This window comes from Patagioenas fasciata, chromosome 2, assembly GCF_037038585.1.
Source record: "Patagioenas fasciata isolate bPatFas1 chromosome 2, bPatFas1.hap1, whole genome shotgun sequence".
Lineage (NCBI taxonomy): Eukaryota > Metazoa > Chordata > Aves > Columbiformes > Columbidae > Patagioenas > Patagioenas fasciata.
The window spans coordinates 115,540,007-115,661,902 of NC_092521.1; the positions used below are offsets into that span (position 1 = coordinate 115,540,007).

A 121,896-nucleotide genomic window follows, 5' to 3' on the forward strand; every position below is an offset into this window, starting at 1 on the left:
TATATATGCTCTTACATTAAATTTAAACTGACATCAAAACATGCACTCAGCAGTGGAAGTAGCCAGGATATTTTCGATATTAAATATTTACTTAAAAAAGGAAAAAAGTATTCTCCCTCGTTTGGTAGAAGAAAAATCAACACAGTGTGTACTAAAAGAATTGATCATTCTAGCTCTATAAGTAGAAGGAAATTTGTAATAAGTCTGTATTCCCAGGACAGTCCACAGGTTGAATATTGCTATTTAGAAGATTACTTTTTTTTAATATATAAATCATATATTTCATTCGCAAATGAAACTGAACCCTGCCCTGAAGTTTGGAACATCTGCAATTTGTAATTGAACAAAGAAGCTGGGAGAACTGAATCAAAACAGAAGCTTTTTGTGCGTACGTGCAGGCACACACGTGTGAGTGGGTGTGCTCATGTGGGTGTATGAGAAAGAGGGAGAAAGAGAAACAAGGAGAAAAATTTTCCTTGATTCTTTATTTTTACAACTCAGGACCTGGCAAGAGGTGATTTCCAGACATGGATCTGATGTTGCAGGCCCAATCATATGCTGACACCACCAAAATTAGATTTGTGGCTAAGGTTTCCCACTTGGAGAACTTTGTTATTTTTTTTTCTTTGCACCTCATGAACACGTGATATGTTTCAGCAAATATATGAATAAGATGCTCTAAAGCATGGAATGATGCTAGATTTAAAGCTCAATATTTGCCCCCAAAAAAGGTTTGGAATAGGAAGGTTAATTTGTAAGGCATCTGATAAAACATTTGAATAAATAAATCAGCATTTAATTATACAACAAATATTATCTAATATCAGTAACTGAGGCATTGCTGATCAAGTTACTCTAGTAAAAGCCAATTTTAAATCAGCAATGAATTATTGACCCACAGATAGCGCCTAAAATAAGCCTGCTCCTTCTGGCTATGTCTATAGTCATAGCATATTTATCAATTCATCTTTTCTCTTTATCTGACTGATCTTCTTTGGTCTCAGTCTATTTGTTGCCCTTGTGGAGCACAACAGATTCTCACTATAAGACAAACAGTCTTAGGGGTGGTGAGATGAGTGCATAAGAGCTTTGCAAGTGCAAATATTATGTGTCTCTGAATGCAATAGAGGGAGGTTTAATTTCTCCGTGTTCCAACCTTCTTTGCTGCTCCAAGTTGTACCACAAGAGCAATCTTGGCTTCCCATCCGAATCATGGCATCAGTGCTTCCATGGTTATCCTTACACTTCTCTGTTTTTGTATTCAGCCCTCAGTGAAAACACTTCCATCCAGGTAGATCATACAAGGAACCACCTTTTAATTTGAGCTTTGCATTTGAAGTCTGGGGGAAAAAATTCCTGACATTTGCCCTAGATTAAATAAGATTCACCAACTACAACAAAGGCAAACCCAACCTCCTTAACTACATAACTTATCAATTGCTCTTCATTCCATAGAGATACAGAGTACATGGAGTGGCTAAACAGGGACTAAACATGACACACCTATTTCATGAGCTGTAAGAAAGAGTAGATGGATACAAAGAGAGCATGTCATAGCCAGAAATCTTGCAAATTCAGTGGCAGATTTAAGAGGAGATGGAAGGCAGTTCAATGTCCGTTAACTAGGATGTCTCAAATTCTTAGAGCAGAGAGAGAAACAGTAAACAGGTCTAATAAAAGAGAGAGCAGTGAAGAGACAATTCTACATCAAATGAAAGGGATAGGAAAGCTACACGAGACACACTAGCAAAAAATGTGCAGAGGGGTAAAAGTGGAAGAAATTCTAAAAACGAGAAGAACCTTCTACTTTGGAGAAATAGCCAGGCTTCAGTGTGTTTTGCTGAATTATTCCTTCAAGCCTTCTGAAAGTCGAGCATCACAATTATACAGGCTATGGAAAAAGCAGGCTGTGACAGCTCTCAGCAGTATAACACACCTGCTACAGAAAATATATTTTGGAGATTTCATTTCAGACCTAAGAATTATAAGAGTATGCCTTCAACCCAACATTCTTAAAGAGCTCTGAATTTCAAGTTAACTTCACCCTCCAGAAGTCACATATATGGAAAAGAACCTGAGCATGCAACATTTAAAAGCTTGAAAACACCTATTCTCCAAAAGTCCACATGTTGCTGCCCATTTGCTTTGGCAGGGTTAATTCTTGGTTAAATATTGGCACATCTTCAAATAATTAATTACAAATACACAGCTATTTATAGCCCTGATTGCTTCCAAGGCCCTAAAGCAGCTGCTATGCTAGAAGGATAGGTATACACAGAATATTCGGTTGGTTTGGTTTGTTTTCTCATCCTAAGCCTTCTCTATTGTAAATATTGTTACCCTCCTCCTCCATCTCTCTTTCCATCCTTGCTTTCCTTTTTCTATTTAATCTTTTAAGTTGCTACCCCTCCTTCCCTCTCTGTTCTCATGTTTTTATTTGTATTAACCTGTCCACTTTCTCTTTTTCTGTCATCCTACCCTGGACTACAACAAACAAAACAAAATGTGTGGGGAATAAGATGATGGGTTGCAGCTATGGTAAGCTTATTGCACATCTCCATGCGATTTGGTATGTGAAGCCTTAGCAGAGGGCTGGGGTTTGACTTGAGAAGTGGTAATTTTTATTTGGAAAAGAAAAAGCACCTTTCTAGCACACATGGTTTCTGAGAAAACATCATCTGAGCACATGCTGAACAGTAAGAAACCAAAGGCAAATAAAAGGAACCTCAAATTGATTATTTTTAAGCCAAAAGGCAAATAAAAAGGAACTCCAAATTGATTATTTTTAAGCCACCCTCATCATGTATGATTAGGAACACTTAGCGCTGGCAACACTGCAACACAGATCAAACGTAGCATTTGCCAAAAATCAGTCTGAGCTTCTTCCATATGTCTGTTTTCTCTTCTACTCTGACCTATTAGTGCAGAGTTTTTAAAGACTGACTGTTACAGTCTATTGCCTATGAAGTAGCAAAAGGGCAGTGTGCACCCCAAAAACTGGGGAAAAGAAGCAGCAGTGATCGAAACAGGGAACAGAGGGATTTGTGTGTGCTGTGCTCCCTCCTTCCTCAAATCCCAAATGAGGATGGGCTCTGAGTCTGGCTCTGAAACCAAGGTGCTCTCCTGCCTCATTTCTAGGGCTGGTCCACAAGGCCACATGCCCTCTTGTGACCACAGACAGCAAATAATGCCAAAAATAAATGGTAGTGTGACAATGCAGGAAAGTGGTAAGCATTATTTGTCCTCAGGTTCCCAGGGTGAGAAGGGAACATGCTAAGCCACAGCATCATTTTCCTCTTGGGTCTGGGGGTGTTAGGTTTCTTCTGGTTTGCTTTGCTTTTAATAGTCTTAAGGACATCTCAGTAAGGGCTCAGCTTAAACAAGAATCTTGACCAGTCCTTTGTGATGGACGAAAAAGCATTTAACTCTTATCAACTTTGTATTTTCTATTTTGTTTTATTAGGAGAGGGAGCAGCAACATCAAAATATTACAAAAGTGTGACAATGTTCCCTGCTCTCAGTTGTTTCCTTCTGTTCGTTTAGCTAAGGTGTCTGGCGCTCTGGTAGGTATCACAGTATTTCTGGTTAGGTTAACACAAGTTGTACTGGAAATACCACACGACATGCTCTTCTCTGTGCAGCTACTACCTTATTTTTCAATAATTTTATGGCATGAATCCATCTATTTCACTCTAAGCTCATCTAAAGGTCAGAAATCAGAAACTGTGGAATCTGTAAAGGAAACAGCATACAAAGAAGAAAACCAGCTATTTACAATTATAGTGACTGGGTTTTTTCCAAGAAATTCTGATTTTGTGTATTCCTCTGCCCACGATGTTTCAGTTCCTGTGGTGCACAGTTTGATGGATCTGAATTGGAATGACGTTCAACAGAGAAGAGGCAGGAAAAAAGTGCAGAAACCTTGGCAGTGTTGCTGTTGGCTGTTTTCTGGTGGCAAGGACATGGAGACTAATCAACAGTGTAGTTCAGGACATGGTGAGTTAGGGTTTAATTGCTGAGAGTGACCGAAGGTATTTAGCAATTCCTGTCCAAACTGAACCCAATGCAGGGGTTTTATGGGCATATAGCAGAGGTGCGTGCACACTGTGAACATATGTATGTCACGAGGAAGCTGAATGTTTCGAAAGTCTCAGCAATGTTAGGAGAACGTACATTCAGGTTCACCTTTCCGGAGGGGCATCATGTTCTTTCTGCATGTTAACATCAACCTGTTCCTCCTCTATGTGCAGGCACACCTGTCTCTTCCCTGAAGCTTCTTGCCACTTTGAAGTTGTTGTGCTACTGGGTAAATGGGGACGAAGCAGACTCTAAACTTATCCTGGCTTTTTCGTGAGCTGCACAGGGAGATAAGGTGCTTAAAATGAGCAGCGATATCTGAGGCTGAATGGTGCATTTAGGAGCTGGCAGAAGCTGCCTTTTGAAGCAGCATCTTTTTGAAAGTCAAAGGGTCTCAGAGATACAGCCAAACTGTTAGAGAAATTCCTGACTGTAATGCTCATTTGTCCAGTTCATAAATCTGCCTCTCTATTCTTCAAAGTGCCAAAAAGCTATCTAGCCAGACATCCAGCTTTTATAAGACCGTCTAACAAGCTGTCTGGCTCGATTAGTTGAACTCTGATGGTGCTCCAGATTTTCAGTCAGCAGACCACTTTGTAAGGAAAATATCTACTCGCAGACCCCATTCCCTTCTGGTACTGGCAGCTTAATCTACCATGTTATACTTCTAAAATGTTGGTGGTGTTTTGGTTTTTTTTTTTTTTTTTTTACAATGAACCACAAGAAAGAGATCTGCAGTCCATCCACACACCACAGTTTCAGATCCTCAATTCCTCAGCCTTTTCTTTTTGGCCTTTTTCACTGTAAATGATGGAAGCGATACTTTCTATGGTCTGGTTATGCATAACACAGTATGAAAAAAAAAGCTGCATACTTGGTTATGGCTGAGAAATACTGAGTACAAAAGTACTCTTTGGGATTTCTTCAGCCTGAGCTCACTCTGTTCTTGGATAATCTTGTAACAAACTGTTCTATATGATCACAGATGCAAATGGCCCCACAGAAGCTGGACTTTGTTAACGAGTTAGACTGTATACGGTTATACCTAATTCTTGTTTACATTATAACTTCTAGTCAAAAGCTGGTATTACTCAGTTCAAAACCAAGGCAGTCCTTATAAAAGCCCAGTTAGGGCTTTTCATCAATAAAGAGTAAAATAACCACCAGAATTACAGATGTGTTGTGATGCCTCTGCCTAAAAAATGACAATGCTTAAGAAAGTAACCTCTCTTGTTTTTTTTCCTAGCTGCCCAATTAACCTCATTTTTCCAAGTTTTACCCTTGGCAGTCAGCATGCATACAGAGAGATTCTCTTTCTCTCCTGGCAGTCAAGGGGCAAAGACATTTTCACCTTTCCACGTTCCTACTGTTCACCTCTGACAGCTTCAGTGATGTTCCCACCAGTGCTCCCAAGAACCTGCCTGCTTTGGTGACCCCTCGCTACTGACGCAGGCATCAGTAACACAACCACACAGACAAGACTTTAACGAACACAATCCAGCCAGAAACCTGAAAAATCAGAGGTTCAAAATTAATTGTTCCCCATCATTTGGAGTTTGTTTGTTTGGTGTTTGTTTGTTTTTAATATTGGCTACACAAAGCTTATTCAAATATGCTCTGTTCTCTGAAAATTAACAGTGATAAAACTCTCAGTCATGCAAAACACAAAGAAAAAAGGTAAATACACAATGGGAATGCATTATTATTATTATTATAGCTCTTATGTTTTCAGGATTTACTACATTTCAGCAGGCAAATTCGGCAAAATGATACAGATTCATTTTTGGCTGGGTTTAGGTTTTGACCAACCTTTAGCAATACAAAATTAATCCAAATAAGATGCTACTTCTGTATACTACATGCTTAATGCAATTCTGTACAAATTTCAGCTATGCTTAAAGTATAACACAGCATCTCATCATCCGATAGGAAAGCTATTTTTAAACTAGTTGTACTGACCAACAAATTTTAGAGCAGGCCTTATTTTCATAAACTTCACAAGTTAATATGCTATTTTTATGAGAGATAATCATCAGGATTATGTGGAAAGATGTTGGCAAAGTAATGCATATAGTAAAACAATTCTCAAAATACTAGTCATTATTCTCAATTATGTTTTCTATTTGATTGTTAAAAGCCAATCCTGTTGACCCAGCCACATACACTTGGCTTTGCAGCCACTGATGCTGCTTAGTAAGGTCTTGGGAAATCCTATGCCTTTGAAACTATGCAAATCATCTAAAAGGAGCCAATGTTAACACTCAAGCTGAATTAGAAAATAGGAAAATACACAAAGTAAGTGGTTTAAGGACAAAGTTGTCTCTAGCTAAAATTAAGCACTGATTCACAGTGGCATTATAAAAACACTAAACTGTACATTAAAATTCCTAAACATCACTGCTATTCAGAACAGGCCAATGTAAATATTCGTTACTTCTGCGTCTGAGAGTGAATTTGTAAGTTAGGAAAATGATGTCAGTATAAAAGAATTCAAAACTAATTTTATCTGATTGGCAAGTGAGTTCAAGTACTGAGATACTAAATAAATATTTGACAGCACCATTCCATAGTATAATTTATTTCACATATGCACTAAATTAAAAGGAAAGCTTTTCTAAACTGCAAGCAATTTCCAGGCAAACCACTAAGCAGGATGATGGTGACGGCTGCCATTGTGCCATGGTAGAGCACCTTCTCCCCATTGCAAAGGTCACCAGACTTTTGAGCAAATAATCAAAACCACAAGGCAGAGAACAGTACACTCAGTCCAGCTTTACCGCACTTGTGGCAGGGAATTTAAGTTTATATCACTGAGCACTTCTTCCCATGGGAGAAGAGGAAACAATGCTGGATGCCTGACCTTGTATTTGTGTCAGCAGGGCTACTGTTTTTGATAAGGAGTTCAGAATTTTGCCTAGCATGAGGCACTGCTGGTGAAATTCATTCCAGCATGACAGGGCTGTTGTTAAGATCCTATTTAAGTCTGTGGTGTGTCCCAATGACCATGTGAGAATGTGCTCCTCATGCAACAACTGATACTCATGGGCACACAGGGAGAGACACAAGAGGTATACAAGAACTATTAGATGTGATGCACAAACAGATCCAGAGCTCAGAAATCCTTTCAAAGAGGGAAATTAAATACAGTGTGCACCATTTTTTTTGTTGTATGCCGAAATGGAAGTTGCAGAGGCGCTATACTTTCAGGTCCCCACAGTTTTGGGAAAGGTAGGTTTCTTCAACGGTTCCTACCAAATCAGAGATCTTTTATTTCAGATTCAAGCAAAGATGGAAGACTTTCACATCATTACAAGGATACAGAGCTGCATTTTAAATACTGTAATTATGCAGACAGATAATCAAGCTGGTTTAGACCTTGCTGTGATGCAAGGGTCAAGGTTAGAACTAAAAGTCCCCCAAATTGAGAGACTATTATGCAGAATTTTTATTTAAACCCCCATAGAGACAATAAATAGCTGCAAAGTTCAACTGGTTTATATCACAGAGGACTTATGAAGCGCAAGGTTCATAACCAATTATGAGAAAATATAGGTAACACATCTCAAATGCAAGCCCTACCTATATGTAATGCCATATGCTTTTAAAATACTACAATGCACATTCTCCTACAATGTTTTGGATGTTAAATGCAAAACAAAAAGGTATTCAATAATAGTTACACTTACAAAGCAATCATAAAAAATTTGTACTCTTTTTCCCACTACAGAAAAAAAAAAGGAGGAGCATTGTACACATCTGTTTTTCAAAAAAAGAAAAGAAGCTAAATGGAAATGAAAACTTGATTTATCGGGAGAATTCAGAATGACATTCTTCATTTTTTTTTAGTATATTTTATGTTTCCTATTTCATTTTCTTCTATGAGAGAAGAAGCCTGGAATATCTACTGGATATCCTACAAATCATGAAACCTTAATTAATATGCCACTAAAATACTCAAACTGTTAAAAGAAAAATTAATACTGACAGTATTGGATGTTCTACATTAATCATCACTCTCCATCTAAGAATTTATATAATACGTGAATATACATGCTCTTATCTTCTTCACGTACTTTCTGTCATGTACACAGGGTCCTTTTCTTTCCATAGAGTGCCAATACTGAAAAACGTATTTGTTGTGAAGCTTCACTAATACAATACAGAGCCTGTAGAGCACTTCGGCATTGTTCTGGATGAAAAGCATTACATGCACATAAGCTGTGTCATTAAAAATCAATTTGGGAGATTAGAAAGAGTGAAAAAGAATGAAAATAGTGGTTCTGAAAGAAAATAATGGTGCTGGGAAATCAACATTCTACCTTCCTAGGCTTACAGTGCCACATAATTACCATTTTCTAGCAATATGCAGGAGGAGTCAGAAAGTTGACTCACAAGTCAGTACTTATTCAGTTACCTACTATCCTTGTTTTCAGACTTTAGAGGTCTCAATATCTTTTTTTGTTTGTTTGTTTCAATTTATTCTAAAACTTTAGGCCTAAATGTCCATGCAAAGATGCTACACATGCAATTTTATGGGTAAGTACACATGCCCCAAGTTGGGCAGAAATTGGATACAACTCTTGGATTTGTAAATGTTTGAAAAGGTATTTGAATGCCAGGTTTAGGTAATTTAATGTATAATTTGTAGCAGAAGTTTGGATTATCTGTATTATTTCAAACTACAGGGAAATTAACAACTGTCAAGTTTAATAGTATCTCTGAGTATCTCCAGAGCTGACTTATTCTTTGGTTACTATAAACAGAAATACCTTATATTTTTCAATAAATTTCTTGAATAAAGGAAATTAACTTTTTTTTTTTTTTTTTTTTTTTTGCCGCAATAATTTATCGTTTTCAGTGTAATATTACTGAAAAATACAATTTTAGGAGATGAAAAAATTTAACATAGGATCTAAAAGCAACTGTACTGCAAGAGCAGGACTTTCTTCCAGCTTCTCCTACCTTGCCACCTCCTGTCACCATGCTAGCACAGTGCTGCATTGTCCATCACACCGTACTAGTTTCTCTTCTGGCCTTTTTCTGAGAGTAGACTTCAATTTCCTGCTGATCTACGCAGTGTCTGGAGAATTGGTTTGTTTTGAAATGAGGCTGGTCTACCACTCTGTGTTGTAAATGCTACTCTAAATAGTGCAAACACATTTGGCTTATCCTTGTCTTTCAAATTCCCAGTGTTATGCTCCTGTAAATTTTATCACAGAACCTTTGCAACAGGCACATTCCACCCACCTGAAGCCTCATCCTCTACAAATATGCTCATGCAAACGTCTTCCTTCTCAGTATAATTTTCTAGTTCATTTCTCTAGCATGGAGTGATCATTCTGGATGTCAAGTGTCATTTTCGACTGGAAAGGGAAAAAAGAAAAAGCAAAAGGGCAAAAAGCAAAGAAAAACAAATAGCTCTACCAAAAAAAAAAAAAAAAGGATAAAGCAACTGGAACTCATAATGTTAATTCATCAGTGATTTCAAATTCCACAACACACAAGAAAGGTGCGAAATTAAGATTCTTAGACTTTTCTTAAGGTGAGGAACAGCAAATGATAGGAGCAAAGTGATTGCTGAAGGAAATTGTTAGGATAGTCACTACCTCTCACCTGCCTAACTCTCTTCATTCACTACAAGCAAAATGCAGACACCTTTCTAATAGATTCAACACATACCACACATGCACTTTTACTGCATCCATTATACAAAGGCTGCAGCTCACCTTGTAATATCTACAGCCCTAGACTATCTGACCCTTTCTGAGAAAAAACTCCCTTTGTTTCATCCATCTGCAGGACAGCTGGAACTTTCAGACTCCAGGACCATGACAACAGAAGAGGTAATGATGAGTGGAAGAGGTAAAGCCAGAACAAAATGGCATCCACTTGGCTGAGGCACAGCTCTGGTGGTCCTGAGGGTCAGTAAGCAGCAAAGAACCTTAGCCCTGGCAGCAAAGAACACCAGCTGTGTCCTGAGCTGTATTAACAGGAACACAGCCAGTGGTTCCAGATAAGTTATCTCCCTCTACTCAGTGCTCATTAGACCACATTTGGAATATTGTGTACAGTTTTGGATCTCTAGTACAAGATAAATTGGAGTGAGCTCAGTGGAGGGCATCAAGATGGTTAGGGAGGGCTGGAGTGCTTGTCCTGTGGGGAAATGCTGAGGGAGCACAGCTTGTTCAGCTTGGAGAAGGGAAGACTTTGGGTGAACCTAATAGACACCTGCCAGTGCCTGTCGGGAGGCTATTGAGAAGATGGAACCAGGCTCTTCAAACAGTGGTGCATGATGGGAGGACAAGAGACAACAGATATGAGATGAAAGAAGAAAGGTTTTTACTGGATATTAGGAAAATCTTTTTCTCTATTAGGATAACCACGCAGTGGAACAGGTTGCCTAGAAAGACTGTGCCATCTTCCATCCTTGGAGATTTTCAGGATCAAACTGGCTAAAGGCCTGAGCCACCTGCTCTGATCTCAGAGCCAGCCCCCTGTGAGCGGCGAGTCAGACAGGATGACTGCCTGAGATCCCCTCCAAGCTGAATTATTCTGTGATTCTGTAATTGTAAATCATTAAGTGTGATGTTCAGAAAAAAACAGCTGCTGGAAAAGGTAGCTGAAATCCTGCATGCAGATGAATACTGTGTTGCAGTCTGAAAGATTTTAAGGCTAGTCCAAACGCACAGCTGTCTTCTCAAATGATAAGTCCTATAGAGTTGCTTCTTGAGAAATGTTGAGACTTATTGTGTTTCCATGTGAGTTTTTTCTTCCAGTATCCTATCTCCTAAATCCACACCTCAACCCCATACTGCTGCAATAGTCAGTGGATGCCAGGAATACAGCAGGAAGGTGACCATGGGTAACTGCAGTGCAACCATTTAAAATCACGAAGAAAGTGTCAAGAAGAGATAATGCTGCAGAATGTTATAAAGGACTATTTGCAACCAAAGTAATTTAATTGGTATGTAAAAAGCTTTCTCTGCCTTCCTCACATAAAATTATTCTGTTTGCCTTTACTTCAAGATTGGTACTTTTTCTCAGAGCAAAATAAAAGAGCATACCACATAAGGTCACATTATACATTATTGATAGTAATGGCTTAGCATCAGTCTTACACTTCAAACAATAATTCTTTCTGCTTGAAACTTGTTGCTTCACCCAGCTGTCATGATGCCTCTATATAACATTGGTTTTCCCTCCATCCTCACTCTCCTCCAAATTCTGACTTTTCCTCACGTAGTTTTAGAGATCCTAAGCCTGCTCATTTTCTGACTGGCTTCTGCCTTCAGTATTAGCCAGACTGTGGCTGACAGGAAAAACACATAAGGCCACTCTTGCTGCTGCAGAAAACATACGCAATGGATGCAAAAATACACAGGTTTGGCAATATTGCTATAGATGAAGAACATAGGAGATAAGGCTTGCTCTAGCAAGTGATCCTAAATAACACATTAATCGACATCAGGAAGGAGAAGTGACTAGCGGTGAGAATGACCAGAAATCCAGGATGTTTGTGAGACCTGGTACCTGTTGTCCCTGTTGTCTATGGATGCCATATTTCTCCTAGTGGCAGATGATGTTCAGGCTCTTCAAGGATCAACCCAAAGGACTTCTGTTTGCCTTCTCCCAGTCATGGGACATCACTTTAGCATCAGATGGGACCAACAGCAGCTATTCAAGAGAAGAGGGCCTCTCCCCACAAAAGCTACATCCTATTATACCACTTAGCACTGAAGGCAAAATGTTCATGAACTCCTGAGGAAATTCTGAACCATGCCAAATCTTGATCCACTGATTCCAGTGTCAACATTCTAATGGACTTAATGAAATTGGGACCTTGTCCCATTCTGTATCTTTTAAAGATCTGCTCTATTTGGGGTACGCTGTGTGTACTTTTGTAATCCTGGGAAATCTTTATTCCTGCAAAGAGCTTGTCCTCACCAAAATTAAGAGAATCACGGTAGATGTATCAATGAATTATGTACTGCAATGGATAACCTCTGTGAAAGCAGATGGCATTCCACTGAGAATTTCTAGAAATCCCTTGGGATTGCTTGGCTGTTTCTGCTTTCTGTATGAAGTATAATCAAAAGAAAAAATTATAAGTGAAATTCCCAGTATGAATTCTTGAACTAATTTCATTGTTGTCAGTAGAATTATAGTGGAGATTAATTTAGTTCCATGACTGTCGAGCAAAGAAGCTGTTAAAGTAAAGCTACAGGGTTTTTTTTGGTTCGCCTTTATTTTTTTGGTAATGAAAGGATGCAAAAATACATTCTGTATGGATCCACATATTGTCTTAAAAACATACCCAATTTGAAGTAAGTATGATTCACCCTTCATGATTTATTATTCTCTTCACTAATGTGCTTATTACAACAGACAGTTGACAGGCTGCCATTAGGATTTTGTCACCGTTTGATGTAAACCAAACTGAAAGTTATTTTTAGATCACATGTATTCAATATTTAAAATATATTTCCTACATAAAAATGCATATTATGGAAATTCTTTAGAAATATGGTCATGCCCTTGTTTTTGCATGTTTTTCTATGTTATTGCACACTTTTTTGGATATGTTACAGTATTTCCAATCAGCCATTATTAATAGGTTTAGCAGTTGTTTCAACCTCTCTCAAGATTCTAGTTCTCATTTTTATTCCATAGAAGGCGATTTAGGGATCCATCTGCAAACAGTTGCTATTCAAGGCAGTGCTTGCTATCAATAATAGTTCTTGTAAAATCCAAGTAGCAAGTACTCTGCCCACTAATGGGAGCCTGGGGGATTTAGGCTTAGGTTGCAAATGTTCATTTAGTTTTGGGAGGACGTTCAGGCAACCCATGTTTCACATTACAAGTGTATTCCATGTTCTGTAACTCCTGCTTTCTAATTCTAACACTGCCTCTGATCAGCTGTACATCATTGAACATGGCCATACTGCCTCCATACTTCAGTTTACCTGGGTTTAAAACAGAAACAAAATCCGTCTTTGGAAACAAAATGCTTCATTAGGTAGTCTGAGAACTAACTGTGCCAGTGACAAAAGTACACCAAGGTCTTCAGTGGAAGCACAGTCATCTGAAGAGACCATGAAAAGCAAAATTTTCAAAAAGACCTTACCTTGCCCTTAGTTTCTACATGGGCATCACATCTGTAATTCCCACACAGCATTCCTGTAGCAGTCGTATCTAGTGGTCCCACTCAGGGGCCCATCACACTAAGCACCACAGAACAACCTGATGACATTAATATTTATGCTTCATTTTGTCCATATAACTGTGTTTACATCTTGAGGCACCACATTTCAGGTTCCCTATGACTTCTCACAAGTCATTAGAAGGGGAATCTGTTCTTCGAATTTAAGCAGCTAATTTCAATGCCTAAAACTCAACTGTGTCCAAAACTGTGTATTGAAGCAACTGAATACAAAGAAAACAAAGCAAAAGCCTCAGGCATCCAGTTTGAATTGGTAATTTGGGAAGGAATCTTCACTGAAAGGAGCAATGACTATAAACTAATCAGAAGATTGTATAAAATAGGTATCTATGCTGTCTCTTCGTCTAAGTTCCCTGCTGTGCTCCAACCAGATGAGAAGGACCTCTCTGCATTTCAGTCTAACCAAAAATCCAATGTTTCACAATATTTCCTTTTTTTCAAAGAATCAAGCACATCTTTTACATTTGAGAAATCAATGATAATCGAAATATCATAGGTATGAAATATCTGTTCTATTAAAGCAACAACATGTATTCCAAGTTTAGAGAAAGCAGACATGCTGCCAAGGCATGTGACCACAATCATTTTTATTCTCCATTTAAAATTCTAGAATTTATCTTCTGGCTTTATCCAACAAAACTCTACTCATGTTTCTACCTGATAAGACAATACAGATGCAATGATTTCTAGTTTACCTGATCAACAACTAACTACACCAAAAGATTTTTATTTCACAGTTGCAACTAAAATTATTAGAAAATCCCCAGATAACATGCAAAATGTAGAATGGGTTTATAAAATATGATTTTCAAACTGCAGAACTGTTGGATGCTACCACACACTTAATCTAAACTCACATTATGTCTACTAAACTTTACCAATAATTTGAGCGCAACAATCTGAAAATTTTTGTCTGGTACTTTCATGCAAATAATACACTCACATTCTCCCAAAACACAAAGTTCAAGCAAAAATATTTGCAAAATATCTTTAAGAGTTTATATTTGTATCTGCAAGTGAGTGGCTTATGAATTTCTGTAAAGTAAAAAGAAAAAAAAAAAAAAAACACCAAAACCAAAAGCACAGCACCACAATGTATAAGTGAAGCATTTTATTGTACTTTGTAAAGGGTATCCTGTTCCATCACTGCTTCTGTCATCCTGATATGTTTCACATGAATGCAAGAAATGGGAACTAATTCAAAGAAGCATTAACCAGTAAGTTTTATTGAAATTTATTTTGACACAAGAAGAAGATTAGGACGTGTAATAAAATACCACCCTACTTGTGAACCTAAGTTTTATTTTTATTTGCAACCACACAAATTTTACTACAGTGACTTTTTGTTTCTCTAATTTTGTCTTCTGTTTTTTGAACATAGCTCTAAGCCAAATACACTAGGCTACTGGGGAAGCCATACATGGTCGAACTACTACCACAACTCTGTACCACATGGAAAGTTAGTCTATATCTATGTACTGCTGAAAGATATATGCAACAGCAGTTAAACATATGTACTATGTCCTTGTCAGGAGCATAACTTTTCAAGCTTTTATCAAAAGAGTTTTCCCAAACAAGTATCTTCTAAGGGTAAATGTGGTAGAAATTTCAACACTTCTTACTTAAACTAGAAATCAAATTTAAAACACCCGAGCAGAGTTCCTTCTGCCTGCCAAATGAAAGTGTGCTCTGAAATGCACTTTAAATGTACTATGTTAGAGGAAGTACATATACAGAAAATTCTGGAGCTGGATACAGAGGGATTTCTATAGCAGCTCTCTAGTTTCACGCCTACTGAACAACTTTGCTAGGTGAGGATAACCAACCATGTATGCATTTACAGGACTGGTGCCAAGGCTTATCAAACTCTCACTTGCAGAAAATAATTGTCAAACATCACCAATTCATTATTATTTGAGTGAATGTGATGAGGTTCAAAGACTTTTACCTGGTTGAATCTTTGTTCTTTGTTTGCATAAAGTAATTCATTGGTGCAAAGATTCACTAATACAAAATTGAGTTTAAAAGCACTTCTTTGAATTTTTCTGAAATAATGGTAACAAAGGAAGGACCAACCTTGATCTCTCAAAACTAAGAAAAATGGGTGTTATGGGAATGTCTTAAACACAGAGCTGCAACATACCGTCTTTCTCTGACTGAAAATACTGTCTCATAGTAATTCAAAAGACTTTCTTATTTGTCTGGGACATCCTGACACATGGCAGCACAGAGTCACAGTACAGGGACTACAACTAGGCTGCCATGCATTAAGATGGCCTGGGACATACCCACAAATGCACAGAAGTTGGTGACTTTTGAGAAACAGTGGACGGACTGCACAGACGTGACAGTCCATGTCCCCTTGACTGCTCGGGCATCTTCAGACTTGCATATATTCCCTGCTTTCTGAGCCTGAAGGAGGTCTGCTCCTCTGCACTTCCTGTGGCTTCCTTTGAAATATTTTGTCAAACAATTTTATACCTTGGAACTGACAGAATAATAAAAGCTGGAAGTGACTTCCAAAGACCACCTAGATCAACTTTCTGCTCAAAGCAGACCTAACTTCAAGTCAGAGCACATTGCCCATGGCCTTGTCCAGCTATGTTTTTAAAATCTCCAACACTGGAGACTCTGTTGTCTCTCTGGGCCCTGTTCTAGTGCTCAGCCACTCTCGTTGCCATGAGTTTTCTCCTTATATCCAATGAGAATTTCCCTTGTTGCAAGTTGTGACCATAGCCTCTAGGTCATCACAAGGTAGCGTCAAGGGGAGTCTGGCTGCTGCTTCTCTGTAACCGCCCTTTTAAGTAGAAGGTGCCTGGGAACTGGCTGAAGGAAAGAAGCCAGAGAGTTGTGATCAATGCGGCAGAGTCTAGTTGGAGGCCTGTATCTAGTGGAGTGCCTCAAGGGTTGGTACTGGGACCAGTACTATTCAATATATTCATCAGTGACTTGGATAAAGTGCACTGCCAGCAAGTTTGCTGATGACACCAGGCTGGGAGGAGTGGCTGACACGCCAGAAGGCAGTGCTGCCATCCAGCGAGACCTGGACAGGCTGGAGAGTTGGGCGGGGAAAAATTTAATTAAATATAACAAGGGCAAGTGTAGAGTCTTACATCTGGGCAAGAACAACCCCAGGTTCCAGCATAAGTTGGGAAACGACCTGTTGGAGAACAGTGCAGGGGAAAGGGACCTGGGGGTCCTGGTGGACAGCAGGATGACCATGAGCCAGCACTGTGCCCTTGTGGCCAGGAAGGCCAATGGCATCCTGGGGTGGATTAGAAGGGAGGTGGTTAGTAGGTCGAGAGAGGTTCTCCTTCCCCTCTACTCTGCCCTGGTGAGACCACATCTGGAATTTTGTGTCCAGTTCTGGGCCCCTCAGTTCAAGAAGGACAGGGAACTGCTGGAGAGAGTCCAGTGCAGAGCCACAAAGATGATTTAGGGAGTGGAACATCTCCCTTACGAGGAAAGGCTGAAGGAGCTGGGTCTCTAGTTTGGAGAAGACTGAGGGGTGACCTCATTAATGTTTATAAATATGTAAAGGGTGAGTGTCATGAGGATGGAGCCAGGCTCTTCTCAGTGACAACCAATGATAAAAAAGGGGCAAGGGGTATAAAATGGAACACAGGAGGTTCCATTTAAATTCGAGAAGAAACTACTTCATGGTGAGGGTGACCGAGCACTGGAACAGGCTGCCCAGGGAGGTTGTGGAGTCTTCTTCTCTGGAGACATTCAAAACCCGCCTGGACGCCTTCCTATGTAACCTCTTCTAAGTGTTCCTGCTCTGGCAGGGGGATTGGACTGGATGATCTTTTGAAGTTCCTTCCAATCCCTGACATTCTGTGATTCTGTGAACACTGCAATTAGATACCACCTAGTCTTATACTTCTCTAAACAAACACAGTTCCTCCTTGCTTGGCATGAGCTGCAGTCCCCAAACACTCTAGTGCTCCTGTTGCAGGAGGTTCCTGCACCCTAGACGCAAGACTTTGTGTTTGCCTTTGCTAAGTCTCCTGAGATTCCCGTCAGCCCATTTCTGCAGCTTGCCAAGGTCCCTCGGAATGGACGCCCTGCCTGGCAGCAAGATGCATGCTTCTCACCATTCGGGAATGATGTGGCTGAGGATGTGTTGTGTCACTTTGTCAGGTCACTGGTTGGGATGCCCATGAGTTACTGGGGTAGAGCAGGATATCACCAGCCTATGGTTATGTGCACTACTGGGGATATAAAAGCAAATTTTGAAAAGGCATCTGCACTACAGAAGTATAAACCCTGGCACAAAGCTAGCCTGTGCTGGCACCATGCTCAGAGAAGAAAAACAGTTTGGGAAGTCTTGATCTATCAGTTCTTACAGGGCAGTACGTGAAAAACTGTGTCAAACAGTGAAACATCACCTATCTATGCTCTAATGTGAACATGCAGAGCATACTAAAAAAGCAACCTAGAAACAAGATATACTCCCTTGATGATTTTTTACTCATAATGGCAATTAGCAGCTGTGGACCTTCTTGTCACGATCATTTAACTTAAGGAAAGATGAGCTCCTTCAGATCCGGTGTAGCAGTTTAAAAAGTTAGCCACCTACAACCATTTTCCTACACATTTGTAGTCAAAGTCCTTCACACCTGTTAATGTGACCCTAAGAGAGCTCTTCATCAGTCTAGGTACAAGTTAGGCTGAAGCACCACGAAGTAAGCTTCATGAGCTCTTGCCATGCTGTGGAAGCGAGAGCTGGAATAAACAGCTGGCAACTGTAGCATCCTAAATGTATTGTGCCTGTTCTCTGGGATGTACTTTAATTTGACTTATATAAAGAGAGACGGGGAAAAGGGGAGGAAAGGTCTAGCAACTATCCTGTTTCAAACTAAATTCCTTCAGCCAGCAAGGTAAATTCCTGGAAAAAAATTACATGTAGATTTATAAGCACATGCCCACTGCTAAGAATGCCAACACTAGACTCTAGGGAGTTCAGCAATCAAAGAACCATTGTAGAGGAACCTACTGCATGGGAAGTGTTCTCCTGCGCTGAAAAAGGTCACTTACTGCAGCCTGGCATCACTCAGTAACAACATACATGGGGAAATCCCCCTGGTTACAGAATGAAGCTGGGGAAAGCATGAATGGGTGAAATCCAGAAACAAAACTCCTTTTGCGGGATTGGGCTACTCAGGTCCCTGCGATGGCTTTCTGGAATCTGCAAGTCTCTTCTTGGCTGTTGGACCTAACAGCCCAGAGGCCCTGAAGCTGCTGTTTAGCAAGAACAAAGACATCCAGAATCATACTACTAACCTCTCGTGGGTGGCACTTGCTCATTTTCTCTGACAAGTATTTAAGCTGTTTTTCATTTCTTTTAAGTTCAGTAAAAAGGTAAGTAAGGAGGGAATTGGGTCAGCAATTCAACAAGAGTCTAGAACAATTAGGAGGAACTTCAGAGAGTCAAGTTAAAAGGTCAAGCTGTTGAACATAGCTCTGCAGCTTAAGAAATATAAAAAGTCATTGGTAATAACCTACTTAACTGGTCATTCTAAAATGACCGGTGCAAAGGCGTTATCTGAAAACCTAATGATTTTTAAATAATGCTAAAATTAAAGCCAGTTGGGAATTTTTGGAAGAAAAATTTTTCAGCACACAATACTGCTGTGGATTGGTTGAAAACAGGACATTATACATAGATATATTCTCGTGTCTCATTTCCACAACTAATTGTTATTCGACAAAACTCAAGCCAATCTAGATTGCTGAGTAAGGCTTTCTTGAATTTTCAGGAGATACCATAACAGACAAAAAGGAGTCCAGAAAGTCAGTAGTGTGGCGTTATAATATCATTAGCTGGTCCAGATCCAAAGACAGGTGTGAAGGGGTTTCGTTAGAAGGAGATATGTTGTTGAATTAGTCAGGCCCAAAGGAATCTCAAGGCCACTTCAAGAAGCTGAGAACAGAATCTGCTGTGAAAAAGAGGGGCGTTTCTTCATTAACGGGGCCTCAGCATGGCGTGAGTCGTCGGACCTATCATCGGTGGGGCTCCAGCGTGTGGACTGCCCATGATACTCCTTTAGCGAATCCATGCTTGGAGCGTGGATTCGTGATTAGAGAATAGTTGCGTATATAAGGAGACATGTTTCTGTAATAAATGGCTTTGGCGTGATTCACATTGAATCAGAGTGCTGAGTCCTTTATCGTTCCAACAAATGGTGACCCCGACGTGATACTCCGAACGGCGTCTCACTAAGGTCGGGGAAAGGCCTGGAGCGGCCCAGCCGGAGGCGGCTCAGCTGGACTGAGAGCCGGGCGGAGACGTACGGACGTTCCGCGGATAAATTTTGTTGAAGAAGGCCCCGGGAAAGGTGAGCGGCTGGGAGCAGGAGGAGGGAAGAGTGAAGTTATGGGGCAGAATATATCCTCTGAGGAAGAAGCTATAGTTAAGATCCTCCTGCATATTCTCTCTATGAGAGGACTTAAATATGAAGAAAGTAGCATACGTAGACTGTTGGTTTGTTGTAGAACTAACGGCTACCCGTCAGAAGCTGAGAAAGCTTTTAAAATTGAATTTTGGGATGATATAGGGCAGAAATTATGGGATAAGGTTAGCGACGGAGATGAAGCTAAATCATTAGCGACTACACGGAAGCTTATAATTTCCACCTTAAAAGAATTTAAGGCTGAGCGGGCTGCTGTTACTGGAATTTTTGCAGCGTTACAGCCTGATAAGAACTCTAAAAATAACTGTGAAGCTTACCCAGTTCGTGTTTTCAATACCCTCCTTACTCCATCCCCTGTTGTGCCTTCGGCACCCCCGATGATACAACAGTCTGGGGCGGAGGGAGGAAAATTACCGAGTGGATGGCCTCCTGTACCATCACACGACCCTGGAGAGACCAAGAAGTCCAAAGAACTGGAGTCAGATAATTTGTCAAAAGGACTGGTGAAAGTTGAGAATGCTAAAGTCGTAAATAAGTGTAATATCAATTATTTTACTGATTTGTGTCCGCCTTCACCGCTTTCTATCCTTCTAACTCCTACAAGAGAACAGAAGGAGCCGCCGGATAAGAACTGGGCAAAAGAACTGTGTGAAAGATCAGATCAGCTATTAGCGAGTGAATCCAACGGTCAGCAATATCAAGCTATGAGAGAGGTGCCTGAAACCAACAAAGCAGCCAAATCATTTGCAACTGTCAATCTGTAAATCAGGGTCCCAATGAGAATTACATACAATTTATTGACCACCTTCAAGAGACCATCAATAAGCAGATTGAAAACTTAGAAGTTAAGGAAGCACTGGTGTTGAAATTAGCAGTAGAAAATGCTAATGTTTGCTATCAGCATGTTATTTGCGAGTTTTACAGTACATATTATGTGTTCCTGTGTACCGTCTCTCTGAAAATCAAGCAGCTTGTCAGGAATGTGAGTTAATAGTTTCACTAGTTGTTTTTAAGTGCGCCATAAAACCTTCTGCCTGCTCTTCCCACTCAGGCTGCAAGCAGCCCTTTGCTTCCCCCCCGCCCCCCCCCCCCCGCCCCCCCCCCCGCCAAGGTTTTTACTTGCAAGATGGGGTCAGGAATGATTGTTTTCAGTTGTGTTCCTGAAAAATCGGTATTGGGAGGTGTTTTAAAACATAGAAAAGCACTCGGACAAGAAATCATTAAATCTTTTCAGACAGTTTTACAGGCAGGGCGATTTGAACTTCAACAAGCTGAGAGAGACTTAACTGATAACACACAGGTCAGAAAACTTGTTAAAGTCTGCAAGATGCTTTCCTTATTAACCTGTTTTCTTTGTGGGTATCTGTTTAAGAATGTTGCAATTTTGATAGGTCTTTGTTACATGGTACGATAAGTTCACAGTCTGTTAAATCATGAGATTCCGTTGACTCAAAATGTGCATTTTGTGATAATACAGAAGAACATGAGTAATTTAGTTCTTTACTGCATGAATGTGATGTCTATCCCTGTTTCTCTATTAGGACGGGATGTGTTAGGACAACTAGGAGCAACTCTGGTGACAAAACAACAGCATTTCTAGAAGCGGCCATTGATGATGGGCGACCAGTACTTAAATTACAGTGGAAAAATGATGATCCAGTATGGGTAAATCAATGGCCGCTCAGTAAAGAAAAACTCGCCCATGTCGAAGAGCTAGTACAGGAACAGCTTGAAAAAGGGCATTTAGAGACGTCTACAAGTCCCTGGAATACTCCTGTGTTTACTATTCAGAAAAAATCAAAGAAATGGAGGTTGTTACATGATCTTCGAAAAATTAATGATACCATGGAAGACATGGGAGCATTACAGCCGGGATTACCATCCCCTGTCATGATTCCAGAAAACTGGCAGATCTTAATAATTGACTTGAAAGATTGTTTTTTCACCATTGCTTTGCATCCTGATGACTGTAAACGTTTTGCATTTTCCATAAATTCTGTAAATAAGGCTGAACCTGCGAAAAGGTATCAATGGGTAGTTTTGCCACAGGGAATGAAAAATTCCCCAACTATGTGTCAAATTTATGTAGCTTGGGCCTTGCAATCAGTCAGAAAATCTCATCCTGAGTTAGTGATTTACCACTACATGGATGACATATTAATAGCTGGGGAAACTTTTTCGACTGATTTGTTGATAAATGAAGTATCTGATACATTGCAGCATAGAGCATTGCTAATTGCTCCAGAAAAGGTACAAATTCAACCAGCGTGGAAATATCTTGGTTGGGAAATTTCTCAGTCCACAGTGAAACCTCAGAAAATAGTATGTCGGCCTGTCATTCAATCCTTAAATGATGTGCAGAAACTAGTGGGTGATCTGAATTGGGTCCGGAGCATTTGTGGGATCACTAATGAGGATTTAGCTCCAATTGTAAAACTGCTAAAAGGGGATAGTGACATTAGCTCTCCTAGAACGCTTACTGCTGAGGCGGATGCTGCTCTGAAAAAGATTATGTCCAAACTTGTAAAAGCTTTCAGCCATAGGTGGAACCCAGATTATGTAATCGGACTACTAATTGTAAACAATACTAACTATCCTTTTGCTCTCATAATGCAATGGACAACTGGTAAGGAGCCGTTAAAGATCTTAGAGTGGGTGTTTTTGCATTTTCAACTCAAACAAACCATTACAACCAGGGTTGAGGTCTTTGCTCAGCTTATAATGAAAGGTAGGCAGAGAATAGTCGAAATTTCAGGGGCTGAGCCTGCATATATCATTGTTCCCCTCGTTTCAGAATATTTACAGTGGGCTTTGCAGAACTCCTTACCTTTTCAGATTGCGTTATTAAATTCTCAAGTTTTAATTAAGACATTTTCCCCTCCACACAAGTTAATGTCAGTTTTGAATATGGGATCAATGGAGGAGGGTCCCCCTCTTCTCTCAGAATTTCCTGTTAAAGGACCCACAGTGTTCACTGACGCAGGGGGTAAAATGCAGAAAGCAGCAATTACATGGAAAACAGATGGAAAATGGCACAATGTGATACTAACTGACCTGAAAGGATCAACTCAGCATTTGGAACTCAGGGCTGTAATAGAAGTGTTTATCAGATTTGCTCATAGCCCAGTGAATATTGTTTGTGATTCTTTGTATGTGGTAGGTGTGGTAGCTCGCATTGAAAGATCATTGCTCAAAGAGGTTCAGGATGCACAACTGATGTCTTTGTTCAAGCAACTATGGTTGTTGGTCGAAGAGAGACAACACCGATACTTCATAACACATATCCGTAGTCATCTGACAATTCAAGGCGATTTAGCTGAAGGAAACCGCCGAGCTGATTTTCTTGTATCTCCTGCCTCGGTTCCACCTCCAATACATAGGTTTGGGCAAGCAGTACACTCTCATAGTTTCCTCCATCAGTCTGCTCAGGTCTTACAGCGGCAATTTTCATTGTCCGAAAGTGAAGCCCGAGGTACTGTTAAAAGTTGTGCAGATTGTCAGCGCATCTCAGTAGGGCTGGGTGCAGGAGTCAATCCAAGAGGATTAGGAGCCTTGGAATTGTGGCAAATGGACGTCACACATGTCCCTGAATTTGGCAGGCTGAAGTATGTGCATATGTCTATTGATACATATTCTTTCGCCATATGGGCCACTGCTCAGACTGGTGAAACTAGTTCACATGTGCAACGACATTTACGTTCTGCTTTTGCAGCTTTGGGAGTTCCTGCACAGGTCAAGACAGACAACGCACCTGGTTATATCGCCAAAGCTACTGCCACCTTTTTTCAATTGTGGGGTGTTAAGCACATTACAGGGATACCAAATTCTCCTACTGGTCAGGCCTTGGTAGAAAGGATGAATCGAACTCTCAAGCATCAGCTTGACAAACAAAAAGGGGGAACTGACTGTACTACTCCACATGACAGACTAAGCAAAGCATTATATGTCTTGAACTTTTTACGCCTTCCGCAAGGGTTCGACATTCCACCTATGATTCGTCATGGAACAAGCTTAAAAGGACACTTGACAGACCTTAGAGAAAATCAGTGTCAGGTCAAAATACGCAATGGAGTTACTGGTGAATGGGAGGGTCCTTTCCAATTAATAACTTGGGGAAAGGGTTATGCTTGTGTCATTACAGACCAAGGATCAAAATGGATTCCTGCGAAATGGATCAAGCCATGGCTGAATAAAGACAACAAAGATTCGACAGATGCAGAAGGACACGAGGGAGATAAGTTGTGAGAATTGTCTCAAATGTAAACCATGAATTCTTATTCAGTGTTATAGATGCTCTTAGACCCAGTGGTCTAAAAGCTTATTAGTAAATAGATAAGGTACCTTCCATAGAGAATGCTAATTTGAACAGATAGTAAGAGTTCCAAAAGGGTGATATTACAATTAGATAATCTATGCATAGATAAGGTAAAAGTATAAGATATTTCTACCATGGTAACCTAATTTAGCAACTGGTAAGGTTTTAAAAGAGATATTAAGATTAAGCTATAGATCTTTTAAATAGGTTAATATAAGTTTTAAGATATTAAGTCAATAATTAGCATATGCTGATGGTATTAAGTACATTACTCTATAAACTGCGCAGTTATAGATCTTTTAAGAATTTAAGAGAATATATTGTATTAAGTTGTCTGACTATTCTAAAACAGTGCGTTGGTAAGGTTGTCATAAGTAGAATTAAGGTTTTATATATGATATGAAGGTTTGAGTATAAGCAGATAGTTGTTTAATCTTATTAAGTAAGGTTTAGCTACATTATATGTAATTGTAATTATGTTGTTAATCACGTGTCCTATGTTGCAGTGTATTTCAAAGACGATTCAGCATGCTGTTTAAGGGGCCTGACTAGTTCAAGAACAAAAAGGGGGAATTGTGAAGGGGTTTCGTTAGAAGGAGATATGTTGTTGAATTAGTCAGGCCCAAAGGAATCTCAAGGCCACTTCAAGAAGCTGAGAACAGAATCTGCTGTGAAAAAGAGGGGCGTTTCTTCATTAACGGGGCCTCAGCATGGCGTGAGTCGTCGGACCTATCATCGGTGGGGCTCCAGCGTGTGGACTGCCCATGATACTCCTTTAGCGAATCCATGCTTGGAGCGTGGATTCGTGATTAGAGAATAGTTGCGTATATAAGGAGACATGTTTCTGTAATAAATGGCTTTGGCGTGATTCACATTGAATCGGAGTGCTGAGTCCTTTATCGTTCCAACAGACAGGGATTTCGGTCTCTCACATCCTAAACAAGTACACAGGTGAGAAATAGATGGATGTCTTCTCATTCTTGGGGGATGAAACAAGGAACTTGCTTTCCTACAGTATTTTTATACATAAAATAATGATTCAAATGTATTCTGTAGTGTTCAACTCCTTCAGACTGTTTTCAATCAAATGAGAGCTGATATTAGACCGCGGAGAGCCTACTTGCACATTTTTCTCCTGTCTCGCCTCTCTTGTACAAACAGATCCCAATCGAGCTAATTATCCTGAACTCCTCTTCATTGAGCACAGTTATTATTTTGTAATGGCCCTTTTTTTTGCAAAACCAGGGTTTTTTTCCTTTTTCTTCAGGTTGCTGTGACTCGAGCTGATTCTAGCTCCCTAAATTTCTTTATTTTTACTATAGTGATAGGAAAACCTGTCACTACCTTTATAATACAGTCCAAAGATTTGCATTGAACTTAAAAAAAAAGAATTTATTATTATTATTTTTTTTAATGTGAACCAATAGAATTTAGGAACTGCTAGTCTGGGCCTTCTGCAATTCAGTGAACATGTCTAAATTGTTTATACATATTTCACATTTCTGAGGCTTTCTTCCCTACTATACAAACCAGACCAACTGAATGAACCAGGTCATTCTCCAAAATCTGGAGAGTACAAGACAGTAGATTCAGAGACGTGTCAACAAATGGTATGTGCGTGTACCAACTATTTCCGTGTGGGTTCTGAGAAAGGACACTTTCGTAAGAAACTATTTTTTACTGTTAATCAAACCAGAATGTTTCATTCCTTAAAGGAACGAACTCAGCCCATTCCAAACAGCAGACTCCTGTTATTCTACAACGGCCATTTAGGTTTCTTAGAAATCTGAAGGACTGAATAAACAGAAAACAATATCTGCTGGGATAATTTTCCCTTCCCAATTTTTCCCATCTCCTCGGTTTTGCATGTGGTACTGTGACTGCTGAACAGACATAACCTGCAAGTGCGCTATTAACAATATTGTACTTGGCTTTGACAGCGGTTTTACGCAGTGTTTGCAGAAGCAAACACTGACAGCACGCATCCGCTTTAAAGCGCTTGGCTCTCCGGCAGACGAGCTTTTGTGGATTTTTCCGTAGCAATTTAGGATGCTGTCATCCCCAGCTATCTACCCAGGTGGTTGACACGGGCGACTGCGCGCTCAGGTCTCAGCCCCTCCAGTTTACGAGGCAGCATCTGGGACTGAACATGTCGCCAGCGGTCACTGTGCCAAAGCTGCAACTTGGAGGGGCAGGAGGCAGCTGTGGCTGCACCAGCAACACCCGGCAGACCTTTAGGAGAGTACGTAGCCGGGACCGGTGCCCCCTGGCAGCTGCACTGGCCCTCCCGCACACATAAACTCCCCTGAGCCCCCGGGGCCGGCCGATGAGGGACACCGGTGCCATCCCACCGGCAGGAAAGGTGGCTGCATGAGAGCCGCGGGAGCGGCCGGGCCAGGACGACAGCCCTCCCTCACCGAGCTGACAAGCTCGGGACCCTCCCGGACCACCGCCGGGCCAGTGTGCATGAACGGCCCCCGGCCGCCGCGTCACCACCGCCCCTCACGGCGCCACCTGAGGCGGGAGGGCGGGGCCGGCAGCCGAGAGGGGCGGGGCGCCCGGGCCCGGCCCCACCGCGCAGGGGCGGTGCCGGTCACGTGAAGCCGGCGGCGGCACCGCCCCGACCCAGCTCTGGCAGCGGCGGTGGCTGGCGCGCGCGCGGGCTGTGCACCTGGCGCCCTCCTCGGGGCTCCCCGTCGCCAGGACAACCGGCCTCGCCGTGGCGCCTCTGCCATGGTGAGCCCGCGGCCCGGCCCGGCCAGGCCCGCCCCGCCGCCCCCCGCTGCCGGGCGTTAGGGGGCTGGCCCGGCCGCTTGGGGCCTGGGGCGGGGAGCGGTGGCGAGGCGGGGCGGGGCGGGCAGGTGTCCGGCGCCGCAGAGGGGAGCTGCCGCTGGCCGGGCTGTGTGGAGCGGCCGCAGGGCCGTGCGGCGGGCGGGCCCGTCGCGCCGAGGGGAGGGGTGGCGGCCGGGGCAGGCGGAATGTCTGCGCTTGGCGGGCGGGGGTGCGCGGGTACGGGCGTGTGTGCGGCGTGGCGGTGTGGATGTGGGGCTGGTCGGGCGGCCCTGCACGGCGAGGGGAGCGGGCTGCGGTTGCAGGGGGGCCGTGGCGGGCTGTGCCGTCCCGCCCGTAACGGTGGGGAGGAGAGAGGGCGTCTGTCTGCGCGTAGCAGGTGGGGCTGCGTTGTGCCTCGCTGTAGCACAGACGGGGGGAGGCTGTGTCTGTGCGTGAGGCGTGACGGGTGTCTCGCCTCCCCGTGTAACGTCGGAGCAGTCATGGTGGGGGTCTGCCTGTGTGTTGGGTGGTCCGGGGGTGTGTTGTCCCCCTGTGTGACACAGGGGTGATAACTTGTGTATAGGGTTCTATAAAGCGACTGGGGCATGCGAGAGGTGTGTCGTCCCCCTGTGTAAAGTAGGGATGATGCTGATGTGTGTGTCGGCGCACAGAGCAGATGTGGGGTGTTACAGTGTGGGTGCATGGAGTGCTGGGGTGGGCGCTGTGCTCTATATTTATGCATGTGCAATAGGCCAGCGTGTGGCCTGGGATGTGTGTGTATAGCGAAAGTACAGGACATGAAGGTAATATTACACCTCTGTGTCAGTATGTGTGTGTATCTGCTATGATTTGGGCTTTGGATATGTGTGCATTTGTGTTGTAGCAGAGATATGACATTATGTGCAGGGACATGACATGGCATTGTGTGTACGTAGTTATGTCTGTATACTGCTGTCAGGTGTGGGCTTGTGTGTGTGTATAGTGAATGTTGGGTGTGGCATAGTATGTGGGTATTTTTATAGGCATGTATGCTGTGGGTGTTGCAAGGATTATCTGTACTTTTGTATGTATGTAGCAGATACAAGGTATGGTATTTCATGTCTATACAGTGGCAGTTGCTTATATGTGTGAGTATGCGTAGCTGTGGTGGTTTATGTGCATGCACAGATGCATTTATAAATAAAATAGTTCAGTGGTATGTATGTGGTGTGCATGAGGTTTGTTGCATCTGCATGTAGAGATAGTGTTTCATGGAGCATATGTGTTTGGAGGGTGCAGCAAAGGAGGAAGTGTGGTTAAGGTTTGCTCTGTGGGGAGAGTATGTGGGAATGTGATACTGTACATGTACACAGCGAGTAGCAGGGGAGAGGTGCATTGTTATGTTTGTGAAAGGAAGATGACAAGGCGTGTAAGGGGGAGTGAGTATGGACAGGCGTGACATGTTTGGAAAGGATATTGATATGATCGCCGTTTTCAATTACAACTTAATGCTTCGCAGTGATATTTTTATACAAGAAGTAGTCACAGTTGCTAGCCTTTCACACATGGGGAAATGCACAGTGTCTTAAGGCAGAAAATCACTTTATGCGTATATTTATGTGTGTGTAAACATAGTAGGTTTCCTGCGGCAAGTTCTGGAGAGGGAGAAGGAGCGCTTAGCCTTACAAAGGGAAGAAGCATATTCCTGGGGTGTTGTACCTTTTCTTTCCCTTCTTCTTTTGCATGAAGACTTTTTCATTCTCCTCCTCTTTCTTCTGCAGTTTGCCTTCTGTTTCTTCTTGATTCTAGCCTTTATGTTTTGAACCTCAGCAAAACAACCTTGAAAACTAAACTGTGATTTGGAATAACAGTAGAGTTAGACTGCAGTATGGTTTTATGTAGAATCACGTTGGATTTGATTTGCAAAGGTTTCAGAATTTATCTGTTGCTACAAGGAAGAGTAAATAGCAGTGAATGAGGCGGGGGATGGTGTGGTATTAGTGAAGTGATTATGATGCAGCTTAATGACATATCCTACTTCACATTAGTATTCCATCACATGTTGTGCTGTATCTTCTCTGGTATGGAGTATCTTAAAAGTCATTTGAATAATATGGATTCATCTCCTGTTCTAAACTTAGGAAAAATTACAGACTGAAAAACAATGAACAAAGTGTTTTATAAACTGTTTCACAATAAAAATAAACATTTTCCATTTACCAAACTCCAGTTATGGAGTTTTCCTTCATGGTCCATTTTGACGTTCCTGATTAGATACCTTTAGCAGTCTAAACTCAGCAGACGTAGAATCTGCAAAGAAGCAGTGAACTGTTGCTATAACAGCAAGGTAAAAGCTCATGAATTATACCAGATAGGCTTTACTGCTTTGCAAAATCTTGTATTGGGCAGCTCTTTAGTTGAAAAGGATGAAATAGCATCACTTTTTGTATTCTTTTCATATTTTTCAGATATTTTATTCAATGAATGCTTATATGTGAGTTGCTCTATGTTACAGGGTTAGTCCTGTTTAGGTTTTTTTTTCCCTCTTAATTCTTAATAGCTGCATAGTTTAAAATGCAGGAGACGTGAGGAAGGAATCAGTTTTGACCAATTAACATCAGACCTTTTATTATAGGGAATATCAGTGTTCCTACAAATCAGAAGGACCATTAACTTACTGCTTTCTTATTTTGACAATAGACTGTAATATTTACTCATCTTGGTTAAAACTAGGGATAATATGGGGCTAGCAGATTTGGAAAGTTTAAAATAAAAGTCAGATTTTCACTGAAGCATGGCAACTATTTTTAGGTTAGTGTAGAAAAGTAGTACTAATCTTGGCACTGTGACAGTATCGATCTGAATGCCAGCAGAAGGCTACACATTAACAGTACTTCAGCTGTTTTGTCAATTAGAAATCAGAATGACTGCTCTAAGTTAATATAAATTGTTACCAACTTGTGTGATAGTTTTGGTAGTGTTTCAACTGAATCAGAAATACATACATACAGGATACGCTAAGTAGGACAAAACCAGATGAAATAGTGAAACCAGTGAGTTCTCTGTCACTGTTCAGACTGTAGCCTCCAGGTAGTTAAGACAATAGCCACAATATTCACTTACATTCTTTCCAGTAACCTTTTTAGGAAGGTGATCTGAATACTCCATAGGTTTTTTTTTCTTTTTTTTTTTTTTTTTTCCTTTTCTCTTTATGTTATAGCACAATGCAAAAACCGTTATAATTTCTGACCATACTTGAGCTATGGATTTTGTGTGGCTTGATTTTAATGTGATAGGATTGGCTCCAGGGGTCTGAGCTTTTACAAAATAGCTTTCCCACTTGAACTTTTAACACAGAGTGGGATATTCTAATTGTAAAGCTTCTGAGAATGAAGGTTGTAACTTCTAAATGGTGAAAGTCAGATTTGCATTCTTAAAAAAGCAGGAAGTTTTTATTTGTTGTTACAACAGAAAAAGATGCACATAAGGCATGAAACGAATATAATGATGGACTTAAAATTCACAGAATACTGGTACCTCCTCTGTCAATTCCTTGTATATTTTTCAGGATCAAGAAATTTCTTATACATGTCTATTGAAGTTTGAACTAGTTGTTCTTGAGATTTAAGGATTTTTGTACTAGTAGTTCGTGAAGATCAGAATTTTCTCCTAGACTAATTTTTCAAAATATGGACATTCATAAATGTCTCAGAATCCATGTAGATAGTGTGATTCTTCAAGATTGTGTGAAACCAAATGGATTATTTTTGTGATGAGATTCATTCTGAGTACAATCCCTGTGAATGGTATTGTGGTGGAAGCTGCCTTAGGTTATATTCCAGTATTTCTGCTTTGAGTCTCAAAGTTACTTGAATGGTCAAAGGGAAGTACCTTTCTCAAGCATTTTCAATTTAGGCTTTGGCAAATTGCATTTGAATGTCTGTTGCCTGAGAAGGGATTTGTTATTTACCTGATCAAGAAAAAGAAAGTACAGAATCTGTAGGATACATAATTTTTGCTGACTCCAATGACCTTCCTCCTATCCCCACCCAATCTGTTGTCTCCCTGCTGTGCCTTCCCCTGCCTAAAAAAACCCCAAGCAGAATTACAGTATGAATTTAGGTGTTTAAATGGACTAAAATAATTTATTTGGTACAGAGAGGTAATGGAAATGCAACAATAGCTGCATTATTTAAAATACAGGGCACCTCAGCTGATATAATCGGCTTCATCCAACCTCTTAAGTGTTTCCCTCTGGGTTGTTATCTTTGCATTGGAGGAACCACTGCACTCATGCTAGAGGAGGACTGTAACTGGAAACATGCCCTTTTCTGGGCTTGTGCGTTTATGACTGCTTGGAACCACAAGTTGCAGCTGTGTAATCCACAAGCAAGTACTTAAAATTTGGTATCAAGCTGCTACACTTAAAACAGTGGCCATATTTCATGGTATTATCTCTTTTTCTGTCCCATTGTTTTCCTGTGTTCTCCTTTGGGCAGAAGGAAAAAGAAAATGCCGTTTTCATGGGATTTGATTGCTGCTCAACTGGTTAACCAGTATGTTCTGTAAATTTAAATCAATAAGGAGACAAGACATCATCAAATCTGCATAAGTGTGAAACTCTACCAGTATGTCAAGCTTGTCTGTCTTCACAGGTTGAAATTGAGGTCAGAGCTTCACAGAGGAAAGACATTTCCATATCATGACTTGATGTTATGTAGTAGTTATCTAAATATTAAGGGCTAATCTGTCTGAGTGTACTTGTTCTGCAAATAGTCTATAATCTACTTCCTAAGCAAAAGTATCAAGGTTATTTTATTTCCGTAGAAATTCAATAACCATAAATTTTGGCAAATACTAACAATCGAATGTCCAGTTTCTCTCCTAAATCTCAACCTCTTACCTTTCTTAGAACACTTTGAAAGAGATGCTTTGGAAATGCTACTATGATGCTATTTCCTTTGAAGTCGGTAATAATTGCTGCTTGTAGTCCTGATGAGGTACTTAATTTTTTTATTATAATCAAAAGCTTTTATTAATTACATACTACATATATGGTGTGTGCACCCACAACACAGATTTTGTGTCATCTTTTTCTGTTTCATACTCTAGGGAAATTGCCTTGCAGAGGAGGTTTGCTCTTCATAATAAAGATTTCACACTCTCAGTACTAGGAAAGCCATCAGTTCTGACATGGTGTTTATGATGCAGATCAAGCACTGCTTTGAAATGGCTTTGTAGAAGCTATAGAATAATTTCGGTAATGAAATATACCTTTTAAGTCTCAAATATATTTTTGAAAAGCGGTTATGTTGGGGGGTGCAAATATTAGTACTGAAAATTTTTGTTTCACCGGTGCTTAGAAGGGATTCTCCTTCAAACATGCAGTCAGGACTTAAGCTGTAATTTCATTTACAGTTTGAGCTAAGTGCAGTAAGTAAAATAATTGCTTTTCTGGATGTGGGATTGTGTGGCTGGATGGAGGGTTGTGTCACTCCAAATTAGAATGGTGCAAACTCTTGGGGAAATGGAATCTCAGTATGCAAACTCTGAGAGGATTTCAGGTCTCCGTTTTCGTGCCATCAGTTTGCTCATTTGTATGCTAATATTTGAGACTTGCCATATGTATGGCAGTAAAAAGAACTGTATGCAGAAGTGATGATTCAGAGGAGTTTTGAAAAGTGTGCTCCTAAGGGCTCTGATGTATCTGTGATGTGATTGAATTTGGATAGCTGAGACTGAATGGCTATCCGTAATCAAATATTGCTGCGTTAAAACAAATGGGCACTGACTTTTCTCTCAGCCTCATTTTCCAGAAACCTATCATGATCTGAATGTCTGAGAATGTGTATTATACAACATGATTCTGCAAGACTGCGTGAAATCAAATTAATAACTTTGGTGATGAAACAAATTGTACTTTGAGCATATAGTCCCCGTGAATGTTGTGATGGAAGCTGCCTTAGAACCTATTCCAGTAGTTCTGCTTGGAGTTTCAAAGTTACTTGGGTGGTGAAAGGAAAGAGCCTTTCTCAGGTATTTTGAACTTAGATTTTTGTAAATTGCATTTGAGTCCCTGCTTGATGCTTAAGGAGGGATTGTTATTTACCTGATCAAGAAAAAGAAAGCATGTAATCTGTACAATACATGATCTAGCCTTGTGATGGGCTACAATCAACAACTGCTTCATGCATATGATCCTAATTTTCTGCCACAGGTGTGCTGATCTCCAAGCCCGTAAAGTAGATGATATGGGTTTCCCCATATTGCACTTGAAAGTGATTTGTAGATTTAACTGTTGATGTTCCTGATTAGATACCTTTAGCAGTCTAAACTCAGCAGTGAATGCTGCTTTTTTATTACTATTATTTTTTGGGGGAAATAATGTCTAAATGCTTCATTATGGACTGTATTTATTTGGAACTGCATAATCGTAAAAGAGTAATAATGGATAAATACCTGAAGATGAAAAAATTCAATATTTTTATATATTTTTTAAAAAGAAATCAAACTGAAGACAAGATTTATTGATCAGTATATGACTAACAGATGATGAGGATGAAACTTTGTCAGACCTGTTTTTTCAGCTTTTATGTTTGTTTATAGAATATAGAAGGATACAATTAACAGCTTTTCCCATGCTTCCTTGTGTTTAAACAGTAATTGTTGGATACTTTTTTTTTCCTGGCCTGAACCAGTCTCTAGTCATGAAAGACTGGGGAAGGGGTAGTTTATTTTTCCTTTGGGTTCAGGTTTGTTTTGACATCTCTGGTAGTGGTTAGAATAAGATGCTTTAAAAGACAGTGTGAACTAGGTGGATCATAACTTGCACGGAGGGTTAGTCTTCTATATAGCTTCTATCAGAGTAACCTCGGGGAAGCAAAACTTGCAAACCTTTTCTGCAAATAAAAGTATTTCTTTTGGTTAGGTATTGGATTGAACCTAATGTTTTCTGTCATGCAGGCTGCCAAGCATCAGCTGCATGATAGTAACTATTGATAAAATGCTGTCTTTCAACTGAATTTTGTGCCTGCATGTATTTAGGTCAATCACTACTTGTGCAAACTATTGGTTTTCCCATTCGTATTTTTTTTAACAAGTTAAAGTAGGAACTATCACACTCAAGTCAGTCTGAAATGTTGATAGGGTACAGAAAAATTTATGCAACTTTGGGTTTGTTCTATGCCTCTTTGGTTTGTATCAGAATTTACAAATAATTAAATATTTAGATAAATTGGTTTCACAGCACCTTCAATAACAGCACTAGTAGGACAGTAGTATGTGAAAGTATGCTTAATATGTGGGGCTTAAGATGTGTCTCTTTAGTGACTTTGTGGGAGGTGAGGTTAAGTCTTGCATTAAAGGATGGGCAGGTCAGGCTAACCTGTTAGGCTTTAGTACGACTTGCAGTAATTAAGCCATACTCTTGAAAATATTTGATTGGTGATTTCCAAATATGTTGTCAATAGGTGACTGCCCTTTTGAAAAACACACAGGAAAAGGCAATGCATGCTATTTGGTTGACTGAGAATGAGCTGGTGTGCTCAAGACAGCAGGCAAGGCAACCTCCAAGCACCTCCTGTTCCACGCTGAAAGGCAGTTGAGTTGGAGCAGCCAAAGGCCTCAAGATAGAGTTGTGCAGCTACAGACATCAGCTCTGGAGTTTACAAATGATCTCGATCTATCACCCAGTGAGAACAGAGCTTTGCAGAGCGAGACTGATGCCCTCCAGTAAGATCTGAATGATGTCGTAGGAATATTAGTGCTGGCAAAACACGAATGATGGCTCTTCTGGAAGAAAACCAAGCAGCAGTGTGGCCAGCTGCGTCTGCCTGGCAGGTTTTATTATATTGGACAGCACTTATTCTGGGGAAACATTAAAAGCAATTTGGCCCTTATAGGCAGCCCTAGATCAGTGGAAGGCATTGTGGAAAGAGAGAGGTTCTCAGGTATACTTGATCTTATTCTCTGAAAGTAAGTCTTCACCGTTTAAGATGACCAACAAAGTAAGAACAAAAGGCTTTGATATGAGGTGTTAGTTGCTTTTCGAACTGTCAGTGCTGGAAGAGAAAATATCCCGAGGAAAGACCAGGACATAAGATCCAGTGGGTATCTGGCAGTGAGGAGGAAGCTAGAAGCCTACTGAATACCCTGGGTGCTGCTGGTAGAGGGTGTCTGAGGAAAATAGAGGTTAGCAACCACAACAGACCGGGATGTCTGGGATTTTTAAAGTGCACGAAGACTGAGATAGAGCACAGCGAGCAGCAGGAGTATAGGAGTGAGAGCCTAGAGGGTAGATAGTGTCTGTGTGTTGAAATAGAAGACTTTGCCAGTCTGTCTCCACTGTAGACGGCTTGGTTTGAGATGGGATCACCTTTCGAGGTTTGCTTTGCTGTGTCGTAACTTTATCAATTATATGGAAAGCTTTATCATGGGTTCTAATTTAACACCAGCCCTGTGCTGTCAGCTGTTGTGTCTTCAGTAACAGTTATTTCAGTGCTGTTGGCAATGTGTATCTCTTTGCCTGTCTAACACTCCTTTTGTTGCCTGGATACGGTTACATTTTGCTGCTTGCGTGGTGTTAAATGATTCTGCCAGTCTGCCTAAGTCTAATGCATTAATTGTACATTTCTGGAGGAAGCACCAACTAGCAGCAATTCTCTGACCATTAGCGAGCACTCTATAGTGTAACATGAGATAATCATAAATTTATAGTAAAGGAAGATTGTTTTCCCTTTTCGTCTTCCTCCTCCATTTTTCTGCTGTGTTTAAACAGAGAGGTTTTTAGAATGCCACTCATTAGTTTAGTAATGAACTTGTGAACTGCTTTGGGTAGCAAAACTGATCTGCTGGCTTTCCTGCTACTATAGCAAGAGGCAATTTCAATAGCATGGTGAAGGGGAAATTGCACAGGCAACAATTAGGTGTCTCCATTGATGGAAAGAGATGTGCAGCAAGCTGGTGGGGTTTGTGTTTGGTAACAAAAATCTTCAATCAGAAGAACTGAATAAAACTTTATTTTATCAGGAGCTTCTTTTTAAATATCTTGTTCTTACGATGCCTATTATTACATAAATAATACTAAGCAAATACTGTTCTTGCTGAGAAAAACCTGGAAGACTTGATGCTTTTTACATATGATAATATTTATAATATAACTAGGATGTTTGCTCTGTCAGCCATAGGAGAAGGGAAATGTATGGATTTGATTTGAAACTACTATCTCCATTTGTGACAATGACCCTACATTGGGTTTTATTCCTGATTTGATAAATAACTCAGCCTTGTTGTCAGAATATATCTGTCTTCTCTCTTTGTTTATGTTCTTTGGTGTCTCTCATACATCATCTTCCCTCTTTCCCAAATATACATTTACCCATAATTAATCACTTTAGCACACTACTAAGCCAGGCTATTTTTGAGAGTCTGGTTTTTAATAACTTTCGATTTGAAAAGTTGACAGGTTGGAAGTTATCTGCTGTGATTTCAGTGAAAATTAGATACATAAATATATCTGTGAGACTGAGCCATCATGGCTGAGCTGCTGACAAAACTTTCATCTGTAAAGAAAATAGTCCTCTTCAATAGAGGACTGAATGACAACAGAACTGCATCTTTAAAAAAACGTAAGCGCTATCAACAAATTTGGTAGTATAGCCTTATTTTGATCTTGAAATACTAGTTGAAGGGAACTTCTAAATGTTTTGGATAAGCATGATAAACGAGAATGAATATTGCTTTGTTTCTTCATAGAGAAAAATGAAGTTTTTTTGAGCATATTACAGTTCTTTGCCATAATGACAAATGCGCAACTCCATCAGAAAAGTTTTCTTCAACTCATTGATTTTGGTGAAAACAGGAAAGCTTTATCAGTAACTCTTAGACTAGAAGAGAATAATAGGTGTTGCTAACTGTGGTGTACCAAGAAGTTATATTCTAGGACTAGTGGCAATTAGTATGCTTAATAATATGGAAGGGAAAGCAAAAGGGAGCAATTATTCTTTTTGGATTTGAGAGATTTACACAATGGATACTTTATTTATTAAAAAAAAAGTGATAGTTGCTGAAGAAATTTAGTGTAAGCGAGTACCAGATAATTTTTTAATGGAAATTCTCCCTTTTTAGCTCATAAGAGCCAGTCTTTCAAAAGTGCAGTGAAGATACCAAGAGAGGTCAGTTAAGGAATGTAAGAAATTGCTCAAGATTCAAGTAATAAGCAATTATAGTTTTCTCTCGTGGGTTTTTCTCACAATTCCGTTAAGAATGTAGAGATTTTTCCATATATCTTCTTATGTTTACAGGAAATTTAGAGCTGGTTTTAGAGTAATGTTTATCACATACGTTCAATTTCACCTATCCTTTTTCCTTGTGCACAGATTTGTTGGTTGTATTTTGGATTTTAGTACAGTTAAATCCACACTTTTCTAGGGTTTCAGATACCTGGTCATTAACACAGTCAAACTTGCTACCAAATGCAAAGGCAGAGAAAGAAGAAATACTCTTTCTACATCCACAGTATTCTTAATTATTTTGTGTTATTGTATACTGGTATTGTGAGTGCATATCTTTGTCAGCATTACATGTAACTGAAGAAAAATAAATCATATTTGACAAGATTATTAGAATATTTTTTTACAGTGATTGAACACTTCCTTGACTTTTTTTTTTAATAAAAAGAAACAGAAAACTAGGAGGTATGTGGTAAAAATCAAGCAAAAAATAAAAAGGATGGCACTATTTATTCACAGAAGTGATACATAAATGTGCTCACAGTATTTATTAATGGAAATTTTAGATTATCGGGAAATGTTCAAAGAATAAATACATTACGTAAATACATTATCTTGTTTGCACCTTCTCTCTTTGTGCTTTTTTTTTTCTAAATATTCTTATTCCATAGGAATAATACTTTATGATACAACTATAGCTAATGCATAATTTACTGTTTGAGTGAAAACAGCTTCAAATCTGTTTGTGGCCTCATCTTTGACTTGTGCCACTGACATGGTACCTTGTGTGTCTGGGCCAGTTGCACTCTTATATTCAGTAGTAAAAGCTGTATTTTTTTCAGTTTTAACTGGGTTTCCTAAATGCAACCATATTGGTTGTATCTGCTGTCATGTATTCGAAACAGTTTATAGTCCAACTTCAAGTTAAAAGTCTAACATACAGAGATCATAAGCCCTTTTCCTATAGGAGCTGGCAGTTTGGTTGGAGGTTGAGATTTTCCTTGGCCTCAGCAGAAAAATACCTTGTCCTGAGCATGCATTGTAGTAGTATCAAGTAGTAACATGCTTATACCTTACTAACTTAAAAGCTGTATCAGCTTCATACAGTGACCATATATACATGTTGCTGTACATCTGGGAATGTACAGTGTAAAGAAAAAACTGATAATAACAGCTTTTGTACTGGCAAAGTGATGGCACACGTGGAAACCAATAGCAGTCTGCAAAGTAGCTTTATTTAAAAGTGTCCATTTAGGCACGTAAGTGGGAAGTGTATGCTAGATGATGTAACTTTTGAGAAATTATCTGCAACTATAGAATAATTGAGTTGAAAGAGGATTTGTAGTGGTCTGTGATACTGAATGTTTAGATTCCAGGTAAGAATTAACAAGTTCACTTGTCTGTTTTGCCACAGACCTTATGTGCTCTCATGGCAGTAGCTTCCTCTTTGGCAACTTAATGGTTTTTAAACCTGTAACACACTTTGCTCTTTAATGATCTAAAGTTCTCTGAAGATGGCATGTGTCTCCTTTTTTGGAATGAGTGCTGCAATAAATGCAATTAGGCCTATGTTTTGACTATGTTTTCTTCTAAAACATCCCAGTATATACTGATGTTTTCAGGCTATAAGCTACAAACTGCGAGTAGCATATGATATTAAAATGGCATATGCACAGATATTTCATAAATGGATGAATTGCCAAGCTCAGAAGTGCTTAACCAATTCTAAAACCAGTCTTGAGGTACCTAGTGTATTTCAGCATAAAGGCTGAAAATAACAACAGCAATGGTTATCGGATGTAAAGCAGAACCTGAGCAAACCTCAACCTGTGGCCAGCCATGTGGAACCGCTTAAAGCCAAGAATGTCTCTCTTAAGGAACTAGAATTATCCTTTTGACATCTATATGCGTAGGTGTTTTACACTTTGAATGCCTACAGTCACCAGTCTGTGGACAACTGTGCTGCTCCAGTTGCAGGACAAGGAAGCTTGATTAAACCTGTTGGGCCTATTGAAAGTTGAGAGTTTTATTATTCTTAGATGTGTGTATAACCGTGGACAGAGGTGGCGGGTGAAGAAAGTGACTTTTGCTGTTGTGTCAAAATTGAGAAACAGTAGTATACAGTTAGACTTGAAATCAGCATGGGATGTACTGGAAGAGGAAAAAAGGTTCTTGTTGGCAGCCAGAAGGAAATTCAAATTTTCTAATCTTAGTTTTGTTTATTCGTTTGCTTATATTCAGCTTTTTTTTTTTTCATTCTTTGCTTGATGTACCTTTTTTCAGAACCACCTCTTTTTGCGCTTCCTTTTTTTTTTCCCTTTTTTTTGAAAAAACAAGCAGAGCAAATAATTACCAAATATATGATATGTGTTCATGGTAGGATGACCAAGAGTAATTCCCTAATGCTTGAGTCAGGAGCAGCATATTCTTAGTGAAGCATAGAGGAAAATTTTCTTCCAGTTGTTTTTCATGTTTCTGTTTTGTCTGGTTTTCGTGTTTACCTTTTAGCATTCAGAAAATTCTCAGCTATTCTGGATTCCTCTTTCTAGCTTTTGTTTCTGGTAATGTGGACAGCAAATGGATTCCATAAAGGTCTTCTCTTTAGAGGGGAAGTGATTCCCTGTTGACTTTGACTTTCACCAATCTGTGCCTTGGTCCCTTAAATTCTGATTCACCTTCTGTTTTGTTTACTGCTGTGTTCTACTGGCAAAATTTCTCAAACCTAAATATTTACAATAAGTTGTAAGTCCTGTTTAGTATTTCTGTTTAACCATTGATCTTTTATCCTTTTGCAGAAACGTTTTCCTATATAATCTTAGTATTTCCTGCTTTGACCCTTAGGCATTTTCTTTCAGTCTCTATTTTCTTTTTCTTAGGAGATATGTTATTAATATGAATTTGTGGGTGCGAGGCATTTTCAGTTTTTCTTGTAGTGTTTTTTTGAGGTGCTTCTGTTGCTTCTATAGCAGTTGCTGTCATATCTGTGGCATTAAATTCCTTAAATCTTTAGATTATTAATCATCTTCACATACCTGGGCCAAAGAATTGCCACTGTAGACAGTGAAGGAAGGGACCTGAACAACTGGAAAGTGTCTGGTTTCTGTGTTCTGTAATGGGACAGTGTTAGGACTGTGCAACTGGTGCATGTTTGTATGTGTCTTGCTATTGCTAGAAGTTTTACTGCTCCCCAAAATATTTCTGTATGGGGTGTAAGTGTGGCTTCAGATTGCTTGTCTAATGATTATTAAGTTGCTCCACAATTTTTGTGCGGTTGAATCTTAGCACTAGGAAAGAACAGGTGTATGTGTGGGAGTAGCCCTCTTACATATGTTGAAATAATTTTATAGTATTACCAACTAACACATTGAAAACTTGACATTAACAGTAACTTAAAAGAGTTAAGCACCTTAGCAGGTGAAAAGACTCTCTAAAAGGTATTTTTCTTGGTCTTTTTAAATGATGATTTTTCTTTCTGTTTCCAGGTTTTCTCAAATAATGATGAAGCCCTTATTAACAAAAAACTACCCAAAGAACTTCTGTTGAGGTAATTTTACATAATGTGTTAAAGAGTAAAACCTGAGGATCGTATATTGCTTATGTGGCTTACAGGCTATCAACTGCTATTCATTCTTAAATCTGTCTTGAAATAAATAGCAATGTATCTGATTTAATTATTGGAGTTCTTGAACTTGTTGTCTTTTGATTAGTCTTGATTTGCTTTAATGTGTTCAATTTTTTTTATAGTGTACCCTGGAAGATGCACTTTAATAGGAATCTTTTCCTTGCATATCAGAAAAAAAAAAGTGAAATAAAATATCCAAAAAGCTTTGGTGTACAAAGTGGTCTGCTCTTCCATGCTGCACCGTATGCTATTGACTATAGAGCCCATAATTCTTTCTCTAATGTAATTCACACTCCTCATGTCATGAACGTTGTTATAAAAAAATAAAATATAAATTCAACTTTGCAACTTTCAGAAAATCACTGCAGTGAAAAGTGCTGCCTGTTACCATTGCTGCCAGTCTGTTATATAAGGTAGAACCAACAGGAGAATTTTCTTACTGTAGTCATTCAGGTAGTCATAAATTTCATCAGCTTGCTGGTGTGTGAGCAGATCACCTTTGCAGGAGTTAGCTACTACATGAAGATCAGTAAGATCAGCCTGTGGTTGAGACCCTGATGAATGTCTTCATGTTCTCATCTGTTTGAAAGCTGATTTTAAGCAAAGTGTTGGCAACCAAATGGGGAGATACTGCTCAACTGGATGTGACCACTTCATAGCTGGAAATGAACCAGCTCAGCAATGTTTTCTGTACCTGCGTGTTGGGTTTGTTTCAGCCCACTCTTTGTGGTGAGGATGGGGAGGCATTAACTTATAAGGGTGCAATTACAGTTTTTTGTTATGGTGTTATTAAAATTGATCTTAAAGAGATGTTTGGGTTAGCTTGTATGTATGTTATTGCTTCCTGTTTGCTCTCGAGTGGAAGAATGTCTCTGTGATATTTTGTGTCTTGTGTTCGAAGAAAGTGCTCTTCAAACTCATTGACTTCATTTAGTGTCTGTACTATCACAATACTCTCATGATGGTCTGTTGTTAAAGGAGTTGAATTTTAAAAGGATTTTAATTTTTCTTGAGAAATACTCATTCCGTATGGTGACAGTGTTGTAAATTAGACTTGCAGGACTATTTGGAAAGTGTGATTAAAAGAGATGAGTCACTGAATGATGCCCTGAACAGAAATTTTAATAACTTTGCTTTGTTGCACTCAATGCCACACATGAACCACAAGATAAAAGTCAATTAGCAAAGAATCATCATCTGCAAGCTTTTCTTTTCCAGCAGTAGGGCTCTTCAAATATCTGTGGGATTACTGTCCTTTTCACTGTTATAGGTGCTAAGTATCCCATTTCTGTAATTCAACAGAATTTGTGTAGGTGGTTTAGACAGCAGAAAGTATTGTGCGTGGATATGGTGTGCACATCTTCTATTGAAAGAATTTATTGATTATGTAGTATGCCTCAGTTTTCATTGTAGGATAAAAAGAAGATATCTGTGGAGCTACATAAGTATTAAATTCTTAAATTATTGTATATGCTAATTACGTGAGTAGCATCTATAAAATGAATGTGTCAAGGGCTACAATGAGAATTCCTGCATCTAACTTCTCGGTGTCTTGAACGACACCAAATTTGGTTCTTTAAAATGTTATATAGGGAGTAGTTTGTTTGTTTCATTGAGCAGTATGTTTATTCCAGCGTGTGTCCTACTATACGGGACATTTTAAAGAACTCAAAAGCAAAAAAACCCATGTGCAAGTAATTGGACAGTACCAGTGGCTTAGCTGTTAGCTCCTGTATTCAAGATTAACTTCTTACAGAGCGACTTAGAGGATATATAGGCTCACACTGGATTCAGGCAACTGAGGAAATTGGATTGGGACAGCTGGCTTTTTCAGTAAAGACCATGAAGATCATGCTGAATGTGGGGGCTCTGGTGATGGTCTCTCCATAGCCAGAGAGATATCAAGTCCACATTTCATAATACCCAAAATATTGTGCTGACCATCAGGACTTTGGAATGGAGGGGAAGGGGATGCGTGGGTGACATGTTCTGTTATAAACCTCATTTTGAAATCAAACTGCTGCAGAGACAAACTCGCAAGGGTTACTGAGAGTGCTATGACGGGATGTGGGTCTGAGTTCTCATCCCTGCAGAGTGTAGATAACTTGGGAAATTTAGAGATGCAAACCTTGCTGTCTAAAGGATCGTCAGTGGGGAACTGGCTTTATGTTCCTGCACGTAAATGCTCTTAGAAGACTGAGCCTGAATGTCTTTCAACACGTAAACCAATTTATGCTTGTGCTACAACATGTTTTAAAATTGTCTTGCCATGTGATTATGACAGGAGAGATTAAATATTACTGCATTGAGTGTAATTAATATCCTAATTATTTTTACTATGTGAACTGTGCAGTCTACATCTTAATTAAAAGGAGAGTAAACCAGTTGCAGATTATTGCAATTTCAGTGGTGACAACTCTTCTAGTAAGATGCCACAGCCTTGAAGATAAGATGATCATGTTTTTCTTTTTTTCTTTTTTTTGTTTGCAAATTGCTGAAAAAAATGGATTTTTGAAGTTACATTATGAGTTTGGCAAGCATTGGAAACAAAAAACCTAAAGTAAATGTAATTAATATTAAAATGTTCTGACTTTCCAACAGATTCAGAAAATATGTATGTTTTGTGCTTGATAAAAAGTAATAATACCTGGTAGAAAATGGAGGTATAGCCAGTATTTCAGTTATGTAGAACAACAGATAACATTTGTTCACTTGTATCTAAACTGCTAGTGTTCTATGCTATAAGACTTTGCGTGAAAATGGCAAACTTCAGAAGCATAGGTGCTTATTCCTTTTGACCACTTGAACCATTTCCAGTTCCTTTCTGCCTACAAAGTACCAACTTCAGTAAATTTTATGGCTGTAGTGATCATGGTTTATGGAGCATTCCTAGGCTACATACTACCAGACATAATGTTATTTTTCCACGTTTCTACCTAGCCACTAGTGTACAGGGTAAGAATGGTTGATTTTTGGCTCTTCAGTACCCAAACTATATAATCCCTTCACTTGTGGGAAAAGACAGACTGTAGGACAGTTGGAATAGCCAGCAAGTTGGATTGATGCTGTGGGCTGCAAGTTAAACCACTCTGAACTAATCATTAGGTTAACTGCATTTATTTAATAAGATATGTTATAGTTGCCAAATTTGTACTTCGTAAAATCACTTCATAAAAATCTTGTATTCAAAAAGTTATGGAATAGCTGAGGTTGGAAGTGAGCTCTGGAGATCATCTAGTTGTGTAGATGTGGCACATAGGGACATGGTTTTGAGGTGGACTTGGCAGTATTAGGTTTGTGGTTGCACTCGATGATCTTAAAGGTTTTTTCCAAACCTAAATGATTGTATGATTTCAACTCTCCTGCTGCAAGCAGGGTCAACTAAAGCAGGGTTGTTCTTGGCATAATCCAGTTGAGTTTTGAATATCTCAAAGCACAGAGACTTGACAAACTCCTTAGTCAACCTGGTCTAGTGTTTGACAACACCTTCCCCACCTGCAAAAGTTTTGTTCGTCTTAAGTGGAATTTCTTGTATTTCAGTTTGTGTCCATTGCCTCTTTTCTGTCACTGGACGCTGCTGAGAAGAGTCTCTCATCTTCACTCCCATCAGATAGTTATACACGTATAAGATCCCCCCAAAACCTTCTCTTTTGAGGCATTTCAACAAAGTGCTCACCAGCATCCCCAGGTCCTTTTCTACAAAGCTACTTTTGAGTCAGGTGGCCCCCAGCCTCTTTGGGTGGATGAGGTGTCCTCTCCAGACTGTGTCTTCTTTTTTTGAATTCCTGGCTGCTCCTAAGTAGTAGGTTATTTCTCATTTATCAGATGCTTTTCTGTAATTTGGAAGTCTTCAAATGAGCTCAATTTTTCTTAGCAGAATTCTGTCTACTGTTTGATGCCTCAAAAAAACAAACAAAACCACCACAACACCAAAAAACACACACACAAAAAAACCCCATAAAAAACCACAAAAATTCCACAAGCATATACACACTAAACACCACAAACAAACCCCCAGAAACCCAACAAACAAAAAAATGCAAAACCCCGCCAAAACGAAGTCCACCCCCAAAATCCTGTGCTCTAGATGAGATCTTGCTAATGAAACTAGAGGGTTATATAGTCTGCAATGTGCAGGGCTCTAGAAGTCACAGAACATTGTACCTCAGGCAGCACATGCAAGAAGTAATGAAACTGGACAATCCATGGGGCTTTTAAAGCTAGCCATCTGGATCATCTTCCTGTACAAATATTTGAATTTTAGGAAAGCATGAAGGGTGTTGTGGAGATGTTGATGTGCATGAAGGGCGAGTGTGAGGTTGTTGGGAGTCCTCTTAGCTTGTTACCATTTTGTTTCTAGGCAAAGCATATGACTTGCCTCATCCTTTTCTTTGAAAGTTAGTATTTGGTCTTTAATTAACATTGTCTTGGGAAGGGAGAAAGATGGAGGAAAAAAAAAAGATACAAGAGACACAGAAAACTTGTAGCAAAGAAAGGATTCTGGAACTTTCTGCTTCAGCTTCCCTTTTGGAGGCACTGTAGAGAGATTCCTAACCAGTATTATTGAAGTGTTAATAATGTTAAATATTAAGATTCTTTCCTAATAACAGTTGTTACAGTTTTTCTGCTGAAGAGTCTTGTGTTTTGCGATTCCATGCATCCGGATAACCAATGGAATGAGGCAATTGCTCAAAATTGTTAGGTCAACAGCTATTTTGAATGAAACAGCTAAGCAAGGATGCTGAAACTGGTTCTACCATATATCTGATCTTTTGTGAAACATTAGATTTTTTTTTTTTTTCCATTGGTTGAGCTTTTCTTGGATGTTTTCTATATGTAAGCCTTGTGTTCAAGTCTTTAACTCAACTTCTAAAAGGTTACGAAAATACGAGCTTTTAAGTTGCATTACTCATCCATAATATCCAAGTATATATAAACCAGAGGTGCCACAGAGCTGAATTCATGTACTATCTTCTGTATTTAATTTTCAGACTAGAGTTACTGTATAATTTTCATAATGTGGTTGTATCAGCTGCATACTTGACACTGCAAAATAAATTACCATGTAATGTAGTTACTGTATTTTGCATATTTGATGGTAAATTAAATAGAACTAGTCCTTCTTGAATTAATCACTGGGCATTTTCTTTCAGATACTAAGAGAATTATGTACTGAAAATGCTGCAGTTCTGTTACATATGGTCATACTTTACAAAGAAGTAAATTTTTTAAGGAGTAATGTGATACATTTGTCTTGCAAGTAATATACAGGTCATAAAATGTTACATGGTGTCTTCTAACTATAAAATGAATCCAGCAGAGCTGATTATTTGTAGAAAAAGCTAACTTCTGTTTCAACTGAAAATAGATGTTAGACAGCCTGTTCTTTTGCAATTGCTAATACTTACGTAAGGATTGCGTAGCAATAATCAGCTTGGCAAAAGAAAAGGCTTGTCTGTTAAAGAAATGATTTTTCATGCCCCGTTTGTTACTGGAAGATTTGCTGTGTAGATCTGCTGAGAGGGATATCTTAGCCTGAGTAGTTTACAAGTGGAAATTCCAGAAGTGAAAGTTACTGGAAAGTTTAGAAGTCCCTCACACGGGTTCTAATTTAAGTGCTTTGCTTTACAAAGTAGCACATCCTTAGTGAAAATGGATTTGTTTTAGTAATTGACCCAAAAGGTCAAGCGTTAGATGAGTCAGTGGATGTGTGCTTGATGTAGAAATTGGTGTTTGTCAGCCTTTTGTGACATGCTACTGAAAACCAGCCTGACAGAAATCAGCTAAAAGATACTTATTTAAAAAATACAGAAAATAGTTAGACTCCTTAAGTTTTTAATATCCCGCACCATTTACATTTCCAAGATATATTATTACGGGATTTTATTAAGATATTACTGGAATCTACCAATGGAGCAGGTTCCTACCTGCAAAGTTGGTGAAGGTTAGAACATCACCAACACTAGCATTGTTAATTTAATAATGTAGATATAAGTTTATGCATGAAAAAAATCTACTTTTACTGATTATGACTAGAAATTATTTAGTTTATGTGTCTGGTGTGTGTTTTCTAGCCTGCATGTTTTTATTGTAGCATTTGTATGTACTGCCGGACTGCAGTTATTGGTGATGCGTCTCATACCTCAGAAGGGTGTTTAGTAAAATGGGTATAGAAAGGAGGAGAGAAGCATATATGTGTTATATAAAGAATTGTAATAATATTTATAAATACAAATAATTATAATAATATTTGATATTAATTGAATATGATATTTTATGAGAAAGACAAGACAACTTCTGTAGTGCTTGTGAGACTTTGTGACGGTGTGTGTTCAAACATGGTTAGTGGTGAACTGAGAGTGACTGATGCTCTTTTCTCCCATCACTCATTAACAGGCCATACCTGGTCATTCTTCCAGTAAATTCTGAGACAAACCTGATAAAAGAGGAAAATCGAATCTGTAAAAACTGTACATTGCCTCTCTGTGATACTTTTTCATATGTGTAGGTGTTATTCTTTCATATTGCATTTACATTCAAATAGCATGTAAAGGATTTTCATGAGAGCAGATTTGCTGTGCAGGAATTGTGCAAATCAATAATGAAGTCTCATCCTTAAGAAGTTCACAGTTTGAACTGGGGAAGACATGACAAATTTTGACAAAACATATGCTTGTTTTCTAACAATTCGATGGTGTAAAGTTGAAAGGATCTGAGCAGATTACCTAGATGATGTGCTGCCTTCAGTCAGGCATTTCTCATCCTTTTTATTTTGATTTTCATTTTGGTACAGTTTGTCATTGTTTGTGTGCAAAACCACTATAAATTTGAAAGATGTGAAAAATAGAAGTTCTGAAATAGAATTCAATTCTCAAGTCAGTTATTTTAAAAAGCCTTAACTTATATTATTGTTGGAGCTTTTTAGAAATTAATGGGCGTTTCTGCGATACCAAATTTTGGGGTTTGGGCCAGAAATCCCAGGAAGTCATAGTATGTGTGTGTGGTACTTGCTGTATGCGTTTCATTACCCACTTTTTATCAATCCATATAGCATTGTGTCAAAATACTTAAAATGAGTAATTGGCAGTCTGTTACTGCAAAAGCTGATTCCGTATGTGATTGTATTTGAAAGGGCCTTACAAAGGTGAGAGAGAAGCAGTTGGATTCTTGCACAGCTCCATTTCTCACTCTGTAGGTGGTATGCTGTACAGTGTTGGGCTTGTAAGAAATAGCTGTTTTTTTCCATGGCTCCAAGGGGAGGGCAACAAAATATTAGGAGTCAGCCATCTCTGTGTCTCGAAAGACACGAGACAGCCTGTTTACAGCACATGCAATAATGAAGCTTGTGTGGAAATACATAGGGAGATGATGGAGATTGTAGATCATAACTTCTTGTAGTTGGCTGTACCATACATATTGCAGTGAAAGTGCCTTAAAAAGGGGACTTAGGAGGTCTTTGGCCCTGTTATGCTGAGTTTGGTGAGTCTTGGGTATCAAGAAGATTTCAGAAGACTAGAAGAAGATGCGTCCTGACAGTAACACTTGTAACTGGGCAAGGGAGGGGTGACCAGAAAACACAGCCTCATATTCAGTATGCAGTAGAAAATACCACCTTAGATTTGTTTGATACAAAATTGAGAGAGGGGAATATACCTGAGAGTTGTTTTGGTTTTGTGGAAAGTAAGTCATTGGACAGTATAATTCTTTGAGATTAAACAATCAGTTGGCTTTAGCAACCAAAATTAAATGTTTCTACTCAGGCATTTGACTTTAGCATTTGACCTTTTAATTTTAAAAATAGCACTGTGTGTGTGCAGTGTATCAGTGCATGTTAAAGGGATTCAGGATTGGTTCACAGTTCTTGCAGCAATCGACATGGAGGCTCAATATAATTATTTTTAATTTTTCGGATTTCATGCTTTGGAAATCGCTGCTTCGGGAATCACTGGAGATAAAAGCTATAGATTACACAAAAAGAACTCTAATAGTAAACTACTGTGAAGACAAGGCAAGGAAGTCAAATAATCTGATAAATAGGGGTATGTTCAAACAATATTAACTTTACAGATTAGTTGTACATAGATACACAGGACTAAGGAATGCTACAGAAAGAGCTGTGGCCTGAAGTGTGTAACCCTTGAAGAGGATGTGAGCAAGATCTTATAAGATTCTTCTCTGATGCAGTGTGAAAAAGACTGTTATAGGGGCCTGAAGTGGCTCTGAAAATGAGGGTAGTGAAATCATACTTTATGTCTGTGTACAGCTTTGTTGATACTAATAATTTTTTTAATGCTGAACATGCTTCTGATGTGTGCATTTGAAGAAACATAATGGAAAAATGAAGAATGTGCAGAGAGAATTAGATTTAAAGAAAGATTGTTAACAAGAAGAATTAAAGATGACATGGTAAGTGGCTTTAAAACTTGATGGGGAGAAAGTACTAACTGCTAAAGCACTCTTTAATTTGGTGAGGAAAAGTAGAAAAAAGCATAAACTGGAAGTCACACATTCACTTTGGAAATAAGGCAAACATTTTACCAGGGTGGAACAAACTACCGGAGAATGTGGTGATTTTCCATCTCTTGAAGGCTTTCAGATCAAGAATAGATCTTTTTGTGGAAGTCAGGCTTTAGCCAAAGTTGTGAGGGAGCTGGGGAACTGTGAGCTTGTACAACCCTTCGTGTCTTTGGCATGAAGCTCATGTGTGGTGTGGGTACTGTTGACATGGTAAGGTCTCCGAGGCCAGACTCACGAGGCACGTGTCCGGAGTGGAGTGTGCCCAGGGCGGGGAAGTCTTGGAGAGCTCTGATTATTGGTAAGCAGATTCTCAATACAGGATAACTACGGAAAATTTAATAGACTGGGATGCAGGAAATCAGAATAGATGGTCCTAAATTTTACTGTGAATCTATTAACCTAATTTCCAGTTTCCCTGTACTAATCCATGCCAAAGACTTGAGTGGAATTTAATCCTGCTGCTGGCTGCATTAGCTTCCATCTATGTAACTATGGCCATAGAGGACAGAAGCGCTATACAACCATCAGCTACCGTGGTAGTTTTTTACACCTTTTAAAATTAGGAATGCCTACCGACATAATCCTTCACCCGAAGTGCCAGACAGTGTCAGTGTATGACACTGACGGATGACTGACAACGTCAGTGTTGCCGTTTCCATCTCAGTTTGTTGGTTGCATTTAGAGTCTTTTGAAGTCTTTTAAAGATGGCTTTAAACCTTAGGATCTTGTGGCTTCTTGGCCAATTTTCCTAACCAGGAAGTATTTGCTAGTAGTTCTAGAGGACTGCAAGTAAAGAAGCAAGTGTATGTTAGTGATTTGCGTGTAAGACTGTACTATGGAGCATAAATAAGTAGAAAAGTGTGGGAAAAATTATTTCAAGCAAGTTAGCAAAATGACTCTTAGGAATTTTAAAATAATTTACTTGTATCTCTTAACTATTGTAGTATTTAATTGAATAATCATCCTGATTTTTCTGGGTTATAATGTATCCTAATGTTATTATCTATTCTGATGGGGACAGCTTGCGCCGCCTTGCAAAAACAAAAATAAAAAACTAAAGGCATCATGAATATTTACACCTACTAAAATATTTGTCCTTTAAATACAGAATGACCGCTTTTAGCGTCTGACTTTTTAAAGAGTCACGTGATACAAGATGGCGCAAAAATAGAATACATCTATTCTACATTTGTTTGTTTGTTTTTTTAACAGAAATCACTCATCAACAATAATATTGTAACAGCAATAAACAATCAAACATGAAGACAAACAACAGAATAGTGGGGGTGTATGCCCTTTTGTCAACATCTTACAATTCCTTCTGTCATTTCTTACTTTCAGTAGAACTTGATGCATCATTTCCAAAGCATGTCACATTCTTCATTTAGGCAAGAGTATTGTGTCATGAAATGGTTTGTCTCAACCCTTCCTTTCTCTGTCAAAATAATGCAGAAATCTGTCTTCTGTGCTTCAGCTCCTGTAGATCTAAGATAACTGATTCTGCTCATACCCTGGTACTGGGAGGAAGCTTCTACAAGCCAAGAAGCTTTTGTAGCTTCTAGCATGATCTCCACGTTCTCATCTTCTGTCATTTGCCTCATGGTGGGGGGAAAGGTGACTTCAGAAGAGGGTTCACAGTGTTATTGGCATAAATGTTGCCCTCTGAACAGCCCGGCAATCTTGCTGAGCACATTAAGCTGTACTTTGTGGATAAAACACTGCTAAGTTTCTTAAGATTGGCAGATCTCAGAATGGGTGTTCGAATGACAAACCAGATGCTATCAAAATAAATGTTATCTGCAGGGTTTTAGAATTTGTTTTGTAGTTTCTAAGAATGTCTATCTTTCTGTTTGCATGGCTAATAGTTTCTGAGAAAATGTATTACTGTATAATGAAAAAGAGAAAGTGTTTTCATATGTTGATTAAATATTGGAACACTAATATCTGAAGCGATCATAATAAACATCCGGAAGTCTGTTGTGTTTAAGAAGTGCTTCCATTAACTTCCATTATGTTTCTTCACTCTTACACAGCTAAAAATCAAAGCCAAAGATGTTGCCATCCATTTCAAGCTCTAGCTTCAGGTTTCCACTCGGAAAACAATAATCAGAATTTTAGTGTTAAATTCAGGCTGTCTTACAAGCTTGCTCCTCTGTGTTAACATCTCACTATAAGATAAATAGTTATTATTACTGTTCATTGTTTTGATAACTGGAAAAATTCATTGGTGAGCAGGTAACAGTAAATAAGTGAATTACAGTAACATCTTTCATATATTTCATCTTTAATTTTCTGTAATAGAAGATGATTTTTGAATACTATCTATATTTTATGCTTAAGCTAACCATTTTTTTTTTTTGCTGAGAACAGCCTTTGAAGCAGTTTCATTGTTGTTTGGGAATGGTATTTAGCAAAATTATTTTGACAGTGAAAAATTTATTTCAGTAAACCCTTAAAGAGTTGGCAGCCTTGAAGAATTGGTTGCAAGATCAGAATAGCAATGCTAAATTTTGAATGGTAGTTGCTTCTTGTAGAGTAAATTAAAAAAAGATACTGACTGTGTTAGACGTAGTAATCATTGTGAAACCCCTTTAGAAATCTGAGTCATCATTCTTTGTGTTAATACTTAGATTCTTGAACTTGGATTTAGTGTTGTTTTCTATGTGTTACTCTGAAATCTTCACCTGTATTTCTGTAAGTTATTTCTTTAATTTTAGCCCAATTAAAGTGATATAAACTAGTTTCTCTGAATTAAAAAGAAGAAAAAAATGATTTTTTTATCATTCATACATGAATGGGTAGTAGGGAGGGGGAAACAGAAAACAGGTTTTTAGAAGAAGCACCTGCTGGTTCTAATGTGTTGGTGTTGACTGTCTTTAGATGACACCTATGATATTATTCCTTAAGTCTCAATAAGTAAAATAATTTGGTGAAACACTCATAGTTCACTTCTTGTATAACTGGTGTCTCTCCACAAAATTACAGAACTGTGAATCCATGTGTTAGTCTCACTTTATAATAAAACATTTTAATTGTTATTCTTTTTCTTTCTTCGTAGAATATTTTCTTTCTTGGACATAGTTACTTTGTGTCGGTGTGCACAAGTTTCCAAGGTATGTATTTCTGTTGGAGTTTTCAATGTTCTTTGAGAAGCTATCTTCTATATAATTGTGAATCATGGACTTTAGGGCAATCTGCTTCCTGTAAAAAAAAAAAAAAAAAAAAAAAAATCAAGTAGTTCTGTCAGACTCTTTGTTTCCTAAAACAAATAAACATTGGGTCCACTTTTGTATTCAGATGTGGAATTAGTTGCTATGTACTGGACTTCTGTTTAAAGGCTATGGAAAAGATAACCAATAGTGTATGCTCTATATCTGGAGAAAGGATTAAGCCCAGTCTGGCATAATGGCATTTGCTTTTTATAAAACATGTGGCTGTATAACACTATTTTTCAGACGCGTTTTCTGCTGAAAATTCCATGTAGTTCAGTTAATGTGCACCATGTGTCTAAGAAGTACATCCATCATTTGCGTGCCAAGTACGAAAGGTGTTAAGTAGATGGACTACTAGTAGGGGAAAAAGGCCCACAGAAGATAATAGAGAAAGCATGCTAAGTAAGCTTTTATGTTCAGCTAGTCTTGATTTTTTTATTGAATTAAAATGAAAAATATTCTCGCATCATGTGTGTACAATGAAGTATATTCTTATACAACATGAATGAACTTTTTTATTTCACGCTTTTCTTCCTTTTGATGAGGATTTTTGTTTGTTTGATGGATTTAATGTATAATTAAGTGTGTAACAGTTTAATTCCTGCACCCTGCTTACCCTCGCCTGCAACTTCAGTGAATGTTCTGAGTTAATATTAGGTTTTCTTAGAACCGTCAGCTAAAGCCCAGAGTACAGTGAAAGAAAACCAAGGTGACTAAGTTGTGTTTTTCTCTCAGAACTACCTGCCGTTTGGATGCAGCATTCTTTTTTTTTCTGTTTTTCCTATTATATTTGTGTTTCTCTGGCTTTTTAGTCTTGTTTTACTTTGAACAACTGTTGCTTTGACCATGAAGGACAAATTCTGATACACGTACATGTAACTTAGCACGTGTAAAGGAAAGGCCTGATCCCAACAGTGGAAAGTCAGCAGTTTTCTGAAAGGTTTCTATTCCTCTTGGAATAGTAACTAGTGAGGTTGAGAAACTGTGGTTTTATTGGAAGGAATCTCATCTGCAGTTACTTTTCTCCATATAGATCTAGCAAAAGTAACTTACTAGATGAATTTACAAAAGCTTTTTTAAAAATGGAGGGATAAATCTTGCTGTATCCATGTACGTACTTTACATTTAATTTCTTGCTTTCCTGCACGTTTTACTGACATAAGTTAGCCTTTGAGGTGTAATCCATTTAGGAGAGCTGAGGTGAATTTCCATAAATTCTGTGTTTTTAACTAGTTGATATTTTATGACTACTAGTATCTACAATTATATTTCTTTTTTAAAAATGCTACCTGAAATGGCGTATATTTTTATATTTGACTTTGTTATATTTGAATGCTGAGAGGCAATTGAAGGGAGGAGGCAGTAGAGGTAATAAATAAACTGTATTTGTTCTCTGTAGGCATGGAATGTTTTAGCTCTGGATGGAAGCAATTGGCAAAGAATAGACCTCTTCAACTTTCAAACGGATATAGAGGTAAGTGTCTCTTTTTTTTTCATTCCTATGGTGATGATTAAGAGCATAGCCCATTTTGAGTATCTCATAGACTGTGCTTGCATTCACACGTTTTAAAGGCTAAAGTTCAAGGTAATAATACTGTGAAGGAGCAAATGGTAAAATAACTCTATATTTGAATTCTTTTACAATGCACGAGTATTTACATTTTGGTTGCCAGCTATGTATTAGATAATTTGCATATATCTTATACAAGCAGGGCTCTAGAAATTCAAAGCTGCTTGTTTCCAGAAAGTAAAGGTTTAAATGTTGCCTCTGGACACGGTGAGATCCTCCACATCACAGTCTAGAGGATTATTTTGGTGGTCCCGAGTCCCTCTCTGAGGGTGCCATCTAGTGCTGAAAGCTCCGTGGACACTTGGCTATAGGACTTGGAGACTGAAACAATAAAATGCTGAACAGCTTTTCTTCCTCCTGACTTGCCTAAATATGATGCAGTGTGTATCTGAGTACCGTATTGTGAACATTTGTTTTATAAGGTTTGAACCTTGACTGAAATGTAGGTGCATGTGGATTCAAGTTCTTTTTCAGCATGCAATGAAGGGAATAGGGCAGTCTTGTCTTCCATAAGAAAAATATGTCTGCATTAATGCTATGTCTCATAGATGTGCATAACGAAATAAAATATGACATCTGAAAATGAAGACAAAAATCCCTGGGGAAATACAATTCCTAAACTGAATCTGAACTGGGTTAAATATTTGTTGTTTGGTGATACAAATCAAATTTAGAATACAATAATGAATTTGCTCCTGGATTTTATGTTTTAGCTTTTTAGTTGCATGTATAAAATCCAGACGGGTTTCATTTGGTATATTTTGGTAGCTGTGGTTCAAACCATTCCTAAAGCTTTACAGTAATATGTAGGGTAATTTTTTTTTTCTACCACTCTTTTAAAATTTCATTGCCAACTCCTCTGCTATACTGGTATTAAATGTGAGCATCTTACAGAGGTGGGAGAAAGATAGTGGCATCTGCCTCTATCTAAATGTGTCTAAGAAGACTTGGAGCTTTAATGTCATATTTCCACTAGCCTTAAAAAAAGTTTGTGTTTCTCATTTGCTAAGAAATAATGAAGAAAACCCCACAGGTCTCTGGTCCTGGATAACCTTTTCTTTGTTTGAAACCTTTCTGCTATTTGGAAACACAGTATTGGATTTTTATGTTTTCAATATGTTTGTCTTATGTTGTACCTAGTGGTGTTGCCCTTTGAGATGCTATGTTTGTAGCATGGGATTCAAGAGAAGGAGTTAAATTATGATCTTCTTTTGCTGTAAGAAACTATAGTGGTTTGGACAAATTCAGTTACTTCAGTACGTTGTATTTAAGTATATTAGTAATATAAAACTCTTAAATTTATTAATAAGAGTGTGTTAAACGAGCAATTATTGCATAAAGTAATTCTGAATGCGATACGCTTTCACATTTGGTGTCTACGAACTCTGGTTTTTATTTGGCTGGTTTAGTAACTTTTTTTTGGCCTATAAATTTGAGGACAGGTAAAAGCTGCTAGTTGAGTTTGGCAAATTTTTGCTCAGTTGGACATTGTAGTATTTGGTGATGTTTCACATAACATCAAGCAGTACTTGATCTGAGGCTATCAAATAATGAAAAATTAGGTTTTGTTGTGACATTTTCTGTATTCGAGACCTCATATGGTAGGGAATAAAGTGAGGAGAAAAAAAACTACAAAGAAAAAGTGTTTCTGTTCTATCGCAAACGTGTGAAGATCTTGAAGTTACATGTGGCTTAGGATTTCTTAATTTGAAGAGCTAGTTTTTTGAGTAACATTGAATTATTCTAACCACTAAACACATTTGAATGCACTTAAGTCGTCTTTTTGAATATGCTGTTTGTTGGCCTTTATTCCCTGCTTAAAGAAATAAATGGGTTTGAGAAAACTTATCTCGTTATTTGTTTCTATTTTCTCTGAATAATGCAATAGGGTTTGGCTTTTTTCCTGTAATGTAGATTGAACTTGCATTATATGTTATTTGTTGAAGATGTTATCCTTACAGTAAAGACAGTTGACCTCTACTGAAAAATAATTCTGACTAATCAGAAAGCTTTAAAAAATACACAATTTTGTTTGTATAATGATTTTCAGTTTTCTTGAGGATTTTTTCATGTGAATTCTTTTGAGTGATTAGATAAAGTGTTACTTATGGACTAAGAAACAAGCTCTGGTAAGAAAATATTTTCACATAGTGCTAGCCAGGACTTTGCTATAAGGTGAACAATAAAATGTAAGAAATATTTTACTGCTTCAGGAAAATTGTTGCCGAGAAAACAAAACAAAAAATCCACTGACCTGTAATTTTATAAGTATTCCTTCTTTAAAACAAGAAAGAAGAAAGTAAAAGGTGCTGTTAGGTATTAGTCGTGTTTGTTAAATGATCAGTGTTGAATTCTGTTACCTCACCTCCCTAAAAGTAGACTCAATGTGATGTATAGTCAGTTTTTGCAGTGGCTACCTGCTTTTTGCTATCTTATCTTGTTTTTCCTATTAAAAAAATTATTGTAGTTTAAATAGCATTTTTCCATAATGTTACTTTCAGATTGAATATTAGAAGTATTGTGCCATTGCCATTTCTCTTACTTCTGATATACAGCAAAATGAGCTTTTGGGATGCAAATAAAAAGTGTTTTGTAGTAAATATGGGATTCAGTAGGAGGTTTTGTTTGTAAATTGTACTTCAGCTTTTGCCAAATAACGAGGTGCAAAGTCCGTAAGCTCCACAGTGCGAGAAGTCCTTTGGCATTCCCAAGTGTTAGGAACAGACTCCCAAATAGATACGACATTGAAGACTGGCAGGTACGCTCAGGTAAATCTTCTGGAGGCCAATGAAGTGGCTGCTTCCACCAAGGTGTTCAGCACCTTCCAGTTGAGGAGGTGACCATCCCTATGGCAGGAACTGTAAAATGGGACTTACCAGAGCCTTCAGAGTAACACATATTGGCCTAAGCACAACTTTATGGACAATTTAAATTTACATGCTGTAGTGGTAACTGTGGTGCTTGAGGAACAGGCATGCCTCCCATTCCACCTCTAGGGCAGTTCTTCAGGTTCCCTACACCTCTGGCAGAACTTGGCAGTCATTTCAGTAGCCTTAATGGGTTGGTTTTGCTGGAACCAAAACGTGAATCATGTGTAATAGACTTAAAAAAGGAAGAGAGAACTAAAGACTCAGTTGACTATCACTTCAATCTGAGTGAAGATTCTCAACAGATAACTTATTTTCCTAAAGTAGCAGAAGAAAATCGAAGAGCTGGAGTTCCGGATGGGGTATAGCTGGGACTGGTCTTCATTCCTGGCATTTTGAATTTGGTTAGAATGTTGTGTCAGAATAAAACTTAACAAAATCTTCATTTTATTTGGTTTAAGGGTCGTGTTGTGGAAAATATATCGAAAAGGTGTGGTGGGTTCCTGAGACAACTTAGTCTGAGAGGTTGTCTTGGTGTTGGAGACTCCTCTTTAAAGTAAGTAAAATCCTAAATTGAGACATAACTTATTTCCTAATGTCTCGACCAAAAGCAATAATCGTTACATTTGTTCGGATTTCTAAGTACTGTCTAATGGTCAAAATGGGATACTTAAATAAGTACTAAGTACCTTAATTGTGACTACATGAGACATATCAGTTTGAGATCAAAGTATAGCTACTATTTTTCTTTCTGGATATGAACTAAGAAATTAGGACTGTGCTTTTCAGAAATCTGTATTTTTCTTTCATTAGTGTTATTGTACTTTCTCTCCATTTTCAAGCATTTAAAATGTTTTCAAACTTTTCTTTTACTCCAGCATTCAACAATTATAAGTTCATCAAGATTAGTAGTCAGTCAGTTCATAGTTCATCTTCTAGTTTGGACAAGAGGTAACCCCTAGCAATTGGAGGAAGAGTAAAGACTGACATGGTTGAGTGATGGAGAAAGGCCTGAGATTCTCTTCATACTCTCATATAAGAACAGACAGGCAACAGGAACATCTTGAGGGTCTCCGAACAGAAGTTGGCCCTTTTTTACACAGTATATACATTCAGCTGTGCATTTTTTTCCCCACAAAATAGCATAAGCTTTTCCTAGATGCAAACCATTTAGCCAGATTCCTCTGTGGATATTTCTGTGGGTATTTAAACCCAAAGATCCTACTGATCTGAATGGTCCCTGAGCCACAAGTACTTCAGAGCTCAAAGAATACTTGCAGGAAGCCTTGGGGTATGACTTTTTGCAGTTAAGCATTCCTGTGCTTTCACAGGAGACTGGGTTGGATCGTGTTCAGTCTGACATAATGTGGCCATTCTAAGGTGGAAAATAGAAGCACAAAGGTTCTTGAGAAGCTGTGGGTGTTAAGTTAGTGCCTTATCACCTTTTGCGCTTTCTAAACTTTATAAGTCTAGTTCACTGACTTTTTTTCATTTGTTTGTTTTGGTCTCTAGAGTAAATTCATCCAGCAGCTAGTTAAGCAATGGGTTGCTTTAGTAACCCCACTGAGCATCCTAGCTTCAGACCTGAATATTTCTCCAGAACTTTCCTTGCCTCTCGGGCATGTCCCTAAGTGCTCCCTGGTGTGTTGTCACCCTGAGGCACTCTTGCCTTCTCAGGGGAAAGTGCAAGTTCATACCCTCTCCCAGATTACTGGCAACTGGTGTCAAAAACGAGGTAGCCTCAACCAGAGTTAACTCACTGCCGTGCTTCTCCAAGTCCCAGAGCATTCACACAGACGGTGCCTGTGTCCGCAGTAGGGAAGGTGACAGCAGAAATGGAGGACATGGGAAAGGCAGGTTCCAAGAGAGGCAGCAGCTACTGTGAGGAGGAAAAAGCAGGGAAGGTGAAGATAAAGGTGTAGGAAGAAAGAGTCCAGACAGTAGGCAACAGGTTTTCCCCCCAGTAACTCAGTTTTCACATTTGGCTGAGTCTCTCAGCTGCTCTTTTCAGGACATTATGGCTGAGGTCCTGCAGTGAGGGTTGTGAAGAGGACCAGAAATCTTAAGTGGGTTCAGGTATTAGTGGCATGTGTGAAGAGGGGTGGGGCCAGAAATGGGATATTTTAAAATTATTATATATTTAGTGAACAGATACTTGGAATAAGTATGCAGCAGTTCAGTGTGTAGCATGTGTACATTGTAGGGATGATACAGCTAGTCATGCTAGCAAGTAATAGGACAGCCTTAGCTGAGACTGGCTACCAGTGTTTTACCAGTATTCACACATCCATCCTTAACAACCACCTGGTGCAGATGTTGATGTCTCAAACACTTAAGGAAAGAAGATGGTTTGTCCCAAGATACAAGCAGATGACAGTGAAGTCAACAAATGATAGATGCATGAACTTTAAGATGTTCAAAATGTTCACGTGAGAAAGGTGGCATTAGTTTTCAGATACTTGTTTAGAAAGTGACTTTTCCTATCAGGCTTTTTGCTCTTAGTTGTTTCCAGATCCATTAGTTTTGCGGGTGATATTATTTTTTCAATTTATCCTTCTTCTACATCAACTTTTGTTTAAAAATAGCTAATTACCAAAGTAGGTATTGGCTATGTAAGTGGTGAATATTTGTTGCAGCTCTGTCAGGACATGCTTGAATCTCAGAGGCAAAGTTTGCTCTTCTGCAAGTTATTAAAGAGTGTAGTGTCTCTCCAAGTGATTTGAAGAGTGTCTCCATCATAAATCTCCCTCCAATACATGATTTTTGGAATAGCTGTTTTGAGAATTCAAGTGGAAACTCAGCAGTATAACTCCTTGCTGGGTTTTTTTCCATTGTTTTCAGTCCGCGCTGGAGAGCCAGGAAGTTGTTACCAGCTGAGTGTGTAGTTGGATCTGTTAACCACAGCAAGCCTCCAGACAAAACTGTTTTTGTGTGTTTCCTCCACCCCTGCCAATAAAATCCATGCAGTTGGAGGAAACATGGGCATAAAAACAGTGTTCTGAAATGCAGTGCAGATGTAAATATTAATCTGAAGAGATGAAAAGGAAGCTTGTGTTTCTTCTGGGTAATTAGGATAATGATACATACAGGCTTTTAACAGTATAATAGCTCCAGTCGTCCTTAGAGTTCATAGCCAGTAGTGCACACAGATGTGTTTTAATTTTTAAAATCATAACTAACTTGCAACCCACAGAGCTTTCCATCAGTAGCCCAGTAAGTTTAGGTCCCACTTCTGTGTTGTGCAGGGTACGTTCCTTTTCATTTGGTGTGGGTGTGAGCTCCTTAAAAGGACTTTCAAAGGCTTCAGTAATGAGATGTGTGAAAACTCTCCCCAGCAGCATGGTATTTAACTACTGTGATATTTAAACCTTTCTGTTTTATACCCTTAATGTTTTTAGTTAAGACATTTGAAGCAAGTCAGTTCTGGTTTATTTATGACAGATGTAAATACCTTGCTCAAATGGTATCTGAGGGAGGAATAACACTTGGTTTCAGGAGTGACCTAAGACAGAAACTTGCAATAGTGGAAGGAAAAAGCAGCCACTGAGACACATGCAGTCGACATGCATGCATGCATGTAATTACTCTGTGGCTTGAAGATGAAGCTTTTTCACTGACATTCAAGGAGGTAGAGGGCAGAGTACACTCTAGTGACTGTATTACAACTTATGACATTGTCTTAATTCTCCAGCTTTTTTTTTACTGTTTCAGGACCTTTGCACAGAACTGTAGAAACATCGAACACTTAAATCTAAACGGGTGCACAAAAATCACTGACAGGTAAGTCAAAGGGGTTTTTTGTTTGATGGGGAAATTTGGAAGAAGAAGTAACTGAAGGTATTTTTAGTGTGTCTGCTGTTTTGCAGCACGTGTTACAGTCTTAGCAGATTCTGTTCCAAGCTGAAACATCTGGATCTGACATCTTGTGTAGCCATCACAAACAGCTCTTTGAAAGGCTTAAGGTAAGAAGATTCAGTGTTTCTGTGTTAAAGTGTTTAAAGAACTGTTCACCATTTAATAAAGTTAAAAAATCAGTGCAGAGCCTTAATACTGTGTATCAGCACTGACTGTATCCTGTATCCTGCACATCTTGGGTGTAGACTATGATGTTTGTGTGTGGTCTTCTCTCATGACTTTTCTGTGGAGGCCTGGCACAGTCCACTGGCTATCATTAATTTCCAACAGTGTGTTTAATTTGGGTTTCCCACTGTTATGATTATTTGAAGGCTGGATTTAACTTTATGTATTTTTTTAATTCTCCCAGTGAGGGTTGCAGAAATCTGGAACATTTGAATCTTTCCTGGTGTGATCAGATTACGAAGGATGGTATTGAAGCACTGGTGAAAGGGTGTAGTGGACTAAAAGCTCTATTTCTTAGAGGTTGCACACAGGTACATAACTGCTTGGGTGATCCTTTAGGAATAAAATTTTATTTTGGGTTTTTGAAATCTCCATGAATTAAAAAATACTGGTTTTATTATAGTCTTCTGTTCAATATTACAAGATGTGTACTTTCTTTGGGTTGCTTTGGTGTGCTTTTAATTTCTTGTTTCTTTTCCTATGTCTGACTTAATTGCTAAACACAGTTAGAAGATGAAGCATTGAAACACATCCAAAATCATTGTCATGAACTTGTAATCCTGAATTTGCAATCCTGTACAGTAAGTATTTGAAGCTTCATAAGATACATGCTCTGAGAATCATAAACCATTTTTGAATGGTACTTAATTGATCTGCTACACACTTAAATATTTCAAACAATACATCTGTGCAGTTCACAGAATTTTGTGTGGAATAGAGCTCTTAAATGAGCTGGCTGTTTTTACAGCTGAGTGTGGATTTGGAGTGTTGGGTTTTTGGTTTCTTTTTTTCCTCCTCATTACATCTTTTAACTGTAGCGAGCACTAGAGTAAGACCGAACTGCATTGATGCAAATATCATGAGCTGTGTATCCACTAAATCATGCAGTTTTACAGATGTAGTTCTTGTTCTCCCTTCCATTAAGGTCAAACATTTCCGTCTGTTCATAATTTTAAGGTTTCTAATTGAGCAGAAGCAATATTCTGGGCTACATAATTGAGAGTAAAATGTTATGGCTTTATAACAGAAGATGACTCAGAACCCCCTAGGTAGCAGGAGAAGTGCGTGCTTTTTCAAGAGTAATGGAAGCACACACTCATTTGTAAATAAATGACTGGGAATCTTTCATGTACTTTTAATTCTACTTAAAGAGTACACACAAATTAGATTTGCTGTGTTTTGTGTTTGCTTTTCTCTTGTTTCAGATGTGACTTTTTATGAATGGGAAAGATCTCCTTTTAGATTTTAAATGTATTAAAGTGACTCTTTGTAAATAAGACTTAGAAAATATTGAAATAACTTTGAATTTCATTTTTTGTTTCTTGCAAATTTGAATAATGGAATTGTTTTGGTTTGGGTTTTTTCAAGTTGTCCACAGTTTTATTGCTAGAATATATCATAAAATCTGCTTGGGCTAAAACTTTCAGATATGTTTTACACATTATTCCTGAACGAATGTGTCGTGGGACCATTTATTATTAAGACTGGATGAAGATTTTTGAACCTAATAGATTTCTTTAAAGTGTTGAACATTTTGGAGTGTTAGGACTTACGAAAAGTTACATTAAAAAAATTGCAGAAATTACGAACAATATAAATACAAAGCTTGAGCTTCCATGAGCCAGATGTTTAGTGAAAGAGAATTTTCAGATTTTTTAATCCAAATTTATATGCCCACTAAAGTTGGGCACTTAAAGGTAACAGGTATGAAAGGAAATTCCTTATTTCGATGAGAACCACACTTAAATAAATCAACACAGTATGTAATTTCCTCTGCTTTCGCTCTTCCTTTTCCTGTCCTTCTCCTCCAAAGTTCTTTTTCTGTTGCGTTTTACCTGGGACTAATGAGGTGCACCAAGACCAGATTTTTCTGGTTATTTTTCTGGAAGGCTCTCAAGTGCTCTGATGATAGAGAGTTATGATCCCTCCTGCTTACAAGGGCCATTGGCACTGAAGTGTGCCAGAGTTTTCCCTTGCCCAGTATGTTTGTTGTACGTACACGTTAAGTACAAACAAAAAAAACTTTATTGAGTAAAAGTGTTTTCCCTTTTGAATTTTTTGAGTTGGTAGTCTATGTGTCCTACCTTGTTACATGTGCTTTAAAGCTTTATTTCACTGGAGATGTGTCCTGATGGTAGGGCTTAGATGCGAGCTTCCGGGAGCAGCCAGGCTCTTGATGATCAAAGAGATAGCACTGATTTTTACACAGCAGGTCTCCTTGTGCTTTGTATGATCCGCACTTTAATTCTTGCAGCTCTGTTTTGTGGAGCTTGTAAAATGCCAGGCCAGCTGCAGCAGCTATGGAGTGAACTGATTTTAACTCTGGAAACTGTACATCTGAAAGGTACTGCCTTCAGAGTGTAGAAACTGGGGACTTGCAGGCATTTGTTGAGCACTTCTCTTTCCTGAAAGGGATAGAGGCATTGAAATCACAAGTGATTTCAGAATGGAAAATTTTCATATATAACTCAAGGGGTTTGCCCATCTCATAAAATTTACGTAGACCTTACCTCCAAAATAGTTTCTTTGCCCAACAATAATGGTTTATTTGCTCATAAATATCTCTTAAAGGCAACAATACAGTTCCAGAAAATATTTTCTTATCTGTAGATGATGCAAATCCTTCTGGATCCACAAAAAGAAGTCAGGATTTCTAGTTTTCTGTCTGCAATAATTTTTATTTGACAGAATGATCAGCAAATATAAGCTACTGATATTATAAAGTGATGGGTTAGGGGAGAAGGCACGAAGTGGTCTCCCTCTGTGCTGAGCTACTGCTATTTTTCATCCTGTTTCCATCTATGAAAGGTAATGTTTGTGGTAGGGGCCTCAGAAATATGCTATAGTGTTATCAGCGTACCTGGATGAACGGCTTATAAAAGGAATATGTCTTTTCCATTCAAAATACAGTAGAGGTCTTTGTTGTAATTGGAAGTGTAACATTAGGCCAGAAAATAAAATAACCTATTTTGCCATGAGTGATTAGTCATTCAGCAGAAAAATTAAATTCCTGGAGCTAGGAGTGGTGGAAGGAGAGAATATTTTATCCAGAATAGAAGACCTGTAAACAAAATAATATTTGCACACACACCCAGTAACCCAGTTCCTGTTGCTATTTTGTGTGCAGCTGCATTGGGGCTATTTCTTAGAGTTCCTGTTTCAGAGACAGAACTTTTTTTATTCACATTCCAAATTTAGAGTTATTTTCTTTCAGAATATCTAGTAAAAAAAAAGAAATGAAAAACCCTCTTTTGAGTTAGATCTTTCAGCTAAAAACAACTGCATAGGGTAGGGCAAACCTGATCTTTACATTTATCCTCTGTAAAGAACGGATTATATCTAATTGTTTACCTGTAGCTCTTGCTTTGAAAATTATCCGGAGGTGAAGGATTTTTACCCTTGGCTTCTGCTGTTCCAGTGCAAATAGGTAGTTGGCTTTCCTGCTGTCGAGTTTTAAACTCTCTGTTGCGCTGGAACAGTCACTGGAACGAAAGACCTGAACTCTATGAACATATAAGCAGCGAGCTATTTCATACAATGACAAGTACAAATAAAAAAAAATGATGTGAAAATTATTTTTAAAAGGGCAAAGTGAAAGAGGAAGATGACAACAAACAACTCTCCATTTGTGCTTCTGACTGCCTTTGAGCAGTACTCAAAATCTGTGGAAAAATAAATACACAGATAAGTGGGAAATGTGTGTGTTGATTATCTTCAATGTTATCAATGAACATAGTTTCACAGTGGTATTTTTTGGTTGAAAATCCACAAGTTGCCATAGTTATATACAGTGTCATAATAACAGTAATATGACTTCATTTTTGTTCTTAACTGATTACTTGGCAGTGAAGTAACTTCAAAACCTTCTTCTGTGTTGCAGCAAATCTCAGATGAAGGCATTGTAAAAATCTGTAGAGGATGTCACAGACTGCAGTCGCTCTGTGTTTCAGGCTGTAGCAACCTGACAGATGCTTCTCTCACAGCACTTGGTCTAAACTGTCCAAGGCTGAAGTGAGTATGTCATGAGCATGTCGTGAGTATGTCACCTTGTTACTGGCCTGATCTAAGAAATTCACTTCTGAAGATAATCAGCCGATATCCACAGGTTTGATTTAGCTTTGTGTTGTTTGTGTCACTTTTGCAATCAAAGCATTAAGTTGGGAGTACCAGTTGAATATAAACTTGAGGGCTCTGTAGCTCGGATATGAATGTAGTTCACTGTATATTGGAAAAACAAGAATTAATATATGACAAATAAAACATCTTGAGCCTAGCAGTTCAATTCTCTGCTTCTAGCTAAATATTTTAAGGACTAATTAAAAACCAGAAGATATAAAGCCCATTGTTTTTTTTTAAAAAAGGTGCAAATGTCTGTAGTTGTGTTGTCTTGTGATGTTTATGCTCTGATGTGATTTTTGCAGTTGTCTTACAAAAAAGTAGCTAAGTCATACCTGAGTATTATATTTACAGATTTGATTATAAATGTGGTTGTAATATGCTCTGCAGTATATCGTGACATTCCTGAACTCTGATGTGGAGTGTGCTAATGTCCCTGTAAGCACTGAGGACGGATACTTATGTGATATATTTTGAGTAATAAGGGCTCGTCAGTTAAAAAAAAATATATAAACTTATACATTAGTGTAGTTTGTGCTAATGTATATGTGATGGTGATATTATCAGAAGTGGGGACAGCTTCAGCTTTATTAATAAAGCTCAGTCATGCAGCAGCTCTCTGGTTGTAGAGACATAAAATACTTTTTGTAAGGTCTCATTTTAATGTAAATTAAATCACAACAAAAGATTTTTTGATTACACTGAGTTGCCATTTGTGACAGGAATGTGCAGGAGATGCAACTTCTCACACTTCAATCACAGATAAATGGAGGGAGGTGTAGATAGTAGAAATTAGGGAAAGGTACATTTAAGCGCCGGTGTGCAATCTGCTGTCATGCAGTGTTCCTTTAGCTGACTGAGTGAAAAAGAGCTTTTGTTACTGTAGAAAACTCATCCTTAAGACAATTCCAGAGTGGCAGTCCCCTTCATGCAACGGTTTATGCTTGTAAGAGCTTACGTGTGCTTGTGCTTGGGGCTTAAGAGTCTCCTGACACACTTAATTGTGTTCCTTAGGAAGTTGTGCTGTTACTACTGGTCTTTTTCCACGATTTCTCGCCTTCTCTCACTTCGCATCTCAGATTGGAAATAAGGGAGGTCTGTTAGTTGTGCAGTTCTTTCCAAGAGCAGTACCACTGTAGCAGGAATTATTTTGACTTTGGTAGGTAAAGCGGTAGCCCCTGTCTGTGCCACAAGGGGGAAGGCGTCTGCCGTTCTTCTCCTTTAATGATGAACAGTATAAGGAACAAAATGACCCTTTACAGTGAGTATTGCTGAGGAGTGCGTGATGGAAGGACAGATGATACAGCTCGTTACATCGAGACTTTTGGGATCATATATGGAAAGTATTTGATAAAACTTATGTTGGAAATCAAAGGGAAACCGAATTCCACACTTGTTCATACCTTTTGAGTATTATGGTGTTGAATAAGAAAAAAACTCTCCTGCCTCTGTTGGACATGCTGGCACTGTTAGGAATCTTTTGAGTATTTTCTGTGCTGTGCTACTCTTGCTTCGCTCCAGGGTCTTGGATAACCCCCGTGCTGCTTTCCAGGGTACCGCTGTATTCTGTTACCACTCACAAATGACACCTCTTTGGAAAAAACCCTAAGCTTGACCCACTCCCTTCAGCTGTGTTTTTTCCTCTATGTCAAGATATAGCTGTCACCTCATCCCTTTTTATATTTGCTCACTCAAGTGCTTGATACCCTCTCTGTTTTCCTGTTTTAACACTTTTTAGTGTTAAAATATAAATAGGTGTTTTGATGAGGCTTCTCAAGAAAAGCACCCACGAATCATGAATGTCTTTGTCTTGGTGAGGCTGTGAAAATTAGGATCAGGTTGCCTTGAACCCTACCAGTGTTCTCTCCAACCTGCTGCTTATTCACCTGGAGCAGGGAGGTGGTGTGTGCAGGGACGCTCCAGGTGTCCCCAAAAGGCACCTGTAGATGATAAGTGCAACTGTGAGGTCTGCCTCAGAGAACCTTGCTTTATAAGAGTGGGAAATCTGCTCTCGTATCATTTTGCCTCATCAGCTCCTGTGCTATGTACTTTGTCATGAGTCATGGCGTGGAAAATAAATGTCAGCTGTACCTGGAAAAAGAAGAGCCCTCTGTCATTAAGTACAATCACTAAAACAAAGCAAAAATTAGAACTTTGCCTATTTTCATATCAACCCAGTGCCTTCCCACCTGTTTTTCGTACTGGGATATCATTGATGCAGCATGTGTATATGTAGCTCACTTCCCATTCTGACTGCACACCTGGTTTCAGGAAGGCTGGAGCTTCTGGTGTTCTGGTTTCTTACTCCCCTGTTCCCATATTCTTTAGAGCTTTTCAACCAGGTGGGCAGTAAGTAGCATCCCTACTGCTTTGCACACTGTGGATGTCGGTTCCCCTCACCCCCTTTAAAGCCAGAAATGCAATGGGATTGGGAATCCAATGGCTTTAAGTGTAGACGGGGTTGAAAGCACGTAAGTGAGTTAAAGGGTAACAAATGTGAACTGAATCATGTTTTTGTGGTGGTAGTGGTGTTTTTTTTTTTCTCTTCCTATCTGGCATCCTAGGTAATTTTCAGAGTAGCTGAGAGTGTTTTATGATAGGCTGCTAACTGCCCATGATGGAAGGGCACAAGGTTCCCAAATGTGAGTCTGGAAAGGAAATCCAGGGGCATTACAACCATCCATGTGGAAAGCAGTACGTGTCTTGCACCTGTCTCTTGGCGGTTCTTGAGTTTCCATCATGCTCGTGAAGACTAGCACTCTGGAACTGGTTATCAAGGGTGGACCCTAGGGGGGCTGCTTCCCTCTGAACTCAGCTGCGCTCTTGCTTGTGGCTTGGAAAAGAGTGATTGAGCAAAGTCACAGTCAGAGCCCCACATCCCGTACTCTGGTGGGGCTGCGTTTTTCATGTGTGCGCAGCGTGACTTTTCCCTTTGCGCTTTATCCATGGAGAGAGTGCTTTCTAATGACCTCCTAAACCAGTGGAAGGATCTAGATGCCTCTTCAGTGTTATTGCAGCAAGAGGTTCTTTTGTCCATCTTGCCCCGGCTCCTCCCCTACTGACCGCAGTACAGAAGTCCTGTTTGCTGTGGTAAATCACACTGGGTTCGTGCTTCTCTTTGCACAGTTCTGTGGTTTCCCCTTAGTCATCTTGATACTCGCTCCACCTGCGAAGTAAAAAGTGTTCATTGAAAAAAGAAGAAAAAGAAAACAATTACCAAAAAAGCCATTACACGTTGGAGGCCTGTTGGGTGTACTAGTGGTGCTCTTTGGGGCACCTGACCCTTTTTTTTGTCAGCGCTGCTTCCCAATACCTCTCAAAACAGTGTTAGATTTATCCTTCCAAAACACTGCTAGTTTCTTTAGGGTTGTATTGCTATAGTTTATTGTTTTTACTGCGGGTTTGGAGGATTTAAGCTCCTTGCTTTCTGGTAACTTGCTTCACGCAGAGGCTCTGAGCAAATTTCTAGTAAGCGCTTTCTCAGTTTTGTGGCTTCTCAACATCCTGTGTTTAGATTACAGGGTTTAGATGCATCTTCATCTGCATTCTCCTTAACTCGGGGCTTATTCTCCTATATCTTTCCTCAGATAACACATGAGAAAACATGAGCATTTTGCTGTCTTACTGAAACAAGAGGTCTAAATGTCTGTAATTATGTATAATTTTTTCCCACTAAAAGTTGAGAAGATTTGAGGATTTAACTTAATCTGGTCTGTGACTATTAGAATCTTCTGATAAGCTGGATCAAAAGTCTACCTAGTACTTTTTAATTGCAGATTACTGTGAAAAATAGACATATGTATAAATTTGCTGTTGGGAGCTTTAAGTTGTAGAAAACAGATTTGTATCTTGAATGCATTTGCTTTTCTCTTTGTTAATGTTTTCTTTAACATTTAAAACTTTTCCAGGATTTTGGAAGCTGCAAGATGTTCACATCTTACAGATGCGGGTTTTACCCTTTTAGCACGGGTAAGGGTCATTTCCAAAGGCAGAGCTCACCTTGTTTTCATTGCTGCTAAGCAGCTTTGAATCAATGTAGTCCCGATGGGAAGGAATATGAGAAGAGAAAGAAAGTAGGAAGAACCCAGTGGACGGGGGGACTAAAAAGTGATTTTATTTTTGGATTATATTTAGCTTGGTCTGTTTTGCCATCATTGCATTTTTCACGTTTCCCCCTCTTTTTTAGTATGTTTCAGTTGGATTTATTTTGTTTAATGTAGTTCTAAATTTGTGTTATGTATTCTAGCCCTATTTCCCCTATAAAGATGACACATGCCCTTGTGATATTTACACCCCCCAATTCACCATATAATAGGTTATTCTGAGCATACCTCTAAATTACAAAAATACTTACATTATACATGATAAACTATATGCGCTTGTGCCCTGGTTCCTGCTGTAAGTACGTAAAGTAAGCATATTGATGGATTCGAATGCTTCAAGATAGACTTGTATGCTTGCTGGTTTTGGTAATCTGAACACTAAAATAATACTCTGTAGACGGAATTCATTTACACTGCTGATATTTAGTGTGAATGATGGGGTTTTTTTTTCTAACCACAGTGGTTAAACAGAGTGGTTTTCTAATGATTTGACCCTGCAGCCTTGGGCTTTTGGTGGTCACCTCAAGGCTGCTTCTGAGAGCTGCAAGTTACATCATTTCTTCCTATGCCTGTAAAAACCAAGGGTTTGGGTTTGAGCTGAGCTGTGGCACCATGTGGCCTGTTGCGAGGTCACAAGGTTACATCATTTTCTTGAAATTAGTCATGATCAGATATTGAAAGCACTTCTGAAAGCTTGCTGAGGATCTCTCAGAATATTGGGAAAATTGCTTGTGTAAATGTGAAACACAGCTTTCTCCCAGCCTTGAAGTGGACCCTGTTTTAATATTTTCAGCATTCGTTAGCAATTCTAATTGCTTTTAAGACTTCTTTCTAAAGTATGATGGTGAAGAGAGAATGTTTCACAGACTTAAGTGCATTTCAGATTAGTTCAGTGCAGAAGCTGGATTTATCTGTATGCAGATTAGTTAACTTTAGTGCCCAGGCTATAAAGACCAGGGGTTTGAATTGAAGTTGACCCCAAGAGGAGGTGAGTACTGATCACATACTGTTCAACCCTTACAGGGCAAGAAGGAGAAACTTTAGTAAGAGAAAAGGCTGAAAATGTCCATGTTTGAGTGGGGAGTGGTGCTTTGTGGATTTTATTCTTTCTTTTTTACCATTTTTTGTCCTTTACTGGTAATCAAATACTTGAAGGGATTTAGCTCACAATATCCTCTTGGAAGCTGAGCTTTCCCATATTGCCAGTCCTGTGCATGATTTTTTTTTTTGTCTATACGTTGTTCTATTTCATCTTTTATTTATCTGATATTTATTTTAGAATTGCCACGAGCTGGAGAAGATGGACTTGGAAGAATGTGTTTTGGTGAGATTTAATGTGGAAAAGAATATTTGAACATGCAGTATAAGAGTGCAGTGCCAATACGAACAGCAGCACTTTCAGTTAAATGTACTTTGGGTTTTTATTCAGAGCTGTGTTTGTGATAGTAATTAAAATAATTATTGGAAAATTCTAAACAGGGAAATACTTGAAGAGTAACAGGTGACTGGGTATTTTCCAGAATAAAAGAACCTTCATCTGGTAGAGAAAGATATATCCTATTTGAGGGTTGGCCCTCCTACTGTCTGTTGCTTATGGTTGTTTGGTTTCTTTTATTTCTAGATAACTGACAGCACGTTGATACAACTTTCTATACACTGTCCTAAGCTACAAGCATTGGTAAGTTTAACTCTTTGTTTGTGAACTTTTAATACATGCTTCCAAACACACACACACAGAGCTCCTTCAGTATGAAACCAGGCTGTTGACACTGGATCTAGAAAAAATTCCTGAGTGTATATGTTGCACAGTAAGTTTCAGAAGTATTCTAAAAGAAGCAGGTTACTCCTAAAATATTTACATGCATTGTGTGATAAAAAATATTGCCAAATCAGTGAGTAATAACCAGAAAGCTTATATTGTATGGTTAACATCCTTCATATTTGATTATTTGGTTCAATGTACAGTACTCAGACCCTTTACACTCATAAATGTTCATTAATTGTTTTCTCGTAGGGAGTATGACACTCTATGTCACATATTGAATAAACAAAACCACCCAGTGAAGATGAATGTGATCACTCTGATCAGTTTCGCATGCAAAAGTTTTTCCCAAGGTCATTTACACAGTGTATTATAGAAGGGTTTTTTGACCCAGACTTTTGAACGTAATTGGAGAGGATTGAGGTGCCTTCAGTGGGGGGGTACGCGCTTACTGCATTTCAAAGAGCTGTTCTCAAGGGAGTGGTTGCTTAGATCTTTTAGGACATCAGAAGCAATTTCAGGTGACATAAATTTGGCTGTTCTTTGGTCAAGGTACTCCAAAATTACTAGACTGTCCTTAGAGTAGGAGCTCATGTATTTAGGGGCAGTTGTCCTGTAAGTGTACATTTGTTGTACCTGAGATGTACCTGAGAGAACATGGATCTTAATAATCTGTTCTTAGATGGGATTAAAGGAAGGTTTGTAGGTTCGTTAATTAAATTGTGTTATGATTAGTGTTACTCAGTGTTACTAAGGTAGTGCCATGAGGAGAGAGAGCTTTAGAAAGGAGCTTGTTCACTATTTTTTATTGTTGTTGGTTTTTACTTTTTGCTTATTAATTGTTCAGCCTCACTTCTGTACCATAATTCTTAATGTTAAGTCAAACAAGAATTGTCAGGAAATGTGGAGACACTCACACGGGATCCATTCTGTTCTTCTGCAACAGATATGTTTTTGTCTTGTAATCCCAATTGTAACCAAGACTCACAAGAGATCTTTTGTACCAGTTCTGCCAGTGCTTCACCAGACATATCATAAAACCTCATGATTTCCAAGTATTTTTCAGAACCTGCTCCTAATTGCTGGCCTTTGTATGTTACCCTCACAGACAGGGAAGCATGGCATTGGTAAAATAATGTCCCTTTTCTAAGTGAACCAGAAAAACTCTTTTTTTTCTGGATGTATATGTCCTATGTGTAGGAAGGATACATACACAAAAATTGTGAGTTAACAGTGATGGCTGAGAACTACAGGGAAAGGAAGAACATATGAGCAGGTGCCAAATACCCTGCGTGATAGCTTTGGTCTTCATCTTGGTACTTCACATGTGAAATCATGTACTGCCAATGATTCTGTGAAGTCTTGCGTGGCTGTGCTTTAGCATGTGTTTAGGTATATCTGCAGTTCAAACAAATATTCTAAAGTTGCAGAAATCAACTTTGGATTTGTTTCTTGGTGTTTGGAGACTCAGTAGACAGTGGAAATAAGCAAAAGTGCTGTTAGACCAATATAACCAACTGTTCTGTCTTCATCAGTATCAGAGTACACAAATGCTTTGTTACTGGACTTAAGAAGTAATTTCTCCGGAAAGTGTTTGTACATTCACATTATTAGTGAAATACTCATTCCTGGAGTTGAGAAGACAGTTGAATTCTTCAGTTATGTTGATCGTACTGTTTTTTCCTGTCACTGTAAATCATGCCATATTTGATTTATACATGGCATTTAATAATATGTATTAACAAAAAAAAAACCATATCTTTTTGCTCTGAAGATTTCAAGTCATTATCTTAATCAGTTTGTTGTTATTAACACTTTCTAACAGACTTATGAAGACAGAAAAATAATTTAATACAAAGTACGTCTCATTTAGTATATTTGTTTTACAAAGTTCTGTGAACTCAGCTGTACATCCTGTCTTGTTCTTTCAGTACCAAATACAGTGTCTGAGGAAAGCTGAATTTTATAAGCTGCTTACTTCCTGGGATGGAAAACTCTTAATTAGCGAGCAGACTGCTTCCCCGTAACCTCCTGTCCTTCCTTGAAACAGCAGGTCTATTATAAATGTTTTTTAACCCTGCAGCTGCCAATTGTTTCCAGGCTGTGAGCCAAATCGAATGCTCAGAACACAAGCATAAAGTGCATCTAGAAGAGAACTTAAGGACTTGAAGAGTTGATAGAAATAAAAGTAGAAGTGATGTAGCCCCTCCCTTCACTCAGTACACGTTTGATTCAGATGATTGGCAGGAGATATTGAGTGCTAGTTTGCTTGCGCCAAGTTAAAAAGCATTTTTAGATTGCTGCCAGTGTTTCTTCAGCAGTTGCTGTTTGAAAAACACTCGTGGCAAGGAAATGCTACTTAAAACCAGTCACCATTAGACTTGGGTACAAGTACAGTCAAGACACAGTGTTGAGCAGAAAGCCAAGAGCTACCTCAGAGCCTGCTGTGAGAGGAGTAGAGTTCATAGATTCTGCTCATTTCTAGTGCATAAGACTTGGGGGAATTTATTTCACAGGTGATGAGGAGTGGTTTTTAAGCCTCCTCCAAGGAAAGTCTATTTCCTGTTGTTGTCATCATCATTGCTTCCTGTCCTGGTTTTGCGTGGAACACAGTTAATTTTCTTCCTAGTAGCTGGTGTGGTGCTATGGCCTTGGTGGCCACTAACTCCACACAACACACCATCTTTCCTGTTCTGAGTGCCTACCATAACAGATGGAGCCCAAAGTCATGGACTTAATGAACTTGATGGACATTTTATGGACATTGATGGACGTTTGCAGACACTGCACAGGTGTGGTCTGGAGACCAAGGGAATGATATCTGTGTATTATATATAAAGATGGGAAGGGTAGTGAGAATGTATTGGATAGTGTGAGACCTGAGCATGACGTAAATGGTACAGAAAAAGGGGTGGAGAGTGAAAGGACTGTTGTGGTTTAACCCCAGCCAGCAACTCAGCACCATGCAGCCACTCTCTCACCCTATTAAGCCCCCCCACCATAAAAGGTGATAGAAAGATAAGGAAGAGAGTCTTCAAGTTAGAGTCCTGCAAGTTGTAAAAGTTTTAAAGGCTTTACTAATGGTACTAATAAATAGAGAAAATATACAAAACCAATCTTGAATATCCTGAGGTAGCCGCTTTGTCCCATAGAGAGTTGGTATCATTCTAGCAGCTGCAGGCCAGGCACACAGAAGTCCTGGGTGGGACTTCACAGCAAACTGGACCTGGATTCAGAGATGCAGGGTCTGGAACCAGGCCTGGGATTCACAGGGATGACAGGCAGGGTCCTCTTCAGATGTTGGCCATGGTCGAAGAGAGCAGGACCCTCGTGATCTCCCTGTTTTATAGGATGCATGATGTGGATGGGATGGAATACTTGGTCAGTTTTAGTCACCTGTCCTGTCCGCCCCTCCTTGCAAATACGCCCCCTCTCACTTATGGAACGTGTGAAATCTTATCAGTCCTTTCTTGCTATAGCAATAAATCTAAACATGAGCTTCTTCTGCATTCCATTAGTTATCAGTCTGGAGTGAACAGTGCCTCAAAAAACATGTAACTAAATTCAGAAAAGTGCAGTTACTTAAAAAAACTTAGCTGAAAGGAAAATTCACTACAAGAGAACTGGTCTTGTTTTTAACCAAATCAGGACAGCAAAACAAGGGATTAATTCACAACTTCCCACGGGCAGGCAGATGTTCAGCCATCCCCAGGAAATCAGTTCTCCATCACATGTAACTGTTACTTGGGAAGACAAACACCACCACTCCAAATGTCCCCTCCTTCTTGTCTCTTCCCCCAACTTCTAGACTAGCATGACATCATCTGGTATGGAATATCCCTTTGGTCAGTTGGGGTCAGCTGTCCAGCTGTGTCTTCTCCCCACTTTTTGTGCACCCCCAGCCCACACGCTGGTGGGGCGGAGTGAGGAGGCGAAAAGACCTTGACGTGGTATAAACACTGCTTGGTAAAAACCGAAACAACAGCATATTAACAACATACTAAATCCGAAACACGGCACTATGCCAGCTATTAGGAAGAAAACTAAATCTATCCCGGCCAAAACCAGCACACTTCTCCAAAAGTCATGAATTCCCTAAAGGAACCAGGAAACTGCTTTATGTGGTGCTACTGCCTGAGATGCTGCAACTTTTTCCATGGTTTTGAAATTCAAGGAAGTGAAAAAATATGCTGAAAAGGAGCAGAATTTTTTGGTGTATTATGCTGACTGTTGCAGTAAAGACCTGCTCCTGCAGTTGCACAAGATGTTTATTACTCCTTGTATGTACAGGCCGAGGTGCTAAGCACTCACAGTTTTCCTGAAATCAGTATTTGGCAAATCAGTCCAGTCTGATTGTTCTGCCTATGTGGACTTGCACAGGCGTGGTTCTTGTGCTGTGTGTGGAACATGGTAGCTGTGGAACAGGAAGTCCTATTCCTGTACATTCTGGATCAACCTTTATGGTTGTCTCCTGTTTCTGGCACAGCACATGTGCTGTGTACACCTGCTGGTAATGGAGGGTGTGACAATTAGGCAGAATTTCCACATTTATAGAGAGCAAAGGTGCCTGTGGAGTTTGCTGGTGACTTGTGTTGTGGGATTCTACTCATTTTGAAGTGAAGTTTAGAATAATGCACAGTTCTTCTTTTGTTGAGTAGATTTGTTTCTTTTGTTCCTCTTCTGGATTTCAGCTGTATATTCTTTATAACTCTTTAACCATGAGAATGGAGGAGGTTGAAGAGGATTTCTGATTTTTAGAGGACAGAGTAACTTAGGACTGAGCAATTGTTTGCCTCTCCATTTTAGAGCTTATCTCACTGTGAATTGATCACTGATGATGGGATTCTTCATCTGAGCAACAGCACATGTGGTCACGAGAGGCTGCAGGTACTGGAGCTTGATAACTGTCTTCTCATCACTGATGTGACCCTGGAACACCTGGAGAACTGCCACAACTTGGAGAGAATTGAGCTGTATGACTGTCAGCAAGTCACGCGCGCTGGAATCAAGCGCATCAGAGTACGTGTTGGCTGATTTGTTCGGGTGGGAATGCCCAAGTGGGTGATGCTGCTTGAGATTGTATGAGTCCTGCAGATGTCCCAGGCAAGGGAGGACAGAAAGAGTCTGAATATCATTGCATTGGGTTCCCATCTCTAGGAACTAAATGAAGCTTTTTTTAATATGGGCAGTAATAATCATCTAATTCAGTTTATAACTCATGACACTTTTGTTGCTGGAATTATGATCTGCTTTCTGTATTTTTTTCGAAGAGAGGCTTCTCTGTTTTTAGGATTGCTTGGTGGCATTCTTAATTTCTCTGAAAACATACATTAATGTACAGAGCCCATATCAAAACACCTGCATAGAGATTTCAGTTAATGGGTTGTAGGGCTGTTAGCCCCTGGAATCCAGCCATGAGCTCTTTCCCTCTGTGTACGTCCCCCATTAGGTCAGAGGTGGCCTGTAGGGGCAAGCAGCAGCATTTGAGCCTTACTGTTAAACCTGTCTGCAGCTTCGTGTCCCAGCTCTGCATCCTAACACTTCTGGAACTGGAGAGCTCATCCTGAGGGCAGATGCCCAGTTCTATTCCATTCTGCTAGGATGACAGAAGCAGGGAATATAGGTGATGAGATACAGACAAGTCTTTTTTTGGGAGCTGGGGATCCATCTCTCTCCTGCAGCAGAACATGGGCCTCTTGTGACAGGGAGCTCTCTGGGCTGCTTTATTGGGAAATAAGTGGGAACCCTGAGCAGGTGAGTGTGCCCAGACATTACGGTGCCTCAGCTGGTTGCAGCACGGGAACTACATGTCAGGAGAAACACCTTGGATAGTACCACGTTACGTACAGATGCTTTCTTTTTAGCTGCCCAGCCTTAGTGAGCGCTGACTTATTGAGGTGTTCTGCTTCTTTTTACTAGTTATGTTTATTTCATCCGCAGGCTCATCTACCTCACGTAAAAGTCCATGCTTACTTTGCTCCAGTCACACCCCCTCCCTCAGTGGGAGGGAGCGGGCAGCGCCTCTGCAGATGCTGTATTATTCTTTGACAGTCAGTGCAACCACACAGAAAACGTTGTTGCTGAAGAAAACCGTGGGACTGCAAGTCAGTGGAAGGAGTCGGTTTCCTGACAGTCCTAATGGTGATGTTTGGTCATCCAGTTTTGTGACAAGAAAAGCATTGTTTTTTTTTCCAGGTAAAAATCTTTAACGTAATGTGCAGCTGTGGATTAAGTTGGTGATGCTTCGGTTTGCATTAGTAACTCCTTCCTTCTGTTGGCATGAGAACTGAAGTACCGTGTAAAATGTGGGGGCATTTCAGAGTTAGCAGCTACTTGGTGAAAGTTCACTAAACTTGGAAGTTCATTTGCGTTTGTAAGCACTGTTCAGTGTGAAGTTCTAATGTAACGTGGGGCTCAAGTCTGGCCCACCAAGGAACTGAACCTGCCGTTCTGTAACATACAAGACAGATTAAATATCAGGTTTAAGGACAGATTGGCTTTAGCAGATGTTGACCAAAACTGTAAGGTAATCATGAGCTCTTACAGCAAAACAGCTTATACTTTGTCATGATTCAGCTTTGTCTTTAATTACATAACAGGATATAATAGCTAATGTCAAAAGATAGTACCTCAAGATAACTACATAAATAGAAATACTTTTCAAGTTTTTGAACTTGGTTCAGTTGAACTCTGTGGTAGTGCACAGCTTGCCCAGCACTGAAGCACATTTCATGCCTGATGCCATCAGCCTTTAAAAGGGGTGAGAACTCCGCTGCGGCAGAGTTCATGCACATGACTGCAACCGGCTGCCGCGCTCCTACATGGTGCTCACGGTACGGCCCGCCCTGCGCGCTCTGCCAGCTCCTCGGGTTGCGGGGGAGGCTGCAGTGGTCCTAGGAAGGGGTGGGTGTATTAGTCACACCTCGCTACAGACGAAGAATGGAAACCAGGTTGTTACAGGAACTACAATGGAGCAAGGAATTCAATTCAAGCTGTTTGTCCCACCTGTTTTAGGGATACGGCAAGCACAGGGGCAAATAAATCTGCAGGCAAGAGTTGAACCAAACCAAACCTGTGGTTTTCAAGTGTAGGAAGCCAAACTCTTCACATATGGGTTATTTAAGAAGCTGTCAACTTCTGAATGATAATAAAATATATGTATTAACTCTTAAGGCCATGTTTTCATCCTTAGTTTTTTCAGTGCTAGACAGTTAAATTTTTTTATATTAAGCAACTTAATTATCTGTGATAAACTACTCAACAGCTCAGAAAGCGTTTTTGTGTAAGATTGATTGTGTGCGTGTGGATGTTTTAAGAGTTCAGGGCCTCTGTGTTTACTGAAAATTAATAGAAATACTGGCTTTAAAAAGCAGTTGGAGAAGCTACTACTGGATAGTACTGCAATTTCCCCCCACCAAAATTTTAACCTACTTTTTAAAAGGCATGTGAACATTAAGAGACTTTCATGGCCAACAGCAGCTGTGTTCACACATTCATAGACAATGGGGACAGAAAATTAAGATCTCATCTTACAGGATAAATTAAAGATATGAGTGCAGTACATGGATTTCTTTACTACTACTAAGCAAGCCAATCAGGGCTTGTTTTGCCCAGTGGTGGAAGTGCGTTGTTACAATCATCCTTACAGCTCTGTTAGGATACTGCTGTAACGGAGCATTTTAAGCAGATTTTATTCTCAACTGTACCAGGGAAGCCATTGGTACCAGTGTGTCGAGATGTGTTGCCTTTTGTTGGCTCATTTTGTTTTTCTAAGACCATACTGAACCTTGTATGTCTACTGCATTAAAGATGTAAAAAAACAAATGGAACCTACTCTGATATAGGACACTTAAATAAACAATCAGCTGTTGTCAAATTTGAATTTGTTTCAATTATTTCAACGTTACCTAGGTTTTCTATTAGAAGCAGAAGATCTGTGGGTGCACCTTTACCTACCAGTATGGCTGGTCCCGTAGTTAATCTAAATCTTAACAGCAGAAGTATCTCTCATGTAAGTGGGTGGGGGGGAAAGTAAACAAAAAAGAAAGCACATTTACAAAATTATTGAAAAACATTTATTATACTTAAATTGAAATGTGTACATCTTATTAAAAAACAAAAGCAATTTGCTGGTGCCATAATTTAACTCCAATTTCAAGTGAGCTGGACAAACTACTGTACAACTTTCAATATTCTTTAAAATTAGATATTTGGATACTTTCCAATCAAGGATTTTTCCACTTTTATAAAACATTTGGATTTGAATACGGTGTGAGCTGAAAAGACACAAGTGTCAGTTCAAGAAAATACTAGGACCAAACAATACCCAAAGATGAACAACTTATAGGCAGAAACATTTAAGTACATAAAATTTTACTTTCAGTGCAGAAAAAAAAAATAGGAAAGAAACTCTAGCTTTGATGAATTTAAGCTTTCAAAATGCTACAGCTTTCAGAAGCTTTTCTGCTAAGCACTTGAGCCAGTCATGAAAGAGGGAATGAAATATCAAAGTTGCTTTTTTACATGCTGTAGTTGTTGTTTACACTGAACACTGCAGCAAAAAAGCAAACTATTCCCAAGCTTTTAAGCTGGAGATTAAGGTGGAACTTTTCAAAGGCACAAATGACAAGTATGGAGCTGTCACTTAATACCGCCTGAAATATTCCCCTCTAAGTACCTAACCAGCTGAAACTTCATGTTAACCTAGGAAATGCTCTGCTGAGTCTTTACAAGAAATACCCAAAATATGGAAAAAGCACATTGCCTGTTTCAAAGAAAAGCAAATATTTGGTCATGTGGAGGAGGCACTGTAACAGCTGTACAGTATGGATCAGAGGGCAAAGAAAGGTCAACAGAAAAGGTGAGATAATTGTCCAGAAGAGTAACTACAGCAAGGCATCCACCTGCTGGCAAGGAGACTAAAATGGTGTCTATTTAGTGTTTCTTAAGCAATTTATTTGATGTTGCTGAAAGCTACGCGAGCCCCGTGGTGCCCGTGGGTCGTCTTCCCTCATCAGCATAATTCCACTAAATCATAAAAATCCACCTCTCGCTGCTAGTATTTTTTAAACCCACAATTTTACAAGCAAAGAGTTAAACTGCAGCAGTTCCCCACAGAGAACCTAGGAAACTAAACATAAAGGATGCATAGGCAATTCTTTTCCGTTAGATTTGTTAAAGCAAAACACAATTACTTGGTACCCCATGGGATTTATATTAATCCCTCCAAGAAGGTACTACTGATAATGCAGTTTGCTGCATGCATATATTGCATCTGTCTAGGGCTTCTTCAAAGCCCTGTCCTGGCATTTACACTTCTTACATACACTCTTATACACAATTTACACGGGAAGCTGTTTTGACAGCTTTACTCTCGACAACCTGATCACGATCAGCTTAACTAACTCATCTCCACACAGATTAATATGTGCTCTGCTAACGTCAAAAAAATAAAACCAGCGTTAAGGTACAAGCAAGTAACAGACAAACTGGCACAGAAAGGTAAATGCCCCAAAATGAGTTTACATTCATCTCCAACTGGATACAGAGAATAGAAAAGCAACAGGGCTTTGCTTCTAGAACCTGTATCTACTGGCCATTATTTGCCTTATTTCGGTAAAGGGCAAGCACCTTTGCTTATGTTGTCTTGCATGCCTGTACGTCAGCTGTCATGGCATTATACCTCTCATGAGGACACTTAGCTATGGCAGTGATAAGAAAGTTCACCTCTCAAACAGCTCATTAGAAAGGTCATTTTGTGTTTTCAATATGAAACATACGGTGAAGTTAGATCCTAAGGTTTTGGATGATCTTCATAATCTTTAGGCAGGACTTCATTCTGCACTGGAGTATCAGTCTAGCAATTGTGTGACATCATTTCAAAATTATATGGAAGCCTTCACCATTTTCAGCTGAAAAATAAATAAGTGTCAGTCTTTCATAAACAGAACCATAAACACATGAGGCAACACAGCAACACATCTAGGTATGGACTTGTTTTTTACTGCGTAGAAAAGGTTTATTACTATTACAAAATATTAAACTTGAAATGTGAAATATCAGTGGCCTGCTATCCAGACTAAGCACTTGAAGAACAACTGACTTTCAAAAATCTCTTTGGTTTCCAGTTATTTCTGAGCTCTTCCTAGTACTCATTAAACCCACCTCATTTGACAGTGACCGTATCATAGAAGGCACTTCACTTCTGCAAGACCAATAAATCCTTAGCATATATTTTTAATAGCCTATTTTGTGATGCTCAGCCTTAAACTAGGAAACCAAATGGAAGAGTGTTAAAAAAACCCCAAACCCCTGTGGAGTTTATGCTTAGAAGCTGGCAGTACCATCAAAGGCTTAACAGCTGAGATAAACAGGTCTCTAACAATCACTGACCACGCAAACAGATTTTACACTACACAGAACAATTAGTTTCAAATTAGGATGCTGATTCAGCAAAGCAGACTTGAAAAACACAGCTCGTCTACAGCAAAAATGTAGCTTTTAAAAATTTCCTACTTGTGCTGAACAGAAATGTTACGATGAACAATTTATAATGGTATCCTCAGGGCTGGGGCAGTTTCTCTAGGTAAAATTTGCAGAGTCAAACTTGTCAATGATGGCAGCAACTTCCTGGCAGCTTCTACCAGAAAGAAGCTGGACTCCTAAGGAAGTGTGAGATTCACCTGAAACACCTTGTGTTTAAAAAGGAGACTCAGATTACAGAAATGTGAATGTTTATGGACTCAGGCTGGCTGTATCCCAGTGCAACTGCATCCATACAATTACAATCATTCCACCCATTTGACAGCACAGGGGTGGAGGAGTTTGTTCCTGTTCAAGTTTACGATTCGCTGCTAAACCGCAGCCTTACAAGAGCGAGTCTTTGTTAGGCAGAGGAAACATGCTGCTGTCTGCCCAGCAAAACGGCCACATCCTGTCTACAACAACAGCCTACCAAAGATTATTATACTCGGAGAATTTTTTACTTGGTTCTGCTGGCGATCATGACTCAGTTATCTGAACTCAGGTTTCTGAACTTCAGAGGTACTACTGCCAGAATATTTGGTTTTTCATTATTATTTTGAAACTTCACTCTCACCAATGACTAACAGCAAGCACTGTTCAGTGGTGGCTGACTGTATTTAAAATGAAGTTTGTTACTGAGCACCACACTGGTTCTGAACTGAAATCTTGGAGAACATGAAAGGTCTGACTACAAGAGGAAGAACTTGTGCATATTTTCTGCCACTACTGTATGTACATTTATTTTATTTTATCTTATTTGCAAGTCAGCCTTCAGGAGATTTGCTGTTACTCTTTGCTTGGGGAAGTTTTACTACAACAATATTCTGCTTTACAGAAGGTGCCTTGGTAGAATCAACAATTGTATTTCAGACTGTCAGAAAAGACACTGTACCTTTTATCATGGTGAATAAGAAACAACTCTCATCTTGAAAGTTTTGAACCATCTACAAAAATAAAAGAAGTTGTGAAACCCTCCTGATCATGACCAATGCGAAAAATAAATACATCAGATATGAAACACAGCCTTTTATAAGTACTTGCATATTTTTGGCTTTATTCAGCAAATGACAAGAATATACCAAATTAAATTAAAATACATTACTGTCATAATACTGCTTGTTAATCATGTGACAACCAGCTGGGAGCTTGTTACCGTTTGCTGTGTTTTTGGAACTCTAAATATGTGTAGCAGATGCCTGAATAAGCCGAGTTCTACAGTATTTAAACGCTACCTGCCTTTGGGCATGTTCAAAGTAAATACATACTAAGTAATTACTGAAGCATCTCAGAACTACACAGACCAGTTGCCTTTCTCCTTTCATAACGGGAATTTATTCAGGTAGAGGAAGAGTGACATTTAACAGATCTCTCTGCTCATTTTAATTAAAAGGAAAAAATACTCTCAATGTCAGAAAACACTAGGTTGCATTATCAAACAGAAAAAAAGAACAGTAACAAGCAAGCACAAGAAAATCCTCTATTCTATTTAATTCATAACATTTCCTTACCTGGTCACTAACAAGAATGTGGATACCTGTGGGACCCTGTCTGTAAACCTGGTTGATCTGATGCAAAGGAATATTAAATGCCAAAGCAAGCTTGCGTGTGACTTCTGAGGCTGCCATTTCTTCTAAGTAGATTGCATGATAAACTACAAGAAGAAAAAAAATAAATAAATAAGCACAATACAAATTGATGACAAGTAACTATATTTTAAAAAACCACAATTTGTTTATAGTCTGGCTTTAAAAAATTTTAAAAGCTAGAAACCTTTACTCTTTCCTGTTCTCAGTAAGCAGCATGAACTGCCATGACTTTTCTTTCAGGGTAAAGACACAAGCACAACCTCTCTGACAAAGGGGACGCTTCTACTCAATCTGATACTGAAAGCAAATTCCATATTTTTTCGTGTATCCTGCACCAGAAGGCACAGTCATGTCAAACAGAGTTAAAATGCATCTTTAAGACTCACCTAACGATGACTTTGGAAGTAGTTTTGGACCGTCTCAAGCAGGTAATATGCCTGACTCACACTACTACACCGTTGCTTTGAAGAGGGATGTAGGATGTAGATTTTATTTTTTTGGTAAATAAAGCCTTTTTCAACTGTCTGAATAAATTTCCTACTGATCACCTCTGAGCTGAAGGGTGGCAGGGGGGAAATACAGCACCTCAAACAAACAGAATGGTAAGACAAAGTAGCTATTCAGTTTGATGCTATAGCTACAGCTCTATAGTTTTATTTAATAGTGCTGGAAGCCCTTGGCAGGTCCATGTTTGCACATTCTTCTGTCCCAAACTGAAGACTAAAGATATCCAGAGGGAAAAGATGTATTTAACAGAGACAGCATCCTATTTACAGATCCTCCTCTGCCTCAATTCTTGCATGGAAAATACACAACGACTATTAGAGCAGCAGCCAGTGCACATTTCAGTTGGTTGGGCAGGGAGGCCTCTTCTCTCAAAGCCAAGAGCAAGAAAAGAATAATTTCAAACAGCTTCACTCTCTTAAATGTAAATCAACATGAATTTACAATTAAGTACTAAGTTTCCATCTGTGTTGAAACAACAGCTATCTCTCAGGAAAATAATACTAAAATCATGAGCCCACAGACTGCTTGGCTGTTTTTCCTTGCTTAAGCTCTACCCGGTTTAGTTCAGTCGCACAGCAAAACCTGACTGAAAAACGGGAAAGAATCTAAGTGTTTTATTTGTGTGTGGCTTTTACATGCACCTGCATTTATACAGTTAACACCTTGGCTGTAACAACAGAGCACATCTAATTTGAGAGCTCCTTAATTACCAGGTAACTAGAGTTACATTTATCAATGGACTGAAAACCAACCAACCAACCAAAAAACCCCAACGATTTAATCTTGAGAGGTTTCGACAGTCTTTTCATCCCCTGCAGTGTTAAAATAGCAAAGTTGATCTAAATATAACTTTGCACACCAGAAAAAGAAATTCAGCCTCTTCACTATTCTTTTTTCCTTCCCATCTATCTTATTTTAGACTTCAAGACACAGGAATGGTATGCTGAGAGACCCCTATGTGCCATACCATATATTGCACCATTGCTGCTGTCGCCGTTGCCTGCATCTTGTCTTTCCAGTTGAATGCTCCGTAATGGCTCCTGACAGACATAGATTGTTAAACGGGGCCTAACAGACCTGCAATTCAAACAAATCACACATCAGAGAAAAGGTTATTTGCCCTGGAAATATGGAAGGTGATGTCACAAATGTAGATTTGTTATGCTAATAGTATACTTGAAATGTTTTCTCTCGACTGATCAAAAAAAAATTAAAAATTAATATAATGGTAAGTAGTCTCTCAGGTGCTACTGGATTCTAACAAAATTTCAATCAAGACATCGTAATCCTGGAACATAACTACTGAGTGACGATGACAATTCTTACAAAGGTCAGTGGTAACGAATACCCAAAAGGCCTCAGCTTGGGGTTGTTCTTGGCTGCCGTAAACGAGAAGTTTTGTGTCTTGCCAACAAACCGGCAGCGCCCAACTGCACTGGTACCAGTCTCACAGGCTGCCTTTGGACTGGTCAGTGCCAGCACCTCATCTGGGCTCTGCCCTGAAGGCGAACACAGGAGGCTCTTCTGAAACACGCTGCTGCCAGTTCCTGAGATAGCTCTCGCGGACATCGAGGCCCATCCCCGCAATGGCTTCCCAGATCTCCCAGTTCTAAGGACAGGGGATTCTAGTAAAGCACAGAACAAACCCCACTCAACCTCACACTCAACATATTACCTGGATTTCAGTGCATTATATAGCCGAATTCCATCGGCTGGACCACAGATTTGTACCAGATCCTCTCTTGTCAGCTTTAATAAATCAGCACCTGGAAAAACACAAGAGGATTTTATGAAGATTCTTTTAGAACATCTATACTTCTAAAAATAAATTGCATGTTTATTTAAACAAAGAATAACAAACTCTACCATTACAAAAATGGAACCCTGCAAACACAATAAAGTAAAATTTAGAATAGGCACTAGCTAGCACTGAGGAAAAGGGACTCATTTTTCAAAGGTGGTTGGTTTCCCTTGATGGTGCTCACTTCTTTGAAAATGTACAAAGTCTGGAAGACACACAAATACTGTAGACTGTAGAGACAGGTGACTGCTCTATATCCAGACAATGGCTTAAATGACAACGTTTTAACTGACACTCAGGTTAGCGTATTTTAAACCCATGCAAAATACAGAACAAAGATATTTGATGGTTTCTCACTCAAGGAATCATTCTAGGGGGTCCAGAGGAGGCCACCAAGATGATGAGAGGGCTGGAACAGCTCTGCTGTGAGGACAGGCTGAGAGAATTGGGGTTGTTCAGCCTGTCCTCACAGAGAAGGCTCTGAGGAGACCTTATTGTGGCCTTTCAGTACTTAAAAGGGGCCTGTAAGAAAGATGGGGACGGACTTTTGAGCAGGGCCTGTTGCGATAGGACAAGGAGTAATGGTTTTAAACTAAAGGAGGGGAGATTCAGGTTAGACATGGGGAAGAAATGTTTTATAATACAATGAGGGTGGTAAAACACTGGTACAGGTTTCCCAGAGATGCCTCATCCCTGGAGACGTTCCAGGCCAGGTTGGACGGGGCTCTGAGCAACCTGAAGATGTCCCTGCTCATTGCAGGGTATTGGACTAGATGACCTTGGAAGGTCCCTTCCAACTCAAACTATTCTATGATTTAATTAATACATCATATACTCTATGCACTTAAGCTATTACAACGCTCTCATTTATAGAAGATACTGCTAAAGGTTGGCACAATTGAATCAGTGTGGTCAAATGAGTTCATCAGCAGCCTATTGGGTCAATGTGAGATACTTTTATCCAAAAGCACGTTTTTGTTTGTTCTTAAATATTCCAGAGACTGAGTGAGCTGTGAAAACAGCTGCTTCCCAGAACATTTACTTCAGAAAATGAAGTGTCAATAGAAGATACTAAGCAGATCTAAACACAAAACGGAAGGAAGCACGCTTCTTAGAAGCAGCATGAGTGTCAACAGGGAAAACAATAGTCTGAAAAAAATCAGTCACTGTAATAGATGAGTGGGAGCACAAGGAAAAAAAAAGACTTTGTGAAAACACTCCACAGATGATCTAGGAATGCATAGGTGAAATACAGTAAAAATAATTTGTCATCATACCCCTTAAGTACTACAATAAAAAAAAAAAAAAAAATCACACCTGAAGTAGTGTAATTAAAAGCTACACCACAGATCTCACTTCAAAGAAAATCTATCAGCTGGCTAGTATTTGACTTCTATAAACATGTAAAGATAATAATGAAATAGAAGAACCACTTTAAAAGTTTTCCAAGGGTCTTTGTCAGAAATTTAGTACTAAATTTTATTGAGAAAGCTTAGGAATCACAACACAAGGAGCACAGATCAAAAACTAAGGAGCAGAATAAAAGGTTCATTTCCAATCCCACAAAGGTTGACTAGAAAATGTTGCGCTTTTCCATTAGGCCCATGGTATTTAAAATAAAATCATCAAGTCACTGATTAGCTAAGGAGCCTTGATGTGTCAGTCTGGGTGTGCGGGTAGATGCTGGTGGTTTCAGGGCAGCTGGCGGCAGCGCTGCGCACTGATGTACAACAGGCTGCTTTACTACAAGGTGTACTGAGCCACCCTGAGGAGGGAAATCCAAGACAGCACTGATTTACTACTGAGATAACTAGTGGTGCCATGCGGGTCTTAACATCATATATGCGGTTTGTTTTCTCTCACAGAAGTCATGTTCTTACATGCCAAAAGCTGCAGGTTTTCCAGAGGACTCACCACTATCTGAAGGTCTGGTCAGTTTTTACTTGGAGAAGTCATATTGCCTGTGCATAGGAAAATACCGTGGACCGCTGGGGGATCTCTAAATTTTACTTATTTTTATTGTATTACTGTAGTATTATTGTCAGTAGCTTACAAAATCTTATTTATTGCTGCCTATACTGATGTCACCAGAATTATACCTAAATAATTTTCCATGATTCCATACGGTTTGCTGAGGAAGTTACTGCAAAATATTGGTTTGTTCACCAGTGAGACTGCAGAACTTAACTTCTCAGGGTTGGATGACACTTTCACACCTTGTTCAGAAAGGCTAAATGTGAGCTTATTTCTCAGAACCTGTATTATCCTAGCAGAAAACAGTATGAATTTTAGGTAGAAAACATGAGGCATCTGCAAACAGAATTAACTAGCTGGAGAAAAGACAGATTTAAAGAATGCCACATTATAGAATCTGTATTTGGGCTGCTGTCCTTACTAGACAGAGTCAGAGAAACACAATCACAATCAGGGAAGATGCCTGGTGCAAACGCAGTTCTGGCAGGAGTGTGAGCTCGGCCTGAAAGCAGGAATCTTCAAATTATCCGCACCACATTTTACCAAGGAACAGGTGGAATGTTACTCATGGTGTGTACTGTGTCATCCCACCCTTTGCACAATGACATGAAAGATTAAAGAAGCAAACAGCAAAACACAGCCCCACAGGGCGCATCTGTTGCCGTTTCTCGTTTCCGTACTTAGAGTGGAAACTACACTGACGCACATTTAAGGAAGAACAATCAGACATTCTGTTAAACTGAAAAAAATTACGACAAAAATACAAATAAGTAAGTGAATCCTCCTGTTAAATGGCATTGAAGCAAAGTTCGATACAAAAAATAATTTGCCATTTCTGTGAGTAAGATGATTATTCACAGTTTCAGAGTTTGGGAGGACAAAAGTTTCCTATACTACAATTAATTTTAACTCCAGAGAAAAACTCTAACATGGGGTGGATATCAGCAATTTCTTGCACTTTCTTCAAAATCATTGCATGCTGGCTGCCATTAGGAAACAGCACGGCACAATAGACGGCCTGCTGGTCTGACTTACCAAATTCACTTTTCTGAGAAGACTTATCAAGGTTAAAAAGATTTTGTGAACTATCACAGGAAAAAAAAATTCAAACAAACCAACCAACCTTAGATTAACTTTTGGGTGTTAGGGTGAATTTGTGCACAATGCAACTAGAAAAAAATGCCTTCCAATGCAAACTGAACACTTAATATACAAGTTAGTAAATGACAATAAATACTGAAGCCATATTGCTTTTAGAGAACTATTTTCCCACACAAAACTTGCTCACTAACACAAAAACACTAAACAAAAAAGTAAACAATACCTGAGAAATTTGAAAAAAGCCTTGTATAGGTAGAGAACCTATGCTTCAGCAACCATTGCTGAGTTTCCTGGATTGTGGCTGAAGGATGAAGCTGCTGTAAGAAACAAGATTGGATATAATTTGGATATTAAAAAAAAAAAAACAAACCCCAAATCATTAGAAAACTTCCTCAGTTAAACATTTCCCCAGTACCTATTAATATCAAGGTACATATAAATCAAATGTTCTGACAGAAATATACAAAGCAAACACTCACATCTCCAGACCCTTGAGAGGTTCCATCTCCTTGATGATTTGGGGAGGAAGAATTGCTACAGATTAAAAACAAAAGAAGTATTAATAGAATTTTATTAAGCAAAATATTAAAGCATTGCTGAAAAATAACGTGAAATTCCCCAAACAATAAATATCACTGTTGAAAGACAAGTTAAATGCTGCATAGAGTGAAATTTAAGTTAAACCCATGAAAAAGATCATCAAAGTTCTATTTGCAAGTTGTCTGGTTCCTATTCTGTGTATTCTTTATCAACTGGAGAAGCAGCTTTCCCAACACTCACGGGAGCTTACACAGACACCTGTCTTAAATGGTGACTGAGGGGGAGGTAGTAACATACAAAGCAGACAAAACAAAGGTATATAGACCAATCAATACCACTGTAAATCATTCCTTGATCACCCAAGTTTGATTACAGTAGTTTAAATAATGTCTCAGTACAAAGTGTGTTTACCACTACAGTTTCTGTTGAAAAGCTTGTAAAGATTATTGGTGGGTTTTTTCCTTGCAAATTATATTAACTGTGTATGAGGGGAACAAAGACTGTTCTTCTAAAAAAGCTAAAGAGTTTCCATAGACAAGGACTAAATGAGAACAGTTAAAAGAGAAAGTATTTGCTATATGACAGAGGACAAGAAGAAGAGTTTCCAACAGTGTACAGTAAAAAGGAAAAATGTTAAAGTGGAAGCAATTACATTATAAATGCATCACATGATGCAAGTGTCAAACTCTAAAATAAAAATATAGGTCAAAACAATCTCTCATTCCCCAGTGGAACCTGAAAACAGTTGGATTTACTCAGAAAGTGCTTCTGAATAAGCCTGATTTTAAAATGTTACCTTTAATTAGGTTACAGGAAAGAAACTTACCTGTCTGGGACACTGTAGGTATTATGTTGAGCAGAGGTAAAAGTTGGAGCAGGAGTAGGACTGTTGTTTACAAATGTTGTAGGAGTATCAGGCCATGGTGAACACTGAAGATAAAAAATTAAAACGTAAGTTTCTCTTGACAATACAATTTTTACTCTGATGCACAACTCTTTAATTTAAAGCAATGCTTTTTTCCAGAGAATTCTGATATGTAATTCCAAATAAAGATTCCCTCCATCCCACACATTACATGCAGATATTCCAGGTTAAAAATCAGTTTTGTTTTATCTTGTTCTTTCAGGAAGAATTCTATTTATATTATCTTCAGTTAACAAAGCAAAGGTATTAGTGGTGGAGCTAGAGAAGACCTCTAGAGATCACTCAGTTTAAAACTAACCTACCAACCCACCTGCTGAAAAAACTACTTTCATCCTAAAAGGGCTGTTTAAACAGCAGGTCTCACGACTTGACAATAGGTGTTCAGCAATAGTAAGTAAAACTATGAAGCTAGATTTCATCTTGTGGATAAACTAAATATATCTGCCCCGACAACAATGAAACACAAATGTCATTTTCAGTAGAAATTGCGCGAATTGATTTCTTTTACTAATGTACTGGAGGACTATAATGATGCTTACATGTACCGTTTTCTCTAAACTGCTTGTTAAACTGGAATTTTTATTCAAAACTTTTAAGTCATCACAAGTGTATTATGAGCCAGCTGTCCAATTCAGTCAACCTTTTTTGGATATTTTTTTAAACCACCATGATAGAAGCCCTTCAAAATGAGACTTGCTTTTAGTGTTTCCAACTCCATTGCAAATTCACTATTAAAAACAAAACAAAAACCACAAAAGCCCCACACAAACAGATTTTGGTATATTCAAAGACAAACAGGCAGGATTAAAACAAGCAAGTTGCCCAAGATAAAGTAAACCAAGACTATGCCTGTTAAACAACAAAGATTTCTGAAATACTTATAATACATCAGCTAAATACCCTGTAAGGGCATTCTGAGTTGTATCATAGGTTTGCAGAGAAGGGAGAGGGAAGAGAACAATACAACCTAATATTAATGGAACATGTTTCAACAAATTTGTGTTGAAAGACCCTTTCACCATCCGGTGGAAACAGTAAATGAGCACAATATCAGCTGCAATCTTCTGTAAAACAGTTAACAACGTTTCTGTGCTGGACTCCAGTCCTCACCCATTACAGTAAGATTGCAAGTTCCACAGCATGGCACGTACAATTTAAAAAAACTACTCTTGCATGCCCATAGCTTGAAAATAAAGAAATTTTTCATCTATCCAAGACCTGGTTCAAATCAGCATTTCTGCCAGCCACTGTGTACACAGGCTTTGATTACATACTCTAAGCCACCCTTTAGATGACAGCCAGTGCCATCCGCACCAAGCACACTCTGATAGGACCTTCTAGTGTTACCCACTCTTCTTCCTACTCTGTATATTCCCATCTGTTGTTTCTCTTCTGAAGGTCATTTTAACGTTAATCTCAAAGATGTTCTATTACAATAGGTAAGTTAAAATGGGCCTTCATTCCCCAATTATGTGGTCCCCAAAACCATAATTTTAAAATAAAAGGTCAACATAAATAAGGTTAGCTCTGTTCTTCTGAAATATTTTGGAAGCCTAATTAATTTCCTTTCATTTTCTGACACTCTCTCCCTAAATTTTAATGTAAGATGTTCATCTGGGGACACAGATGCAACCTGTACACCCTTAGCCACTATTCTGTTTGACTTATGTTTGAATTCAGGGGCAGGAAAGAATGCACTGGTGGCAAAGGACAGATTCTCAGCCATTGCAAAGGCATGTGCTGCAGTTAAAGTTTTTGTCCTTCAAACCCAGCTGAAGTTAGTTGCTCAAAACAAATCTCTGAGTTTAAACACAGGAATACACACATTTGAAATATTTAGAAAAAGACAATTCCAACCCAAAGCAAGCCCTTCTTGTCCTATTGACACACTTTAATGCCTTGTGTCCACTTACTAACTATCCACTGAGAATGAATCAGTTGGTTACTAAGAAGAAAAAGTAGTAGTGATAGTAATTACATTCATAATACTGCTGCTGCAACATGCCCATTGGTTCAGTTCTCCTCCTGTCTTATAGGTTGTGGAGTGGAAAATGAATACTTGACCATTGAGGTGGTTCAAGAAAGGTTCAAGGAACAAGAAAGCGTAGCATATATTCTTCAATCATCTTCAAGCAGTTAACCCAAGCTTTCAGAATCACTCACATGCACAACTGTCCTTGCACTTCACAAACCTATCAAGTTCAGAAAGGATTAGACAAAGTCCTGGGCACCAGGTCCATGATGAGGTTACAAGGGTGGTGGATCATAGGAAGTGGCGGTGGCAATTGCCACCGCCAGGGGCAGCACGCAGGACTTTACAGAGTCTGGGGCTGATCAATCAAGATATTTCTTATATTCTTAAGTGCAAAATTGAGTTAACCAAAGGACATTCAGCAAGCTAATGATACTAATACCAAAGTCTTTGGCCACAGGACATAAACTTAAGAGAAAAATGTCAGTCTGTCATGAGGAAGGAACTGACTCTGTAAAAACACCATCACAGAACAGAAAAAAGATTGGCTTTGTATCTTTACCTGTAATGAATAATGAATATATACTAGTGAATCTCCAAATACGATGTTTTTGAGGTCTCATGACTAACTGCCCTCTACTACTAGTACACTGATTCCATGCTTCTGATAGAACTGTATTCGGGAAATTATGCCTTAATTTCCAAACATTGATTAATTCTTGAGACAGAGGAAAGCTTTTGGTTTCAGAGACATGAGGAAGAAATTTTTTACAATGAGGGTGGTGAAACACTGGCCCAGGTTGCCCAGAGAGGTGGTAGATGCCCCATCCTTGGAAACACTCCAGGCCAGGCTGGACGGGGCTCTGAGCGACCTATTGTAGTTGAAGATGTCCCTGCTCATTGCAGGGCGTTGGACTAGAAGGCCTTTGAAGGTCCCTTCCAACCTAAACTATTCTATTATCTCAGCTTTAACATCCTTCTGTGTATGACATGAATGAGGTTATAAAATGTTGACCAATGGTTTTACTGAGTTAAAAATGAAGAGGGAAAAGTCCTTCTGACTTTTTAGATTCGGTATATGTAGCATTTAAATTCAAGACGTTCCTAACTTCTGAAGAACTGCAAGATCTCAAATTATTTTAAGCCACTGCTTAGTGTAATTTCCCTCCCTACTTCCAGTCTACCTGAATCTGCCCAAATTCATGCCTCACAAGAGAGCAAAACTAAACTTTGGCAAAGAATTCCATACTATATTCAAATACCAAATCAACACAAAACCAAAAAGGTTGTTCTCCAAATTAGATGCCTTAAACTTGTGCACACAGCATCACCTTCAGAGAAGAATGCAGCAATTTTATTATGCACAGTACAAAGCTTTTGCAATGAACCTATAAAATACTGCGCTCTTGCTCCAAAAGACCACAGATGATGTTGGCAAAAGCAAAAAATTTCTGCTCATCTAGACTTAATTATTATGAATGCAGAAGTAAATAAGTTATTTCCAAAATGTGAAGTCACCCACATTACATATCCTGTATGCAACTGATACTGCTATAAAGTATAGATAGGAGAAACAAATGTTACTAAATTAGTTTTGTTCCACCTCCACTTTCTGACTCCCACAGTCTCCAGAAGGTTTTATAGTCTAAATTTAAGTAATTTACAGAAAATATTTATCTTCTGCACCAATCCTTCACATCCAAAACTCTCTTTTCCAATTTATTTCAAGGTCTATAAATGGAAGTCTTCTGACTTCCATATGCCCTATAATCAGCTCTGTATATATATAAAAAAACCATTTGACCAAGTTTAATCAAATTGTAGCCTTATATAGTCTAACTTGTAACATATAATATATACTAAGATAAAAATCAACCAAGACACTGCACACAGAAAAAAGTGCAAAGACTCAATTACCACAACACAAATTTGCCTGCTTTTTCAAATTCAAAGCAGGGAAAAGAAACTGTTGGGTTTTGTTCTGTTTGGATATTGTTTCTTAGATAAAGTTTAGCTTCTATATATTTGGAAGAGAGGAAAAAATAAAGTGCCTCTTTCATAAAATGGCCCCTGGATGAAGGTCAGCTGTACATAAACATCCACTCTGAGGTTCAGAAGGCAAGTGTTAGGTTTGTAGCCTTTCATCTCTATAGAAAAAATAATAAAAATATAAATCAATGCTCCATAACACGAGAGAGCCTTAAGAAGTAGCTTAACTATGCATCTGTCTGTCTGGAAAACACAGATAAATACTGCAGAAACTGTAGTGAATTCACCAAGTTTTGAAATATCAAATTAGTAAGAAGGAGCAATGGAGAAGCACATCTAGATGGCACTCTTATGAAAATGAATGAGAAGAAAAAGATGGGTGATAGTAATCAGAAAAAAATCTCCGGTTCTTAAGAAAGGATAGGAGAAGAGCAGAGCAGAATGACCATTGAGAAAGGAAACTTCGTTAAACTCTTTGTATTCTATTAGAATTCCATATGAATTAAATTGGAAAGAAAATATATTAGGTTCAAGGTTTCCTGAAGGAAGCACAGTAAGAAAACAATCTGGTCAAATCAGATTGTGGCTGAACTGGAAGAGTTCATATAGGAAGGGGAAAAAAAAAAAAAAGAAACAAAATACAAAATGAGATGCAAATAGCAAAGAAGAAAAAAGACAGCCTATATAATAGGTTTGGTGGAGGAGGAAGATAACAATACCCAGCTTTAAAAAGGAAAAGAACTATAGATTGGCTCAACCTGAATTTCTGGAATTCAAGAAAAGATAACAAAAAACTACTTCTGGGAATGTAGAAAGCAGCATTTGCTAAGGAACAGCCAACACTCTCAACTTCATCAAGAAAAATACACTCCAAACAATCCTGTTCTCTTCTGTAATGAAGCCACAGTTCCTAGGACATGTGAAGTGCAAGATCCATCATACATAAAGATCCATCATACATATGTCAAACAGCATCAATTCTCATACTTGAAACCAGGTCTTTAGTTTTTGTGCCTAAGCCCCTCTGTGATGGCTGCACTGCACATACGGTACATTTGATCTGCACAGATGAGGTAAATCTGATAATGGCCAAACCTTCTGATGGCTGCATTTGGATTCAAAGGGGCAGAATTGCTCTAACTAGAAATATGCATCATTCCCTGTCCGTATTTACAAGGCTCACAAGAACAAGCCTGTCTGGTGACAAGAGGAAAAGGCTGATCAGTTGGGCCATCAAGCTGTAGATCAGACATTCCCTTTCTAGATCAAGCAAACGAGTTGTACTTAATGAGTGCATAGTCATTACCAAAGTTTCACTATTACCGCAGCAAAAATAGTGTTTCATGTTATTGTTTTATGGGCTCAGTGATTTCTAATAATTTTGCTAATGATAAAAATCATTGTCATGATGGAACAGGTTATGTGTTAAATCCACAGATGATACCAAGTTACAGAGGCTGAAGCCATTTCATCCTACAGGAATAAAATTCAAAATGGTTTCAACAAACTGACCAAATGATATCAAGATAGAATTGTATTAAGGGCAAATGCAAAACAGGAATAGTAAGCTGACAATTAAGAGAACTGGAAAGCTGTACATAGCCGTTATTCCAAAGTAGCCTGTGCATCATCCTTCATCCCAAACAAGAAGTGAAGAAATAAACACACACACAGTCCTGTTGCCTCCTTTGGGAAAGGCATTGGAAGTCCAGTACCCCCTGTCCCACATCAATTTTTCTTCACTACAATGAAGGTAATGCTCCCATTCATAGCTTAGTGTTTCAAGAGATTGTTAAGCTAATAACAGGTTAGATAACTTTCAGGTATCATTTGGCTAGAGTTTGTCCTAATCTGGACAAGTGCTTTGTCATCTATTATTAAAATACCTTTTTCTATTATTCTTCCCATTAACAATAATCATTCAATGAAACACTTATAACAAGAGAAAGAAAAGAGAGCGTGGGGTAAAAAAAAAAAAAGGTAGAAATCCTTCAAAGGACCAGCTTCAAAAGATGCTTCAGACATGCTTTATAAGTGAAAGTGATAAAGTCCTGTTTTCTCCTGTCTATAAATCCCTCCCCAGGACATTGAAACAATTACAATAATGTCTACATTGCCAAAAAATGCTAAAGGTGCCTCTTAAAACAAAGAAAAAAACAGAAACTAGGAACAGCAGAAGGTAAATTTAGACAGCTCAGTGCTTACAATAGTTTCAGGGGGCAAAAAAAATCCACTGAAGATCCCATCTTTCTTAGTATTGCTTGTTCCCTCCCACCCACTGGTTTATAAATCAGTTACATGGTTTATAAACAAGAGGCAAACACTGAGAAGTATTTTATAACCTAAATCTTATACATCAGTTTCACAGATCATCATACAAACTAAACACTGAGGGACAAAGACAGCACCACTGGGAAAGAGCTGTCAGTACAGCATGCCTGTTCAAAGAATGGTCAAGTAACTGTCTTCCACAGTCACATTATTAATTGACATTTAAACGTGCCAAATGGAAGATGCAGGATTGCTTGTCACTGAAAAATGTAAGGTCTCAATATTCACCTTACAGCACAGCATTTAAGAAATCTAAAATGCTAACCCTTCACAGTAAGAGTGCGCAGGATATACGTTGGATTTATTTTGGGAGGCACATACAGGGTTAGTGTACACGTCATGAATATCTGCTGACTCTTCTGAACTGCATTAAACCTGCTTGGAGCACAATATGCGGATGGCTAAAGGAAAAATCAGTAACTAATGATCAACCATCTGCAACACTACACGGTGTTTTAAAAATACTGATGCACATGGAAACTTATATTGAATGTCAGTACAAATATGGAATAAAACACTAAATTTCACTCTTCTTACTTCCACTAGTTACATACATATAGGAAAGCAAAAAACTATTTCATTCAAAGTGGCATAAATGGAAAGCTCTTGACTTTTAAAAGTTACACAGTCCCTCTGCAACAGTTTAAGTGTTAGATTTAGGAAGGATTCCTTTGCCGAGAACAAACATGGAGTAATTGGTATACATAAAAGTGAATAAAATTATGACACAGCAATGAAAATATTTTTACTTTATATAATGGAAGTTTCTCCTATATCTAACACTGCACAAGGTATCTTGCACAATGAAAAGGTAAGCAGAAGTCCCTTACACTGCCTCGCTTTGCCAGAGAATCACCGTAGTCTGCTGGCAAAGTCCGCTTGCTGGACTTTTTCTGCTCATGTTCAACTGCATCTTCAATTATAGGCTCAAGCCTCATCTGGACAAACACCAAAGATTTGGGTCAATTTTTTTTCATTATACAGTGAGGAAAGATCTAAAAGCCTTTTAAAAACTTCTGAAATATCTAGAAAACCGCATTGAACTCTCTGAAATGCAAGAAAATGCAAAAACCTGCTGAGGCTCTGGCCTTAAATTCTGTAATCTCCAAAAAATACACTTTGAAGCTCAAATTTGTCAGATAATTAAATTCTAGATTCCCCCCTCTTATTTTTTTTGTGCTTTTCAGCTGCAAGCTCTACCAAAAGACTTGCTCTAGGGTTCAGTACAGTCAGTCAAATAGTTTTGAATCTTAGTGTGTTTTAATACAACCATCTATTGAGTATTTAAATGAAAGTTTACTTCAAAATGTCAAAATTTAATGTCGCTGTTCACTGGACAAGTTTGTAAAATAAAAAGCTTATTTTAGATGTAGAACTAATTCTTCCCCAACCCTTTCAAGACTACATTTGTATCTATGTATCTTCTCCTCAGTAAGCACATGCAATTCTACTTTGTTACCTCTGTAAGAACTGTGGTGTCATAGGAAGGCTGATACTTTTCTTTTTCATGCGCAGTTCGCTTTTCCATCTTTTCTCTGTCTGTTTTCTGCTTCCTGTCTGCTCCTTTTGGCTAAAAACGAACAGTTACATGAACAAGAAAGCAGGTGGAAAATGGTTTTATACTTGAAATTTGATCTCAGAAGTCAAGCAGTAATATAAAGGTGTCCTCCCAACTTTACAACAGCTTCTGAGTGACTAATTAAAGAGCTGTTTTCTACTGTTACCTTAAAAACTTTGATTTGACAACTGGCTGAATGCAGATGATCTGTATATTCTCCATTTTCAGTCTGTTTGAAAGTGTCAACCTGAATCCTAAAAGGAACTCCTTTCTCTCCTCCATGTTTACGAGGGGTAAATTCAGTGCTGATACAATGTACCTGGAAAAAAACAACCACCAAGCAAAAAGGACCTTCAGAAGCATTCTAGACATTAATTTCATTATGTGTTATCAACATCATATATATTTTCTAAGGATAAGTAACAAATCATCCAGCCTATCTGAGGACCAAGCTACCTAACTAACATTGTGTTCCTTTTTGTACCCACAAGCAAATGAAGTCAAAAATATTGTATTTGACAGGGAAGAGGGGAAACAAGCAAGCGTGTCACCAAAATCTCTCAAAAAACGAGTCATCATTATAGATTCTTATTCAAGTAGAACTTGCTATATCTTAAGAAAAATATATCTGGCTGACAACTGTAGTTGTCATGAATACAGTAAAAACTTTTTCAAGATACTGTTGTCCAACGCATTATAGCTAGAATAAACTTCAGAGTTACTTGTAATAAATATTACCAAAGCCACAGAAGGTCACTGACTGGCAGAGTTTTTCATCTCATGCAAAATCAGGGTATTTTCAAATATGCCCAACTTCCTATGAAAGTCAGCAGACTTTTGAATCACTTGCCTCAAGTGCTACATCAGAATGAAGACTGGGTTTCTAAGCCAGAAATACCCCTGAAAGATACCTAAGGAGAAAATCAGCGTAACAAAAAGTGATGATGAACCTCACTGGACAGCACTCCAATTTTTTTTTGCTTCTTTATGGAATTTTAAGCAAGCCAAGCACTGTGGACACCTTGCACTCTCAGTGACTGCAATACTACCTTTTTATTTCCTATGGTCATCAATAATAGAGAACCATAGACTGGAAACTGAAGTTTTAAGTGTCATCAGTGCTGCTATGCTGTGTTCTCTAGCCTTTAGAATAAGTGAACTCTACTTGCACAATAAGAATCAGTTCCATTTTTGCTAAATCCATTATCATTTCTTCTAAGGACGTACATGAGAAAAAAATGTGCAATAGTTATCTCACAGTTCTTCAAGGAGACTACATTTTAGTACTTGTATAATTCTTACTAGAAAAACATGTCTTTGGTTGCACCAGATCAAAGTTAATTTACTGACAATGTGGAATTTAACCTATTCGGGCAGCCTCAGTAAGAATCTCTGCCACCTCAAGCTTTATACCTTTTCTTCACAATAAAATCAGATCTGCGACAAAAGTAACCCAAAAATTCCAATGCAAAACTTAACATTCTATCTAAATAATTTCCAAAGAAAGCATGTTCAATTGCTCTGAATATCAAATACATAAATAATAAAAATCCTACTACAAGGAAGCTTACTGATACAGTGAAAAACATCTTTGAATGCCTGATTTAAAACTCTTTGTAGCACATTAATTATCATTTTGTATCCTCAAGCCAAGCCTCTGCTGAAGCTCATCTCTAGGACAGTGGGCCTTTCAATAAAAAAAACAGTATTAGTAGCAGTTACTTAGAGGGATATAAATTAATTCTAATACTCCATATTAGACTAAATATTTTAACCATGGCAGTTGTCTGCAAAAAGCTTTTTGAAAGCCTTTTCTTTAAATTGTTTTTAAAAGATGCTTTTATAAATTCCAATCCAGTTGAAAAACCTAACTAGGAACCCTTATGGACCTAACAGTTGCTATGAACCTGGTATTTAATGTCTTTCCCACAAACAAGAAACCAAGAATCTTCATAGTGCAAATATACTAGTTTGTGACCTGAACGGCAACAAACACAAACATCCAGTCAATTAAAGTTTCAAACCTGAATAAAAGCAGATGTACATTTTGTTGGATCCCACAAAAATTCAACTGCATTGAGCTGGCTTGGATTTGTCTTGATATCAATGACTCCAACAGACATTGGAATATCTACATTAAAATAAGTAATACATATTTTAAAATAATCATATTCCAAGAAAACACTAGAAATAAATTTAATATAAAGTCACCATCAGCAAACACAGGTAGAGTGAAAAAAGGTGGGCTTTGGTGGCTTGACCATAAGCCCATAACCAGTTTCTTAGGACTGATCTGAAGAAATGTAGTAGACTCAACATACAAAGTGCTCAAGGTTTCGGGGTGTTTCTTGATTCCTCTAGGCCACCAAACCCTCCCACCCAGATTTAGGCAACAAAAAATACAAAACTATGCAAAATAAAGAAACCGTGTTGGTGTCATTTCCACGATCTACTAGAGGAAGTTACTTTTGTCTGTGTTCTCCTAATTACTGTAACACTTAGTAATCGAAATTAGAAAGATTACTAAATGTATAAGCTGCAGAGTTGCCATTTATTTCTGTAACACTTTAAGGTTTATAAAGAAATGTGAAAGTGGTAAGAATATATATATTCAAAATACATACTATAACAAAGCAGCACATAGAAAACTGGTCTGTCTTTTTTTTCACCAGCCCTAGTGTAAATGTGACCATGATCAATTTAAATTTGAATTTCATACAGTGGCAACATAGAGAAACAATTATACCTAAGTCAAGAAGTCTGTCCCCAGGGCGGTTCCACTTCCAACCTTCCAGCTGCTGGTGCTCTGTATACTGCAACCTTCTGTCATGGAACACAACTCTTATAATACTCTAACAAAGAAGAAAACAAGCATCTGATGAGCCATAAAGTTACTATATGTTTAGAACAGCTTAAAGCACTAGAACATTCCACAATAGCTACAGCGCTGATACGCACGTATTTACGGCAAAAAATTTGGCAACCATCAGTATCCCAATATATTCCAGAACATAGAAATAGAACTGAACAGCAGGAGATATTTGAAAATGTGGTAAAAATACAAAAGAGAATGACATCTGACTGCATATTCTAAAGGTCAGTATGAATTGCCTGCAGTGAACTGAGCAACACTGACAGCATAGTATCGACACTGTGCAGGCAACACAAACTTATTCAAGAAAACAAACACAGGAGACTTCATTTATTCTGAAAAGCAGTGAATACAGTTCGACCAGTTTTTTCATCAGGAATTTTGTGAAGTTTTGTAGACAACTCTAAGAAACAAACCAGAAAAATAGATTCCTAACATTCATAAATATATTTACAACAAATCTATTATTTTAACTAATAGTTAGAATAAAAAAAACCTTCCAAACTACTCCAACTCTTCTAGTTGCAATATTAATCTAAAAATACTACAGCATGATTAACTTTATTCAGATGGGAGCAATTAGCCAACAATGCCTACTTATGTGACCAGTTCTGCTACAACTGTGCTCATAGTCATCTTAAATAAAGGTATCCGTTCTGCCGCATGAATGCACATACAAAGTTATACGGACAGGAAGAACAACTGCCAGACATGACTTGCTACCAAACAAACACAGACAAAATTTTTAAAGGCTCATTTTTTCCCATTAGTCTGCAGTCTTTCTTGTATTAACAGTGGATAAAAGCGTTCAAAAAAACCGCTCAAGAACATTTAAATGAAATGCCTTCTCCAGATACAATGAATTTCCTCAATTTTATTTCAAAACTGGAAAGCACATGTGGATGCATGCACAAACATACCGCTCCTTTTTCAGTGCAAACTAGCAAGTTTGGAAATATCTGCAGCCACCTCCATCACTAGGAAATATTTTCCTTGTTGAAGTACTGGGATTCCAGCATTTAAGTGCCCAAAATGGAAAATTTGTTGATGCATGTCTTACTATGATAAAATTTACTGGTTTAAACTTTTACACTGCTTTTATCTATTCTACCTATGAAATGGCTCATCACCAACATATGAACTTACAAAATTACAGCAGAGAGATTCTGCAAAGTTACAAGGAAACAGCACTGAAGCGGGCAAAATAGTCAACATGCTGATTACAGAAAGCGAACATGACAGATTGTAAAAGGTTTAATTACAGAACTCACAAGTCAGTTTTATATTTGTGCTTAACACTTCCTGAAATCCTACAGACAAATAAGTACAAGCCACAGGAACATACAAAAGCCACCCAAAGTTCCCAAATTATATGGTCCCAAGTTGACAGGTGAAGAACCAGCCTCCCACAGGCACACTGTTCTGATGTACTTATCAGTACCACTGTCAAAGTGACTTTAACTGAATTATTTTTCCTTCTTCCCCAATGCACGAATGAGATTTTTTGCAAAATTTAGTAAAACTGCCTGAAGCTTATAAGAAAAGTCCACTTTCCCACCTTTAATACCACAAATTGGGCATTTTTCAGTCTACTCCAATTCTTATACTTCATGAAATAGTTCAGATTCACAGTACCTTCTGCTAACATTAAAGCATACGGAGACAAATCTGGAATTAGGAACAGGAGCTCAGGTATGGAACAAAGTGCTCAAGAAGCAGTAAAATTAGAGATGGGTTTTGCTATAGACACGTTTCCTATGTGCCAGTATTCCACCGCTGCAAAAAACATAGGTTGGTTCAATGTGTCCCCCATAACACCTATTAAGAAATATGCTCATAATACCTCCACTGCTTTCTAAATGACCCTCTAACTTCCTTATACATCTCCTAATTACTTAAAATGGAAAATGAAATGGCTCAGAAGATGCTGGATACAAATCCATACACAACTAGGTATCTTCAGCTTTGCATAAAACAATACAGTCTTCACTACACACAAGGACTCTATGCACTGCCTATTCATATTCTTCATATTAAAAATATCACTGGTCAACAGTCATTCTGAATGCATATCTAGCGACAACAGAAAAAAAAAGTTCATAAAATATGCAGTCTCTGGACTGGACTTCTCTCATCTAACTTTAGATATCTAAATTTGAGATCATTGCTACCACAGCTTCCTTTTACTCAACAGAAAGACACCCACACTTTTAGTGGAGATACATCTCATCTTAAAATAGATCAGACTGCAGAACACATAAAGGGTACATAATAGTGGTTAGCTCACTTTTAGTTATCTAAAATTACATTAAATTAACCAACCCATTCATAAAGATGAAAATGCATACATGTATATTGTTTTAATTTGAAGTAAACCTGAAATAAATCAACAAAACTAGGCATTAGGTTCCACTGTGCGTATTTTCTTTTTGGCTAGATCAGCTGGTCCACCTCCCTCTGAATCAGAGTACAATAAAAGGTTAAAAACTACCCTTTTCATGTGCAACCAGCAGAAGTTTGTTACTAACACTATCTAGAGAATTTCAGCTCACCTTCACCAGTTTTCCATTGATCTCTGGTATGTCTCCAGCTTTCCGATTATCTAGCATCCGTATTTCATAGGACTGACCTTTAAGGAGAAAAAACATTTGTTATCAGTAGAAAAGTCAGAGCGCAAAGCTATTTCATGTTTAATGCATGTGAATTAGCTTCTGGTTCATACACAGCACACCAGAATCAGTACCTTGAACTTCTGTTTAAGAGATTTTTATAACAAGGTTCACTTCATAACACAGGAATTAACGAAACAAAATTAAACTTTTTGGTCCCACTTTAAAACTGTGGATATCTTCAAAATTTAAGTATTTCATTTTACATGAAATGTAAGTGCTCATTTCTCTTTTTTTTTCCTGAAGAAAAACCTTTCAAAGCTGAATTATTCTATTTTTGAAACTGAGAACCATAAGCTGGTCTTCAGAAACAAACCTCACAAAATTTTTGTACTTTTCATACAACACACATAATACTCTCCCATGGTTAATTTTGCCCATGTAGCTGTTGCATTTGTGCCATTTGTAGGTTTCATATAATTTCAGAACTAAGCCTTTACAAGAGCTAGTTACTGGTGATTTCACACAGGTATGAGCAAACCTGTCTTTTCCAGTCAATCTGAGGAACTGTTGTACTTCAAATCAGAAAAAGCTCAAAGTAATTTATTTGAACTACAGGGATTTATTTTTTTCTTACAGGGTGAGCAACACATATTCATTTGTAAAATCACATTTCCTTAATTAAAATACAGGACAAATTAGATTTCAAGAGATTCACTAAGATCAAGTGTAGTACATTCACATTACCTTCTACATTACCCTCTAAACTACCTTTATGCTACAGTATTTACTACTTTTAAAAGACATTTATCAGCTTGCCCCACAAGGTAAAGGTTCGGCTGTCATACCCTGTGAATAAGATTTCTTCAGCTCCTTTCACTGCTTCATAGACTGTGGACTGTCTGGACTTTTTTTCTGTAACACAATTAGTACCTTTCTGTATATACTCGACACATGTACAGGTTTTCTTTACCCCAGCAGCATTTGATCACTGCTGACAGATACATACAAATATTAAATGAATGTAACCAGTGCAACTGAGTAAAGCAAGAGATCATTGCTCCTATTATATTCAACTTGAGATTTTTTTTCCCTGTTAATGAGATGCGTTCAGTTACCAATGTTACTTTACTCATATGGAGATAAAACATGTAATTCCATCTCCATTTACAGACACCATCAGGGGTTTTTTTGTTTAATCTAGCACTAATAATAAAAGTTTTGCAAAAAGATCTCTGTTCGGAAGGAAGGAAGGAAGGCATTTTGATTGCTTGCTCAGCAAGTGTTGCTAGTCTTTTCAGGCACAAAATATCTACTGCCCCACCCTTGTCTACCAAGCCAGCCATTTCATCACAGAAGTTTATCAAGTTGGTCAAGTGTGACTTCCCCTTGGCTTTTTTTTTTCCAGTTAACCTGGACACTATTTAGAAATACAGGATTTTCCTGTGCTGGCACTTAAACCTCTTCAGGAGTCCCATTTTACGCAATATTTAATAGTGTTATTAGGTCCTTCCATGAGGAACTCTGAATTCTCCATTCATAGGCAGCTATCTGTTTTAGTTACTGCAATGCATAAGATTGTCATCTTGTCCTGGTTTTGTTAAAAAACAAGTTTCTCTTTTAGGGAATTTCGCCTGTCAGCTAAAGCCTTCGTATTAGCTGCATTTTCCTGGAGAACCCGACACATGTTTTGGTTAAACCTAGCAATGGAATGCAAACTTATTGATAAGCATGGATGGACATCTCGCGAGAGGGGCAACGAGAAACTGGTGACCGAGAGACTGACCAATGGTGTATAACATTCCATTCACGTGAATACTTCATATAAAAGTGGGAGATCACGAGGATCTCACCCTTTTTTTTTCCTTCCCTTCTGCTTATGGCCAACATTAGGAGAGGACCTTGTTGGTCGTCCCTGCGAACTGAGGCCTAGTGAGAGACTGAATCCAGTTCCAGTTGGCTACAGAGTCTAATCCAGGACTTTGGGTGCTGGCTCTGCAGTTGCTGAGACTTTCAAGATTGGTTTTGTATATTTTGTATTATTTTCTCTATTCTTATTAGTAGCATTAGTAAAACATCTTTAATTTTTCCAACTCTCTTCTCTCTGTCCTTCTTTCCCTCCCGATCACCTGTCCTGAGTGGGAAGGGGGGAGAGGGAGGGGCAAAAGGGGGAAGTGGAGCGGGGAGAGGAGGTTAACAATACATCTGCCAGGGTTTGATTGTCACCCCGCAATCTTAACCCTCGACACATCTGAACTACACTTTTAATTATTCTACATCTGTACATTTAATCAAATTAAATGAATACTAAATTAAATAATTCTGTAGAACTTACGCTTCTTTCTTCAACACAGTTCAGTTCATTATCTTTCAAACTAAACCTCTGTTCCGGTATCAAACACAATGCTACAGTGAGCTAGTCTTTTCTCATTCATCAAATAGGACATATCCATGATGACTACTCCTGATGACCTTCTTGTCCTTCATATGCTTGGAATTTGTTACCAGGATTAGTTATTTTCGTCACCCTCCCAGGGATGGAGGTGAGGCTGACCAGTAGTTCCCTTGGTCCTCCTTTTTGAAGATCAGCACAATGCTGGCTTTCCTATAGTCTTTGGGTACCTTTTAGTCACAGTGATTGCTCAAAGACTATCAAGAGTGGCTTCACAATGACATCTGTCAGCTCCCTCAGCACTCACAGTGCAGCCCATCAAGACTCATCGATTTATGTATGTGCAGTTTGCTTAAGGACCCCCTGACCTGTTGCTTTTCCACCAAGGGTACATATTCCTTGCTCCAGACATTCCCCTTGATCTCTAGGGCCTGGGATTCCAGAAGAACTCTAGGGCCTGGGATTCCAGAAGAACAGTGATGCTAGTGAAGAGTGAGGTGAAGAATGCATTCAGTACTTCAGACTTTTCCATGTCCTGTGTCACCATCGCCCCTACCCTCTTGAGCAGGGACAGCACATTTTCCATAGTCTTCCTTTTGCTACTTAGGTACTTATAGAAGCTCACCTTGTCATCTTTGACACTTCTCACCAGATTCAATTCTACCCACACTTCAGCTCTCCTAACTGACTGCATCACTGCATGCTTGGACAGTGTCTCTGTATTCCTTCCAGGCTACCTGTCTCTGCTTCCATCTACTGTATGCTTACTTTTTGTGTTTGAGTTTCTTCAGAAGCTCCTTGCCCCTCCATGCAGGCCTCCTGGCATTTTTGCCCAGCTTTCTGCTCATTGGGAACCGCTGCTCTTGACATTGCAAGAGGCAATCCTTTAATATTAACCAGCTTTCTTGGGCTGCTCTTCCCTCATGGACCTTATCCCATGGGACTCTACCAAGATCATCACTGAAGAGGGCAGTATGCTCTCCTGTAGTTCAGAGATGTGATCTTGTTTTCTGCCCTCCTCCCTCTTCTCAGGATCCTGAACTCCACCATCTCATGGTCACAGCAGCCAAGGCCACCTTCAACATTCACAACCCTAATGAGCCCTTCCTTGTTATAAGAGGTATAGCAAAGCACCTCTCCTCATTGGCTCCTCTATAATTTGGGTCAGGAAGCTGTCATTAATGTTCTCCAGGAACTTCCTGGATTGCTCATCCCCTTCTGTGTTGTCCCTCCACCAGACATCAAGGGTAGCTGAAGTACTCCTATGAGGACCACAGCCTTTGAATGTGAGGCTACTTCTAACTCTTTGTAAAAGGAATCATGTACTTGTTCTTCATAATCAGGTGGCCTATGGCAGACACCCACTACAAGGTCACCCATATTGTTCTGCTCTTTAATCCTTACCCATAAGCTCTCAATTGGCTCATCACCCATCCCTAAGCAGAGCTCCAGACATTTCAGCTGTTCTCCCACAAAAAGGGCAACTCCCCCTTCCTTATCTTCTCACCCTGATTTTCCTAAAAAGCTAGTATCCCTTTTGTAACACTCCACTTATGCAAGCCATCCCATCATGTCTCTGTGAGCCACCCTGCTGGCAAAAGTGCCTCCGTTCCCCTCACTGAGGTGGATCCCGTCTCTCCCAAGCAGTTCTTTGCATTCACAGAACTACAAGCCCAGCTGCACTGTGTAAACCAACTTAACAGATGCTTCCCCTTTAAAAGCAATTCCCTTCCATACCACTTTCGCTATTTGATATACATCTAGTTGAGCAGCAGCCAACTCAAAACATTGTCCTACAACTCTGAGATGCATTCTCAATGGACTCATTTAGCAGATTTTACAGTTAGTAAGAACCCTGCAAACCCCTGAACAACCAACCATCATCCCTCCAAGACCTGAATATCTCGAATCAGCTTCAGCTGGAAACCTAATCAGTTTAAATATTCCATTAGCTCACAGAATATCTCGAGTTGGAAGGGACTCATAAGGACAGAGTCCAACTCCCTGCTCCTCATAGGACTATCTAGAACTAAACCATATAACTAAGAGCATCATCAGATGCTCCTTGAACTCTGAACAAGGCTCTTAGGTATTCCAATTAAAATAGTAACAGAGGGTAAAGTCTGGGCTTGTTTAAGTATTGCCTTAGGAAATGTCTCCACAGCTTAACAGAGAAGGCAAATGTTGCCACTGCTTCTGGCGTTCCCAATCCGGTACACTAAGACAACTGTTGATGAAATTCAAGAGGGTCTTAGCTCTCTATGGTATTCCCTACTCAGAAACCTCTTGAAAATTATTTAAGGCAAGACACTGCTTGATAACAGGGTCAAACAAGAAACCAGATAACTGAAGTGACCAGGACTAAAATTATTCTTTTTCTAGACAATCTCATTACACAAACAGATCTATCAGTACAGCTCAGTGTTGCAAACCACAACACAACCAGAACTATTTTGAAGCCTATTTTAAGCTGTCATCTCTCAAAACTATCCCAAGATTTTTTTTAATAAATAGATAAATATGGTTTTTATTAAGAGCTAATAGAGCATTTTTTTAGGAGAAAGTCTTAACCTAGGCAGCAAATGTACTGTCTTTCTGTCTGAAGTATTAACACAGAAGTAAAGTTGGCCAAGTGTTTTTTTTTTCCATATTTATTTAGAAAAAAGATATACCAATGCCTTCATTTTTCAACAACAGGAAAAGTTGGACACTGAAAACCAGCAAAACTTCTTTGCAAAAGAAATCTTTTAATATAAAGAAATTTTCAAGGAAAGATTAAACAATTTGAGTCATTTCAGATGCTGTCACTGAAATGGCAAGCTCTTCTCAAGGCAGGGATAGCAAACACTTGCTTCCTTCAGTTTGTCACCCTGTCCTGGTTGCCTAGTACACTGAGCTGGCTTTCAGGCTTCGTGTTTGGTCAGGGAGGCTGGATCCTGGCACTGAAGAAAACAAAGTATATTTCTACACAGTAAAAAGTTTATAAAACTTAAATTTTTGAGACAGTACAAAGCATCTTGCTGGTCCAGCACTCTGCTGTAATTGTCCTGTTTTCTCCCGAAGAGAGCATTCAAGGTACAGAAAGTGGTACAAAATAAACCTGACTAAGCAAATGGCTGAACTACGCGACCACATGTTTCTAAGAAACTGCAAATCACTTAAAGACCTTCTATTATTCTCATTAGTGGAAGAGTCAAGTAATGTTTAAAGCATTTTTAGATAGACTGGATACTGCAAGATGAAGCACTTAGCAGCTTTATTCACACAGAAAGCTGAAAATGATGCTGTCTCATCATGACAGTATCAAATTAGATACAATCTGCTCTCACAGATTGTGGGCCCCCAGTACACAGGTATGAAATGCATCACCAAAGCTCACACAGTATTAGAAGCATTTCAACTTGGGCAAAAAGGGCATCCTAGCAAGAAAACACATATGTAAAATATACAAGTTCTACCACCTAATAAATCAATTAATAGCTTGCAAAGACCAAGGAAAATTCACCAATACATACTTTTACCTGTGTCCTCCAGCAAACTGCCCACTAAAGCAATACATGCTCAGATAAGCTCATGAGTTAAGAAGATCAATTATACCAAAGCATAGTAGGATATGGAAAAGAAATGGCGAACATAATTTAAAAGAATTGTTTGTATTTTTCACACAAACTATGCTGCAGGACTGTCTTCTAATTACACTGCTAGCTTTTGAGAGATGTTGTGTTGAAGTCCACAAAGAAAAGAAAAACCACAACTAAATCTAGAAAGAGTGATCCTAGAGCATTAGAGCCAGGGGAAGTGGTAGTGTACAAAGCCATTTATATGATCCAAAACAAATGATAAATAGTTTTGAGTTCGGAATACTAGCTGACTAAATGTAGGACACCAACGTCATTTCCAGAGGTGAGGGAAGTTTTATCACATAGCAATGACAACATTCAGGTTATATCACCCAGTAGTCAGTGCCCTCTGGAGAAGGAAAAACAGATTTTCATGCAAATCAACCCCAGGTTATGAGGAAAAAGCTGCAAGACTCACATGAATCACGGAACAGTTTGGGTAGGAAGGGACCTTTTCATAAATATAGAGAGAGAATAGTGAAATACAAACAAACTCCATAGGTAACTACAAAGGTAGCTGGCGCTTGTGTGTATGTTTCAAACATAATACTGTTATGGGCAGGTATGTATAGCTAATTTGAGAGCGACTACAGTGTCCTCTGTTGTGCAACACTTGTGTTTAGGGATTGACATTTTAACATTTATTACGATTTTCTGGAGACGTTTGTGTGTATCTTATGCAAATATCATCCAATTAACTTGCTGTTATCCATAAAGTTTAAATAGGAATGGAAAAGTTGTCTTACATTTTAAGCTATTACTATCTGAAGTTTGTCTCCTAATAGTTCTGTTGGCTTGATTTTACTGGGGAAGGTGGAGCACAGAGAGGTATAACACACAGAACAGGACAGAACCAAAAACCAAAAAAAACCCCCAAATAATGCACCACACTCTAAAGAGGAAGTTATGACAAAATATGAGTCTGCAAGCTGGACAAAACAAGACCGCTAGTATGGTATCCAACCTCATTTTTGACATGCACTTATTTTGGGTGTACCCACATATATATAAATACGAAATACAATTTCAGTTTTCGACTTGCACCACAAGCTACATTCACTACAGTTATGCCTGCAACATATGCATACCAACCTTGATTCAAGTATGTAAGAGTTTCATCATATAATTTTACTGCTGGGGACGTTGCAGCACACATAACATACTGGAAGGGTGGATGTTTGGTCTCATTTTCTTGTGGAAGGCTGGAATCTTCCTGTTTGAAGATAGGCAGTGCCAAAACATCGCTGAAAAGAATAAACAATTAAATTTGTAAGACTGTTGGCCCTGTTTTGGCTGAAGTTAAAGAAAAAGGTTTTTTGTGAATTAAAAAAAACACAGTGTCACTCCGAGTTTATTAGTGAAACCAGTGTGAACAGATTCCAAAACACCAAAATTTTAGGCTAGGATACATAAACAATGCTCTGGGACCTAAGCAGACAATAAATAAAGTTGTGCTGATCTTCTCAAAACTTAATCTTCAGTTCTTGACTCCATTTACTCTTAACTATACACCTGTCAACACAAGCAAACTTGCCTAAATACACATGCAGCTTCCTCCTTCAAAATAATATATTCCCCAAAGTATAATTATATCTAACCTATTAATTTTCAGTCTTAACTTTTCTTAGGTTTTAGCACACTGAATAGCACAAAAATTGTTAAGCAGCAGATTCACAAAACATAAGTTATAGAAAGTATATACCAAGATTCACTTCACTCAGAGGCATAAAACCACCAGAAAAACTCTGGAACTGGGAGGTTTCTGATCAGTAAAGAGCAATCCATGCTGTCCACAGGTCACGGTAAGAGAGATGGCTTCACCACAACCAGAAACACACCTGCTTTCTACACAAATAAATATTCTGTATTAGCAATAGATTCACTTTCCTTGTTTACAGTAATTCTTCATAAATAAAACTCCAAAGAGATCAGTGAGTTCTGTTCAAAGCTAGTATTTTTCTAGCACCGAATTTTTGTTCATGATTAAACTCTTATCTGCAGATTCATGAAACTTTCCTTGATAATTAGTATCTAAACTGAAGTAAGATTTCTCACACAACCTCTACTGTTGATTCAGGTTTTAATCTACATGTATGTTTTCTCTTGCACTGATCACATAGATTTAATATATTTTTGTAAAAGAATTATGTCTCATCTGTATTACACTACACTTTGTACCCTAAATTTTTTCAAGTAAAAACTTTTTTTTGTTGTTCCTCATTTATGTGAGAGCCTGCTTTACTTAAGAGAACTCTGTAGTTTCTCTTGAATGCCAGCTCATATCTGGAAAATTAAAAAAAAAAAATCAATATAATAAAAAAGTTTAAAAACTGAAATTACAGCCAATATTTTTGTGTCATGGGAAATTATAGTCTAGACTTGGTCTATGTAAGTACTAGGTATGAGGAGTGCAGCTGGGGCACCCCAGTTTTTCTTTCAGAGTATGTGCTGCATACAGTAAAAACCAGTCACATCATATTCCACTCAGCTGACTACCTGGGAGAAGCTATATTGACCTGAAAGAGAAAATACTAAGTCTAAGTAGTTTGTCTATACCTTGTAGAGACCATAGAGTCTCTCCCCAACAACTAGAATAAAAAAAAAAGAAGACACCTATGCAGGTTCCTTTCCACTAGGAAGAAACCACAGGAGATGCTACAAACAGGCATGAAAAGCAGGACAAGGTAGGATACTGTCCAAAAAAGCTGTACACGTCTCCTGAGTGCTACCATAGCTACTTCTGATGCCAGCTCTCCAAAGCAGGGTCCAGAGGAGGCTGTATTCCGTAACTAGTTACAAAGAACAACAATGTGAAATACCACTTAGGAGAAACAGGTGCTCTTAAATATAGACAAAAGGAGCATTATATCCAGAGGTAGGGCAGAAAACTTCATAGACTGGTGGACTGCTACTTGAGGATGACTCAGAAGAAACAAGTAGATGCTTGATGCCTTGATGTCAGTCAAAAGGGCAGCCCAACACAAGAGGGAGCACTGCGACAAGCCGAGAGAAGCATCCTCCCAAGACAGGACTTCGACACTTGGAACACATACTCTGGCCCTTAAAACACAAATTACTGTTTTTATGAAGAAGAACTTTAAAACAGAAAGAACAGGGAAACAATAACAATGTTTAAAACACACACATAAGAGTCGAAGTGCAACAAAGAAGACAAGCATAGCATCACACCAAATAAGTGACCAATAACTCTTGACTAAGTTCTGCAGCACTTGCTTTCACATAACACGCAAGATTAAGAAGAGAAGTAGTTTTTGTTTTTATGAATAAATATCTTTCAAGCTTTCATTTTCCACCCACTATCTAAGGACAAAAATGCATCTGTTCTGGCTTAAGAACATGTGCCATGGTTAATGAACTAGTTAAATTAACAGACAAGGCACTGGAAGCCAACCAATACAAAAGGAAGACAAATTCAGCCAGCTTTAAACCTGCTTTTGCTAATACTTCTGAAGTGGTAATGACTAACTGCCACTGTGGAAGGAGGAAAGGAAAAAAAATATATATATATTCGACTTCCCAACCCTACAATTTAGCTGTAAAACAGAGCATAATGCGCTTTCTTAAATGCTACCACTAAAAAAAAAAGAAAAAGACACTCCAGCAAATAGCACATGGCAAATGTAAGAATATTCATTTATTTTCCCAGATAAAACCACAGATTTTTCTTATAAATTAAAGGCTTCTGGGTACTAGTACATGTCAAAGGCAAAGAGAAACCAATGTAATTTAAAACTTCTTCTTAGACCATCTTTAAATAACATTTTGATTTGTTCCCTTATAAGAAATGAAATTTCACTGTTTTCACATACACTCATTTCCATCTAAAAACAGATAAAAGCTGCAGGCAATTAAGGAAAAAAATCAATGAGGTATGAATAAAGTATTTAAGATTTTAAAGTGTCAGTGATAGAGAAGCGTTAACTGATTTAGAACCACCTATTAATTAGTTCGTAGTTTTTTGTTGTTTTGTTTTTTATTTTTATGAAGTGATGTATCTTTTCTGACTTTCAACAAGGAAGCTGCTATGAAGTGACTGATCTATCCTTCAGTCATCACTGTACAGCAACAGAGGATGACCTGTTTTATTTGATACCTGTGAACCCACGGTTCAGCAACACAAAAGGTCTTCTGGGCAGCACCAGCATAAAGAATTCTGCCAGGTGAGTTGCTCCCTCCCTACTCTTCCCCTCTACAAAACATTTTTCTGAGCCATGTTGGGATCTCTATCAGTTCATACATACCATGGCCCAACACACAGTTACACAACTGAGGGTGGTAAAAGCAGGTGATAAATATCTTACTGCAGAGAAACCCCCATCCTACCAAACAGAACTTGAGGGCAGGCATAATGAATTAACCCCATTTCCCTCCTCATGACTGGCAGTAACAAGGATATAAGAATCAGGTAAGAAATCGCTAATGTCTAAATTTACATAGGAAGGGAATCCTTAGGAACATGCAGCTTTGAAGAACACAAGAATACATTCCTCACAGTTCTCTGAAGCCAAATTCCCCTACTGTTTATCCTTACATTAGTTCAAATAGGGACCATCTAAATTTCACAGTGACAAGCATTTTCTACAACATAAAACTCATTGGTCACAGCACAGCTGAAGAAAAGGTGCCAGGTGTTCTCACAATTCAGAGTAGGAAACCAACAAGGAACAGAAATGTAATATTTATAATAGTCCTCTTTACTTACACTGAATAACAGTACCTCATAAGTAATAAACTGCATATAATATATGCTATTATGTAAATCATGTTCCTATAAGCTACAGAGATCCTAAATGACAGTAGTTTTACCACCTCTAATTTTATACTGAGTCTATTATAAGACCCAACAACAACAACAAAAGCACACAGGAGAGCAGGTCAGCCTTCTCAGTTCTCACTTTTCTTCCTCAGACCCCAGATACAATTTCTGTGTTTATAATGAGCCAAAGCCTGGCAGTGCAAATTATCTGCCCTCAGTAAATCACTGGCAGCCTCCACGTTTATATCTACTTTAGCATCCTTTAGGCATTTTCCTACTCACCTGGTGAAATCTGATTTGTGCTGGCCCAATGCGGATTACTGACAGGCACTTCTACTGCCAGCTTTGCTCGGATTACTTAACACAGTGAAGTAACTGTCACCTAAACTGAAGCACCCACTGGCAGAGTTGCCCAGATGGAGGAAAAATAAGTTTTCCAAAATAGCTACCATTGAAATTATTTCAGGCTGCAGGAGAAAAGAGCTTCAAGAGACCAATTCTGTTCTATTTCTGCTACTAATAACTTTTTATCTTGTGAAGTAAGACTATCTTACTTCACTTGTCTCATCTAAGTGAACTTTGGACTACTACAAGTAAGCCGAGGTGTAAAGGAATAGCAATGTTTTGAAGGAGAAGTAGCATCTTTTGTTAAGACTTCTTGACCTATCCGGGTTTACTCTCCTGATGGAAGGAACTCTGAGACCAAATTTTTGAAACTATTAGCTCCAGTAAGAAAAGTCTTCTCAGTCCCTTACAACTCATTATCTAAAGCATTTAACAGAAAGCATTCTTTCTTCCTAGAGGGAGAAGAAAATTTTCCCAGAAAAAACAAACAGGAACAGTCTCCATTACATACCAAAAGCAGGCAGTAAGCACATCTCCAACACCCAATCTTGGCAAATTATGCTACAGAAGTGGATAAATGAAACTTTACCATACAAGAGCAGGAAAGATTAGAAAAGGGAGCAAGGTGCATGTTAACACTTGAATCAAAGCATCCAGTGGAATGGATCACATGTGACAGCTACCCTATGTTACGTAGCCTACATGAGCATAGTACAAAAAGACCAATAAAGATGCAAGTTATCCTTTATCCATGCTTGTGAAGTGTGTGTCAGTTACAAAATCACCTTCCTTCCAAATTTAAAACCTTTTTTCCCAACACTTTTTCTGATGCACTTAAAAAACCCACAAGCCTGCCAAATAATAACAGGGTCACGAGATAAATGAAGAACCTCCTGTCCTTACAAGAACAGGAACTAGTATGTGATCAAAATTCAAAGTGGCATTCCATCAATCATCTGTCTTATCTGTCTTCTGGATTGTATACTTTTAGGTGTAAGTACTACAGCATTCAAGAACATCCAGGTCTTTTGAAACTTTACAGCATGGTTTACAAGGACAAATACCTTAAGAAAAATGCTTCTCAAGCCGTTTTTGAATTAGTTATGATCTCAAAGCCAAGCTCTGCACTGCTAAGAGGCCTCAACAAGTCACAGGAAAATGTAAAGAATGGGAGGGCTGATACTTCTTAACACTTTTGCTGTATCCACAAAAAGTCAAGTCTGATGCAGGATGAAACCACTGGAAGCAGCTGCTGGGAAACAACTTTCTCTGAAGCAGATTTCAAGTGCAACATGAATGAGAAAACAGGTGCAAATGTAATGCTGTTAGTGGGATTCCTACAATACATCATACAGAAACTGGTTAAAGGCCTCAACTTATTGCACCCGGCACAAAATGCAAAAAGTAATCAATAAAAGAAAGAACAAAACTCTCGTAATCAAAACCTCTGTCTTCCTAAGCTCTTGAAGGTACCAAGGAAAAGTTGTAAAAATAGTATTTGTTCACAACAACAAATCCACAGTTCTCCATCTACTCCTCTGACACAGGGATGTCCGGCAGCTACTCTAATTTGCAGCAGCTACAGTACAGATTGCTCCTAAGTGCAAATACCACAGAAAGCATAGATCAGGGTAAACCTGCTGTCCTACTCTCAATCCCACACACCCACCCACCACGGGAGGTGACAGGGGAACAGAGAAGATAGTTATGCAACTTGAAGAATCTTTCCCTTAAGAATTTAACTGGTCTGCTTGACGTCTTGAAACATAATCACACATTCAACTAGAAGACAAAACCAAAACAAAACAACAAACCCACACAAAACAATGTCAGTGATCTAGAACATGAGGTTTATTTTTCAGTATGTTTTATCTGTGGTAACAAGGGGAAGAGGTTTAGGTTTGTGGATTGTCTTTTTCCTTAAATGTCGATTTCCTAACAGGTATTTACATATTTGCATGCATACACAAAGAATCAAGGTCCAATTCTAATCAGTACATAAAATTTCACTTCACAGAGTCTAGATGTCAGTGATTTTTTTTTCTACAGCATAATACATAAAAATAGAACAGACCACTGCAACAGAAACTTTTTTTAATATATTCCGCAGAAAATACTGTGCAGAGCTTAAAATAGAAAAGAAAAAATTTGAGGATACCTTAAGTAAGCACTCCTCTGAAAAAAACCCAACATAGACAGTAGCACTTTCTCAAAAGAGTAAGATGCACCACGGGAAGCATAAACAGTCATTTTGTCTGTCAGAAAGTAACAGTAGCCACAAAGAAAACAGGCCCTGAATAAGATAACTTCATTTTTTTTTTTTATTTTTGCACAGCAACTATGAAGTTAAGACAGTAACTGCCATGACCGTGTCACGTTCATCAGAAGCCAAAAAAAAAAGTTTGTCGGGGAGTCAAAAGTTATCAGAAGACAACACCTTCCCTCTCTTCACCACTTGAAAACAAAACTGTAAGTTCTACAGTAAGACAATGATTCCTCAAATCCTAACAGAACACCTTCCTGGTTACTTTAGCCTAAACTTTGGAAGAGAGTTGCTACACAAAGCTCCCTCACCATCCCAGGCTCTGGCAGCCCAGTAAGGAGCACAACTGACTGCTCTGATCTTTTCAACCAAGGCAGCAGCCAGCTCCATTCTCCAAAGACACTCCAAGTGTGATGCAGCAGAGCCAAACCGACCTGATTCTCCAAAAATGGAGGATTGTCTGGATGTATTTTCCTACAGTCTTTCCCATTTCGGAACCAAGAGTCATCACTTTCAATTTAGTTTAATAAACCTCAGGTTTTAATCTAAAAATACATACCAAAATAGCAACTTCTGAAATAATCATCAAGTTCCTCAATGACATACTCCAATTTTAACACCACAAATACCATTGGATTTGCAAGCATTGAAACAAATCCACACACTAAGCTTCCAAATTACACATAAAAATTCAGTTATTAAGGTACTTGTCCTTATATTAATGCTCAATTAGCTTAATTTAAATCAATTAATTAATCAAATAATTCATTACCTGAAAAATGGTATCTGCTAGAGAAATGGCAGGCACTCCCTGAAACTTATCTTTCCAATGAAGTCTCCATTTTTTAACAGATTGTAGCAACAATCGGTGGTCCCCAAAATTACACTATTCTTGCTGTGTTACGATAGATGACAGATTTGTAAGAAAACACTGTGACAGTCTTAAATCTATACAAAGGCACCGTGATCAAATGAAGTTAACTGTGATACTCAAAAGTCACTATCACTAAAGGTACTATGTTTTTAGGTAGGTTTCTGAGGGGGGTTGACACACCTGACCATAATTGCTATCAGTTGAATAGAATTTTGTGTTTATAGGCATCAGAAGACACTAAACAGCAATCAGAAAAACCAGGCTTCAAAACTTCACGGAAATTTTGAGAATTTTTTAAAACCATGTGAATCTGCAGAGAAGTTTTGTCCAGTCAGCTTCCTTTTAAAGAAAGTACAGCTACTGGACAATGGATATGAGCAGATTTCTTAATAAGAACAAACACAGGAGTAATGTCATATATTCAACTTCAGGAAGCACCAACTATGTTATATACCACCCTAATAGGTAAAAAGTTTATGTGCAGGTCTTCCTAGTAAAATGCAGGGGCATATAGCTTGGGGAACTCTCCTAGCATTCTCCTCTAGAGAATATTTCTCTTTCTTCTATCATTTTTTTTTTTTTTTTAAGTAACCAGTAATTAGCTTCTACCAGCACACAAAACAGTGACAATGAACATCTTCAGTCTTCATGCTACACCACTTGTCTTCGTTTTCCCCTCTCACATCACTTGAAAGGTCATGATTTCCTTAAATGAGAAATATGAGCAACACATAACTAACATACTTGCTGAAATCACTGAGTCCAGCAAACACAAACTACAAAAAGGTGATCCCTTTGGTGTGTTCAGAGATTAAAGTTCCAAATAGTGTGGAATAAAATCCAGACCAGCTGAATATAAAATGAGAAGTACTTCCATGAAGAGAGGTGAATCACCTTGTTCTCTGAACTGCCAAGAGACAAAGTTATTTTTAATTAAAAAAAAAAAAAAAAGATCAAGCCCCAAACAAAACAAAAACTCCATCAAATACATATCCCACCATAAAACTGCTGAGCTCACAATCCCAAACACTAGCAAACGGGTCAACATTTCTATTCAGGTATAAGTCTTTTATTTATAACTTTGAACAAATATACTGCCATTCCAACACTTCACCTGGGAAGTACTGCTTAATATATATATGTATAAAACAGCCAAAACCGTTGGTGGCTTTCAAGTTTCAGGTAACTCTGAGCAAACATGTCTCCCACACAGGCTAGGCCATCAAAACTATCAAATTCCAGTTTTTTTCTTTTCCAGACTCTCAAAATACTGACTAACAATGTCAAAAACCTCAGACTAAAATGTCTCCCAATGTCTCCAAAGCAGTTTCCCTTCTTCACAATCCTAAGTCACTCAGGAATCTACACGTTCTGCCCACAACTAAGATAAAGTATACTTATTTCAAACAAGCATAGTTTTATCTTAACTTCGAAAAAGCACACCAAATGTTATTTAAACACTTTTACTGCAAAACCTGGAAAACTATCAAAAGGTAAAGACACCGCCAAGTTGGTTAGGAACAGAAAGAGCTACATGGCAGGAAAAGGAAAAGAGCAAACGTCACTAAAGACACATACTACACCAAAATATGAAGGAATAAACACGCTGATTAAAGTACAACCACACTACTGGCGTATTAACTACCACAACGAGAACGAAAATTCTTCTAAACGTTAGAGAAAACAGCTGTTGTTGTTTATTATGAATCAGAATTATATTCGCCGAACAGAAGATGATCATCGCCTGACACACGGGGTCCCGTTACGCAGCCTAGAGCACCGAGAAATGCCATTTTTACCGTGGAGACGATACATTCAGGGCAAAAGCCCGGGCGGCAGGCCGGCTGCCAGCAGAGGGAGGGAGCAGCCCCCGCCCGCCATGAGGAACGGGTGGCAGCCGGTACCGGGGAAGAGGCGGCGGGAGCGGCTACCGGGAGAGCCTGGGCCGGCCGCCACGTGCGCGCTCCTCGGAAAGAGCCTCCAGGAACCGGAGAAATTAAAAAAAAAAGGAGGATGAAAACGAAGGGAAGGTGGGGGGGGAAGCCCCGGCTCCTTCCCGCGCTCCCCGCCCAGCAGCACGGGCAGAGCGGCCCGAGGGGCCGGTGTGGAGGGAGCGCCCAGCGCTCCCCTGACCCCGCTCCTCAGGCGAGGAGTTACCTCATGCTGTAGGCACCGGCTCCCAGCTCCTGCCCAATACCGGAGAGGCTGGCGTCGAAGTCGTGCACCAGCCCGGACTCGATCACTTCATCCATCTTCAGCACCCACGCCATCTTCCACCACCCCCCGCGCTCCCGCGGGAGGAGCCGGACGGGGAGGGGCCGCTCAGCCCCGGAGCCGCCGCCGCTGCTCCACCGGGAGGCGGCGCCGGGAGAGGCCGAAGGGCTGAAGGAGGCGGGGGGAGGGGGAGACGTGCGGGGGTGCGAGGGGGGAAGGGAGGGGGTCCGCGTTCAGCCCCGGGGGGGCCCTTTCCCCGCGGCGCGACCAGGGCGCGGAGTCGCTCTCAGCATCCTGCGCTCGCCCGGCCGCCGCGGGGGGCTGGGGACCGGGCGGCCGCCGCCGACCGGACGCTGCCCAGGGCCGCCTCTGCTTCTGCCACCGCCCGAGCTCCAACCCAGCCCAGCGGCGCCTCCCGCCGCATCATTCACCGGGGGCGGGAGGCGGCGGCGGCAGCAGCGCGGGCACCCGCCGCACGCGGCTGTAAGGGCCGCCCCTGGGGCCTCCCCGCGGGAGCCGCGCGCCGCCCCGGCGTGCCCCCGCTCGCGCGCAGCGCCGCTGCTCACGCCAACATGGCGGCTACTTCCACCCCCTGAGTGGCTGCCGGGGCTGGGCTTTCCCGCGCGGGGGCCGCCGATTGGCCGGCCTTCTCCGGAGAGCCCAACCACAGCAGGGCGGGGAAGGGCGAAGGGAAAGCGTAGCCAATGAGCGGGCACTTCCTCACGTGAGGCAACGTCACCGGGTGACAGCCCCCAGAGCCCCGCCCCAGGGCCGGAGGGTTCCGTGTCCCGCCCCCCCCCCCCCCCCCCCCCAGCACGGCGGCATGCTGGGAGCACCCCCCAGGAAACGGAAGTGGGGGAAAACGGAAGCGGAGCCCGGCGGCTAACTGACAGGCTGGTACTGTGGGTGCACAGGCAGAAGGGAGAGACAAGACACGAAAATATTGAACGTTTTATGTCTCGTGCGCTATCCAACACGCTCTGTTTCATGGGAGGAACATCCGGGACTTCAAGTCTCCAGCTTTGTTAGAAGAAAAGCGAGTTCCCAAATGCGGGTGGGGCTCACCTAGAAAGGGTGGAACGTACAGGGTCTGAACCCTTTTATCGCCGGGTCGCTAGGAGGAAGCTGCTGTAAAGGGACAGACGACAAGTAGATCTGTTACGGCGTCTTCACGTTAAACGGCGGCCGTGGTAAGGTGAAGAGTGCACTGCCCATACAGAATTTTCTTTGCTTAGTATTCATTACTAACTACTAATTAGTATTAATTGCTAGTATTAATTCTAATAATAATAACTAGTATTCATTAGAACAGGCTCCCCAGGGAGGTGTCACAGCCCCAAGCCTGACAGTGTTCAAGAAGAGACTCGACAACCCCCTCAGACACACGGTGTGAACTGTGGAGTTGTTATAAGCAGGGACAGGAGTTGGACTCGATGATCCTTGGGGGTCCCTTCCAACTCCTTGCATTCTGTGATCTCCTCTGTTTATTTCTGGCCCTGGAGTTGTTTCTTGGGCCGTTTTGTAACAAATGAAGTCCCTTTTGTAGGTTCTGAGGTGCACAGGGTCTGCCGTTCTGTCTTTTAATGGGCAAACCAAGTTAATCCAGATGTATTCAGGTAGCGTCAAATTCCTCTTTCTGAAATGCGAATTTATATTTTGGAAAAAATACAAAAGTAGCTTGATTTTATGCTGTTAATATTTTATATTCTCCAAGGGCATGATTCCAAGAGGCAGCAAAGATTTTAATAAATAATTCATACTGAATTTGGAGAAGCCTGGGAGGGATGCAATGAAGAACTGGAACTGCCAGGGGTTTAGATTTTAGCCCTGATGCCTCTGGTCATAAAGCACTTAGTCCAGTGAAGGGGTAGTCATAGGGTAAGTTACACATGACTTCACATAAAGAAGGGTTCTCAAAAAAACTTCAAAGTGTTAACAGTTCAGAGAATTGTTAAATAAATTCATGAGAAGTTTCATTAAAATGATACATCCAGTGAGCAAACTACAGAAAAGTGTTGAGACTGTAAAATATATTTTTTCATGTAGTTACATACGTTAAGTACAATTGGTAAAGTTTTTCAAAATATATAGGTCAGGAAGGCCCTAACTTCATTAATGATTAACAAAATACAAGCTGTTCTTCAGAGTGTACATACAACCTCCTCAAAGCCAGAGAGAAGCACAGGGACCACAATTTATGATTTTTAAAGGCAATTTATAAGTTGAGATTCAACCGCCAGCTTCTCCAGAAAATGGTGCTGGTGT

General features: G+C 39.0%; 2 protein-coding genes and 1 long non-coding RNA gene across 10 annotated transcripts in view; 2 read left to right on the forward strand and 1 right to left on the reverse strand.

Annotated features, from left to right (window-relative positions):
- The window catches only part of LOC139827248 (uncharacterized), a 21,642-nt gene extending 9,083 nt beyond the window's left edge, over positions 1-12,559 (forward strand). For 2 of the 4 annotated variants that reach the window (XR_011737681.1, XR_011737683.1), the window contains 3 exons: positions 9,877-9,920; positions 10,841-11,041; positions 11,648-12,559. This is a non-coding gene — a long non-coding RNA (uncharacterized lncRNA). The remainder of the gene's footprint in view (positions 1-9,876; positions 9,921-10,840; positions 11,042-11,647) is intronic. The other 2 variants (XR_011737680.1, XR_011737682.1) reach the window with 1 other exon arrangement.
- A 14,055-nt stretch (positions 12,560-26,614) lies between these two features.
- FBXL2 (F-box and leucine rich repeat protein 2) lies at positions 26,615-77,047 on the forward strand. 2 transcript variants are annotated; one of them, XM_065830459.2, is made up of 15 exons: positions 26,615-26,764; positions 40,491-40,552; positions 52,206-52,260; positions 53,759-53,833; positions 57,258-57,352; positions 60,508-60,576; positions 60,663-60,758; positions 61,061-61,187; positions 61,383-61,457; positions 64,757-64,887; positions 68,901-68,961; positions 70,375-70,419; positions 70,717-70,773; positions 75,664-75,876; positions 76,798-77,047. In XM_065830459.2, exons 1-15 carry the CDS (start codon positions 26,762-26,764, stop codon positions 76,903-76,905), a joined length of 1,272 nt encoding a protein of 423 aa, XP_065686531.1. In that variant the 5' UTR covers positions 26,615-26,761; the 3' UTR covers positions 76,906-77,047. The 2 variants fall into 2 exon arrangements, with proteins under 2 accessions (XP_065686531.1, XP_071660904.1); XM_071804803.1 differs by lacking the exon at positions 26,615-26,764 and adding an exon at positions 31,711-31,779.
- Positions 77,048-78,909: 1,862 nt separating this feature from the next.
- On the reverse strand, positions 78,910-120,167 carry UBP1 (upstream binding protein 1). 4 transcript variants are annotated; one of them, XM_065833029.2, is made up of 16 exons: positions 119,575-120,167; positions 110,251-110,402; positions 103,090-103,166; positions 100,412-100,517; positions 99,690-99,796; positions 97,832-97,984; positions 97,567-97,677; positions 96,938-97,045; positions 89,717-89,820; positions 88,830-88,884; positions 88,574-88,664; positions 85,150-85,240; positions 84,442-84,551; positions 82,890-83,032; positions 82,274-82,325; positions 78,910-80,768 (listed from the first exon to the last, which is right to left on the reverse strand). In XM_065833029.2, the coding sequence occupies exons 1-16, from the start codon at positions 119,685-119,687 to the stop codon at positions 80,731-80,733; spliced, it is 1,611 nt and encodes a 536-aa protein (XP_065689101.1). In that variant the 5' UTR covers positions 119,688-120,167; the 3' UTR covers positions 78,910-80,730. The 4 variants fall into 4 exon arrangements, with proteins under 4 accessions (XP_065689101.1, XP_065689099.1, XP_071660903.1 ...); XM_065833027.2 differs by having other exon boundaries at positions 88,574-88,667; positions 119,575-120,164; XM_071804802.1 differs by lacking the exon at positions 82,274-82,325 and having other exon boundaries at positions 88,574-88,667; positions 119,575-120,166.
- Between the last annotated feature and the right edge of the window lie 1,729 nt (positions 120,168-121,896).

Bases quoted from the DNA above. Each gene is read 5' to 3' on its own strand.
- FBXL2 (XM_071804803.1), top strand. From the start codon at position 31,726: ATGATGCTATTTCCTTTGAAGTCGGTAATAATTGCTGCTTGTAGTCCT. The intron at 53,834-57,257 runs GTAAGTGTCTCT...ATTTGGTTTAAG, and splicing joins ACTTTCAAACGGATATAGAG to GGTCGTGTTGTGGAAAATAT. The intron at 68,962-70,374 runs GTAAGGGTCATT...TATTTATTTTAG, and splicing joins GTTTTACCCTTTTAGCACGG to AATTGCCACGAGCTGGAGAA.
- UBP1 (XM_065833027.2), bottom strand. From the start codon at position 119,687: ATGGCGTGGGTGCTGAAGATGGATGAAGTGATCGAGTCCGGGCTGGTG. The intron at 97,046-97,566 runs GTAACAAAGTAG...GTGTTTGTCCAG, and splicing joins ACACCACAGTTCTTACAGAG to ATGAGGCTTGAGCCTATAAT. The intron at 85,241-88,573 runs GTATTGTTTACT...GTGTTTTTCCAG, and splicing joins GCTTTTTTCAAATTTCTCAG to GTGCTGATTTATTAAAGCTG.